Source organism: Girardinichthys multiradiatus, chromosome 22, assembly GCF_021462225.1.
Source record: "Girardinichthys multiradiatus isolate DD_20200921_A chromosome 22, DD_fGirMul_XY1, whole genome shotgun sequence".
Taxonomy (NCBI): Eukaryota; Metazoa; Chordata; class Actinopteri; order Cyprinodontiformes; family Goodeidae; genus Girardinichthys; species Girardinichthys multiradiatus.
Window position 1 is genome coordinate 31,015,903 of NC_061814.1, and position 125,767 is coordinate 31,141,669.

At 39.2% G+C, this 125,767-nt stretch overlaps 3 protein-coding genes across 3 annotated transcripts; 1 reads left to right on the forward strand and 2 right to left on the reverse strand.

The window, feature by feature from the left end:
- The first annotated feature begins 16,067 nt into the window (after positions 1-16,067).
- fbxo11a (F-box protein 11a) lies at positions 16,068-31,791 on the forward strand. The gene is made up of 22 exons (XM_047351143.1): positions 16,068-16,415; positions 19,342-19,466; positions 19,584-19,665; positions 20,978-21,122; positions 21,726-21,855; positions 23,364-23,447; positions 23,542-23,674; positions 23,762-23,868; positions 23,949-24,060; positions 24,892-24,998; positions 25,846-25,983; positions 26,163-26,380; positions 26,471-26,651; positions 26,791-26,913; positions 27,389-27,474; positions 27,589-27,665; positions 27,798-27,941; positions 28,057-28,167; positions 28,265-28,372; positions 28,455-28,563; positions 28,653-28,751; positions 30,210-31,791. The coding sequence occupies exons 1-22, from the start codon at positions 16,322-16,324 to the stop codon at positions 30,337-30,339; spliced, it is 2,643 nt and encodes an 880-aa protein (XP_047207099.1). The 5' UTR covers positions 16,068-16,321; the 3' UTR covers positions 30,340-31,791.
- Positions 31,762-40,428, reverse strand: msh6 (mutS homolog 6 (E. coli)). Its single transcript, XM_047351141.1, has 10 exons — positions 40,015-40,428; positions 38,135-38,337; positions 37,848-38,029; positions 34,418-36,977; positions 33,556-33,836; positions 33,343-33,460; positions 33,164-33,253; positions 32,894-33,048; positions 32,012-32,211; positions 31,762-31,938 (listed from the first exon to the last, which is right to left on the reverse strand). Exons 1-10 carry the CDS (start codon positions 40,284-40,286, stop codon positions 31,857-31,859), a joined length of 4,143 nt encoding a protein of 1,380 aa, XP_047207097.1. The 5' UTR covers positions 40,287-40,428; the 3' UTR covers positions 31,762-31,856.
- A 20,020-nt stretch (positions 40,429-60,448) lies between these two features.
- On the reverse strand, positions 60,449-103,582 carry kcnk12 (potassium channel, subfamily K, member 12). Its single transcript, XM_047351288.1, has 2 exons — positions 103,246-103,582; positions 60,449-63,838 (listed from the first exon to the last, which is right to left on the reverse strand). The coding sequence occupies exons 1-2, from the start codon at positions 103,580-103,582 to the stop codon at positions 62,955-62,957; spliced, it is 1,221 nt and encodes a 406-aa protein (XP_047207244.1). The 3' UTR covers positions 60,449-62,954.
- Between the last annotated feature and the right edge of the window lie 22,185 nt (positions 103,583-125,767).

Consider the following 125,767-nt stretch of genomic DNA (forward strand, 5'->3'; position numbering starts at 1 on the left):
TTTGACAGGACAACTATTATTCAACCACTCTACAAATCTGACTTTTATTTAAGAATTGCAAGAAGAAAGTTATTATTAAAAGAAAGCCATAAAAGGGCAGTTTGCATGTGTGCATTAATGCATGGAAGCTTTGAGGCATGTCATTTTCCTAGGTGCAAAAAGGGCTCTTTCAGCCTAACTGTATATAAGAGGTTTAAATGTCACCAAGCACACATCACTGAACTGTGCTACTTTTATTTCACTGCTTGAATGCTACATTGCTGCACTTTAAAAACATTTAAACTGCACAACTCCAGTATAAAGATCTTCAAATTGACCTGCTATACAACAAACCACAGACAGGGGCAATTGGATTAACCCATTGATCCCTGGTTGCTTTATTGCTGAGCTAGATTTTGTTATTCAGCCCTAATGACTGCTCCTCCAGGCAAATGAACACTTGCAGTCAATTAGCTGTGAAGCAGAAGGAGGATAAAGGAAAGTCAACTGACAAGTCCCACCAACAATTTACAATGTGGTTCTGACGTATGTAGAAACATTCAGCAGAGGGCTTCACTATAAACAACAAAACAACACCGAAGGCTTTGTTCCTTGACATTTGCTTATCTTTTCGCAGCATCTGCTGGGCCCCGCCTCGCCTTGGTCACAAACACACTTTATCTTGTAGGACAATAGTCGTCTTGTGCCCTGTAGTGTCGTCTGGCACAACCAGCTCCACAGTGGGCAGTGACACATTAGAGGGATCGCTCGTTTTCTTCGGGCAGAGTGAATGAGTGGGTGTCTTGTTTTCTCATGTATTTACACTGCAATAAGCTTTCTCCCTAAAGCCTGGCAGTATGATTTTCACATCAACAATCACATCATTTACCATGTTAGGCTTAATCTGAACTAATGACAATGGAACAGATGCACTCAATATATGTTACAGTTGAAGTTGAACATAACTAAAACTGCCGGGTAAAAAAACAACCCAATTTGGACAAAACATGGACCAATCTTGGCCATGGTTGATTTATGACAACAGGGGTGGATTATCAGTTTGACACAGCATACTAGGTTAGGTTTTAAACCCCAAACAGGAGCAACTAATATCCAAACTTAAAGCTAAAGAGTGGGTTGAAAAGATTTGAATTTAGGACATTTTTTGTATGAGGCAGCAGTGCTAACCACTGTGCCACCATGCAGCCCAAAATGAACAATGACAAAAAAAGACAACCTTATAACATGTAATGGGACTTGTATTGACAAATGGTTGAATCTCAATTTCCATTTTATTACTCACCGCATAACTCTGTATTAAATAGTGCATGTATGTGTTTACTTTATGACCAGTTCTTTGTAAAGTTTAAATGTTGAACATACATAGCACTAGATTGTGCTAGCTCCTTAGCAGCTAAAAGGCTAATGCTTTCCTAAGTAAATTAACTACCTCTCTATTGTGCATTAAAGTCATTGATATAGCCCATTGTCATTAATATTTTTATACAGCATTAATTTGCCATCTTGCAATTGCATACTGAGATTCAATAAAGGCTAATCAGGTCATAGTGCAGTCCAAAATGGCAGTCTGTGAAGAGTGATGAGACTCCCTAGACTCTACCCAAAATAATGCCTCACAATCTTTGGCCAAATGTTTACTTAAAGCTACTCAACTTCTGCCCCAACATATCAAACCCAGCGTTCAGGTTGGAGAAATCACCCAACAGTTTATAAAGTGAAACTGATCATTTCTGGGTTGTTAATTATTGCTAGAAAGGCCTTACCATATTCAGTTTGTTTATCTGGGTTCATTATTGGTTTTGTCTTGCCATATAAGTTCATTCCTTTTGGTATAGTTCTTCACTTAATTCTTGTGTTTTGGTTCTCTGGTTTAGACTCAGATGTTAATGTTAGGCTGCCTCTCTTTGATTTGCAGGTCCCCCACAAAGGCTCATCTCACCTTTGCCAAAACAACAACTTGATCATCTGGGGAAAATATTCTACAAACTAACCAGAGTAAAGGGGAACATTTTAGAAGGTGTGTGTCCCACTTCATCTTCTTAGGAAGAAATAGCATTGTACTGGTGATAGTGTGATTGTGATGGTCTGGGGCTGCTTTACTGCTTTAAGACCTGGAAGACTTGTGTTAACATTTTCATCAACAAAGGACATCCATGAATTCTGCTCCTTACCAGATAAAACTTGATTGAAAAGGTTATGCAGCAGGACAATGATCAATAGCACACCAGCAAGATCATCTCTAAATTGGTAAAAAAAAAAAAAAAAAAAGGTTTTGGAATGGCCTACTCAATGTCTGGATTAAATCAGATTGAAATGGTGTGATATGATTAAAAACAAACTCCCCCAGAGATAACAAAAATGTGATCCATACATTAGTCAGTCAGTCAGTCAGTCAGTCATTTTCTACCGCTTATTCCATAGTGGGTCGCGGGGGAGCTGGTGCCTATCTCCAGCAGTCCATACATTATTACTTTTTTATTGAAAAAATCAACATGCAAAACAGGAAATAAATAAAGTTCTGATGACAAAAAATAAAACTGGAATTATAAAGTAACACATTCAGGGTTGAACTGAATCAAATCTAAATGCAGTAAAACACAAAACTAAGCAATGCTGGGTGCAAACAAAAACAACAGATGTAAAATGACCAAAAGGAGAGAGTAAAAGTAACCAAACTAAGTCACAGTGCTACAATCTTTTCTAGACACAAAGAAAAACATTTAGATAAATATATTTTAGAATAAAAGAGAATAAAAACCAAGACTTCAGCTTTGATGGAGAGTGCTATGCATTAATCCTTGCAAAAGCAGCCTGAAGTTCAAGTTTTTAAAAACTTTGAACTATTTAAAATACTATATTCAGCATAAGAAGCAACAAAATGACCAAAAAATGAAACATCTTCATCACAGAATCTGAAAAAAGCAGAAAACAAATTGAATGGCTGCAAAGCAGAATGCATTAATGCGCACAATAGCAAAAACAAAAAATCTACATATTTTACCGCATAACCTTGTAAAATGAACAACCTAAAGACACACAAAGTGATGGGAAATTATCTAAAGTATTTACAAGATACACTTTTGTTTTGAATAACTCTCTCCTTGTTTTGCTGTCTTAATTTTTGAGTGGCCTCTATTTGGCAATTCCCTTCTATCTTCCACACTATTAGAAGGACTTAAAGTGTGATAATGCAGGTAATGTCTGATAAAAAGATTGAAAACCAATGCTTTATATGTCCAACTACACACCTCCCACGGCTGTCTCTCTATGTCGTGCATGAAGAGTGAGAGAGACCTGATGCCTGAGGGACAGTATATACCCTGTCTGGGTCTGAGGGGAGCCTCATCAAGAGGCAATGCTGCGAGCGGGCACACGGCTGTAGCGAGGAGAAAGTGGTGCAGTGCCTCTCCGTGCCTGGATGAACACTGTTTAATGAAGCGTGGCAGATGAGAGAGGAAAGGAGTGTGTCTGCAGGGTAGGCTTGGCCCTCTTGTTCCTATGCAACCGGGGCGGCTGGTGAGGTGATGCAGGAATGCCACTTTTTTACTTATTTTTCATACTGCCGACATGCTGTCTTTCCCTCGTTGTGGACAGTTATCCTTTTTTACCTCGCTTTCAAATCCCTCTTTCCTCCTAGCATGTCATGGGATGGACTCACACATCATCCACATCCTGTGAGAACAGGCTAGGGTGAGAAATGCTTTAAGCTCACATCAGCAATGGTAAATAAATTTTTCGGTCATGAGTGCTGCTATCTAATGTTTTTATCATTTTATAAAAACAAAAATTTTGTGTCCAAAAAGGAGTATACCTTACTTACATACATATGCATACATGAACTCAGTTATACGTGTTCACATTTACCTATACAGACATATCTGTTTAAAACAGAAACAAACCTTATAAATGCCTACACAAAATGCTTGCCTTATACATCATTTATTGCCCTATATTTGCCAGCAATCCTATTTATTGGATCACATTTCTGCAACTACACAGATGTGACAATAACTATTAAATAGATGTGCAAATTTATATCTACAGTATGAGCAATCTTCTGAAAATAAATTTGTTTTCTTAACTAATCAGTCGGTTGCACTTGCACTTTCAAACAGAAGAGCAAATGTGCTGTTTTTCTCAGAGGTAGTTTCTAGACTGTGGTTCACTAAATAAGGGTCTCCTCTGAGACCACACCTGCCCTATTTTGGTGCACTGTTTGTTTACATAATGATGAAACAAAAAAGTCATTGGACACAAAATACAATGAGACACAATGACAAAGAGAATGGCATTTTGCTAATTATCAGCAATGATTTCGAAAACCTAACTTCAGATCCTCTGGTTCCCTCCTGTAGTCACAAAACAAGAAAGTTATGTTGATGAGTATCTCTAAACAAAACTCAATGTACCCTGACCAATCTGGGGGAAAAAAATCATAGACAGCAAAACTGATGTCCACTCCTTGAACTGCCACCTTAACGTGGTGCAGGGGTTTGAGTGCTTGAATGATCCTAGAGGCTATGTTGTACAGGGCTAAAAGTCCTCTGGTAGATTCTCCTATGGCAAACAGGCTCTGATTCTGGGTGATGACAAATGACAAGTTTTATAAAAGCTTGAAAAAGTGTTGACTTGTTCAATTAAGGATTTTGTCCCAAAGTTTAGTTACTTTCAAAAGCCAGGTTATGCTGTCAAGAGTAAGCATCTGCTCTGATCCAGATGTTCTACCATGCAGGTGATGAGCTCACATGGAAAGGACTCCCTATATTTTTTCTGTTTGAATCAGGTTAGGCCCCAGAGACCAAGGGTCAACCACAAGGCACTCTTTGACAAGCTCCCTCTCATGCCTAGCTCAATAAAGATCCCGCTGTTACCCTTCTGCAGTTGAGGTTTGGCTATGATTATGGTCCAGACGTTTCTTGCACAGCTTCATCTTAATCCAATATGCATTGCGAGAAATAAAAATCTGACAAAGCGAGGACCCCAGCTGTATAAGAAGTCAACTTAGAAAGAGACCAGTATTGTTTGACACGTGGCTCTCATCAGGGTCGAAAACATCAATTAATTTATTTCTTTTGCAAGACACTTTCATTACAAACTTTGGCATTCACTTTTATTTTGTATAAGTACTAAAGTCACATTCCACCCCCTTAGGTGTTTGAGCTGCCCTTATATTTGAAAGTGTGTTGTTTTTGTTCATTTTTGTTTTTTCCAGTTTTACACGTCTTCTGTTTAAATCAAAGTGTGTGATGTTTTGTGATTGCCTTGATGAAGGCCACAAGCTGAAGCACGTTGGTTGTTAATGTTGCTGGTTTCTCAATACTACAGTTGTTGATATATTCCTCACCGCAGGACTGTGGTCTGCATATCATTGCTTATTTGCCATGAGAAACCCTGTTAGGCGGTAAAGACATGGATAACTGGGATCACAGAGGCACTTAAACCCCTGCACCACCTTAAGGGGACAGTTCTTCAGAGAGTCAGGGGTCAGTCTCTACCTCAAATAGAGAAGTTTAAATATCTTGGTGTCTTTGTTCATGATTGATGGTAGGATGGAGCGGGAGATGGATTTGGGCCTCACCTCTTCTGTTGTGGTGAAGATAGCTTAGCCAGAATCTAAAGCTCTTTGTGGTTCATCTGTGATCAGACCCTCACCTGCTGCAATGAAGAATGGCTTGTGACCGGAAATCACAGATAAAAGAAGTGGAAATGAGCTGCTGCATAGGTTGGAGAGATTCTTCATCCATGAGACCTCGAAGAAGAACTGCTGCTCCTCCGCATCTAAAAGATTGAGTTAAGGTGGATGAGACCTTTAGAGGCTTTCCAGTCTATTGCCATTGGGAAACCTAGAACCTGCTGGAAAGACTATACAGGTCCTTCTCACAAAATTAGCATATTGTGATAAAGTTCATTATTTTCTATAATGTAATGATGAAAATTTAACATTCATATATTTTAGATTCATTGCACACTAACTGAAATATTTCAGGTCTTTTATTGTCTTAATATGGATGATTTTGGCATACAGCTCATGAAAACCCAAAATTCCTATCTCACAAAATTAGCATATTTCATCCGACCAATAAAAGAAAAGTGTTTTTAATACAAAAAACGTCAACCTTCAAATAATCATGTACAGTTATGCACTCAATACTTGGTCGGGAATCCTTTTGCAGAAATGACTGCTTCAATGCGGCGTGGCATGGAGGCAATCAGCCTGTGGCACTGCTGAGGTCTTATGGAGGCCCAGGATGCTTCGATAGCAGCCTTTAGCTCATCCAGAGTGTTGGGTCTTGAGTCTCTCAACGTTCTCTTCACAATATCCCACAGATTCTCTACGGGGTTCAGGTCAGGGGAGTTGGCAGGCCAATTGAGCACAGTGATACCATGGTCAGTAAACCATTTACCAGTGGTTTTGGCACTGTGAGCAGGTGCCAGGTCGTGCTGAAAAATGAAATCTTCATCTCCATAAAGCTTTTCAGCAGATGGAAGCATGAAGTGCTCCAAAATCTCCTGATAGCTAGCTGCATTGACCCTGCCCTTGATAAAACACAGTGGACCAACACCAGCAGCTGACACGGCACCCCAGACCATCACTGACTGTGGGTACTTGACACTGGACTTCTGGCATTTTGGCATTTCCTTCTCCCCAGTCTTCCTCCAGACTCTGGCACCTTGATTTCCGAATGACATGCAGAATTTGCTTTCATCCGAAAAAAGTACTTTGGAACACTGAGCAGTCCAGTGCTGCTTCTCTGTAGCCCAGGACTGGGGAATGCGGCACCTGTAGCCCATTTCCTGCACACGCCTGTGCACGGTGGCTCTGGATGTTTCTACTCCAGACTCAGTCCACTGGTTCCGCAGGTCCCCCAAGGTCTGGAATCGGCCCTTCTCCACAATCTTCCTCAGGGTCCGGTCAACTCTTCTCATTGTGCAGCGTTTTCTGCCACACGTTTTCCTTCCCACAGACTTCCCACTGAGGTGCCTTGATACAGCACCCTGGGAACAGCCTATTCGTTCAGAAATTTATTTCTGTGTCTTACCCTCTTGCTTGAGGGTGTCAATAGTGGCCTTCTGGACAGCAGTCAGGTCGGCAGTCTTACCCATGATTGGGGTTTTGAGTGATGAACCAGGCTGGGAGTTTTAAAGGCCTCAGGAATCTTTTGCAGGTGTTTAGAGTTAACTCGTTGATTCAGATGATTAGGTTCATAGCTCGTTTAGAGACCCTTTTAATGATATGCTAATTTTGTGAGATAGGAATTTTGGGTTTTCATGAGCTGCATGCCAAAATCATCTGTATTAAGACAATAAAAGACCTGAAATATTTCAGTTAGTGTGCAATGAATCTAAAATATATGAATGTTAAATTTTCATCATGACATTATGGAAAATAATGAACTTTATCACAATATGCTAATTGTTTGAGAAGGACCTGTATTACCCTACTGGCCTCAGAAGGCCTTGGTATTTTCCACAACAAGCAAAGGACTGCCACTCAATACAGAGATGTCTGGTTTTCCCTCCTGGACCTGATCATTGATAAATAGAGGGCAATGGATGCTTACATTACTCCCTTCCAAAATACCTTCATTTATACTGGAATGTGTGACTTGAGGAACTAATAGAAAGCTTTAGTTCACAATAAAATCTTACATGTCGAGTCCCGTCCAGTTGTCCTTACAGCAATCATATTATGAATTTGTTTTGTTTCATCAAAATCACTCTTGGAGTTGACCACTATCTTGTAGAGGGCAACGTTTTTTTCAAAGATTTTGGTAAAAAACTGAGTTGATGCTGAGATTGATCAAGTACTCATCATCTCAGCCTTAGGCAGTCTTGTTATAATCCTACTTTCAGTATGCCTCCCTGTCATTTTGCCAATCCTATGTAAAATTACATATTAACAAAAAAAAAAACTAAGAATAATAAACAGTGCAGAAACAAAGGATAGCAAGGGAACCTCTAATCACACTTCGAGAAAGACTACTTCCATGCAACGTGTTACACCACCACAACCTCTTTAAAAAATTGCCCTCTATTGTGCAGTCACACATTTCCTGTGGGCAACAAGTGCAGATCTATTCTTAGCTAATGGCCACGGCTTCAACACTTTCAACTCCTGCTTCTCATAGGTTGAACGGGATTAGGTGTGATGCAGCCCTGCCAGGACTTGCTGTGTTGGTGCAGCTCGTGTCCAGCTGTAGGACGGTGGGGCCCATTGACCATCTGTCTCCAACCAGCAGATTCAAGTCTCTGTCCCCAGAACAGGGGTATAAGAGGGCGGGAACGAACTGAGGTTGGATGGGGGGAATCAGCTTTGTGTTGCCATAAAGCTGTCTTTCCTCTCTCCTAGCAACGGACCCCCATTTCTTGGTTTTCGGGCATCACGGTCCTGTTGGTTTGGTGAATATGGCCCCCTTACTCACTCTCTCTTTTTCTCTCTCTCTGTCCTATTTATGGTAATGAGCCATCTGCCCTCTCTGTAACAGCTGCCCAAATGGAGGAGAAGCTGGGAGGGGGTAGTGGCTGCTGGTTGTGGGGTGTCTCTGACAGACAGGAGTCTGAGACAAAGACACTTATCCTGTTGTGTCTGCCTCTGCACCAGTAGATGCCTTTAGATAGTACTCAATGGACTCAACAATGACTAGGAATGGAAACAATGTTTTAAACTTAGCTGCACTGTGAAGAGAGAATATAATTTATTAAAGGGGAGTTGTTTAAAAGAAGAAATGAAATATAGACCTTATTTGTTTGTGCACCTGACAGATGGAAGAAACAACAGAGTGAGTGCTACCACCTGCAGGTTAGACCATTAATTTGTTCTACACCTTGAACATTTGTGATAGCATTTGCCTTAAACGCACCTAACAGGTCCACCATTTTTAAGATCTGCTTCATAAATGTGCCTCCATAACTTGATGACACAGGAGAGTGGTGGGCACAGCAGCATATACAGAGCCACCCAGCATTCAATAGACCTCTGTTGCCACTGGATACTAGATTGGTTACCAAGCCAACACATGTTCCTCACTGTCATATCTTCAATATATTAGTATCAAAAATACCAGCGATTCCCATAGCTAAACTCTTCATATCTAATGTCTAGATGGAGTAGCTTGTTTTGGTGTTTTTACCCTAAATAGGCTGGTCAAAGAATGTGAAAAGAATTTAAGTTAAAGATTGTAAAATATCTGCATGCTCCATGATAAAAGCTCTCCTTTAGCTATAACAACACTGAGTCAAAGCATTCCCTCAGTAGCAGACAACAATAAATCATGGACACAAGCTATTTTTTTAGGCCAAGTAATCAGTTTATATACCGTACATTACACCAACCGTTATTGGGAGTTTATGTGGTAAACCAACACAAAACAGTGCATAATTGTGAAGGACATGGAAACTCTTTAACAAAGAAAATCTGAAAAGTGTTGATGAATTTCTATTTAGCCACCAACTCAATATTTTCTAGAAAAACCTTTCACTAAAACTAATGGTGCAAGTCTTCTCTACCACCTTTGTGCATCTAAAGACTAAACTTTTTTTCCCCATTCTTCTTTCCCAAACAGCTTAAACTCTATGAAAACATACATTTTCTGAATTTGATTTAGGTCTGGACTTTAACGGGACCATCCTAGCGGATGAATATGTTTTGAACTCAGGTTTTTCAATGTAACTCAGGCCATATATTTAGTGTTCTTGTCCTGCCAGAATGTGGACCTCCACCCCAGTGTCAATAGGTTTTCTTCCGGGATCATCCAGCTTCATGCATCTCTGCAGCTCTGACCAGTTTCCCTCTCCCTTTTTGAAGAATGGTATTCCCACACCATTAGGCCACCACTACTATGTTTGTCAGTAGAGATGGCATATTACATTTTGGCCAGAAAGTAGAAAGTTGAGATTTATGATGGGTAAACTTTAAATGGGATTTTTTTGTCTTTCTTTTAGCAATTACTTTCTTCTTCCTAGTCTTCTATAAAGCTCAGATTTGTCGAATGAAAAACAAAGAGTTGTCCTGTTCACATATTCTCCCACCTGAGCTATGGATCTCTGTAGCTCCTTCAGAGTTAACACATGCCTCTTTGCTGCTTCTCTAATAAATGTTCTCAATTTCTGGCCAGAAAGTTTAGGTTGACGGATGTCCTGGTAGGTTTGCAGTTGTGCCATATTCCCTTGTCAGATGAGTGATTAAACCAACTCTATGAGAAGTTCAAAGCTTGGGATATTATTTTAAATCTTAAACTTCTTAACTTTTCCTCTCCGCTGTCGCTACATGCATGCTCAGTATGAGGGATTGCTGCAAAGTCAACGCCAGTGACTGTCCACTGTCTCTACATGCTCATCCGGGAAGAGGGAATGCTGCAAGTCACTGACTGGATGCAATCTGCTGGGTTTCCTTAGATAGAAAAACTTTTTATCCAATTTGAATAAAAAGCTAATTCCGACTGCACTGTTCAATGATTAGGATTAATTGGAATGTATGTACCTGACTGTTGTGAAGTGCCTTGAGACAACATGTGTTGTGAATTGGCGCTATATAAATAAAACTGAATTGAATTGAACTGAAAAAATTGAACAGCGTTATTTGACCTGTCTGGTGTGTTCTTTCGCTTTTATAATTCTGTTTGTTGGCGCAACACTTCAGGTTTACTTTGTAAGAGATTTTGCAAGCTATGCACAAATATGTGCTGCTTTGTGTTGGTGTATGCAAATACAATGCAAAAAAGTTTGTGGTTGTAATGTGAAACTGTAAAAAAGTGAAAAACTTTTGCAAGGCACTGACAATTTAATATTGAAATGTAATTCTATGTCAAAGACCCTGAGACTCCCTCTTTTTATCTATGTATGATCAGCACAAGACCTCCAGATGACTCCTTTCATGAGATCAGTCACCTATGACCCCCATCAGGAGACATCACAGACTAATCAATAACCCTTCAGCTCAAACATGGCCCTACATTTGTAAGTGCATCTGGACTTGCTTTCTTGATATTTAAGACTCTCCACTTGTATTCCAAAAATATTTTTCAGTTGTAACTGACCGCCTTGGAGAATAAGGCTTATAAAAAGTTTAAGGCCTAAAAAATGATTAAGGATATCCTTAAAAGAGTTAAAAAATCACATGTGTGGCACTGATCCGCCCATCCATTTTGATGTTAATTTGGGTCTTTGAAACCTGTGAGGTGATTACCTCACTGACCAGCATTGCAGAAGTTTTGTTCTCAGGTTTCAAGATGTGAATGATAATGAAACCACCTGGGAAGATGTTAAAAGGCTGGTTTGTGTTTGTGGGTAAATTATAGCTCAGCCCACAGGCTGTTTAAAACTGTTTTCCTTCTTCTATTCATTGTAAAATTCAAAATGTTGATAATGACTTACTCAGTGTTGCATTTTTCCCTTTTAGTGGCTTATAATTTTAATGTTGTCACATATACCCCACAGAATATATGTGGGGAATATGTGACACATTACATCCACATACTTGAAAGGATTGTAAGGGAGGTGAAATACTAAAAACAAAATACAAAAAAGTAACTCAGAATTGTGAAGTGAATAAGGAAAAGGATACATGGTTTTCAAATTTTTCCACAAAATAAAATTAAAGAATTGGAGATTGCGTTTATATTCAGCTTCCTGAATCAATACTTTGTGAAACCACTTTTCTCTCCAGTTGCAGCTCTGGGTCTTTTTGAGTATGTCTCTTCCAGCTTTGCACATCAAGACAGATATTTGCCTGTTACACTTTGTAGCTCAAACCCAATCAGATCAAATGGAAACCACCAGTGAATATCATTTTAATATGTCATGCAACAATTTCTCACCTGGACCTATGCTTGGATTTTGACTGGGTCGTTCTAATACATGAATCTGATATGATGTAAAATATTCAATATTAACTTCTGCAAAATGTTTAGGGTTGTTATTCTGCTGGAAGGTGAGTCTATACCCCACTCTTAAGTCTTTTACAGGCTTTATTAAACATTTTTTCATCTTTCTTCCCATCTACTCTGACCACCTTCCCTGTTCCTGCTGAAGGACAGCATCACCACAGCATGATTATACCACTACTATGTTTTACTGTGGAGGTGTGTACAAGATGAGGTGCAGTGTTGTTTTTTCAATACATTTTTTTTCCATAGCATTTTAATTTTAGTCAGAAAGTTGCATTTAGATCTTGTGACAGGGCACCCTCTTCCATGTGTTTGAACTGTTTTCAGATAATCTGTTCTTGTAAATTACAATGCAATAATTATATTATTTTTCTTTGTAAAATAAAACTTCTATTACAACCATACAGCTTCTGAGTGATTCTACTTATTGGTCTCAACAAGTCTAAACATGACAGTCTCTTGGGGATGCCAGTAAATAAAGAATTTAGATCTTATGCTAAACTTACGGCCAAGAATGAACCTTTAAGGTGTTTGTAGCATCACTTAACAATAATGGAAACAATTTGAAGCATAATTCTGATTAAATAAAAACAAAAACAAAAGCCACAGAGGAGTCATGTGATCCCACACAGCATTCACTCAGATGATGACTTAACAGGACATCTAGTGGACAACCTGGCAAATAACATGATGCAAGGGAGCACATACAGTATTGGTCAACTACCCAAAAACCAGGAAATACAAGCTAGAAGGCATGACACTGCAGTGACAACAACGCTCCTCCCATATATCAGCTGAGCTTGCATTGGCATGGTGCAGGATGCTTTTACATGGCAGTTATGTTTGCATACAGACTAAAACCCTAAAGCCTTGAGACCTTTGGTGGGCAAGAAAAACTGCAAACAAACATCCGTTTCTGAGTCACCTCATTGACTTAGGGCACATTTTCACAGTGGAAACCTTTTTCAGGAACCAGGCGATATTTTCATTGATACCCATCATCTGCTTGAGCTGCCCGAAGCAGGGTCAAAACAATTTACCTGGGTACAGCCAGCTGACAAAACATATGGAATAACCTCTCATGGAGCATCTTCAGGTTACTCTAATAAAGCTAAATCCCAGATATGACGCACAATTATTTTATTTACCAGCTGAACATTCTGGAATTACATTAAATAAATAGATGACATTATTGTAGTTAATAGCACCTGAGATCTGGTAGAAGAAATATATTGATTTACTGGAATCAAAACAATTTTCTTAAGCCATATTTTCCAGTATTCTTGTTTACTAGCTGATTAGTTCTGGAGGGTGGAGTTTTCTCAAGCACCATTTTGTTTTGTAAATTTCTACAGAAAATTGTCCTTTGGGTTTGCTAACCATGTAATCGAGTTGATATCGTTTTCCCGAAGAAAGGTTTTATTGTTCTGTGCTCATTGGTATGATGCATCATCACCCTGAAAAATGTCTTTATCATCAATAAACATACTTACGACTGATGGACAAACAGATTATACAGATTTCCAGTCAAGTACATACATTCCAATTAATCCTAACTCTAGAACATTGCAGTCAGATGCAGTTATTTATTGAAATTGGTTAAAAAGTTTTTCTGTCTAAGGAAACCCAGCAGATTGCATCCAGTCAGTAACTTGTAGCATTCACTCCTCCCAGATGAGCATGTAGAGACAGTGGACAGTCACTGGCGTTGACTTTGCAGCAATCCCTCATACTGAGTATGCATGTGGCAACAGTGGAGAGGAAAAACTCCCTTTTAACAGGAAGAAACCTCCAGCAGAACCAGGCTCAGTGTGAGCGGCCATCTGCCACGACCGACTGGAGGTTTGAGAGAACAGAGTAGAGACACAAAAAGAACAAAGAAGCACTGATTCAGGAGTACTTTCTATGGGAAGGAAAAGTAAAATGTTAATGGACGTAGCTCCTTTAATGGTTTCATCTAGGAATAGACTCTGAGCCAGTTTTCAATTTTAGAGTATGAAAGAGAGCACATACAGTTAGTCGCAATAAAGCTCAGTCAGTAGCTATGTCTAGGAAAAAAATACAGTTTAACGCTAAAAGACAGGGCCAAGTGTATCATCGGTAGAAGGTGAGCATTAAGTTGTTGAACTCCTGAATTGGATATTTCTAATTTTGGCAATGTTCCGACTTTTATAATAATTTCTAATGTTTCAACTAACAGCTCTTTTATTAAGGAAAATATTTCTGCTGATCTGATAAGCGCTCTCTTTTAACTGAAGAGAATTAGACTAGTGCAGGTATTGATTTTGAAAATGGAAAATAGAATGATTCCATGCTTTTCCCTTTTAGTTAATCTAAAACACTTGTGATTAATTTCAACAATGTAGTTCATTTATTTATTTGAGCAATATTTCATAAATCCAAGGGGGTTCTCCAGGAATTTAGATGTATTTGATATTTGTGTTTTTCTTTTTTTGGCTTCAAAATAAAATATCTGACAGAACATCCAGCAAGATTGTAATCATTTTTAGCAGTTTTTGTTTTTTTGCTGGAAGTGTTAGAAATGTATCCAGAAAAAATGGTCCAGTAGTCAGGAAATTAGAATAAAACCCTCTAAGAATGACACAGCTCAACTTGAGTTTGTGGCATCTATTTTTACTTTCTGTCCTACTGCGGTTAAACAGTTTATCTTCTTTCAGTCGTATTTTTGTGGGATTTTTTTTCCTGCACCTATTTAAAGCTGCAAGCCAGACATTTCTGTAAAATCAATCAAATTCACCATGTATATGGTTTTTCACCATTAGAACAACATGTCATGGTCAGTTTTTGTTTTGCTATTTTGTAATAAATCGTTATGTTCGTAATCAAAGTAAAATGTAGCCTCCAGAAAATAAGCTCCCACGTGCTTATTTGCCTTTAAATATGCCCATTTATGCTTTTCTTGTTTTTTTGTCTAAATGTACATGTTTCCCAATCAGTCAGAAAGTGAGAAATAAGTTAACGTAGTACGAGTTCAAACTGCATGCAATTCCACTTTATGTGCAAATCATGCAACTATTTAAGGCAATAGAGGATTACATTTACTCATTTTATGTGGCCAAATTTGCAAGGAAACCTATCAGAGCTAATAAAGAAATCAAACAGGAATACTAAGAGATTGGTACCAGTTAAAGTTCTGAAGATGATCATCAACACTGTCACTATTGACCTCAGTTTAGCCAACCATGACGGTGTACACCATGGTTCAGGAGTCAGTGGAGTCAAATTTAACGTGTACGTTTGAACCTAACTCAAATCCATAAGGCCACAATTTGTCCAAAAGTCTCTTCTTGGCCATAATGATTATTAATGCCAGCTGATTTTTCTTCTATGAGCGTCGTTACCCAAGTGTATTTTTATTTTTAGTGCACATTTGTTACTAAAAAGAAATGACCAGGATACCTCTGTGCTTGACTGGCAAACAAAGCTGTTTGAACTAAACCCTATAGAGAATTTTTAAGAAGAAGGTAAGACAGCAAACCCAACAGTACATACAAGCTGAAGGCAGCTATTAAAGCCTCCTGAGCTTCCTTCACTCCAAAGCTCTGCCACTGGCAAATGGAGTCCACACCGCATAAGCTGATGTGGTAATTCATGCAAAGGAATACCCTACAAAGGGTTCAGTGCATATACTGTACAGTTTATAGACATATATTTAATTGTCTTACATCTTGGTTTAAAAAAAAAAAAGTTTTTATGATGTACTGTTATTATTTCTACTATTTTCTACTTTTCATACCAAAAACCTTTTTATTGGCTAAACCAAAGTTATACAAATGATCAGAAATAAATGTTAGGAATCTAAATAATATACATGAGTGTTTTTTTTTTTTTTAAATATAAGACTAAAATAAATAGGTTTTCGCTAATATTCTGACTTATTGAGATGCACATGTAGTCTATTTATTTCTTATTAAACCCTCTTGGGTTTAAGACCAGTATGTTATTTTCGTGAACTGTCAATGGACACACTTGACACTTTAAATGGGGATCATTTGTAGGCTAAAGTGAATACAGCCCAGCTGTTGATGAGGAAAAACAACACATTCTCATACGGCGTATACTTATAAAAAAAAGATGTTAAAGTAAAAAAAAAAAAAAAAAAAAAAAAACCCGACTTAAATCGGGCGCCTGAAACGGAAAAGGCAATGAGAAAGCGAGCGGTCTACGCATGTGATGTGACTGAGGCCTGACGGACTGTCGCTGTCTGTTATGGCTCCTCCTGCTACAGTGGAACGGGGCCAGACGTGACACCAGTGCGGGCGAACGGGGAGCAACACAGCGACAAGGTCCTCTCGAGTCGCGGTGAAAGATGGCAGCTCGTCTAATGCTCAACAAAAAGACATAGACGGCGTGCTCGGCGTCGCCTCTTCTGCCGTGAAAGCTTCGACATTTTCTCAAGATTACCAACACCCCAAATGAACTCCGTCAGAGCAAGTAACGTTAGCAGAAGACCTAGGCGAGTATCAAGGCCGCGCCCGGTGCAGCCGGATAGGAACCACCAGGAAAGAGGTAATTCTCCTTCAACTAGCGTTAGCTTTGTTCGTAGGCTTGTTAAACTTACGGTTCTAGTTGTTTAACTGACTATATCTGCACCATACTTGGCAGTTTCGTATATAATTTAAGCGAAAATGTTGTACATAGAGAAAAGAAGCGTTTATCGGTGTGAGCCTAATACAGCATTCTCAGTCGCGGCACTGCAGTCAGGAAACACCGAGGCTTGTGTGTTTGTAGCTAGCATTTAGGCCGCGCTTTGTTTTGCTTGATTTTTATGTCCCGAGCCGACTCCTCCTTTGCTTGCCTCACCTAATACCGCTGCTGTTTTAACTGTTTTTGTGAAGTAAAATCATTACTGTGTTACGAATGAATAACAATGTATAAACTGCAGAGGATTGACGGATGTCAAACGCCTAGAAGGGCGCATTAAAGGGTCCTGCTAGTTACCATAGCATTGTAATTTAATGTAGCCCGAGCTGGTTAGTTGTTATTATTGGAGTATTTGGACAGTTATATGCGTGGTGTCATTTCCCACTTAAAAACCCCAGTCTTTATAACCTCTGCGATGTTAAAATGTCAATGCCGAATGCGCTGGCCGTCATTGTGACTAACTTATTCTCTATGAATATCCCGATGGGTTTTAGCATTTTGGATGCCATTAAACACTGAACTATGAGTGACCTCAATCTCTGAACATGAACGTTTCCCAGTTAAAGAAGCATTTACTCGTTTTTACTGTCTTACCGTCATATGACATATCTTAAGGACAATATACTAGTAGTAAATATGGTGTCTGAATCTAGTTTGACGTTATTTGCAGCACTAGGGGGTGAACAAATATTTGACCTCAAAACATCAACTAAAGTGACGATCTACATTTCTAAATGTTATTCAATTTAACTAAGATAGGCACAGGCCAGTAGGAGATTCTTAAAGTATAATAACCTAGAGTATAAAAAACATGGTATTATAGCCTGATCTGCTTACAGTTATTTAAAACAGATAAAACCTATGTAAAAATAACACAACAAACGGATTATTTCAGTGGTAATAGATTCATAAAATGTCAGTGCTAAATTCTGTAGGGGGTTCAATGAAACATACTTATTGTGCATATTGTACCTATTTACTGCAGTTTCAAAACAGTGTTAGAGTGATGGGCAACACTGAGTTTAAAAACAGAATTATTCCCAAGATGATGAACTAGTCATTCTTGGAAAATCTTTTAGCCCTCTTTAAGCCAGCTGAACAGCAGTGGACAGCAGGAATTAGGGGAAAGGCCTGCACTGTGTCACTTTGTGATCTTATGGTGCCCTTGAAACCATAGGAATTGTATGATGAAAGATTTTAGGTTCTTATGTTTATCTTAAAAAAGCATCCCTAAAGAGACTGAATTCCTGCCCTTAGCTTAAACATTTCTTGGATTTTAGACAACATTTAGGTTTTAAATATTCATTACCAACAAAAAATGTCAAAGGATGTGTTTATCATACTTTTTCCACATATCCTAAATTAGAAAATGAACAACATTTAAAATAATGCCTGTAGTTTCCTACCGAGCAGAGCATGAGGCCACCATTAAACACAAGATGGAGAATAGATTGCAGTAGTGTAAACTTAATTTGCATTATTTTCTATTTGTACTGAAATGTGTTTACACTCCAAAACTGTACTGCAAATGGGGTTTGTAATTTGTTTATCCATAAAGTCCCACAGTGCTTAATGGAATTATGTGTTCAGGTTAAGGAAATAAACAAATCTCATTCATAAATTTGTTCTTTCAGTTACTATATAAACAGATGGTATCTTAGAAAGTAGATTGTTAATTTGTAATTGTCTTGTGATATTTATCAAAACCACTCGATACAGTGGTAGTGTTGTAGTAAAACTGATTATTTGTTTAGTTCATATTGCCCAGGTCTAGTTTACACATCTGAATATTAGCATTAAAACAATGAAAAACTGTATATTTTCCATTGCTTATGTAAGACCCTTAGCATGTTGTTTAAATTTACAAACAAGTCGTTGCATGAATCCATGAATCAGACTTTAACCGGGCCGATACAGATTTAAGTTGTTTTTAAAGTTCTGACCTGCTGATTTTGAATTTGACAATTTTTTTTTTTTCTTAAGCATACAGATATAGGTGGCAGTTTGAATCAAACAGAATGTCACCCATCATTTATGAAACCCTATGCCCTTAACTGATGTGTCAAAAACCAAAAAAAGTGGGAGTTCTTAATTTGGATGCATTTAAGGAAGAGGGAAAAAATCGGATTTTTCAGTAACAGTCAAGTAGTAGTTGTAACTTGTAACATGCGCTATGTTTGTAATAGTTACAGGTCTAGTAGCCTGAGCCACCACAACAAGCAGGACCTTGTTTGTATTTTGCATCAGCTCAGTATGATGAGTAGGTTTATAGATGGGTTAGGTTATGCTGAATGCTTTGACATGTTTGTTTTTTTATTGATTGAATCCCCTCTTGACAGGATTTGTAATTAGCTTATTTCTTACAGAGTAGGTCCTCAAAAGGACAATTTAGCTTTCTTGATTTTGACCGTGGCTCTTTATATATACTAATAAAGTGCTCACAAGTGTATTGCTTATGTATTCCAAATTTATTTCTGAAAGCTTCTGTTGTAACTGGAACAGCTAATTCAGCTGGTTAGTTATTTTATGATTCCTGTTCAATCAGATATTTACCTGTACTTTCTTAATTTCAAATGAGCTTTCATTAGCTGTAAAAGAAGATATATCAAATAGGAAACAAAGTTCAAACGTAGTTTATTTAGTGATACATCAGAAACTTTTTCTTTCTGAGGAGCTTCAAATTTGGATGAACAAAAGTTTTTGGCAATTGTGTCCTTGATAAATAAGTTTTTTTGTTTTTGTTTGTGTTGATTTAATTACTAGCATTTTCCCCTTCATCTACTAATCGTAGATGAGGACATTCCTGCAGAAATGGTTGCAGAAGAATCCGGTCCAGGAGCTCAGAATAGTCCCTACCAACTTAGAAGAAAGTCTCTACCCAAGAGAACGGTGTGTCCCACAAAGACAAACATGGAGGTACAGTCAGCACGAGTCTTTTTAAGGCAGCCGGCCAGAAATGCATGGATGAAAAGATTTGTTTTCAAAGAAAACTAGCTAATAATAAGAGACTTCCTTTGGCCTTTTTGTTTACAGGGTGCTTCCACTTCAACAACAGAAAACTTTGGACACCGACCTAAGCGCCCTAGAGTTTCAGGAAAGTGTCCTGATTTACCAGGTAAATACACACATTTTTTTGAGTGCATTCATCATTATGTTTTACACAGGTTGGGAGGTGCACCTGGGTGAGTAATTACTCAAAATAAACTATAGACACGGCAACTGGTCGTTGAGAGATTAATGATATGTACTGCACTACTTGAGTTTGTAATTCAGACTTTTTGTTATGCTCGCTTATTTTTATGGGCTATTTCACCCCTTCACAAATTTGCGCCCCTATTTTGTTTCCCTTCCTATTTCCATTATGTGCCCGAAAACAGAGTTTTGTACCGGTGTAGTTAAACCATGTGCATCAGTTTATTTTTCAGAAACAAAGAACTTTGTGGAATTATGGGATGAATAGTCTTTCAAAATGCAATAAGATAATGCATAATTTAATTTGTTTGGATAATATTTTATTGAGCTTTTGTTTTACAACCTGTTTCCACTGATTATTGTTCTGATCCCTGTTTGAACCAGTTGATTCCAACTCCTTAACATCATTTAATTGTAAATACTGCTTCACATAAGCAAGTATGAAAACATATCTTAAGTAATTCAGCTTTATTCATCCCATCAGCGCAGTTCTGTGTTTTTGTTAAATGTCTACAAAGATTTGGGACGGCAACTTGGGGAGATCTTTTCGGATTAAACATGTAATCATCCTTCAAGCTTGTAGATGAGGAACTTAAAGTCTGCTCTTTGTGACATTTGGAGTCTTTGTCATACACTGCTGCTCTAGCCAAAGGACTGGAAATGGATGTTTTCCTGTGACACAGCCTTGTTTTACTGAAGCAGACTGTCAGCTTATGTCATGTTATGCACACAGTTGGCAAAAGTTGTTCATCTTAAAACAAAGACAAGTTGCAAATATCAGACTATTTACAAATAATTGAAGCAATTCATTTCTTTTGTCATTGATTTTAACTCGGTGCTACAATCTTTCAAGATTTTCTTCTTCTCCCACACTAGTTCTTTTTAAGTAATGTAGAAGGCATTTATAAAGGAGACTTGTTTTTAAAAGTGGGATGTTTGAGTCTGATTCTGTTTATTCTTTAGATATGTAGATGCAGTCGAATTACGACTGAAGTAAATGTGTATCTAATTTGATATTTGTGCAAATTGTGGTTTTGCAATTAAAGAGAAATTTATGGACGTCATTTATACATTGACACCATGGAATCTTCTAAATTAAATTAAACATTTTATTTCATAGATTGCAGTAGTGTTTAGCTTTTAAAAGCAAATAACTTTGTTTCGGTTGCTCCTGTGACCTTGTCTGTTCCCACGAAAATATGAAGCTCTAATGCTGGTGGTCATTGTCCTCCCAGCTGCTCCAGCAGAACAGTATTTGCAGGAGAAGCTTCCAGATGAGGTGGTGCTGAAGATCTTCTCCTACCTGTTGGAGCAGGATTTGTGCCGTGCAGCTTGTGTGTGCAAGCGGTTCAGTGAGCTGGCCAATGACCCCATCCTCTGGTGAGGCTTGTTGTCTAATGAGTGACTTGTTGATGTACCAAAAATACCGAATTATTAGAAACTGGTGATATTTACAAACATGTATTCAGTAGATTATTGAACTAGTTTAACATCATATTTATATTTTAACCCACATAACCTAAGGCCTATTGTAAAACAGCCTTCTAAAACCTGAGGATTCTCAACATATTGACATTAAAATACTGATTACACTTTACTCGTGATTTCTCACTAATGTGTCTTTTACTTTACAGTGTCCTCACCACTTTACCTGATCTTTTTGATCTTGATCACTAAGATATATTTCATTTGTGGGCATAAAGAATAGTGACCATCAGAGATAGAGAAGGAAACATTTGTTTTTAAGTCAATTTTATCTTCGATTGCAAGTAGAACATTTATCCAGCAGTTTATGTAATTTGTTTGTATGGCTTTAATTTCAATTTTGCAATTTATTCTGTTATGCTACTAAACGGCAAAACGATCAGTGCAAATAAACACTTCTTTAGGTGTCGTAAATGTTAAGAAAAAAAATGCCTTTTACATTTCTTTGTGGCAGAAATGATGAGCGTAAAAACTGTATGGATGTTTTTAAAATTTCAGGAAGAGACTGTACATGGAGGTTTTCGAATACACCCGACCTATGATGCACCCGGAGGCAGGAAAGTTTTACCAGATAAATCCGGAAGAATATGAGCAGCCAAACCCGTGGAAGGAGAGTTTTCAGCAACTGGTGAGGAAGTCTCGTTTCTAACACAAATAGCTACGAGCTGTCCTAGTTGATTATTTTTGCAAAAAATAGCTGTAACATCCAATCATGTATTTAGTTTTAAAACAAATCAAAAAGGGGATGCATTTCATAAAATGTTTTTCAGCTGAAGCACATGTTTGCTCCTTTTTGTTTTATGGGGAATGTTTATTAGAATGGAAAAAACAATATGGAATGAAAAAAAACCTAAAATATGAGGAAGCTAACTTTACAAGGATGTTGTACAGTTTTACTTTTGGCAATTTATAATATTAACATGTTTTTCTTGAGTTCAACATGTTTCCATAGTGCAGCTTAACTACCAGAAGCGTGAGAAAATGATTCATGATATGCATTAATGAGAAGAGATTTCCTTTGCCATAATCAGGGTTCTTACACACTTTTATTTCAAAATTCCAGACTTCTTTTTCCAGAATTTATTTCCTGCAGTTTTTGACATTGAAATTTTTTTTTATATGCAGATTCTTGGGACTTTTGTTTAAAATATTTACCTTGAGTTGCTTTGATAATTATAGGACCCACAAAAGGTGAAGCAGCACAATGCTAAAACTGGCTTCTGAGTTTCAGCGCGTTACAGAGCCATTTCACTGCTTTTTGGGTCAACTTAGACCAGCTCTATATTAAATCTGTAACTCTCGTATTGGTCAAAGGATTGACACATGCTAAAATAAAATACAGATTGCTTAAATCACATTTTGCGTATTTCATTGCCTTTTTTATTTCTTTTGTAAACATTCCAGAAATGAGTGTGTTTAGTCAGTTTGTTTGACATTTTAAGCAGACCCAGTTTATGGACCACAGGTCCAAAAAGTAGTGTAATGGCCCTTTTTTAATATGTGAATGTGTTTACATCCAGGCAGTGAATCAAAAACCACAACAACCTTAGGTTAAAACATTAATATCTAGGTTTGATGTAGCAAATTAAAGATCCCATTTAAATATAAATCGGTATAAAAAACTGCATCGTTTAGTAAGTATTATTTGATTTTTGTCCTTTAGAAAAATGACGATGAGAAAAATCTTTAAAACAAGTGAAAACTTTTTGCATACTCGGTTTTCTTTTTTCCACATTTATCAGTACCTGAAAAAGGGCCAAAAAAATGTGCAGACTTTTCCAGACTGCATAGAAGCCCTGCGTTATGTTTTCCTGAAAAACTCAGCAGTTTGGATGTAGATTAAATCATTAACACCATGTTAAAACACCGACTGTTGTAGGATTTCAAGAAGAAAAAAGATTACACTTACTGTCTAGTTTTGCACAAAAAAAAAATTTTTTATATCTACGTATTACATCAGAACTGTTTTTCTTTTTTAATCTGAACTTTTAGGCATTTATTAGTTCAATATATAATATTTGCTTTTTTTTATATCATTCAGTCTATCATTGAAAAAAAGAAATTGTTCTTAATATTTTGCCTGGTGAAAATAAAGGTTTAATAATAAATAATATCTCCATTGTTTGACTTTTTTAGTATAAAGGCGCCCACGTTAAGCCAGGCTTTGCAGAACACTTCTACAGCAATCCTGCCAGATACAAAGGGAGAGATAACATGTTTGTGAGTAGCTTCTTTATTCTTGGTTCATTTTTAATGTAGAATATATAAGTACAACACTCTTTTATCTGATTGTGGTGTTTGTTCTTTTCTTCAGTACTACGACACCATTGAAGATGCTCTTGGTGGGGGTCAGGAGCCTCACTTTGACGGCTTGATATTTGTCCACTCTGGTATTTACACTGATGAGTGGATCTATATTGAATCTCCTATCACAATGATTGGAGCTGGTAAGTGTGTCTCGGGTCTGTTTTAAAAAAAATACATTTTGAAGTGATCTTGTCTCTAAGTATTTAACCATTATAATCCTGTTGTAGCTCCTGGAAAGGTTGCAGAGAAAGTCGTCATTGAGAACACCAGAGACTCCACTTTTGTTTTCATGGAAGGTTCAGAAGATGCTTACGTTGGCTTTATGACTATTAGGGTAAGAAGACGTGCGTTTTGTTACATGTTTACTGCGTGTTTTTTGTTACTTATTTCTTCTAATTGTTGTCTGTGCTGCAGTTCAACCCTGACGATAAATCCGCCCAGCACCACAATGCGCACCACTGCTTGGAGATTACAGTCAACTGCAGCCCCATCATCGACCACTGCATCATTCGCAGCACATGCACAGGTAAAAATACCCCACTTTCTGGTCTCCTTTAATACACAAGCATGACGGGTTTAAGGGAGACGGACGAGCTAAGAAAACGGTGTGCTTGTTTTTCATTAAAAAGCACAGTTTGTATAGTTTTTATTTTATCTTGTTACACTTGTACATTTCTCAGAATCTGCATCTGCCATTTTTCTGGACTGTGTAGTTTTCTTACTTTGTATATTTGATCTCACTGTATACTCTCTACTTTTTATTATTATTGCTTATTTTTATGTGTATCTATTTGCTTCCACTTTGCTGCTGATACACTTTAAATTTCACCACCAGGGGACTAATGAAGGATGATTACATTCTATTGTACTGTAATCTAAAACAAAACCCATTTGAATAACTGTAAATTAGGGCTGAAAATATTCATTGGCTTAATGGCGCTTAATCGATTATTGAAATTAACTGGAGTATACAGACTAAAACATGGCATTTGTTGAGTGAACATTCCACTCAAAGCGGTAATTAGGAAAAAATTGTACAAAAAAAACATACACATTTTGCATTTAAGATGAAAAATGTTCTTTGTCAGTAAATTATCCAGGACTCCTCTAGTGGTCTAGCTTTAGCTTCACCTGGTTCAAATTCTGTAAAAAGTCTCCTATTAAACACCTTTTGCTATCCGAATATTAATCGGAAAAAATAGCACGGTGAAGGGGCGAAAATAGCAAAAATAATTGTTAGTTGCAGCCCTACTGTAAATGATTGGTTGTTCTGGTCCAGTATTTAGTTTTGTGTTTTTCTTTATAAACCTTGTTTGTGATATATATGTTGACTCAAGGTTCTGTCTTATTGTTTCAGTGGGGTCGGCGGTGTGTGTCAGTGGTCAGGGGGCTTGTCCCACGATAAAGCACTGCAACATCAGCGACTGTGAAAATGTTGGCCTTTACATCACTGATCATGCACAGGTAATGAACACTTTTCACGTGTATAGCAACAGCATTTGATCAACTGGATTTGTGTTTATTCCTCAGATACTTTACCAGTCAGGCTTTTTCAAGCTTATTGAGTTCAGATTATCTTTGAGGTCCGACCTGACGATTAATTTTTTTCACTCATGTTTGTAAAGTAAATGGTAAATGGACTGAACTTATATAGCGATTTTCCAGTCATACAGACCGCTCAAAGCGCTTTACACTAGAGCCACATTCACCCAATCGCACTCACTAACGCTCACACATTCATACACCGATACGCAGATCGGTAGGCAACTTGAGGTTAAGTGCCTTGCCCAGGGGCACATCGACATATGGCAGGAGGAAGTTGGAATTGAACCCACAACCTTCTGATTGCAAGACGACTACTCTTCCTACTGAGCCACAGTCGCCTGTAAAGTAAAAATTGTATATTCTTTTATTAAACTAAGGAGCAATGGGGCATCCCAGTATATGCTTGTAGTTGATCCCTTGAAAGACTGAAAATGATGGGAATTCTTCCCATTGATGCATTTAATGAATAGGAGAAAAATCTGATGTGTCAGCATATGCCCCAACGATCAGTTGGAGAAGAATTGGCTGCTTCCGATCTCTGGCTGATTGGTGCAACTCTATATATACTAATACACAGAAACGTAGTAGTGTCCATTTAATATGAAAACCTCTATAAAGGATCTCGTCTCATTATAGCCTCCAGTATATAGGCTACATTATTTGGTGTAATTATGTTTATTATTTTTTTATTTTATTAATTTAATTACATAATTTTTATTGTGAATAATTACAGATGTACATTTACTGTAAGTATGTCATTATTTAGGGCATATATGAGGACAATGAGATCTCAAACAATGCTCTAGCTGGGATTTGGGTGAAGAACCACGGGAACCCAATCATCAGAAGGAATCACATCCATCATGGCAGAGATGTCGGCGTTTTCACGTTTGATCACGGCATGGTAAGATGCAGCCGCTGCTGCTTAGTTTACCAAAAGCTTTTAACACTCTGCTGTTTTATTTTCTTCTTAAATATTTTGATTGCAAGTGAATGTCTATTTCTATGGTCCTCGATGTAACGTAAGGGAGTTCCATACACCTTGCTAGTACCAGCAATAACTTTCTACATGTTTTTTTCTAGGGTTACTTTGAGAGCTGCAACATCCATAGGAACCGAATAGCCGGCTTCGAGGTGAAGGCGTACGCCAACCCCACAGTGGTTCGTTGTGAGATCCATCATGGTCAGACTGGTGGTATCTATGTGCATGAAAAGGGCCGTGGGCAGTTCATTGAAAACAAGATCTATGCAAATAACTTTGCGGGGGTGTGGATCACCTCAAACAGCGACCCCACAATAAGGTCAGTGTGTCCAAATAACGTCCAGTTAGCTGGGGTTTCCTTTTAAAATGTTTCGTCATGCATGCTTAGATATGTTGTGTCCAAACGCAGGGGTAATGCCATCTTTAATGGCAACCAAGGTGGCGTTTACATTTTTGGCGACGGCCGAGGCCTCATTGAAGGGAACGACATCTACGGCAACGCCCTGGCAGGAATCCAAATCAGGACGAATAGCTGCCCTATTGTACGGCACAACAAGATCCATGATGGTCAACATGGGGGCATATATGTGGTAAAATTTCAGATCCTTTTCAGCCATTGCAGCAAAGCTTTTTGTAAATGTTTTTTTTTAAATTATTATTATTTCTGTAGATTTTCTACTTTATAACTTGGAAACATAATTGTGACTTGTGTTTTTGTGTGTACTGTAGCATGAAAAAGGACAGGGAGTCATAGAGGAGAATGAGGTGTACAGTAACACTCTGGCAGGAGTGTGGGTGACGACAGGCAGCATGCCAGTACTGAGGAGGAACAGGATACACAGCGGGAAGCAGGTAAGGCGACAGCTTGTTACATTTAACAATTATGTGTAAATAAAAAATCGCTGACAAGAATCACTTAAAAACATCTTTTAGGGTTTCTTGAAGGAGGTTCTTAAACAGATTTGCATTTAATAAACCCTGTTATGGGACGTAGAAAATCCTAAATGCAATTTTTCTTATCTTAGGTCTTACATTTTTTTTAGCTTGGTCTTCAATTTTTACACAATTTGTTGCTTCTGCCATTTATTTATCGTGAATTACTAGCTTATTGTATTTTAATGTTGAGATATCCACTAGCTGCTTTGTCATGGAAATTATTTATGTATCATTAAACAACTGCATGTTTATTATGTAATTCTTTTGTCCTGGTAACCATGAAGGTTTTGTTATTAATTTTCTGTCAGTGTAACGGTGTTAAAGCTGTTCAGTATTGTGCGTTTTAATCTACAGGAAAAAAATTAAATCCCAGTATGTGTCATTGAAACAGGTTGGGGTCTACTTCTACGACAATGGCCACGGTGTGCTTGAGGACAATGATATCTACAATCACATGTACTCTGGCGTTCAAATAAGGTTTGTTTGGGGGGAAAGTCAAAAAAATGTGAAAAGTCTTGTTTCTTTATGTGCTGAAATAAAAAGTTTGGATTAATTCAGCAATCACTCACCCTGCCCTTTTCTTTTTGCCAGAACTGGCAGCAACCCTAAAATCAGACGAAACAAGATCTGGGGTGGCCAAAATGGGGGCATTTTGGTTTACAACTCAGGTGGGAAGCAGAGAGGGTTTTTTTTGTTATTTGTACATTGCCAATATAATGCTTTTACTAGTGCAGCTAGTCATGCAATTTTTTTTTTTTTTTTTTTTTTAGAAATTAGCTGAGTTTCTTTTTATTTTTCAGGCTTGGGATTCATTGAGGACAATGAGATCTTTGACAATGCAATGGCAGGAGTGTGGATCAAAACAGACAGCAACCCCACCCTGCGGAGGAATAAGATCCATGATGGGAGAGATGGAGGGATCTGTATATTCAATGGAGGAAGAGGTAGTTTGTTGATGTGTTATCTAAAAGTCACAGATTGATTTGATTTGATTTTGTATATTTTTTTCTTGCATTTCCACAGCAGTAAATCTGAAGTCTGTTTTTTTATTTTGTGAAGGTTTACTCGAAGAGAATGACATCTTCAGAAATGCCCAAGCAGGTGTTCTCATTAGCACCAACAGTCACCCCACACTGAGGAAAAACAGGATATTTGATGGCTTTGCTGCAGGTGGGTAACACATGCACAGCTGTTTCTAATAAACTGATTGCCCATGAATGCTGTGTTTAATTTCTTTTTGGTGGGGGGGGGGGGGGTTCAATTGAAGGTATTGAGATTACCAACCATGCTACAGCGACCCTAGAGGGCAATCAGATCTTCAACAATCGTTTTGGGGGATTGTTCCTTGCATCTGGTGTAAATGTTACCATGAAAGGTACTTGCATGGTCGACAATTTCATATGATCCTTCTGTTTTATTAGATGTTCATGTTTAAATTTGTTCTGTGTCTACTTCAGATAATAAAATACAGAACAATCAAGATGCCATTGAAAAGGCTGTGAGCAGAGGTCAGTGCTTATACAAGATTTCAAGTTACACCAGCTACCCAATGCACGATTTCTACAGGTAAGAACCACAATCATGGGTGCAACAATGATCTCTCATGGCTTTTGTGTTGTTTTCTTTTTTTGGTTATTAATTTTCGGTTCACACAGGTGTCACACCTGTAACACAACAGACCGCAACGCCATTTGCGTGAACTGTATCAAGAAGTGTCACCAAGGACACGATGTGGAGTTTATCAGACATGATAGGTCAGTATTTTTAATGACGTTCCTGTCGGTGAGTTTTCATAGTTACCACGACTCAGCCCAGCTCTTAACTTTAGGTGATTATTCCAGTCTTTACATTTTACTCATGATTTAGTTGGAAATATGATATATTCCTTTCAGCTTTTATAGGATAGACCATTATCAGGAAAAGAGGTCTGAATACAGATGTACACCACACTTTCCACATTTTGATTTGTAATGACGGTTTCAAATGTTAAAAATCATTCCTCATTTTCTTTCTACTTCAAACCTTTGCTCTACTTTATGTTGATCGGTTTTATATAATCCCAGTAAAATACATTGATGTTTGAGGTCGATTCTGTTCTAGGTCACCTTATAAATAATGGGTCTTCTTTTTTTCCCCATTGCTTTTAAACATCTTTACTAATCAGGTCTCTGCCAAATATAAAACAATGAAAATGAGCCAGATGACACGTCTCTGTAAAATGCTGTACGAGGAACTTTCATTTAGGTCAATTTCACAACTGTGAACATCAGTGGCGCACGTTTGTCCCCTGATCTGGCTGATGGAGGATAGTGACTGACTTTAAAAATGGTTTCATTCTTTTATCAATGAGCAGCTGCAGCTTTCAGGCTGAGGCAATAATGGTTGGACTTGATTAGGTTTTCCTGTCACTCTTTCTATTGATGAGAAATAAAGACGGGCTTTGACTGTTTATTTTCAAACATGTATACCAATTCAGTAATCTGGTACGTAAAGTCAAATACTCTGTTGCTAGTAAACATCCATACGCATCAGTTTAATAAAGTCTTAGGGACCACTAACATTTAACCCTTGGGGGTCCTTCATTTGGTGCTCCACTTCTGTTCCTTGAACGCAAAACATCTCTTTTAAAGATCGTCATTAAAGTATTATGTTTCCACATAGTATTTACAGTTTTCTTCATTCCTGATCATAAACAGGTATTCATGAATCTTATGACATTATTACCCCATCAATGCTAGTTTTAGCACATATTTCTTGTTGTTTAAATGGAAAATCCCCATGTTTCCATTTGTGGCAATATGAATTTTCACCAGAGAAAATATTTCCTCTTGGTGGAAAACAAAATGAGATTTCAGAGGGATTTTTATACCTGGGGATTAAAAAAGAAATTGAAATCAAACCTTTTGAATAAGGGTCAGAGGCACAAAAATGCTGAAGGGACTCGGATTGATTTATGTAGTTTTAAAACATGAAATACTTGAAGAAAATGTAAAACTCACCCCAAACTGTACCTTTCCAAATTTTATGCCATTTGCATCAACACAGCCAGTAATGCAAAGGGAAATGGCCATGGATGCAGGAGAGTTAAGGTTGAAAAATAAATATACTATTAACTTTATGTATTTCTTGACTTAAAAACAGCCTAATTTTCATTTTTATGCAATATAATTAAATTCATCACATAATTCCCTTTCTTCCTCGTTTTCATACAGATTCTTCTGCGACTGTGGTGCAGGGACGCTGTCAAATCCATGCACGTTAGCCGGGGAGCCGACTCATGACACGGACACACTGTACGACTCTGCTCCTCCTATAGAGTCCAACACACTGCAGCACAACTGAGCTGCAGACCTGAGGTCCCTTTGTGCCTCAGCTCAAATGAACAGAAGACTTTTAGTTGTGCACCAGAAGAGGAAGCCCAAACTATAATCCTGATTCACGATGACAGAAAATACGGGCTTAGAAAAACACTTGGGACATGAAAATGCTAAAAGATGTTTAGAGAAAAAAAAATATTGATGATGAATGCCTAGCATTTTCTTTAAAAAAAGTAAAGAAAAAAAGACACCAGTGGAACAGAGAGCATCTGACTCAAGGTTTGTGGGTGGGTTGAACTGGTCATTCAAGAAGTGACCAACAGTGAGATGGACAAACGCCACCTTCCCTCATCTTCCTTAACGAAGTGAAAGAACAAAATAGTTTGGTGATGTACAGATCCAGCGAGTTTTCATCAGAGGATAAGGTCCCACTCAACGATGCTTCCGCCACTTGGGCGACCGATATCCTCGTATGTAACGTACGGGATGGAAAAAAATGACCCAGCACTTCAGCTTTTTTTTTTTTTTTTTTTCCTTCTTCCCAAGACAACTGTTGAGATTTGATTTTATGCTTTTGTGTAGTTTTGTATTTTCATGCAAAAATCTTTACTGTACTTGAATGTCTTTTATTAAATGTTTTTTTTTTTTTTTTGGTTATGCCCCAGAATTGCTGTAATTATACTCATGTCGCAGTATCTAACTTCTTTCTATGAAAGAGATCAGAGAAAAAGAGGTAAACACTAAACATTTTCTCCAGCAATGTTGACTTTTTTTGTTTTCGCGACACAGGAAATGTCGAAATGTGCTTTGACAAGACTGGTGGAAAACAAACGTTAGTTGTGGTATCACAGCCTGCTTTACATATTCTATGCATATAGTTTATTTTCCATGTTGGTTGGCATGAAAACATAACCGATTTAGTACAAAACGACTTATTTGCTACCAAGTAAAATGTGAGGGTAGAATTACACATCTGATGGGAAATGATCCATGATTTTTCAATGCTCCAAGGTTGTCTGTGGCAAGTTGACTAAATGAATTGTAAGTCAAGTCAATCTGTTTACATCTGGTCCTGTTTTAGTTTTATTGACTTTAATCTCAGATGCCCGACTGTTTCTACATCCACAAAATTAAAAGCCACAAGTCTTGTAAAAGTATAATTCTTAAGATTTTTCAGTTTCTTATTTTTGCCAATGTTGCTGGAGAACTGAACAGCTTTTGCTCTACAGAAGCTGAGACAAGTATCTATATACAGCGCTTTATGGTTTCATCGCCTTCCCTCCCCTCCTTTCATTCATGTGTACTGGTGATTGTGGATTTCTCATACAGACTGAAAATGTATGCATGTATCATAACATCTAGACTTAATATATTGTGAAGTATTCAATAACCGTTATGTAGGCGCTAGTGTGAATTAAAAGGGTTTAATTTCCTAGATGAAACATTGTCATTTTTTAAAATAAACTTTATTAGATCATTGCAGTAGTGTTTTTTCCAAGTGCTGAAAAGAACAAACAAACATCAGCACAGCTTATAAGTAAACTACAGGGTGTTAAGCAGTTGAATGAGTGAAGTGAAGCGTGTGCTGTCCAGAGTAGCATCTTCAGCAAACTGGCAGAGCTTTCTGCAGGGAAAGGAGAGGAAACCATTAGAGGAGTTTTGGATCGCTACATTACACCACAAATAGAAACACATACCTGAATAGTCTGAGGCTGATGGTGCTTTTCTCAAACTCTCTGGCCTTCCTGTGTCCAGACTGGATGACCTCCTCTGGTAGGTTTGCGAGCCGAGCAGCGTTGAACCCATAACTCTTTGGACAGGCGCCGGTGATAAACTTGTAGAGGAATGTGATTGTTTCTTGACTTGGATCCTCGCATTCATTCTCCACCATGCACGCCTAAAGGTGACAAAACACCGGTTAAATGTAAAAACGTAAGGACGACCAAGTCATGCAGTTCAAAGTGGCACACACAGACGTTCTTTTGCAATATCTAAGATGGGTTTCAGGAAGCTGAGGAAGCAGTTTGTGGCCAGACTGGGGATGCAGCTGTTCTGTGATCTAGATGAAGCCACCAACTGTTCAAATTCTCTCCATGATCTTCGGTTAATGCTTTGCTTTTTCTTTTGTTTTAAAGCCCATTTGCACCACTTGTAAAAATCACGATTTAAATTCAAAATTATGACAATAAAAATATAAATATGACACTGAAAATCAAAATATTACTTTGAATGTTATGACATAACGAGTGGTGAAAATTATCTTCAATTTGGAAGTCCTTTTCCACCACCTGACAGAAATAAAAAGACATCATTTTGTGCCTTTGAAAGTAAAAAACTCATGACGGATAATACTATGACATAACATGCCAAAGCTGGAAATACAACAGGCAACATTTTTTTTTTTTATATTACAAAAAAGCCATGACAGATTTGTCAGCTAGAGGGCAACGTTATCTACAGAAAAACTACAGCGCAGACAGGCATGGTGCTACCACAGAACTCAAAATCAATGACGCTGTTCAAAGCCCATATTAGATGTTGGCCTTAGTGTGCCGAGTAATAAGTCTTGCTTTGTTTACCATGTGGCCCAGGCGCACAGCGGGATTGTTTGCGTAGTCCTCCACCAGCGAGTGGTAGTGTGTGGAGAACAGTGTGCGACAGCAGATCTTCTCAGCAAGCTCCTTCACAACAGCGCTGGCGATTGCTGTGCCATCATATGTAGCGGTGCCTCTTCCTGCAACAAGACACAGCTTAATGATTCGCCATGATAACACAACAACGGGCATAAAACTGCCAAGAGCTCCCCACAATGTGCACTGAAAGCATGATTTAAAACTGAAAAGTCTTACCTAGTTCATCAAGGAGCACCAGCGAGTGCTTAGTGGCATGGTGCAATATGCTGGCTGTCTCGCTTAGCTCCACATAGAAGGTGCTCTCACCTACAGAGGAGGGAAAGCAGGAGAAAACCAGCTTAGATGGCGAGGAATCAGCTGAGATCATTAGGTTTATGGTGTGTGTGGGGCATTACCAGCCATGATTCGATCTGAGGCTCCCAGTCGAGTGAAGACCCGATCGACTGGAGTGAAGCAAAGGCTCTCCGCTGGAACATAGCATCCGAGCTGAGCTAGTATAATCACGAGTCCACACTGTAGAAAGAAACAGAACAGTACATTAATGCAAGCTGGCAGAGGATTCTAAAAACTGTTCAAATATCCATGCCGTTAACAAAAAACAAGCCCACCTGTCGCATGAGGGTAGATTTTCCACCCATGTTTGGCCCCGTTACAAGAACACAGGAAGCGCAACCTTCCACCTCATCGCTTTCGCTGCTCCCAGGGCACCCGATGAAGATGTCGTTAGGAATGAAGTCATCTCCAAAAAACGTCTTTGTCACACAGGGGTGACGGGATCCGGTAAGCTTGATGAAGGGCGCATCATGGTTGTCCTCTGGAAGCACCACCTGGGGTCTGGTCATCGGGCCATCTCCACCCAGACTGTAGCGTGAAAAAGCCAGCAGCACATCTGGGGAGAAAAAAGGAGGAATTGTTTGAATTGCAATTCTGCATACAGATATTGTGACGAAGATTGCAAATTAATGTCAAAATTCCAGATTTTTTAAACTCAAATTTTCCAGAATCGTCAGTCCTATGAATATATCACAGCTTTCTCTACAACGGTCAGGCTTTATATACAGAACCTAGAAAAACTGAAAGTAAGGAAAGGGGAAAAATAGAAGGAAGTGGATGGATGGAGGGATAATCAAGTCTGGAAATACAAATACTTTTTCATGCCCTTAATTTCTTTTTGCATGCTTATCCTGTTAAATACTCAAAATACTTTTCCAGGCTGCATAATAATCCTGGTGATTTCCTCAACCATCTTTTCTCTGTGAAACACCATAACTAATTGGAAAAACAGAGAAAATCTTCTGAAAAACATGCAATCCAAGAGTCATTACAAATAATCAAATCAAACAAATGCAATTTAAAAATGCTTGTAAAAGCCAAGGAATGTTTTGCAAAGCATGACAGTTAAAAAAGAAATCTAAATAATGAGAAATTGGGGAATAACTTTCTGGATTTTGTACAGTGAGCAGTTCTTACCAAGCACTGCCATGCACTCCACACCAGTCTTCCAATCTCTGTAGTTCTTGTCAAAGTTGTAGAAGAGCCTTCTCATGCAGTCTTTTAGTGCTGCATCTCTCTTCTCCTCAAATACTTGCAGCTCTGAAAAGAGCCGCTCACTCTCCTTTGTCACGTAGCGCTTCCAGCCTTTCTTGGTAGATTTCACTTCGTACTCCTCGGGGACGTTCCTCTCTGAAACGCTGTCTGGAACTTCCATCTGAAAGCGGTTTCGCCCGGTTCCCCAGTAGGCCATGTTTTTACAGCCGAGTCTCTTCTTCTGCCTCTCCAGATAGTCCTGCAGATCCCGCTCGCAGTTTTTGATTCCTGCAAGGGCCTGGTCGTAATCCGGGTCAAAGCCAACTTTAGGGGTTATGACACCAGTTGTGCGGGCTTTCTGGTGGTCAAAGGCGGTCTCCCAGCGCTTCAGTTCTGCTGAGAGATCAGGGAAGAGGCCTTTCTCTTCGGTCTTCAGACTGACAATCTGACGAAGCAGCATGGAGCGAAACTCGCCTGAAACTTGAGCAAAGGCAGAGATAATGTCTTGCATGGTTTTGAAACCTTCCAGTGCTGACAGGAAGTCTGCTATCTTGCGCTTGCTGTAAGTGACCTCCTCATACAGCACTGCTCTAGAATCAGGGTGGTCCTGGCCCTTCAATGGAGTGCCGATGCTGTGGATTTTACTAAGGAGTCGCTCCAGATCTGGAAGCTTTTTCAGCAATTCTGAGACCTCAGTCGCCTGAGACTGAGCTCCCATCAGGTCCTCCACCGCATCCAGTCTGTCCCCGATGGACGTGGGGTTACACAGCGGAGCACAGAGCCACTGCTTCAGCAACCTTTTACCAAACGGAGTAGAGCAAGTGTCCAAACGCTCCAACAGTGTTCCTTCTGTTTCTCCTGAACCGTTCTGGAAGATTTCCAAGTTCGCCAGTGTAACTCCATCGAGGACCATTCGCTGACGGGTCTGGGAGAAAAAACTGGCAGGTCCAGCAGCTTGCTCCAACTCAACATCAACAGGGGTGTATTCTTCAAAGTTCGCCATGGAGAGCAACTCTTTGTCTACCAGACATTTTTTCAGGTAGAAGATGCAACCACCTAAAGCTGACAGTGCCAACTCATAACCTTCCTTAGGAGTTAGGCACAGGGAATCGCTCTCTGAGGTCATCCTCTTCAGAAGCGTGGGGAGAAAACTGCTCGAGTCTTCTCCAGCCATCTCCTCAAAATAATTCTCCTCTGAGAGGGTTTTAAGAGTCTTCTGAGCATCCCAAAACTGTGTTCCTGCATTCAGTCCTTCCTGCAGAGCAGAAGACAGAGACACCTTGAGTATTTTGCGGGTCTCAGCAGATGGGTTACCCTTTTCAAAGAGCACCTCAGCAGGTGGAAAGTGTGCAATCAGGGTGCGCAGCCGTGAGCAGTGACGATCGTCTGGGAACTGACCAATATGGAAATAACCCACTGATGTGTCTGCAAAGCAAACGCCATAGGAGCGATGCCGACCAGAGCTCTCATCTTCGGCCTTTTCTTTCAAACTCAAGAGGAACTTGCTCTGGCTCTCTGAAGGAGCACCGTCCAACACGCTGTAGGTTTGGGTTCCACGTGTGATAATCCGGCACACTTCTCTTCTGACGACACGATCAAATTTTGTGGGCTTGGCCATAGTCTTGCAGCGTGCTTCCATCATCTCTGGGGTCTCGGTCTGCTCCACCCGAGCCACCTTATAGCCTTTCTGCACCAACACAACTGAGAAACGGGCAAAACCAATTTCCGGGAAGCCAGAGTGCGCCCAGGTCCCTTTCATGAATGTCAGTCTTAGCTCGTTGACTCCAATCACAGCATCCATGTGGTACAGCTCATAAAACTTTCCCACCTTGTAGAAAATCACAGTGTCAAACATCCCTGACTTTAGCTGCCACCAGTGACGCATACCAGGAGTGTTTTTGTTCAGAAAGTCCTCAGGCACATACAGGGTGGTGGGATCGTAGTCGTCCTCGCTCTGACGACGTCTTTTACTGTCTTTCCTCTTACCATCCTGCAGCCACTCCAGCTTCTCATGATCCCAGATTGTTGCACCTCCTGTGGCCCCTGATCCGTTTGCCTGGCTCTCGAAGTTGTCGGGGGCTGAGAAGGCTGACAGGCGGGACTTTGTGTCAGATGGGATTGTTGTTGGAGCTCGTTTAGGTGCAGCAGAGGGCGTAGCTGGTGTCTTTGCTTTCTCACTGACAGACTTCTCTGCAGGACGTTTGCGCTTCACAGGCTTGACCGGACTGTCAGCTTCAGACTCTTGGCTGCTCTCCTTCTCCTCTTCACTATTCACCGTCGCGTCTTCCTCTTCTTCCTCGCTGCTAGATGCAGCATGCTCTGGTTTAAACTCCTCGTCTGATCCGTCGCTATCCGAGGCCACGATGATGCGGCGGCGCTTGGCTTTGCCTCCTTGCTCTGTGGAAGCACGTGAAGAATGTCGACTGACTTTGGGCGGCTTCACTTCCTCGCTTTTCTTTTCATCTGTGTCACTGACCTCTTCAGTCACCGTTGACTTGTCAAGCTAAAAAAAAAAAAAAAAAAAAAACATGTAAGAATTAAATTATTTATTTATAATTATACAAAGACAACATAACCAAAAAAGATGCATCAAAAAACAATCTTTATTGTTTGCACACATTCATTAGTACTATCTATGCCATATTAACTTAGCTTTTAATGATGCATATTTAAAAGTCTAACCAAAACCTGTGAAGGAATAAAATTGGTCAGGATTGTTTAGGAACAACCCAGGAACAACCAAGGCTTACGTCTACCATAAACTGGAAGCTTCTGGTACACCAGGGTCTTTGTCCACAGCGAGGTGTGTTTTAAATCAGCTTGGACAAACCAAGAAAGAAGCATCTGCACCAAAATCAACACCTTTATGACACTGTAAAGCCAAATGCCTTCTGGAGAACAGTTTTATGGTCAGACATGAGAAAGTTGAAGTTATTTAGATACCAAGCAGTGGGACTCAATGCGGGGCTTTCAAAGCAAAGAACGAGGAACCAATTGCCAAGCATGGCGGTTGCAGCGTCTTGCTGATGGGCCATTTTGCCTACAGTGATACGAGTGCTTCGTACAAAGTGTCTGAAATTATACAAACGAGGAGGAAAATGTGAGAATAGGTATTCAGTTTCTCTAGAACTTCAAAGAGGACATTTAACCAAATATTAGTAGGAGTGTATGTGTATATTTAGAGAAAATGAATAAAATAAAACTTTTCCATTTCGTTTTTGTTTTTAAAGTACACTGAAGTTGTTTGTAGTGTAATCATATCACCCTAAAACAACATTTGGTAATGTACACAATTAAAAGCCCAAAACCAGTACATGAATCATTATTGAATAAAAACTTCTGACTGGCACTGAATTTGAGAGCATATCTTCACCTCCATTTCTTCTTCATCCTCATCATCCTCTTCCTCATCAGAAGGATCCGTGCAGATTGGCATCTTTAATCTTTCTTCAGGACTGTCAAAAATCCATTTATCAGCAAGTTCCATCGCACGGCGAATCACAGGTTTGCTACTGAAGAACATCCCCCCGGGTTTAACATCGCTGCTGTCGGACCCTACAGGCCACACAGTCTATATTACCCACACATTGACTTAAAACAAACTTAAATGTCATCAGAATAAATTTATATTTTTAGTTTTGACTGATAGTATTGGCCCACCTTGGTACTCTCTAATGTATTTGGTGCTGACCCATCCTCTAGTTGGAGGTTCATCAAAGAAATGAACGTGTAAGCGCTGACCTCGACCTCTGCCCCTCATCTGCTGGCCAGTCAGAGGTTGGGGTACTACCATGCATGGCCACCAGGGGTGTCCTTCCAGTTTGGCCCACACAAGGGCTCCAGCACTAAATGAGCATTTGGAGCTGCCAAAGAGGAAGATAAGAAGTCACAGATAAGTCAGACAGACGCTAATTAAAATCACAAGAAGTCATGAGCAGCATTATCCTGCATGAAGGTCTGGTCAAACGTTCACGTACATTCAGAATCTGCATGAATGGTGAATTGCATTGCGGTTTTTAATTAGTTTCAATAATTTTTGAAAACAAGAACTGGCTGCAAACGTTTGAATTATCATGGATAATCTACACAGAATCAAAATTAGACATCCAGGCTTAAATGTATACATATGCATGTTCATTGGCAAGTGGCAGAGAAACCACATTCGTTTTGTAGCCATGAAAAACCTTCTGGCATAGTTCTAGCTGGATATTTGACCACTCTTCTCATCAGAAATTCATCTCAGTCGACGCTTGTTCAATTGGGTTGAGATTGAAGTCCACCCAGATGTCGGTTTCACTGGCACTGACAGCATGATGCTACCACCACCATGCTTTACAGTTGGTACAGTGTTCTTTGGTCTAAAACTCTCATCTTGATTCATTCAAATACACTACTTGTCATTGTGGTCAAATAGCTCAACCTTTGTTGTCTCTAAAGAGAAAATACTTTCGTCAGAAGACATCTAGTTTAACAGTAAGTTTTGGAACGTTGCCCCTTGTCTTGGTCGGCAATATCTCAGTCCACGATGTTGATCTCGTTTCACTGTGGACAGTGTCACTGCTGTTACAGCATTTTCTATTTAATAGTTAAGCTTGATCCTTGGTGGATCTTGATCATTATTACAATATGGGTCATATGGTTGAAACCTCAACACAGTTGTCTGTTTCCAGAGAAAAATGGTCCAAAACACGCATTAGGGTTCCCGGAAAACTCAGCACTACTGAAAGATGTGTGGACTATGCTTAAGAGCCAGGTATTTTAACTAAACTCAGTGCTCTCTGATGAGAAGAGTGGTTACAAATCCAGCCACAATTATGCAAGAAATTTGTTGACGGATACAAATAAATGTAGTTTCTCTGAAACTTGCAAAGGGACAGATGAAGAACTGGTAAAATACATTATTAAAACCCTAGAATATAACATTCATGCCAGTGAATGCAGGAGTATGTAAATGTATGACCAGAACTGTACATTTAAGTCATTCTTAAGCTTAAATATAACCATCCATGACCTTCAGTGCCAAATATCCTATACTCTAATAAACCCAGATTCCTCTCTTAAAACATCCAATAGATTTAGAAAAATATCTGCTTGGAGGTCAACTTTAAAAACAGAGAAAAAGAAAACTCTCATACAACAATCTGGAACTACAACACAATCGGTTCAGCTATTTTAATCATCCATTCAAGTCTGGGTTCAGTTATTGTTGATCATTTCGATATTTGTGTTTTGCTTCTTATATAAAAAAAAAACACAACAGGACTGGGTAATAAATAGAACTTAATAGCATGTGGAGCTATATTACATAATATTAAGACACCTTACCAATCCATCATAATGCCTTCAGTTTAGGTATAAATGTGGTTAATGATGGAGGGGAGTTGAAGAGACATCAGAGAGATACTGCAGAACTAACATTTACAATACGTTTTTTAAATCGTTTTTGTTACGTTTTGAATACTATGTCAACCATCCTGTCAAGTTTTCGTCAGACGGAAATAAACATAAAAAACAGGAATTATACGGTTACAGAAACTGACCTGTCTTGAGTTGCTGCGGCCTTGTCTCCGAACAGTTTCCTGAATCCCCCGCTTGGAGTCTTGGAGCCACTGTTCTGTTTAACTTTACTGTTTTTGCTCGGCTGCTGTTGCTGCTGGCTCTGCCTCTGTCCTGCTTCCTCTTTGGGAGACGAGTTGGACTTCTTCACGGAGTTCGGCAGGTCCGCCTCAGCCGGGGATGGACTCGGCTTCGGTTTGGACACCGGCGGTGGAGATTTGGTGAAAAAGTTGAACAGTGAGCTTTGCTTCGCCATGTCGTCTCGTTTAACTTCTGCTTTGGTTCTGTTTCTGATGAATTTCCAAACTTAGAGTCCCCCCCTAATCCTCCCCTGACCACCACCTAGCATCCAGCTACTAGCCTCTGCAGCGCGAGAACAAGCTGCTCGCGGGAAACAAACGCACGAGGCGTTGTGGGCGTGAAAGCAAGCTTCGGCCAATGACACGCGACGACACTCTAACGTGGAAGTCACGAGATCTAAACACAGCTTCGCTTATTGGTCACGCTGTTGGCGCGAACAGTTCAGTTCTCCTTCCTTTTCCGTATAAACATGTACGCCACGTCTCGTGGCTTGTTGATATTCAGCATTGTGTCACCAAGCATTTTCTGTACATTATGCAAATAAGCAAAACACACTGAATTCAGCCCACGGAAGCATGCTTTATAACCCTGCAGAGTAACTATTATGACCTATAGTCTACCTTACACTTCTAAACGTTTGCACAGTAGGCCAACAAGGTTTGCACAGAGTAGCTTTACACACATAGGGGTATGAACGCTCAACACTGAACTTTTTCACGTTTTGTCATTTTACAACCTCAAACTTAGACAGACTCACACAAATCAGAACCTAAATGTGGAGTGGAAGAAAATCATGTGGATTTATAGGAATACACTAATAGAAACCAGTATTGAGCCCTCCTTAGTCAACGTTTTATAGAGCAACTTTCACCCACAGTTAAGGCTAATGAAAAGTAAATCCCACACTATGATGCGGCCACCACCAAGTTTCATCAGGGATGGTGTATTCAGGGTAATGTGAAGTATTTCCTCCACACATAGCTTTTCGCATGTAAGCCAGAGTCTGATCTGTCCAGGGGATTTTCTCCCACGTTTGTTATGTGTTATGTAACCTAAACATGCTTTAAACATTTCCATAACTTTTTCATGTCTGCTGTGTTTCTTTGCTTTACAGTTCTTTATTTATGTTCTCTTACATACAGTACACACCAAAAGTTTGGACACACCTTCCCATTCAAAGAGTTTTCTTTATTCTCATGACTATGAATATTGTAGCTTCACACTGAAGGTATCAAAACTATGAATTAACACATGTGGAATTTTATACTAAACAAAAAAGTGTGAAAAAACTGAAAATATGTCTTATATTCTAGGTTCTTCAAAGTAGCCACCTTTTGCTTTAATTACTGCTCAGCACACTCTTGGCATTCTGTTGATGAGCTTCAAGAGGTAGTCACCTGAAATGGTTTTCACTTCACAGGTGTGCCCTGTCAGGTTTAATAAGTGGGATTTCAAGCCTTATAAATGGGGTTGGGACCATCAGTTGTGTTGTGCAGGAGGTGGATACAGTACACAGCTGATAGTCCTACTGAATAGACTGTTAGAATTTGTATTATGGCAAGAAAAAAGCAGCTAAGTAAAGAAAAACGAGTGGCCATCATTACTTTAAGAAATGAAGGTCAGTCAGTCCGAACAATTGGGAAAACTTTGAAAGTGTCCCCAAGTGAAGTCGCAAAAACCATCAAGCACTACAAAGAAACTGGCTCACATGAGGACCGCCCCAGGAAAGGAAGACCAAGAGTCACCTCTGCTGCGGACGATAAGTTCATCCGAGTCACCAGCCTCATAAATCGCAGGTTAACAGCAGCTCAGATTAGAGAATAGGTCAATGCCACACAGAGTTCTAGCAGCAGACACATCTCTAGAACAACTGTTAAGAGGAGACTGTGTGAATCAGGCCTTCATGGTAAAATAGCTGCTAGGAAACCACTGCTGAGGACAGGCAACAAGCAGAAGAGACTTGTTTGGGCTAAAGAACACAAGAAATGGACATTAGACCAGTGGAAATCTGTGCTTTGGTCTGATGAGTCCAAGTTTGATATCTTTGGTTCCAACCACCGTGTCTTTGTGTGGCGCAGAAGAGGTGAACAGATGGACTCTACATGCCTGGTTCCCACCGTGAAGCATGGAGGAGGAGGTGTGATGGTGTGGGGGTGCTTTGCTGGTGACACTGTTGGGGACTTATTCAAAATTGAAGGCATACTGAACCAGCATGGCTACTAAAGCATCTTGCAGCGGCATGCTATTCCATCCAGTTTGCGTTTTTGTTGGACCATCATTTATTTTCAACCGGACAATGACCCCAAACACACCTCCAGGCTGTGTAAGGGCTATTTGACCAAGAAGGAGAGTGATGGGGTGCTGCGCCAGATGACCTGGCCTCCACAGTCCCCGGACCTGAACCCAATCGAGATGGTTTGGGGTGAGCTGAACCGCAGAGTGAAGGCAAAAGGGCCAACAAGTGCTGAGCATCTCTGGGAACTCCTTCAAGACTGTTGGAAAACTATTTCAGGTGACTACCTCTTGAAGCTCATCAACAGAAAGCCAAGAGTGTGCGGAGCAGTAATCAAAGCAAAAGGTGGCACAAAAGGTTTCACACTATTTTGTTCAGAATATAATTCCAGATGTGGTAATTCATAGTTTTGATGCCTTCAGTGTGAAGCTACAATATTCATAGTCATGAAAATAAAGAAAACACTTTGAATGAGAAGGTGTGTCCAAACTTTTGGTCTGTACTGTACATCGGAGGCCTTCATGGAACATCTGTATTAATGCTGAAATTAAATACAACCCAGGTGAACTTTATTTGATAATTAGGTCAACTACGTCTGCAGGCAATTGGTTGGATTGAATTTTATTTAGAGATTTTAGATTAAAGTGGGCTGAAAATGGATGCACGCCCCACTTTTCAGATTGTTTGTGAAAAAATGTAAAACGCAAGTTTCCTACTAATTTAACTTCACAATTATGCATTAATTTGTGTTGATTCATCACATCACATTCCAATAAGATGCATTGAAGTTTGTGGCTGTAAACTGACAAAATGTGAAAAGCTGAACATATACTTTTACTTTTTAAAATACAAAGATACACAGAAGTGAAAATGTGATAAAACTCAAGGGCCATGCATACTTTTGCAAGGCAATGTATGATTTAAAAAAACAGATAATCTGCAACAGTCACTGGGTAAATTAATGCAACTAAAAGGGGAAAAAAGTAGATAAAGGTAATTTTCAAATAAAGCTGTTGTTTAATCATGTGGCAAGGATTAAAACATCTTTGAAAAACTTTTTTTATATAATACTTGACTTGGGGACTCGGGCTTCAGTTGGACTTTCTAGGTTGCAATTAACATCTATATGGCTAACAAGGCGTTTTGGATAATGGCAGGAGCAGCTAATTCTCTGGTCAATTATACTGTCAGTGCAGAAAGTGTTCAGAAGATCAATTAATGGGACTGATCTGAACTTAATTTTGACTAAATATGAGTCTATGGAATAAGTTTTACTTGTTTGTCTTGTAAAGTACCTAGAAATGAGATTTGTTTTGAAGTGGCGCTATATAAATGAAATGAATTGGTAGTTTTATATTGCATGTTTTATTTGCACTTTACTTTCAAGATTTGGATTATTCATTCTCTTAAAATAATGCTTTAGAAAAAGTCATCTTTATCTTATGATGGAGCGTTTTATGTTTTGATGGGAGTGGTCTTTGCCAAGATGACAGATCCTTGTCCCACAGAACACAAAACATCACCAAAAGATCTGATTAGTATGAAAATTATGTGAATCATACGGCATGGCATACTCCATCATCAAATGAAAAATATGAGTGAAGCTACTGTAAAAGTGCAACCCACACTTAACCCATCAGCCCGCCTCTGCTGTGGCATCACTGCAGCAAAGTTGAAATAGGGATGAGAGGAAGCTATCAGCTCAGAGAATTAATGACCTCTGTGTCTATGCAGATTAATGTTGCAGCTGCAATTTTCCTCTTATTTAAAGTAGTTACATATCACCAGCAGAGAGCAGCAGAATAACAGAAACTTCACCAGAAACAGTGTCCACATTATGCAAGAACAATAGCTCATAATAATACTATTACCCTTGTATAGCTTTTTTGTTTGTACTTACAGCAGTGCGTAATGTAGTATCTGAAATCAACCACTAAACATGTGTCAGTAAACGTCTACCTGAAATGCATTCGCACAGCATTTCTGGTGCATAAAATACAGAAATACTTAACTGCACAAAATGCAAACCCCCCACCAAAATAATGATCAGAAAATAAGGATGGCCTTACTTATTCAAAATAAGCAAACATCCTCCCACGTATGAGTTTTTTGGCACATGGTGTGTGGGTGATAGAAAAGCATCTAATTAAGGTGGAAGCTCACACAGCAGTTATATTTCAGTTGAGTGAGGCTAGAGACCACCACGGTACAAGAAGCAAACAATAACTAAACAGTAATACAAAGCTTCATAAGGAATGTTTTAGATTGATGCAGTTTGTGTCTCACAATATATAGACCCATCATCAGGGTGACTGTTAGTCAAAAGAGTGTGGTTCATTCGTTTCATTGTTACATAATTAAACAGGATTCTCAAAATAATCTCATCTCGTTCTTTTTTTCTCAGGTATAACTCTCTACAGTCCGGAAAGTTGCAGCCGTTTGCTTTAGAGCCAGTAATTATCAATGAAAATATCTTTTAAAGCCAACAAAGGGAATTTTTATTAAAACAGATACTTTCTGATGTCACATTGTAAGAAAAGACCAGCGGTTCAACTACCCTAAACATAAGGTCAACAGTATATGCAATGGATTAAATTAAAGCATATGTCTTAGTTTGGCCCCATCAAAGTCCAAACCTAAATCCAATTAAACATCTAAGGCAAGATTTGAAAACTGATGGATGCTCTTTATTCAGTCTAATTGAACTTGAGAAGAAGAATGGGCAAAAGTTTTATTCACTAAATGTCCAAAGCTGCTGGAGACATACCTTAAAAGACTGCAGATGCAGCGAAAGTATTTACTCACATGGGCCAAATAAAACTTCAATCACATTTTCTCAAGATGTTTATTTCTAAACAATTTTGAAAACTATGTCTCATTTTTATTTCACCTCACAAATGTGCACTACGTTGTGTTTGTCCATAAAATCCAAATAAAACACGTTGACGTTTTTGGTTGTAATATGACAGAATATGGAAAACCTTAAGGGGTTTAAAGGGTTTAGCAGTACAGGCCTTTAACTTTTGATTTTTTGCACTGGGTTCAATTCTGATATTGAACAGTCTCTGGACTAAACTGAAATATCACGATTTTGCTAGTAACAGAAGAGGTGTCTAATATGTCTCTGTATTACCGCAAGCCCCGTTGATTATAAGATTATGAGTTTCTGGTCAATGTTAAACTTTATTTTATGTCTCTTCACATCTCCTCGCCTCTCATCTCTGTAATATACACTAAAAGCAGCAAGCAACACGCTCATAAACTATTTATAGTCCAAGCACACGGGAGGACAAGCAATGTTGGTTGCTTGCTTGTCTGGGCCGGGTCAAGTGTTTTATGAAATAAAATGGGTAAGTAGGGTAAAGTGCAGCGTTAGATATGCCTATAAAATGTTACAGCTTCGTCTGCTCTCTGTAATGCGACCATCTTATGGTCTTAAATCTGTTCTATGCAACATTTATGTTTAAAATGCAACCCTCTCATCTGCTTAAATTATGCACCAGGCGACAAAGCAAAACATTGTTCCTTCTCACTTTATTCTGAACTGACAGATTAAAAGTAGTGTGCTGGGGAGAGAGTAAATGGAAAGTGTCAAAGTGACCAATGGTAAAAGGCAAAACATTTTCTTTCTTACTGCAGAAAGTAATCTGGTCCGGGCATGCAACACAAACCTCGCTCAGAAAGAATGACCTTTCATCATTTCCTTTCTTGGTTAAGAAGAAAACATGCAAGCCATGTACTGCGTTTGGGTGAAGGCCCACAGCCTTCTGTCACTATCTTCTGCTGTTTCATGAGACACCCTGTCATGATCCTGAGGTGTTGAGTTTAGATTTTCTTTTGTGTATGTGTTTTGAGTATTTCTTTGCTGTTTATTATGTTCTTTAGGTCTTGCTTAAGTTACTTTCTTATGTTAATTATTGTTAGGTGTTTTCCTTTTTAGTTCATGCTTTGTGTTTTAGTGTTCTTTATACATCTTGAGGTATTTTCCTGTTAGATTTTTGTTAGATACCCTCCTGGGGTTCTCTGTGTTTCTGCTCCATTCATTTGCCTCCCTCCGTCAGCTGCTCCGCCTTTCTCTCTTCCTCAGCTGCAACTAATCTTCTCTGATTACTCTTCTGGTTTGCTTGTCATTTCGCCACCCCTGCCTCTGTATAGAAGATCATTGGTTCTAATTGCTCTCCACTGGATCCTTCTGTTACTATGTCCATGTCTTCCTCTCTAATGGAAAAGTTTTGTTGAACACCCTTGACAAGGCGACTAAAAAATAAGATTGTGAAATGTCAGGGAAAGTTGTGCTTTACAAATCTTTGATGTCATATGCTGCTTGGTGGCCTTAAATTAGGAAAACTGCATAAACAGAGAGCCTTTTATAATTTATAATAAGGCTGCTGGGCAGTTTTATGCAATGCACTATACACCTGAGAATAAAACAGATCCTTCACGCGATGCCTTGCAAAAGTGTTCATATGACTTAGGGAAAATTATTTCAGTTTGGCACACTGAGATCCTAATGTGATTTCAAGTATTTTCAATGTATTTTATTGGTATTTCATGTGATACATCAACACAAAGTCATTGTGAAATAGAAGAAAAGCAAGATATATTTCTCATTTCTTTGTCCAAAGAAAATCCGAAAAGTATGTTGCTCATTGAGTCAGTGCTTTTTTGGACCAACATTTGCTGCATTTGGGCTATGTCTACCATCTTTGTACCTTAAGACACTTTTTTGTCCATTGTTCTTTTCAAAGTAGCTAATCTGATAGACTGATGGAAAGTGTCTGAGAACACCAGTTTTTAAGTTTTGCCTAATATTCTGAATTGGACTTAGGTCTGGACTTTGACCAGGCCATTCCAACACATGAATATACTTTGATTAAAACCAATGCATTGTAGCTCTAGCTGTATGTTTAGGGTTGTTATTCTGCTTGAAGGTGAACATCCCAGTCTAACAGGTTTACTTCTTGCCCTGTATTTAGCTCTCCCCCTCTTTCTATTGACTCAGACCCGTTTTCTGTCCCTGCTAACGGAAGGCCTCCCAATGGCATGATGCTGCTACCACAATGTTTCACTGTTGGAATGATGTGTTCATGGTGACTACCAGTTTTCCACCTTGCATGACATTTAACACATTGGTCAAAAAGTTTGAAAAGAGTGCTGTAGTATTTGATTAGAGCTCCACTTCCTCATGTTTGCTCTGGCCCCTTGCATGGTTTGTGACTAAATACACAGGAACTCTAATGGGTTTCTTTCAACAATGTCTTTCTTGTTACCTCTGCTTTGTATGAACCAGGTTTGTGAAGTACATGACTAATAGTTATCATGTTGAGAGACTTTACTACCTGAGCCGTGATTTTCTGTAGTTCCTCCAGGGTTACCATGGGACTCTTGACTGTTCCTCTGATCAATGCTTTCCTTGCCCTGCATTCCAGTTTAAGGCAGCCCCAATGTCACTGAAGGGTTGCACTTGTGTCACACTCTTGAATTATTAGAGATAATGGATCAAACAATTGGGCTGCATAGGTGGCGTAGTGATTAGCACTGTTGCATTACAGCAAGAAGCTCCTGAGGTTTTTCTGCATAAAGTTGGTACATTCTCTCCATGCTTGTGTGGGTTATCACTGGGTACTCTGGCTTCCTCCACAGGCCAAAAACATGACTGTTAGATTAATTGGTTATTCTGAAATTGCCCTTTGGTATGAGTGTGTGCATGGTTGTTTGTCTTGTTTGTCTCTGTGTTGACCTGTACTAGACTGGTGACCTTACCAGGGTGTACCCCACCTCTCACCCTGTGAATGCTGAAGATAGGCACCAGGCCCCCAGTAACTCTGCAAGTTAAGCAGGTACAGGCAATGGATGAATGGATTAAACAGCTACACTGAATTTTATTTAGAGGTGCGAGAGTAAAGGGGGCTGAATGTATGTGCATGCACCCCTTTTAAATTTTTATTCAGTAACATTTTGAAAAGAGAGTTTTCATTTTCCTTTCAACTCATAAATATGTGCCACTATATGTAGGTTGGTTGTGATGAGAAAAAGTTCAGGACACATGAGTACAAGGCACTGCATATATGACAGCATCAGGGTTTTTAGGATGAGCTCTGGTTTTGGCGTAGGACACACTGAAAAATATTGCATCTGAAACAGCTTCGATCCTGTCCATGACTCACACTATATGTCGCCAAGTCTGGGATATATGTCATTTCAAAACAGCCTCATGGGTATTTTATTTCAATCTGAAAATCATGTCCACTGCATCTATCTTGGTAATTAAAAAAGCTGGCTAGAGTCTGTTTCCATCTGTCATGTTTTAAATCCCATTTGGCTTCAATAGGTTGCACCGCCATTGCTTGACCTGTCAAAGTATTTTCCTTTATTGATTAATTTATCCACCTTTGTTGCCGTTCCACTGCCTTATATTCCCTCTCGTTGTTCCCAGATCACTGCTGATAGAGACCAAGCTCAGAGGAATTCCTAAAGTATAATGAGGAACGCACAACGGGTTCATGAGCAGAGTAATTTGCGAAGGACTGCTGAGAGATACATAGTGAGAGAAACAACATGAAATAAAACTCAGCCTTTTCCTTCCTTCCTCTTATCTCCCCCCACCCCTGTCTACAGCTTTATAGGGTGGCCAGATGAAGCCAGGTTCTCTCTTTGTTGTGGCTCTTATGTTACATCAACATAAGACAGACTTTATGATCACAGGGTTTCATTATTTCTTCATGCTAGAGCCAGGAGGCTAATTAGATCCTCTAATGCAAATATCGAATCTGCCCCACCACTCTAGAGTCCCATCACTTGCATTTGGAATAACATAAATGTGTTTGTTTCATTCACATATCAGTTCAGCTGCCTCAGGCGGAGGTGAAGTGAAAGTAGTCGCAGATACCTGAGTGATAGTGCAGTCAGCAGGCTTAAAAGCAGCTGCCGTATATTATTCTCTGCTCACACAGAGCAATGAGGCAAAGGAAAATTAGGAAGAGCGGTGGAGGAAAATCTTTTGCAGTTTCCCTCCTTACAATGAAAAATTTTAATTCTGTACATTTTCGAATTTGTTTAGGCTTTATTTCAGACATCTACCTCAAATATGCAAACCTCGACCATCAACTATCTAAGTCAGGAAATATCTTGTATCATCACAGTTTTTCATCATCTCTAGAATTTATGCTCCACTTCAGACACACCGAGTTGTGCACGCTGCACAATGATTTGCAGTTCAAAAGCTATTTAACCACTCATGTTTAGAATACATTTTAATTGCTCCTGCCAAAATGATGGGAACTGCATTACAAATGAATGAAAACCACACTGCAGATTGCATTGCATTCACTGTCTCAGTCTTAAGCGCCATTATTGTGTTCTGAGCAATATTATCATGTTAAATTCAATGCAGTTTTACATCAGTCTTAATTTATGTGTCTTTACTAAAATAAAAAGATTTTTTTTCAGCTTTACTGAATAAAAGGTAAGTTCTTTAGGGGCAAATGTAATCATAGTCTAGAAACAAGAAAGCCTAAAAAGTATGAAATGGATAAATCAACATGTTGGCCTTTTTTTCAAGGTCAGTCAGTCATTTTCTTCCGCTTCTTAGTGGGTCACATGGGAGCTGATGCCTAACTCCAGCAGTCTACAGGTGGGGTACACCCTGGACAGATCGCCAGTCCATCGCAGGGCAACAGAGACACACACAGGACAAACAACAAAGGACACACTCATTCAAACTTATAGCAATGTAGAGAATTAATATGCTTGATTAAGGTTTTAATAATGTTATTGGCGAACAATTAATACCCTCCCAAAAATACTGAAGGTCAGTCTTTCTTCTGTGAAACATTTAACTTGGAGCCATGTTGGTCTCATAGCTTGACTTTAGTTGTTCCTGTGACATTTGAAATAAAACAAAACCCACTTCAAAAAAATAAAATAAATCACCGGACTTTATCCCTCTCCACCTCCAACTCTGAGTTACAGAGATGTTCAAAGCTGAAAGCTTTTCTCCTGACCTCCAACTTGATTAGGCTTTTATCGGCTGTGAACGCTTGCAGTTTAGTCAAGCAGACAGCCAATGTTTCCTGCATTGCTAAACACCCCTCTCTTCTAATAAAGGATCATATCAAAGTGTCTTAGCTGAATTGGTGAGACTGCTTTTTCTGTTAACCTCTCTCCGTCTGCCTCCTCTCCAGTGGTAATTGAAAGAGAAGATGTAAAAAAGTAATTGGCTCATTGCTCTGACTGATCTGCATCTCTACATGTAAATGTATCCTTTCAACAAAGGCTTTTCGGGTTTTCACGCACTACCTACAGGATATTTCAACACACTTCTCTGTATGCTTTCTGAGTGGATTAATGACACAGTGGGTGAGATCAAAAATCTGCATAAGAAGAGCTTTTCTCAGCTGAAAAAGATCTCTGACATGGTGAAACATTTTACCCCTCCAGGTTGAGGCATGAATATTACATGTAAAGACCTTAGCATACAGTGAAATAAATTATCTTACAAGAGTTATTGTTTCTATTATTAAACTAAATACAGTTTTACTTAATAAGTATAAAGAAGTAATATTGTTTAAGTGGGAAACCTAACATTTTAGGAATTAATTTTTTACTGATAGTTTAAAAATAATATATAAATTGAAAAGCTTCTATTTAACTTACAACAATGTTGAGCAGCACTGCAAAAAGTTAGAAAAGGCTTTTAAAAAAATCTCTTTTCACATCATTCTGTTTTCCTCTGGAAACTCAGATCAGCTGCCGATCAGTTTTAAATGTTTTCTCTTCTGCTGCGAATTAAAAAGGTTAGTTGTTTGCAGTCTCATTTTTATGTGTGCTCAATGGGGACAAATCCAGGCAGCAGGCAGGGCGGTTTAGCGCCCAGACTATTTCACAATGGATCCATGCTGTTGTGTTGCATGCAAAATGAGATAACAGCTGTCTGGAAGTGTTTCCCGAGCATATGCAGGGATTTTAACTAGAGGTTTGTGTTGGTTTGTAATCTGGTGATGAAAAATCACAGGTACAGATCATCAGTTTGTGGCTCAGACATTTTGTGTGCAGGAATTACTTTGATTTCTCTTGTTCATTTTAATTTATTATGCACATTTATTCTTTTTGCAAACAGTAATAAAAAAAAAAAATTGACTTCTGTTGATCCCCTCCTTTTCTGTATTTGTCAGCTTATCTTGGTTGCCCTTTAATTCCCAGTTGTTTCATTTGGCTGTTGCTATAAAACCCAATTAGTTTCAAAGTGTTCTGCTGAGGTTTTGTTTTCATCCCCAAAACCTTTTTTAGCCTCTTAGCATCTTGAATTTCTATATCTTGTTGTACCAATTTCAGCTTGAATCTCTTGATTGATCTAATGACTTAATCCAATGTTCTTCCATTCCTAGGAATTACAAGTTATGCTTTTTTTGTGCTGCATGTTTGAAGAGATGATTTTCTACATAAACTGCACAAGGCTGATTTTATGAAATGATGTATTTTTGGCAGAGATGATTTTCAGCTGTGGATTTAAACACACCCAGCGGACCAGAGATAGATTACCGAATCCAGATGGTAAACTTTGAATCACTCAATGTGAAGTCCGCTCCCCCACATCTTAGTGTGGCATCATGTTGCATTGTGAAAATATGATGCAGCAGTATTTCAGTGTTCTGAGACACAGTAAAGACATTTTGGCCAAAGAAAATAGCGTAGTATAATATACAGTGGGTCTCGAGCGTCTCCACACTCTTGTTAAAATTCCATGTTTTTGTGTTGTGAAAAAAATTAGTCCATGATATTTCATTTTAAAACTCTTTCCATTTTTATTGCAACATCAATCTGGTTAAATCCTTCTGAAAAACAACTAAACTTTGTCAAGGGGGATAAAAAAAAGAAGAAAAAGCAAAAAATTGTTGCTTAATTGTGCTTAAATTAATACTTTGCGGCTACATTTTGAATTACAAAAGCATTAAATCTTCTTTGCACAGGAGTCATTGGGTATGCCATGTCTTAACCGGCCAATATTAGCCCACTCTACTTTGCAAAATATCTCTGAAATTGTGGAATCTTTTGTCCTCTCAGGTGACTTTGACTAGGCCTTACAAAAACTTTAATTTCCTTCCAGTCATTCTGTTGAAAGTATGCTTGTAATGCTAAAAGAAATTAAATCGTTCATCTTTAGGTTTTTTGATTGGTATTTGGAACAGTTCCTAATTTCATCCACTTTGATGAAAGAAAAACAATCCCTGAGCATGATGCTGCCACCTCTGTATTTTGTTGTGGGTATTGTGTTCTTTTGGAGATGAACAGTGTTTGTTCTCTTTGGGCCAAATATGCAGAACCTTTTGTTAAAGCTTTTGGAATTGTGGTCCAAAAGCTTAAGCTTGGTTTTATCAGAGAAGAACACAATGTCCCACAGGGATTTGGGAGATTTTAGCCATGCCAAGATCTTTTCACAAGAAGAGAGGACTTCTGTCTTGCAATCTTCCACAGCCCAAACATATGGAAAAAGTAGGAGATTGTTTGATTTTTGTCACATGTAGAACACAACCAATACATGCCCGAAATTGCTGCAGCTCGGGTGTCATCCTCAGCAGCCTTTCTGACCAGTTTATGTTTTATCTTTTCATTGCTTTTGGGGAAGTGTCCTTTTTTTTGTAATGTCACTTTTCTTCTGATTTATTTTTATCAGTGTCTCTTAACCAGTCAGTCATTCATTTTCTACCGCTTATTCCATAGTGGGTCACGGGGGAGCTGGTGCCTATCTCCAGCAGTCTATGGGCGAGAGGCGGGGTACACCCTGGACAGGAATCGAACCCAGGACCTTCTTGCTGCAAGCCAACAGTGCTACCAACTGCACTACCGTGCAGTTGGTAGCACTTAACCAAATAACATATAATAATAATAATAATAATAATAATAATAATAATAATAATAATAATAATAATAATAATAATAATAATAATAATAATAACAATAAACTCATCTGACATGACAGCAGATAGCTTTAAGCAAAACAATATAAAAAAGAGATGCAAAAATATCTCAAATTATTCCTTTAGGTGAAGGAAACAATTTAGGAAAATGTCAGAAAAATCTCTCTGAAACAGCAGAACTATATTTCAGGTAAATCAGATGTTGTAACTATTAGCAGATGTGAACTCAGGAAGACTGAATGCTGAAACTGAATCAAAAGTCTAAAGGGCTGCACACATCTGCATCCAAGTTTTTGCTTCTGTTTTGTACAACATGTGTCAATTTAAAGGTGTAAAACATTTTAAATGATTAAATTGCACTTCTATGAGCTATATGACTGAAATCACTGATATGTATTAGAAATGCATTTTTCTATTATCATGTTGCAATTAAAGGCTCACAGGGATTCTCCTCAACTTGTTGTCAAATTCAGTTATGTCCGTTGCTGTTCGGGTTTCTAAAGATTGATTGGACGATAAATTTAAATTGACAAACTTTAAATAACACTTGACTATTAAAAGCTTCTCAGTCAAATCCCTCGTGACAATGTGAAATGAAGATGAATTACGTTCAGAGTGAAGGAGGGTAGGTTTTTTTTTTTTATCAGGCACTACTACAGAAAGATGTTATCTGACTGCAGTTGTAAAAGAGCGTTTTGCATTTAACAGGATACTAGAAAAAACAGACATGAGCAGTCCCCCAGCAAACAGCAGGGATTCAGTGCCGCAGTGTAAGAAAAGAGGCACATGTCAGTGACACCAGCTGAAACCTGGAGGAAACACTTCAGCCTGCTGCTGGAGATTTCACTGCAGTCCCGTCTCCCTGTGGAATAATCTCTCTGTTCACTCGGAGAAAGCAGGAGGTTTGATTGCATGCCTGGGACATTGTAAAGCTGAGGAAAGACTCAAATGAGCTTGATTTTTAAAGCTACAATTTTCTGAATCAAAGCAAAATTTCTGGTGCTGGTGTAGAGATTGTTTTAAATTATTTATATTTCTTTAGAGAAATAGATGTTCCCACTATTTGGCACAACTCTGGAAATGTGTCAGTATTCCAGTAAAACAAAAGCCCTGGTGGTCAATTGTTGAGCATAAGGAGCTGGAAAAGCTGCAGTCCTTTTACGTGGGTGTTAGCTGCTTCAGCAACTACACTGGACTGTTTTGTCCATCCTTACAGGAGAAACAAGCCTTCTAGACAGATACATTTCTGCTAAGTCCAGGCTTTGTGGTGAATTTTCTCTGCACAGACTCCTCTTAAGGCCTTTGCGCATGGAAATAATGTAGGCTGTTTTTTCACCATAATTTGCTGGGATCAGAATAATCTCAATAATGAATGCAATTACAGGTTCCCCTTTATGCCTAACATCCTGATCAACCCATTACTGTAAGAGCCAAGCTGTTCCATGGTCCTGTCAGGAGGCTGCATGTGTTCTGCCTGCAACAGGGCCCAAGGAAATTAATTCAGTAGAATTACATACCGAGAACTATTGTTAAATCAGACCGACGAACACAATCAAATAATGAGCTTTTAGTAGCAAAAAAGCTTCTCTTCAATGTATTTGCTCAGAAATTTAGTGAAGCTTTTCTTTGAAGAATATTTACATGTATGGTTTCTTGCAAAAGGGTTCGTTCCCATTGATCTTTGTCTTCAACCACAAGATTCAATAAATTTTATTAAAACATTTTCTGCATATTAGTACAGTGTAAGAAAAAGGATTTTTTTTCTTTACATGTTTTTTTACAAATAAAATCTGCAAGTGTGACGTGGTTAAACATTTAGCCCCCCTGAGTGAGAATCTGCAAGTCTTTTGTTGTTTGATTCCACCAGGTTTGCACATCTAACTGAGGTGTTTGGTCATTCTTATTCAAACCAACTCAAGCTCAGTCAAACTGGACAAATAACATCTGTGAACTGCAGTTTTCAAGTCTTGGCACGGATTATCAATTTGACGTAGTCTGGACTTTGACTGGACCATTATACCACGTGAATATGCTTTGATCTAAACCATCTCATTGTAGCTTTGGTTGTGGGTTTACAGTCATTGTCCTCTGCTCCAGTTTCAAATCTTTTGCAACCTGTAACAGGTTTTCAACCAGAATTGCCCTGTTTTTAGCATTCCTCTTTCCCAGTATACAATACTCTGTGTTTGTATATCATATAAATTCCAATGTAACACCTTATTAGTAGTTGTAATGTGGGAAAGTCTTCAAGGAGTATAACATATTTTGTCAAAACAGCAAGTTGCAGAGCTAATGTTACTCCATAACTGTCATTTGGTGCTCATTTAAAAATTTAGATTGATAAATATTGTTTGATTTATTCTGTTTTATACTCCATTTCTTTGCACCAGTGTCTCATAGGACAACAAAGCTGGTTTGTCTCTACCAGCTGCAGTTCTTAAGTTTAATTTTAAGGATATTCAGATATTTTACTTGGTTAAGATCATGTTCCTGTTGCAAGATTATAGAACAAAATCTCCCACACTCTTGAGATGATAAAGAAAAACTATATTAATGAAAAGTTTCTGTGGTGGATATGCCTCTTATTTTATATTGATTTGCTGTGGATTCATTTAAAAAAAAGGGAAATGATTTTTCTGTCTCAATCTGACATTAATAAAATCCCTCACATAAGCTCTTTTTTTTTTTTTTAGCACATTTTAGCTTTGTTTAATCCACACAAAAACCCAAGTATCCAAACGAGGTCTATGGCTTTATGGAGCTTATGCACAGGCGTATTCTTGACAGTAATTTCCTGAACACTTTGCTGCTGCCTGACAAAATTCCAGAAGGATCAGTAGGAAACCCTAATGCAATAATCATGTAACAGCAGAGTTATTATAATGAAGATTTTTTTGAAAACTTTATTAATGGCTGAAAAATCTTTCCCTTTAGGTTATCTTGAAATCATTTTTTTCTGTGTAACTACTTTATCTCCATAAACCTTTAAAGCAAGCCCTTAGAAGAGAATGACAATGAATAAAACAAGAAAATTTCAGTATCATTAATGTTTAATGTAACTCCTTCTCATCTCATATAGGTTTATTTTCCGTTACATAAATATAAAAGTACAATCATTTGTATAAATGTGCAACTTGCAAACTGAATTATTTGCATACATTAACTGGATGTCACAGCATGAAGCAAGCAACATGAGACACACACTGAGGTATGGAATGGTACTGATATGAATACAGCCATGGGTCAAAATAACTAGGTGGCAGAGTCCTGAAGCAGCTTCTAAATCAAGAGTGTGGCTCCAAATCATCTGCCTTCATAGGAAAAAGGAAAATTAGATTTGGAAATCAAGATCGGCATGAAAACCAACAACTTTCAGTTTTGAGCAGCCAGCCACGGTGAATAATACATCCATGTTTTACGCAGCCCACTGATATGACTTCCAGCCAAATTAATGTCAATAAATTTTGATCCCACCAGAAGCTGCTATAACAGTCATAAACACTAAGAAGTTAACGCACTCTTCCTTCGCAGAAATCCAAGAGAGCAAATTGTTATGCATCACACTGTGATTATGGAGAAATATGCTAAAGAATAGATAATTGTGCCACCACTCCATCGACCGCATCAACAAATTACACACTAACAGCATCTCCAGCCTTTTTTCCCCATGTCAAGCTAATTGTTTTATTACTAGGCTTGCCACGGAAGCATGACATTTTAATGAAGAGCCGCTGCCTACGGAGCTGTGTGAATACAGTGCAATATGTGTTTACAGGAAATAAACTTTGTCAATGATAATTTCTAACAGTTCAAGCTTGAATTAACACTAAGGGTTCTGCTGCAGCTCATGCTGCGCTGCGATCTGAGTCTGCTTTGTTGTACACAACTTGTGAGGCTTCCACTTTTGAATTTTGCATCATTTCACTTTAATTACGGGGTTTGTTGAGGACATGAATAAATAAATTGAAATGCAAAAGAATCGATACCCAAATTCAGAAACATATCTATTGCTATACCAAACACAATCACTTAAGACTCCCTTTTTTCTCTCACAGAAGATACAGAGAACAGCACGGCCATTAAAACCTTTGAAATCAATGGAAATCAGTTTTGCAAACTGCAAAAGGAAGATGAGGTACAACGTGCACTAGCTCTGCTTGTTATAAAAAAGGAAAGTGTTTGTTATATGCAATGACGTCTGTAAGGCAATTGATTTATAGCCACATATGCATATAGGGTGACCAAATGTTACTTTTGATATAATTTTTGATATAACTACAGCATCAGCCAGAGGTTTACACACACTCATCATATGGCTGAATGTCATTTTAATTTCAAGCTTTGATGATTGATCTGAACTGTTTTTTCTTTCCTGGATGGAATTGCTGCACAATAACATAAAAGCTCTGAGTTTGTTTTTAAACAACAATTGGTTGCCCAAGTTTGAATTTACTACATATTCTCTTGAATCCACACAGGGTCTGAATTATAACTACAGGCTAAAATATAAACATATGCTCCCACTAATATTTGGATAAATGTGCATTAACAATGTTTAGGCCAAACATGATGTGGAAGACACTGGGAAACCAGTGTCACTGTTCACAGTGGAGTCAGTTTAACATAACAATAAACTGAGATGTTAACACCAAGAAAGAAACAGATGCTCCAAAATCAGAATGACTAAAATTTACATTTAATTATGTAGACAAGCCAAACATTTCCTGGGGAAAAGGTTGATGAACAGATGGGACACGGATTTAGCTGGTTGTCCACAATGGCAAATCTAATATTTGGAGGATTCAAGCTGAGTTTTTTTAAGCATGGTTGAGGCAGCATCATGCTGATGGTCTGTTTCTGTGTCAGTGGTACTGGGCATTGCACTACCTTCTTCAACTGCAACTTAAATCCACAAGTCCCAGTTAAAACTTGGCCACAATTGGATATTCCAACAGGTCAATGATCATCAAACTGGTTTTGGAATGGATATAACAGGCAAACATTAAGTATCTGGAATGACCCCAACTTCAACCCTATCACAAATGTTTGGACAATGTATAATAGTGAACTATATGTCAGGAAACCAACCAAATATATTTAAGCAGGTATATAAAAATATTTAAACTGTGTGGACTTTAGCAAATACCAAATAAATTCAAATTTGTGAACCCATTACCCGGGTTTAAAAAACATCTAAGATGAATTTAGTGTTATTAGTCCACATTAAAAAAAGGACTAAACCATTAAAAGCCCTAAATGACCCTTGCAGTCATACCATGATGAGTTTATGAACATTTCTGAGTGACAGTGTTTGTATCTTAAAAAGCTTGACATGTTTCAGATTCAAGGAAAATACAGATTAAAACGTTATCATATTTATTCAAATAACATCTTCAGTAGAGTAGTGGACTATATTAAAGAAAGAATTCAAAATACCATTGTGTAGTCTTTTTTCAGTCCTGTGTATTATGGTCTGACTGCACAAGTATATGCAAAAAGAATGTGATCCTTTTAGAGAGAAAGGTTACGGATGTGGAGCAGCTGATTATAGAGGGGAAGAAAAAAGTCATGAAACCTCCACCACTCTAACCTTAGTTCTCAGAGGAGAGGTAAGGGTTCACATATAACATCATTATTCAGTATTGATTATTTTAAAGAGGTGCCATAACTCCGACCACTTCTAATCTTCGGAGACAATTTACAGCAGGGAAATCATGACTGAATTCAATATGTAATTTGGTACAGAATGCCCATATGCCTGCTAAAGTGATTGCTGTAGGAGAGCAAAGGATGAAGTTTACTGTTGCCGCTGCAAGCTTTAACACATCTTCACATCTTCGGTTAAGGGAATATGCTGCTTTTTGAGGAAATATAAAATTTAAAAATATTCCAATCAAAAGCATATTTTATACAGCAACAAATCTAACTTATTCGTTACATTTTGAAAATTTTTGCTCTTGTTCTTTTTTTATATTCATGTTTTTGCAGGATGGATAAATTCTGATTCTTTCATCTCATCTTTCAGCTAATTGACTGTATAACAGACAAGTTGAAGCTGAAACTTATTCACTGATCCACATGTAGATATTTGAGCTATATGTAGAAAAATAGATTTGAAACAGTACTCTGTTTTATGTACAGCTATGGCTTCACCAGAATGGCATGCAGGGAAAAACTAAGACAGACCTGAAAATTGAGCTACCTGAGTCTTTTTCTCTATTCCTCTATGATGAACACAGGAAATTATTCAGATCTATGCACTAAAATTCAGAGCTTCAGATTCAGTTCACACCCTATTGTAAATAGTCTTTTAAAGACATTCCAGTTCTTTACATATATACATCTATGACATGTCTGGTATTCACAGTGTACGAGCGATGAGCAAGAGCAACCAGATCTGCAAGGAAAAGGAAGCAGGATGAGGTTTGCTGCAGTGCATGCAAAGTAAAAGCAGGGGCGATGGAGAATGCAGAAAAAAAAACTGTGCATTGAGGGACATTAGATGTTGAAGATGGATGGTAGCAGTGGGTGAACCTGTGGCCGTAAATTTGCATTGCACATGAATCTGGATCCAATAGGGGTCGATTAATGCCACCACAACATCCCGCTGCTGTTCCCACTGCTGCGCTTCGTCCATCACTGTCACCACGACAGTTTAGCTATGAATATGTCCTCCTCTCTTGAGCTGATATTTCCAAACATCAAACATCGCATGGCTTCCCATCTCCTACATGTAAATAGCTGCTAGAAACAAGAATTTCTAAGCCAGACTGCAGAGGACTCTGTTATCCAACAGCACCTTTGAACTGAAATTGAGAATACAATGATTGTATGTCAAACACAATATAACAAATCAATTTATCATAAGAAACTATTTAGGGGGATTTTTTTCCTGAAGCAAAGCTTTACAAATTTAAATAAAACTCATGAGTATCAAAAAGTAGTTGAAATAAAGCTTCCGATTTAAAGTATGGTTGTATGAGTGCAGAAAGTAAGGGTTTGCTTGGCGAATAAAGATTGCAGGTATTCATAAAACATTTGCCTTTCAGTAGGAGGCATGTATCAATCCTGCTTTGGGGACTGTGCTGCAAGGAAAGTTTTCTTAGAGGTATGCTGAGTCCCCAAACTAAACATCATCAAAAATCTGTGGGTGTCCCTTCTAAAGAGCAGAGGACATAAAACAGCAAGAAAGACAAAAAAATCTTTAATATGTCTTGCAAAACTGTGACATTTATCAGTGTGACTGCATTGTAAAAACTACAACCCCACTTCTGAGTCTGCTGGACCTAATAAAAGAGTTTTTAAGTTAAATACAGATGTCGATTTGCATGTCTAACAATCATGAAAAGTTCTTTGAGAAAGTTTTCTTCATCCTCTCTGTTAGCTATCAGGTTTTTTTTACATCACAAACTAAAAAGAATCTGCTCCAACATCATTGGCTTTGAATACTTTGATATGCCAAACAGCCTTTTCTAAAAGTACATAAGATCTTTCCCCACATTTTTATGTGAGACTTTTATGTCAATTTGCTAATAGCTGATGACAGTTAAACTGATCCTTTACCTCAAATTTATTAAAATGTTTATTTTTCTAATTTGTGCAATGCCATGCAAATATATTCACAGCCCATTATTCAAATTAAACAAACAAACTTTATTGTTCTCAATTTGGGTTTTAAGTTTAGCACCAACACAAAGTAGTGCATGAGTGAACGTGTGAAAAGAATTATGTACATTTTTTGAAATACTTTTTCGAAATAAAAAGACTGAAAGATTCTGGACTTTGACTAGGCCATTCTAACACATGAATATGCTAAAACATTCTCAATGTATGCTTCATGTTGTCCTGCTGCAATGTGAACCCCGGTGTTAAATCTTTTTACAGGTTTACTTCCAGGTTTTCCCTGTATTTAGCTTCTTCTGTCTTTCCATGATCTGTTGAATTTCTTTCCTGTGCCTTGTACAGAAATGAATCTCCACAGCATGATACTGCCAACACTGTATTTAGGGTGATACGGATTGTCATATTTTGCATGGAGGCCAAAATGTAAAATGTTGGTATCACCTGACCAATCACCTTATATTAGATGTTTGTCTTTAACATGCCTTCTGGCAAACTGCAAACTGGATTCCTTGCAGCTTTCTTTCAGAAGGTTTCCTCTTGCCACTCTAACATAAAGGCTAGATTTTTGGAGTTCACAGCTAATAATTGTCCTGTTAACAGATTCTCCTATCTTAGATTTGGATCTCTGCAGCTCCTTCCGGGTTACTATGGACCTCTTGTCTGCTTCTCTGAAAGATGCTCTCCTCGATTAATACTCTTTCCACTTTCAGATAACCGGCTGAACAGTGCTCTGTGAGATGTTCAACATTGGGATATTTTTTATAACCTATCCCTGCTTTTAACTTATCCAAAAGCTTATCCCTGACCTGTCGTCTGAGTCCCTTGGCTACCATGATTTGTTCAATAACGTTCTCTAACAAACCTCTGAAACCTTCACAGCGCAGCTGTATTTATACTGAGATTGAGAGGTGATGGCTTTGTTTGATTTTATTTAGGGCTATGAGATTAAAGGGGGCTGAACACAAATGCTTTTCATTTTTTTGCTTCACAGGTATAAACTACCATGGTCAATCAATAGAATTTGACAAAATCTTAGAGGGGTATGAGTGTATTTGGAAGGCACTGAATCTTTTTGAAATCAGAAATACATTTATGAGCAAACCTTTGCACTCCAGTCACATTAACCTCCACACACATCTTCAGCCCATCTTAAAAAGTTAATTGTTTATTTATTCTGTATATACTAATACTTTTTAATATGATACAACTGAGCACTAACTGAAAAACTAAAACTCTTTATTTTCCTCACAGTAAAGTCTTAAGCCTAAAACGTAAGGCGGGGTAAAGAAAGATTTGGATGGGGCCCTCTTTTACCCTTCAAGTCAGTGTCTCTGGCCACTCAAACATGTGGTTATAGCTGATAAGAAGGCCAGTTCCTCTCTCACAATACATAGATTTTCATTCTTCATCTTTGCCTTTTTCCATCTGCAGAGAGAGGAAATTACTCTTTGTAGCTTGTTGGTGTAGCACTGGAAAGCTGCCCTATGCTACAACCCTGTTTAAATCAGCTATATCACAGCCATGCGGTGAAGGTCTACTTTTCACTGTTGAGAAATGAAATTAATCATCACCAAAGGATAGGATACGGGAAAGAGATGGAAAGTTGAAAAATGGTACAAAAGGCATGAGAAATATAATGCATAGATCAGTATGTGCTATATCATTCATTCAGCGATTATACTTGTTTTCGTCAGCATCCAGTATGTACATTCAAATGAACTGGCAACACCCCAAGACAGCAAAAACTGCAGTTTGCTTCACTTGGCTCTTTAACAGCAGAATGATACAGCCATAAAAAGTCTGATAAGCTGACTGAGTGCTCCAACTCATTCCAGCCAAGCATTGATATTTTAGTGACTTGTTTTATTTTAGGACTTTGGGTTTAGAATATGGTCACCATGCTTTAAGATCAGCTCTGTGATTCTCTCTTCATGCCTTCATCCTCACAGCAGGGTTGTAATTCCAGTCAAAATGTTACATGTCATGCATAATAAGTTACCCTTCCAATAACATATCAGGGTTCTGCTGTACGTCTTGAGAGGATACTTTGTTTTCGGCCTCTCTATGCGTTCTACCTGGAGTTACTCGTCTCTGCCAGTCTGTTGTTCATGATACCAAGTGCCCCAACACCCCCAGAGAAGCCATTATGACGGGAGCTGCCACAGACCGTCCTGGGATATCCGTTGGCAGACTCAGACAGCTGCTTCTGCATGATAGCCAGTGACACCTTGTTCGATGCCGCCAGGTCCTTCATAGAGATCATTTCCCCTGATAGCCTCCGTCCCTCAGTGTCACTATCGCATGGCCCATCTGAGTCTGGTGGATGACTGAACCGACCCTTGGAGCCTGGGCGGATGGCATTGCGTCTGCCCAGGAAGGTGTTGGCCTTATTGCATTGCTGGCAAAACAAACAGCTCATTTTCTCCAGCATCCAGTTGAGCACCTGCTTGATAACAATAGAAATTACATTGAAGAGTGAGTAGATGCAGCAGACGCCCATTAGCATGAAGAAGAAGTTGGCCACCCTGTAGAGGCCTTGGTATTCATAAGCAGCGCCCTGGCTGCTGACAAAGTCTCCAAAGCCAATGGTGCTGAAGGTGACGAAACAGAAGTAGAGCGAGTCTAAGTAGGCCCAGCCCTCCACAGGACTGTACATGGCCGAAGCACAGCAGGAGATGGTTATGGCCGACAATCCCAGAATCAGCATCACGTGGTACACGGAGGGCTTCCATCCTGGAAGAGAGTAGGCTGAGAAGTCATGTCGGATTCCCGGTGGAAGGATACCGCTGTTTCTGATTCTCCTCTCCCTCACAGCCTTCATTACCACAGCCAGAAGTGTAATGATGCGCTCCAGGAAGAGGTTAAAAAAGAGGATAGTGGCAGCACATCCCATAAGCCCATAAAATATCAGGAACACCTTCCCTGCAATTGTCACAGGCGTTGTCATCCCAAACCCTGCAGAGACAAAGAGATATTACACATTTAGACTCAAAGCTGAGACTTGAATATATATATTTTTCTTAGGGGTTTAGAGGTGATGGAACAGTTGAGGTTACAAAGGGTGTCCAGAAAGTGACAAGAGTGCATTTATAAAACGAGACGTGAGTTTTATACTAAAACATAATTGTGTGTATAATCCAAGCCCTTGGTGAACTTCAAGAGCACCTTACAGGGGCAGCAGTGGCAGCAGTGGGCAGTGCACCAAACCCCAGCAGCAAGACCGCCTGGCGCCAGGCAGGGGAGACCCCCCTAGAGTCCCGAACACATCGGGATTTTTGAAGGAGCAGTACAGTTGAATGTCATCTGCATAAAAGTGATAGGAGATATTATGAAACGTTCTTGTGAGCTTTCCAAGGTGATGAATATATGCCAAAAAGAAGGGGCTGAAAATAGATAATAAAATTAAACTGAGCAGCTGTCTCAGTTTAACCCAAGTGTTCAAGCTAAGAAAGGGTCTTTTAAAGGAGGAGCAGATGTCTCTAGCTTTACTGCGTGCATAAGAATGGCTAGCCTCTTGGTTTGTCAGATTCAATGTAATGCTAATGAAAAATGGGGAGTGAGAAGGTTAAATGTCATATTTTCTCTCCACCATTTAACTGCCACAATGATAATATAAAACTAATACATAAATGTTGAATAAAATAAAACAGTTAAGCTTATTTCACATAAATATAAAAAGAAATAACAAAATGGGGATGGTATAAAACGAATAATGGTGGAAAAGGCACAAAATTGTTCAAGGTCTCACCTTTAAAGTATTTGTGGGAATCACAGTTTTATTGCATGAAAGATATTATCAATAAATTACATTAATCCACAGCTCTTTCCACACATATTGGCTCTCCTGATAGAGATGTGAAAAAGCCCTTTAAATAAATTGATCTTTTACTGTTGTAGCATAACCTTAATTTTCTTTTTTTTTTTTTAATCCAACCCTCACTTTGAGTACATTTATTCAGTTTAGAACAAAAACACATGTTGAGAATAATTGTTTATAAAAATATCTTTGGTGCCACATTGATTGGTACCCCTGCTTTTAATGATTTGTACAACCCCAGTAGCCAATAGGACAGGGCTTAGAGTTCTCCTATAATATTTCACAAGGGTGGTGCATACAGAAAAAGGGGTTTTAGACCAAAATCTCCCCAGATCTCTTTTCGGTGCCTTGCATAGGCTTTCTGTAAAGATTTAGGTCTGGGGACTGAGACATTTCTGCACATATTCTCATCATCAATATCTTGTGAAAAGACCCAGCTGTGGCCCACTTTCAATTTTCCAGCTTAACCCACCAAGACTTGGAATTTCAAAGAATTTATGGTACCATGTACTCTGGCAAACTTCACATATATAAGGTTGCAATTGTTGGAAGAAAATGCTTTTTTCTGGGAACACCTCCAAACAACCAGTTGCCTTGTAGACCGTGTCAAATGGTTGTAATGGCTACTTAACGAGCCCGGGATGTAACTCGGTTGTAATTCTATTTACCTGTCCCACTCCTTCTCGCTGTGTGTGGTGGCAGAGTAAAACTTTTAATTTTTTCCTCTGACTGCAGATATCAGAATATTTAGATGAGTAGCAATTTTCCAGACACTCATCTGTATTACTTTAATGGCAGGTTCTCTTGTCTTTCCTATTTTGCAGAGTAATTAGAAGCAGAGGACCTAGAAGTCAAGTGTTGATAATTAAAAGTTCCTAAACACTGTGACTAGCTGTAAAAGTAAAGAATAATTTAAAACAGTGCTTCATTTAATTGTATGCTGTAGGGGTAGTTAGGAGTGGCAGTATGTGTATTATGGGACATTTAGTTTTCTTTCCACTACTTAATATATACAAAAAACTGAATTTTCAAAAACTTTCAGTGTGTGATTATGCTCCTGTAATAAAACAATTTATTTAAATTTCAAGGTTTTTTTTAAATACTAATTTATCTGGAGTGCCAATAACTGTTGATGGGGTTGTGTTTTCTAAGACATTCATTGGGCTGCAAATGCTACATTTTTTGTTTAATTTCTGCTTTATATTTCATGTAAATGCAGTCCTCTTATTTTAACTATTATATTTACCTGATTTTTCCCTGCTATGTATTCACATTACATGGATAAATTTTTGTTTCTGTTCCAGGACATCAATGTCAGGACATCATGCACAAACACACATGTACACAGAGATGCACTCTGTTGTGCCACATATCAACAAAACAGCAGATGTTATATTTGTCAACAAATAAAATCGTGCTCAAATATCACCAAGTTCATTTTGGGCCAAGGTTAATAGATTTTTCCGTCGCCCGTTTCAGTCTCCTTGGAGCATTAGGCCAGATAGTTTTCCTCTTTTTTCTCCAAACATTCTTGCCAGGTAATGAATGGCATCAATAGCATGACAATACTTCCTTTATGATGGCCAAAATGGATTTTTTGACCTTATCTCTGGCCGTGAAAACCACTCTTAAGCGCGTCTTCTGTTGACATGCCAGCTCATTTAGATCAATCCTGATTGATACAGATTGTTTTATTACAAGAAGGAACATTGCTCCCTCATGTTCTGCTTCCACGTGTACAAAAACCAAACAAACAAAGACTTGTGTATGATGTAGACATTTAAATATCTGCCTTTATGATAGTGACAAAGTTCACCAGCAGACATTGAAAAAACACCGGGGCACTGATAGGTGAAGGGCTCCGATTACCCAAATTGAAACCTTCAGTGAAATCCTACTTCAGTGCTTCGTAGTTAATTAATTAGCAGCCCAAGACTCTTTAACCTGCCTGAATCAGTGGGAAAACAGATTACATCTTCTCGGTGCTCGCAGAGAGAGCCTTCCGCACCGTCTCTCATTACCAAGTAAATTACCTAAGAGAGGAAAAGGCACCAGGCATCGATTCAGTGTAGCATTTCAGAGCCATTACTCCAGACCACTGTGTCAAGCCACATTAGGGGATAGCGACCAATAATAGAAAGCAAAGCCCAGGCAAGCAAGTACACGCAGATTTGTTTACAAAGACTTTGTTATTTGCAAATAAAGCTCTTAAATAGAGGCTACAACTGAAGCCAGCAGACGGAAGATGGAGGTGCTGACCTCAACAAACGAGTTGAGATGATTTATTTCATCCAGTGGAACTTGATAAGGCAGAAAATTATATGTGTGCTAATCCGATTCAGTCAGATTCCTGAGAGAGCATTTATTCATTAACATGAAATAAAGTATTCTCAACTCAGTAAAGAAAATGATGCTATGCTTCAGCGGCTGCACGCATAATCACACACTAGAAATTCAAGAAGGAGGAGAGTTATTTAGATGGCGCCATTTGTATCAGTTAATTATAATTTGACAGTTTTTAGCAAAGGTCTGGACTAACGGTTTATCAGACTGGAGGGGGAACATTGACAGAGGGGGATTAACAGACTGTAGAATAAGACATTTTGATTTTATGTCCTTTTTAGAGACAGACACATTTAATCAACAATATAAAAACACAATTAACTGCACTTCTCCAGGTCACTTTAAAACGTCCTTGTAGAATCATTGGTCTTGTCAAAACAACTTCTTATTCCTGCAGGTGGATGCCTAGGACCTTCAAAACATGAGAAGCACAGGATCATGCAAGATTGCAATGGTTGAGTTATTTTCTTATATTTAAGAATTAAAAGCGTGATGAAACTAATAAGAGGAGGCCTTATTTTGGTTCGAAATCAGGAAGTTGTGCTACTTCTCTCTGGGAACCAAATTTGGACCTCAGTAGTTCCCACATGTCTTGTTTTCATGTAGTAGAGGTTGCTCCTTGGAAAGGTCAAGAATTCATTTTTCAGATTGATTTTTGTAGATTTTGAGATTGATGGATTGATGAACATTAAAATACTTAACATCACTACAAAAATGCAATTTTGTCTTTTGAACAACATACAACAAAACCAAAAAAAAAAAAAAAAAAAAGCTTAAGCTCTGTTAAGTAGTTTCTAGTTTCTGCAGAGCCTGAATATTCAAAATCTTTTAGAAAAGCCTTACATTTTTCAAAAATATCTCTCAGGATTCAAAAGACCTCAAAATGTAATGGATTGAGCATTTAGGATGGATTTTATCGTCAGTGCTCAAGTGTAAGCCATCTGTGCTCAACACTGCATGACAAAATTAAAAATAAACAGCTAGAAATGTATTTCATTGGTAAATTAAAGTTGTCAATTATGTCTCATGTTAAACTAGGGACCTGAACAGCTCCCTCACTAATACTGAAAGCTTTGCGTTTCATTTAATGCACTTAATCGACCACTCAACTATAAATAGCAATCAATTGGTAAATTTTATACATATGAACCACTATGAGAGGAAAAGAACAGCTCGAGCTCTGCAGCATACAGTATAAAGGCTGTTACTACAGTTCTGGTCAGATGTTTACAGCTTTGGTATGAATGTCAAATTAATTTAGGGCTTTTAATAGTGCATTTTACCTATTTCTTCCAGCTTAGAATAATGACACAACAGAAAAATTTTATTATTTTTATGAACACAAATTGGGTACACAAGGACAATCTCTACTCTCTGCAGCCCCCAATTATAATTGGATAAATACCCCTTGGCAAGTTGCAAAGAAACCACATACGTTTAGAAGTCATCCAAAAGTTTCTGGCAGAACAATAGTTGGATTTTTGAGCCCTCCTCTTGGCAGAACCTTTGAATTACTTGGTTGGCCACAGACCCTTTTTTAAGCATACACCACCGTTTTTAAGCTTAATATCAACCTGTTTTGTCCATTCTAAAGTTGTGATCTGTGTTTGTGATCATTGTCATGTAAGAGCCAGTTGTGACCACATATCAACCATCTCACCCAAAAAGCTGTTGATTTCGACCTCGACTGAAAGTCAAGACAATGATTGAGCTATGTGGGCACTGTGAAAAGATGTTTGTTTGGAAGAGTAAAGGTAAGGCATTCAAATCTAAGAAGACTGTACACACTTAATGGGGGTGGTAGCATCATGCTGATGATATGTTTCAGTGCCAGTGGTACTGGTGCATTTTAGAAAAAGATCGGAATAGTAAAGCAGGAGGTCAACTTCCCTGTTCTTCAACTTCAACTTCTCAAATCAACACTCAGATGGTTGAAAATCCTAACCCTACCTCTCTTGGACACCATGCTGTCTTCCAACATGACAATGATCCTAAACACATCAAAACAGCCTTTGGAATGGATAATGAAGAATAACATTAACTTTCTGCAACAGCCCAGACCATGTCTTGCTAAATATTTATGGACTTACAAGTGGGGTTTATGCTAGGAGGTTGCTCAATTAAAATAAATGCTACATTACCAAGAAGAGGACTGCCAGAATTATGATACAAACTTGCTCATAGTTACAAACAGTGTGTGGTTTTCTGCAACTTGCTGTGCAGTATTTACACAAATATTAGTAGAGGTGTATTTATATATTTGAGCCTGACTATATATATAATTTAGATTCTTTGGAGATCATAGAAAGTTCACAATGAATTCCAGTTTGTGCCCCAAATTTCCGTTTGTAAAAGTGATTGAAGCTGAATGATGTGTTATCATTCCACCCTGAAAAATGCCGGTTGATTTACATCATTAAAAGCCCTAAATTAATATGACCAGAGCTTCTTACCATAGTTGTAAATGGAGAATTAACATTTGTCAGTGGCTGTTAAATGGCCTGTAAAATCCTCTGTTTAGTCAGTCACTGACCAGCTCAGGGAAGGAAATATGTTTGTTAAAGATTTAATAAAATATTATGTTTAATACAAAATGGCACACAGAAAAACAGAGGATATGATTTTCATTAAACATGTGGCTGTGACCATAGAAGTGTGAATGAATGCAAGCCATTTTGACAAATGAAAACAGTCGCTTACAGAATCTTATAGGTGAAGGTAGAAACACTGTGTTTTCATTGTTGTCAAAATCTGACTCAAAAACTGTCCAAAAAACAGAAATAAAAGCCAATTGTCAGGATGAGTGTTTGAGGTAGGACCAAAGTGCAGAGGAGAGCTCCAGGGCACGGTGAATGAAGGTAAGATTGTTTTAATTCTTGCCCTTACGGAATACAGACAGCAGGTTACACGACCAGGACACCAGACCAGACACGACAGCAAGTCATGGGAGACTGACAAAACACAAGGAACCAGCGGGGAACAATGGAAACTAAAGAGCTTAAATACAGACGAGAGTACAGTGAGAACCAATGAACAGAGAGACTGAATAATCATGGTAAACAAGGAACAGGTGTGGGCCAGGCTGCAGGACAGAGACAGAGGGAATGAGACCAATTAACACGTTGAACACAGAACCGCGGGTAAACTAAGATCCAGACCAGGAGAAATAAACAAAAACACAAAACAGACACACGCTAGGCATGACACCATTATTTTTCCTGCTGAAGATGAGAATCTGTAAAACTACTACAATCATCACTTTTTAAAATAACACTGGTTCAAAAAACTGTTTACACACACATAGACAATCAGCATCTACTGCATAGTGCTGAAGTTCATTTCAGCTCCATCTCTCTCTAAAATGCAGTGTCAAAGCTAAACATGAACCGCTTATAAAATGCAGTCTTTTACACCTTCTCATTCAAAGAAAACTCTTTGAATGAGAAGTGTGTCCAAACCTTTGGTCTGTACTGTATGTGCTCAGAGCATTGAAAACTGGATGCACAACCACTGTATTAACTGGACATGGAAACAATATGGTCTCAGCTACACGGTTTCATTATTTTCACCTCTGTGTTTGAAACATTCATGCAGCAGATTACAACAGATTTTCAATAACCACATACAAATTCAAAAGAAGAATATCCTTAGCATGACTAAAGCAGTTCTAGGCTAAAGGTGCTATCTTGTTCCCAGTTGGACATACAACAGAAATGCATCCAGAAGTCAGAATTCTGACTGAGAAAATCAAAGATCGCCTTCGAGGCCCAAGTTGAGTATCCAATATAGGTGGTGGATACATAAATCATAGGAAAAGTTAAAGTTTTAACTCTTTTTTTAACACTTCTGACTGTTTGTATTTCATTAAAACAGTCGCACACATAGTGCTGTACAAGTTATTTTATAAAATGTTTTGTTTTTTTAAGTTTACTTGCTTTTAACAAGTTAACTAATCATAGTTATTACCAGAACAGCTAGCAGATCTCTTTTGGTTTTCCGATTTGACACTTAAATACATTCCATTACAATCTGACGTCTTTTCCAGAACCAAGACTGGACTGCTGAGACTAAGCAAATGCACACCACAGGTTCTCCCAAAACTGTTGTTTTCTTTTATTTTTTTTACCCTTTTCACTCAGAAATAATGTTTTTCTGCACATTTTGGAAATAGTCGGGACAAAGTAATGTGGAAAAACAAGGAATAGCCTCTGAATTGTTGTTAGGATTTTAAATGTTGCAAGAAAATCTTGGCATGCTATCCTATCCACACAAATGCACAGCAGATGTTGTTTCAATTAATAAATCTGAGAAATCCTAAAAGAGAACATAAACCAACACACAATGAGGTCATGCCAAAGCAACTCCTACAGCTTAATTGTATTTTTGAACCATTTAGAGGTGGAATATCAGGTGTGCTTTGGATCCTTGCACCCAAGCACTCATCTTAAGCTCAGATGCACTTGGGTGCATCTGAGCTTAAGATCACAAACAAATGACAAATGTAATTTGTTCCACCAATTGCAGCAGGTTTTTTAGGTCCTGGAGCAATAAAGCAACCCGGGCCATTATGCTACCACTACCATGTTTCACAGTTGGTATGAGAGTCTGAAATGTTAGTAGGTTTTATACCAGATATAACAGGACGCACACCTTTCAAAAAGTTCCACTTTTGTCTTGTTGGTCTTCAGAATATTTTTCTAAACATCATGGACATCATAGATGCTGATTCCAAGAAATGTGAAGCTAAATGAATTTAATTAACTTTCATTTAAAAACCATGCAAACTATACATTGTGTGCTTTGTATATTGTTTGCAAAAACAAACTATTTACAAGAATACGGACGTGCAAAGAATAGCAGGAATGTCAACCACTTATTGAATTTGATCTGAGCAATGATGGTTACACAGTCTAACTGGGAGAAAAGATTGACGTTAAAGGCTGCTTTATGTATTTAGGATGCAGATGTCCCTAATGGAGCTCTTAAGTTCTGTAATAGTGTCATTCATGGCATCAGAGGCATTTTCCAAAAGGGCAGTTATTATTTTCTTCTGTCTCCCAGCACCTGCACTGGGTGAAGGGGCTTCCTAGGACAAAACTGGCCTTTCTGATGAGGTTCCAATGAGGCTTCCTCCCTGCTAATATGTTGCCCCTGCGAAAGACAACACAGAATGATACTGATGCTAAGACAGAGTCAAAAAAGGTTTTTAGGAGCGCCACCTGCACTCAAAGACTTCAGTCTCCTCAGCAGCTGGAGCCTGCTCTGACCCTTCCTGCAAAAGTGCATCAATGTTGTGGATCCACTGCAGGTTTTTGTTCAGATGAACACCCAGGTACTGATAAGAGTCCATGATGAGGATGTTCCCTGGTTTCAGCCTGCACCTGGGAAAATCCACCACCAGTTTCTTGTTCTCTGATTTTTTGTAACCTCCTGGATGAGTTGTCCATATGCTCTTGTAGTAATTTTGGTAGGTCAGCCAGGAAGGTTCATCATTGTACAGTGGTGAATAATGGTTCTGAATGTGGTTCACTGAAGTCCCAAAGCCAAGAAATTGTTTTGTTACGCTTTCCAGGCATCTCTGATTTTGTTTCTCACCTGCTCTTAAATCTTTCAGATAGTTGCATGTTCTGGTGCTTTCTGAAATCTTTTAGCCTACTTCATGTTTTTGAAGAGGCTCTTTTTAAATGATTTGGATTTTACAGGTCTGGTAGTGATCCAGCCCGGACAAGACCAGTGAAACTAAAGCAAACAATGCAGCTTATTACAGTTAATTCACGATTTAACAAGGGGGCATAAAGTATTAACACATGGGCCAGGCTTGTTTGTGATGATACCTTTTCACAGAGCTGTATATATTTGCATTAGATCACACAGACATGAACTGACATGCATAGAGAATATATATGATTTTGCCAAACCACAGCTTCATGAGAATGAAAGATTATAACCATTATCTGAGTAACTTTTAAAAATCTCAGCACTGTTTGACAACCAACTGTGAGTTTAGAAGTAAATGAAGGCAATACTATAACCAGGCTCCTGGCATGTCTCACAAAAAGATCATGCTGGAGCTTTTGTTGTATTTTATTAAAGCCCGCTTGACACCTTTACAAATTAACGCATCCTCACAGAGGCATATTGATTCAGTTTACTGGAATAATATCTTCCCAAGGTTGTTGCTATAAATCTTTCTGTCTAATGTTAGAGCAGGCTGCCTGTAGCAGAAATAGATTTAGTAAAAATAGCTGAAAGGTTTGTTGGAAAAATCTAAAAGAATGTTACAGAGGAAATATTAAAAATGAACCTATTAAACCCAGATTTACAGGAAACTCACTAGTTTCTTTTCTTGACCGTCACCATTTCTCATCAAAGATAACTTTTTCCCAGCTGTGAAAGAACCCTTTGTCATGAAACAAATGGCTTCTTTGTTTTAAGAAAACAAAACTCATTTCCCCATGTCCCCTAATTAATGTGCCCTAAAATAAGCTCCCAGTAAAACCAACTGTGTCCTATCAGTCTGAAGAGTCTTAAATTGGCCTAAACTAAGCAGCAGCAGAAAACGCCACGCCTGCCCACCCCTCTGATGACAAGTTTATGTGATGAACAGGAACTGATTAATCACGAGCGTGGTGCGGCAGGGGTCCGCAGAGAGGACAGAGGGCTGAGGAAGCAGCACCACGGCCAGACCTGCGACACCATCACCGTGCCATCTGCTGAGGAGCTGCCAAGTTTACTGGCTGCAGCAGAAATACACACAGGATGCTGCCAGGTTTACAAATAGCGCATCAAAAAATAGGTCAGTTTATTTGGAGACCATGTCAGTGCATCTGTGCAATGCATATTTAAATACTATAATATAACATGTCTAAAAGCCAAGACATTCAACAATGCCTCTGTGGGACCCTGTAGCAAATCAGTGAGACTTTAAATGTATCACCCTGCTCAGCCACACATAATACAGGTTAACGACATTTGTTCCGCTTGTCAATGCAATGATAATGAGCATGATAATGAGCATGCAGCGATAAGAAATATTGTACCAGCAGGATTAAAGAACCGTGTAGGAGACATTCATTAAAACATGTCGATACAGATATAAATTACTCATGTACATGTTGTGTACGTAGCATTTGCACACTGAAAGGGGTAGCAGTGACAGACCAGTCTGATCAAGACCTAAAATATATTTTATGTACTGAATCTAATTTAAAAAAAATTCATTTCAGTGGTTAATTCACTCAGAAAGAGAGCCTGAAGGTCTGATAACTCTGCTGTTGTCTATATTGATTTTAGTTTTTGCGGAAAATAAATAAATAAAACATGCTGTATTGTTTTTGAATCTGGGCCAACATTTATTGCTCTTTGTTTTTCACCTTTTAAGCCACAGATAAGACAGATTACAATATGTCAAAAAGTATTCATACCCATTTAACTTTTCCACAGTTTTTCACATTACAAACATAAACTTTAGTCTATTATGTTAGTATGTTATGAAGACAGACCAACACTAACCACTGTATAATTGAACATTGAAGTCAAAGGAAATGTATGTATGATTTTTTTCTTTTTTATCAAATAAAAATCTAAAAAAGTGTGATTTCTGTTTGCTTTTACTCCACTCTGTTACACCTTAATGAAATTCATTGTAAGTAATTGATTTCAGAAGTCACCTAATTAGTAAATAAAGTTCACCTTAGTTTGGTATAGTTTTCTATAAAGTGCTAGTAGGTTTATTTAATGAGAGAAGATTGGTGAACAATCTTATTATTATGAAGTCAGGGGTTAGGTTATAAAACACTGTTTAATCCATCCATTCATTCATTTTCTATACCAGCTTCTTCCATATAGGGTTGCAGGGAGTGGTGCCTATCTCCAAAAGTCCACCCTGGACAGGTCGCCAGTCCATCGCAGGGCAACACACAAACAACCAAGCACTCACTCATTCACGCCTAAGGGCACTTTGGAGAAACCAACTAACCTAACAGTCATGTTTTTGGACTTTGAGGAAGCCAGGGTACCTGGTGAGAACCCACACATGCACAGGGAGAACATGCAAACTCCATGCAGAAAGACTCGTGCCCAGGAGTCAAACCCAGGACCTTCTTGCTGAAAGGCAACAGTGCTACCAGCTGCGACCCCATGCAACCCACTGTTCAATCCATCATCTGGAAATGGAAAGGTTATAGGACAACTGCAAACCTATCAATACATGTCAATCCATGTAAATCCAGGCCGACAAGGAGAACATAATTCAAAGAAGCAGCCGAGAGGCCCATGATAACTCTGGAGGAGCTGCAGATATCCAAAGATCAAGTGGGTGAATCTTTTGACAGAACAACTATTCATCATGCACTTCACTAATTCAAGAGTGACAAGAAGAAAGCTATTGATAAAAGAAAGCAATGCAAAGTTCTGTTTGCAGTTTGGCACAAGCCATGCAGGGAATACAGTAAACGTGGAAGAAGGTGTTTTGGTCATATAAGACCAGTAAAAACCTTTTGGCCTATGTGAAACTGTTATCTGTGGCGGATAACACCGAACACAGCATCCCCGCAATGTCCTTGCTGAAGGACAGGGAATCTGGTCAGAGTTGATGTGGATGAGGTTAAATACAGGGCAATCCTGGAAGGATACCTGTTAGAGCTGCAGAAGGCTTGAGACTGGGGCAGATGTTTGCCTTCCATCAGGAAAACAGCCCTGTAGTTAGTTTTGAATAATTTTGAACAAAGCATTATCATTTGTTAGAACTGCATAGTCAAGGACCAGACCTAAATACAAATAAGAATCTATGGAAGGACAAGTGGCAAGACACTGATGTACATCAACGCTCTCTGTCCAGTCTGACTGAACATGGACAAAATAGATTCTACAAACGTTAACTTAGTGGGTTGAATGCAAATGAAAATTACACTTTAGACTGGACTCCAGGTTCACCATATTATCTATAAAGAGAGACTATACAGATATAACCTACAACTGAAAAATGCAAGGGAATCATTCTTTTCTGAGATCATCAGCAAAAACATTAACAATGCTCGTGCATTATTTGCCACGGTTGACAGGTTAATAAACCCTCCTGTAACTGTAGCATCTGAACTACACTCTACCAGGGCCTGCAATGAATTTGCTAAATTCTTAACTGAAAAAACCCAAAAGATCAGAGGGGCAGTCAGGACATCCACATCAACACCAGTACCAATGTTGTCTCCAACTAGAACTGATTTTGACAAAATTTCCCAATTTCACCAAATAAACTGCAAAATCTTAGAAGAAATCGTACAGCAACTGAGCTCTTCTTCCTGCTGTCTCGATCTTTTACCCACAGCTTTCCTTAAGACAGCTTTGTCTGTAATAACATCTGATTTAACACAAATAATAAACACGTCCTTTTTGTCAGGTGTTTTCCCCCAGGCCCTGAAAACAGCAATTATCAAACCTCTATTGAAAAACAGCAAGTTGGACAAGCTGCTACTACAGAACTACAGGCCTATATCAAACCTCCCCTTCATCAGTAAGATTATTGAAAAAGCTGTGTTTCAGCAGTTAAACAACTTCCTAACAACGACCAACCGCTTCGATGTCTTCCAGTCAGGCTTCTGTGCTCACCACAGTACAGAGACTGCTCTTGTCAAGGTGTTCAATGACATCCGTATAAATGCAGACTGTGGAATAACCACAGTGCTGGTATTATTGGACCTTAGTGCAGCATTTGACACTGTTGATCACTCCATTTTATTAGAGCGCCTGGAAAACTGGGTCGACCTTTCTGATACAGCACTCAACTGGTTTAAATCCTACTTGAAGGACAGGGACTTTTTTGTGTCAGTAGGTAACTTTACATCAGAGAGCACAAAAATCACATGTGGCGTTCCCCAAGGGTCCATCTTAGAGCCCCTCCTATTCAATATCTACATGCTCCCCCTAACTCAGATTTTAATAAACAACAACATAAGTTATCATAACTATGCAGACGACACACAGCTATACGTTACGATGTCACCAGTTGACTATGAACCCATTCAAGCGCTGGGGAAATGCTTAGAAGAAATCAATGCATGGATGGGCCTAAATTTTCATCAGCTGAATCAAAACAAAACTGAAGTAATAATCTTTGGACCAAAGGAAGAGCGTTTAAAAGTTAGCACACAGCTTCAGTTAATACAGCTAGAAACCATCAGTCAGGCTCGAAACCTGGGTGTAGTGATGGACTCAGACACGAACCTTCAGAGGCACATAAAGACAGTAACAAGGTCGGCCTTCTATCACGTAAAGAACATCTCCAGGATTAACGGACTAATGTCTCAGCAGGACCTTGAAAAACGAATTCATGTGTTCATCTTTAGTAGAATTGATTACTGCAACGATGTCTTCACAGGTCTGCCTAAAATGTCGATCAGACAGCTGCAGTTGATCCAGAACGCTGCTGCCCGCGTCCTCACTAGAACTAAGAAAGTGGAGCACATCAACCCGGTTCTAAAGTCCCTACACTGGCGCCCTGTAGCTCAGAGAATAGAGTTTAAAATACTTCTGTTAGTCTATAAATCACTGAATGGCTTAGCACCAAAATACATTACAGACTTGTTGTCAGTGTATCAACCACCCAGACCTCTCAGGTCATCTCGCTCAAAGCTACTCTGCACACTCAGAACCAGAACCAAACATGGAGAAGCAGCTTTTAGTTCTTATGCTCCACTAATCTGGAATAAACAGCCAGATAACTGTAAAAGCGCCGAAACCCTAAGTTGCTTTAAATCAAGATTAAAAACGTATTTGTTTAGAGTGGCCTTTGACTGTGCCATTTAGGCATGATTAGTTGCGTTTTCAGTCCAATTTTCCTTTCATTTTCCTGTCCATCATTATATTCTCTTTATTTTATTTTATTTTACTTTTTTAAATTACCTCTGTTGTTTGATTTTATCATTTGATTTGTTTTTCTGTGTCTGTATCTGTGTTTATTTGCTTTGTGATTGTATTGTAATTGTATGTACAGCACTTTGAGTGTCTTGTTGCTGAAAAGCACTATATAAATAAACTTATCTTACCTTACCTTACCTTTAGAGATATGCACTTTGAAGGAAATGTATTCTTTTAGTTTCACTTCACAAATATGCTCTACCGAGTATCATGTTGGCTCATCATATAACAATAAAAGGTTAGGGTTGTACTGACACAGAAAGAAGGAAAGTATAAATAATTTTGAACGCACTGTAACTGCAAACTGAAGCAATGACTTTGTCTACTTAGTTCCCTGACAAGTTTGTCTCACTAGTCATCAGATTTACAGCTTCTCCCTTGGCAGATCTAAACCCTGCGTTCTTCTGCTCAGTATTAAACTTTTCTTGTACAATCCCGTCTGTATTTATATCAACGCTTAGCTAGGCAAAGCTATGTTTTATTCACAAATTTAAACCCAGTTTCTCGGCCCATCTCATATCAGCACAATAAAGCCTCCATCTTGAGCTAATAAATATTAAAGAAATGATGCTTTTGCAGTACTCACACCTTTCATATCCGTCTGTGATTTTTGCCAATTACATGAAAACATTCAAAGCATTTGCCAAAGGGGAAATGAATGCTCGAGGTTAAGCAGCCATGTGAAAAGCGAAAGCACGAATCCATGAAATGCAGGGCTGTGCAAAAAATGTGATCTCTGTCAGGGTCTGCTGAGTTAGTGACAACTGCAATAATTGTCTTGGATCACACATTGAGAAACCACAGAAAGCTGTCATTGAGAAATGATAAAGGTATGCTCTGTTGCTCATAATTAGAACAAGTGCCTAGCTCTCCCAAAACTAAACAGGGCCATTAATGTGCCAGCCAGAAAATAGCAGAATAATTTGTGGATGCTGGCACGAGGACCACATATCTTAAGCTACATGTGATACTATACGTAGTTTTTCCTCCGAAAGAACACGAAAGACGATCTGATGTAAACAGGTTATATGATCCGAGCAGATGTGGATTTTGTATCTGTCTGTTCTGAGGATGGATGATAGAGTGTTGGTTCTTGCTTTTGTAATACAATCACAGTGATGAACAATCTTCCAAATTTAAGGACATGCTCAAGGAAACCGTTGTCAGGTTTGCTTGGTTGAAGCTCATGAAAAATGATGAGGCTCAAGGAGATCTGAAAGTCCTTTAAACTTGTTTGCACACATTATATTTTGGACTCTTTGGACTGTCAGCATTTATTTATTTTAAACATATTCAAGCTGTCACACTTTGCAATAATGCAAAGGAACATCCACACAGCAGTACAACAAAATATTTCTTAATGCTAATACTGCAGATAAATCTTACTGACAGCTACAAAAAAGTTTCACTAGAAACGTTTTTGTTTTTCTTATTGTTTTAAACTTTCATACCTGTAAGTTGTCAGTGATTAATAATAATTTCCTATTAAAAGACATCACTCTAGATCAAATTTAAATGGTTTTGTCAAAATGGAAACCTAAACAGAATACACCACAGTTTATTCACAATCCGCCTCATCATTACGAAGAGGACTTTAAACAGTTTGGGGAGAAAGATGCACAGAAAAACTGCTGTGTCCTCTAAAATAAAATTGGTCTCACTTGATGAGCTCGGTCCCTAAGATGCTGTATGTAGGCGAACACGTCTTAGCAAGTCAAGGCAGATTTATGACCTGCTGCAAAGGAGCGCAGAGGTGTGCACAGTGTCCTGTAAAGCATGATGGGGATTTATTGAAGTTTCTCTCTCTCTCTCTGTCTCTTACACACACACACACACATGCACACACACGCACACATAAAAAGTGAGCTGCATTTACAGATCACTCATGGAAGCATTCAGAAAGGAGAAAATAATGAAAAAGTGGAGGGAATGGAATTGAAGAAGAAAACCTCTGTCTACAACTGTGAACTTTATTTCCACAACTTTCATTGTAGTTGTTGGCCAGCAGAACCAGCCCAGGGCACTGCAACACCAAACATGACAAAAAGACCAGAAATGGGAAGGGAGATTGTAAATATACTACTGTTGAAGAACAGCAGCAAAAAAGTCTTTATAATAACATTTTATTTGAACTATTTTAATCTTTGTATACATCATTACTAGATATGCCAATTATAGACCGCCATATAATTGCTCTAATGTTTGCTCAGTTAGAGTTTGTATTATTAATACCACCCATTTGTTTGAAGTTATTGGCACTCATTAATTCAGGCTTGTCTCAAAGCAGAGCGAAGGAACAATAACATTGGAAATGCATGTATTTGCATGAGACATGCAGAATCTTTGAAGGAATACTTATGACTTTTACTTTCCCAAACAGAGCTGACCTTACACCTATAACTGTCATATATGTTGTTTGTTGACAACAGGACATCTGCAGATATATAATGGAGTGTGGAAGGATTTAGATTTAATGTCGGAAACTTACAAAGACATGAGGAAAATCAGCACTGGAACCAGGACAAGAGCAAATCCAGCAGTGAGAGAAAGAAACCAAGGAGCTTAAATACTGTTGGGATGTGATGAGTACTGGGATGTGATGAACATGGAAACCAGGTGACAATTAACTGAATGCAGAGCAGTTGGGAGTGAATTAAAGCAGGGAAATGAGGGAGGGTTGATTAATGGGCAAAGGAGACATTGAATGGCAACACAGTGGATCTAACTAACCAAAAGCTCAGGACCAACACCAGAGACTAAACCAAAATGCACTGAACAGGACACAATAAAGAACAAAGAAACTCACTACAAATAAGGAAACTAATATGGAGAGACACTAATAACACTAAAATTATCTGGGCAGAAGAGCAAACAACTGTGGATCATGACAATAACATATTTCGTTATCTTCTTTCTGTCACAGTAATAAACATGATCTTGCAGTGAAGCTTGACCCTTCCTTAGCATCCTATTATTGCATTGTCCGGGGTTCACATATAAATAACACAAATCTGTTATTTCTGTCAGGAGTCATGTCACACCTGTTGTAATTCTAGTTTACAAGTTAAAATGTTACTCAAAGTGACACCTAATGAGGTCAGTTAGGTAAAATTACATAAACATCCATTTCTTATTTGTTATTTCCCCTTTCGCTTTAATTTGTGAGCAGTTGAAATAATTCTCTGCGAGCTCAACTTGTCTCTGGTTAGCTTTTCATTTCTTCATAGAGAATGCTGAGTAGTAGCAGCTTTAAGATAGATATAATGTGTATTGTACAGAAATTTGTTCTTCTATAATTTAGACTCATCCCCACAGACCTATGCTGCATAATTGGTATTCAGCTTGACTTAATCACCAACGAGACAATTTTTATGCTGAGCGTCTGGACTGTGCACTTTATAAAAAAGATCCGTGGTGCCTTTCATGTGACTGAAGGTCCTCTGTTTTTCATTTTTAACAGTGACATTTCCTCTCAGGCTCTCCTCTCCATAGAGACCTAAAGAGAGAGGGGAAAAAACAGACGGCAGCAGAAAGTGGGAATAAAACTGGTCTTATTGACCGACTCACATCAGTCCTTTGAGGTGATTCTCATTCTGTGCAGCAAAATTGTTGTTAGACACAGGCACCAAAGCCCCACAGAAACACACTATGCGGTTTCCAAGCATAAATGAAAAGGATAAATGAAATTAAGTTTGAGCATGGTAATTGTAAGCAGACTGGAAATAGCTGTTAGACAGGAATCAGCCGTGTCTGGGACAGTCTAGCAACAGCGCCAAAGGGAGAGACAGATCACAACAACAATTAACTTTCACAGATTGCAAACTGGTCCCACCCACCTCGTGGTAGCACATGTACCAACAGTAACACCAACACAGATGGTTTTATGCCAGTAAGGCTGTGATTAATCTTAATAAGAGAACACCACCTCTTCATGAAAACACAGTACACCTTTAGGAGTTAGCATTACATCATGTGGTTTCTCACACTGCTTAACTGTCAGATACACGCTCCACCAGGCTGAGGTAACACTGCATTGTAACCTCAGTGCCACTTGGATTACGAAGCGGAGTACGGTACAGGGGAGGTCTTTAATGTGCAGTTCTCCTCTACATACTCAAGGTCCAGTCAGGCATGTAACAGTTTCACAGACCTCACCAGGGAGGGTCAATAAAGTTCAGCTGCAAAATCAGCATTTTTGAAATTGACTCAAAAAAGACTCAGAGAGAAATATTGACTCTGGAAGACCAAGACTAAACATTTAATGACTTCCTGAAACACAAAGAGGGCATGAGGGACAGAGGATTTTTTCGTACATTGATTATTACGAAATAAACTATACAGTTTTCAGGTTTGTCAGTGTATTTGTACTTTTCTTAGACCTGCCACTTATTATAAGGAAAATAAAGTAAATTTAATTAAACTAACTAGATTTTTTTGTAATTCCTCAAAGAGTTTGCTCAATGGTTTAAAGTTTATCATAAACTGCCAAATAGCAATCTACACATGGACCTTCCAAACATTAGATGCCTATTAGAGTAGGCCTTGCTTTACATAACATTCTATTCTGACATCTATCAAACACTTTGAAAACTATTACTTTAAAACACATATTTGAATTTACAAAATGTCCCCATATCATTGCATGTACCAGGTCTTGCTAGCTAATGGGCAGGATGTAAAGATCCCAGGACATTTTGTACAGGATTTGTTGCTTCATAAAACACATATTTTTAATAACATTAATTATTTTTAATTAATCAGTTCAGCTTATTATGTTTATTTCTAGGTCACATTGTCCATTAACTTTTGTTCTGTCAAATGATTTTTGTTCATTCTTTCACTATATTAACAGGTAAGGTGATAACCTGTGAATTTACTGCATGACTTCCTGACTCATTGTCTCTGCTATTTTGTCCTGCTGCTCTCAGTTTATGTCTTACTTTATGTTTTCTTTCTGTCTTTTTCTTTTCAACAGAAATAATTGATCTATAGAATCGCATTGTGTTCTAATATATTTTGGATTGAAGATTTTGTTTGTCGTTTGACTGTCGTTTCGGCCTACGGGCCGAGCGGTTGTGCGGAGTACCCCGTCTTGCCGTCCCTGTCAGGGATGCTGCATAGTGCCCCTCCTGGGGACTCCATTATTCTGCTGGGGGACTTCAACGCCCATGTGGGAAACCACAGTGACACCTGGAGAGGCATGATCAGGAGGAATGGCCTCCCCGAACTGAATCCAAGCGGTGTTTTATTATTGGACTTTTGTTCTAGTCATGGATTGTCCATGATGGACACCATGTTCAAGCATAAGGATGTTCATCAGTACACTTGGCACCAGGACACCCTAGGCAGGAGGTCGATGATCGACTTTGTTGTCGTGTTTTCAAACCTTCGGCTGCATGGTTTGGACAGACTAGGTCTGCAGTGCCTGTCATGGCGGCAATCCCCAGACCCAGTGGTGGACACCTTCAGTAAGGGATGCTGTCAAGCTGATAAAAAAGTCCTATCAGCTGGGGTTGGCTTGTGGGAGAGGCAAAAACTCGGGCCTGGGAGGAGTTTGGTGAGGCCATGGAGAAGGACTGCCGGTCGGCCTTGAAGCGATTCTGGCAAACTGTCCGTCGTCCGTCGCTAACACTGTTTACAGTGGGGGTGGGGAGCTGCTGACCTCGACTGGGGACATTATCGGGAGGTGGAAGGAGTACTTTGAGCATCTCCTCAATCCTGCTGTCATGCATTCATCACCCAGGCTGAAGTCACAGAGGTGGTTAAAAAGCTCCACAGTGGCGGGGCTTCAGGGGGTGGATGAGATCGGCCCTGAGTACCTCAAGTCTCTAGATGTTGTGGTGCTGTCATGGTCCATATGCCTCTTCAATATTGCGTGGCGGTCGGGGACAGTGCCTCTGGACTGGCAGACCGGGGTGGTGGTCCCCCTTCATAAGAAGGGTGACCGGAGGGTGTGTTCCAACTATAAGGGGATCGAACCCGATAGTCGAACCTTGGCTTCAGGAGGAGCAGTGTGATTTTCGTCCTGGCTGTGGAACACTGGACCAGCTCTACACCCTCTGCGGGGTACACGAGGATTCATGGGAGTTTGCCCAACCAGTCCACATGTGTTTTTTGGATCTGGAAAAGACATTTGACTGTGTCCCTCATGGTGCCCTGTGAGGGGTGCTCCAGGATTACGGAGTCGGGGGCCCTTTATTAGGGGCCATCCAGTCTCTGTACAAGTGGATCGGGAATTTGGTCCACATTGCCAGCACTAAGTCGAACCTGTTCCCGGTGCATGTTGGACTCCGGCAGGGCTGCCCTTTGTCACCGGTCCTGTTCATAACTTTTATGGACAGGATTTCTAGACCGGTCGGTCAACATTCCTACCCTCAATTGTGGCCATGAACTTTGGGTCATGACTGAAAGAACAAGATCCCGGATACAAGTGGTTGAAATGAGCTTCCTCCATAGAGCTCGGCCATCCGGGAGGAGCTCGGAGTAGAGCCACTGCTCCTCAACATCGAGAGAGGCCAGTTGAGGTGGCTCGGGCATCTATAGTGGATGCCTCCAGGACGCCTTCCTTTGGAGGTGTTCCAGGCACTTCCCACCGGGAGGAGGCCCAGGGGACGGCCCAGGACAGGCTAGAGGGACTATGTATCTCGGCTGGCCTGGGAATGCCTTGGGCTCCCGCCGGTGGAGCTGGAGATTTTGCTTGTCTTTTTTTTTTACATGATGATCTCCTTCAGTCATAAGTTGTAAAGGGATCCAGAGTCTGTATTACAACATAGAAAAATATGGAAAGTGCAAAGACTCTTGTACTCCTACTACAAAGAGTATGTGTTTGATTCTTTATGTGACTGATGTTCTGTGGAAATTAGTGTGTGGCTTTAATAGCAAGTTACAAACCCCCCCAAAATAGAAGAATCTGTTCGTTTTCTATGTTCACAGAAAACTGTGGTGCTGTCCATGGTTCTGAAAAGACGGTGTGAGATTTTGTGTAATTTTGACCTCTGTTGCCACTGTTGCCATAAAAATGGTAGACAAAATACTGTGGCTGCATGTATAAAAAGCAAGGGCTGCTGTTCTAAATGGTTTGGCTCCATTTCGACCTCTTTCCTTTTTTGTATATATTTTATAAGTTGAATAAAATCCATAGTAATCCATTAAAACACATTAAAGGCATTGAAACTTGTAATAAATCTTGCAGTGTATTAAGGATTAAGCTCAATCCACAGATTTGCCATGAAATGTTGATCAAGTTATCAATTGTATCTTAAATCATCATTTCATCATTTCATACATGCTGAGTTTTATCTCATCTTGTTATTGCCCCCAGAATGTTATTTTTTATTTTGAAAGTTCTCGACTACACTGCGACTGACTCAGACCTTACTTAAAGCAAAACAAAGCTGAGTGTGGGTCTGTTTTGTGGTGTTAAGCATCTTATTTGCCTTGTCTCCCACTGCAGCTTGAACAAGTGGGTGGCTACAAGTGTTATGGAGCAGGAAGCTGCAGTAGCTGCCATGGGGCAAGTACAAACAGGACACAATTTATCCCAAGGAATAAACATCCCAACCCACAATCCACAAAACTGCAAACCAACCTTGTGTTCTAACTGGGCTTATCCACTTTGTCTCAAAACATTTAAAACCCATTGCTCAATTTTTTGGCAACTGTTCCTCTCTATAATGTCTTCGCAGTGACTAATAATAAGATACATGTGCCCTGAAACTTCTACAGAGAGTTGTCCTAATGTCCTAATTGGCAGTTGACAGCTATTAGTCCTCCCTGAGGGTTATAAATAGCAACTGTATTGATGGAAACTGTGTTAGCAGAACAAGCTCTTGTGGCCTCCTTAATGAGAATGAAAACAGGAAAGCTAAGACTGCAAATGTAGGGCAATGTTTCACTACTAAAAGTTGGAAGGTTAAAACTGAACGTAGTTTAGTGCAACACGGACGATTTTAACTAGAGTAGATCCTCTTTGTTCAGTGTACAAAACGATGAGTTTGTTAATTATATGCACATGCAGCATATGCAATACAGGAAGAAAAAGATTACAAAACATAATATATTCCACACTTTTATAACAAATCCTTGTCCAGCTTGAAATGTGTGGGTTTGTTTCTGCATTTTAGTCCTTAATGTCTGCTATTGTGCTTTACTAAGGAGAAATGTTTCTTTGCATGTCGGAAATTAAGATAGCATGTGCTAAAAGGTCTGACCACCAGCTGTTTCTCATCTCCTTATGCCAGAGACCAGATTTTGGGATGCACTTAGTCGTGTTCTACTCATTGCTCTGCAAATTAGTTTTTTTTACTTCAGCAAATCTTGATTTATTTCTGCTTCTGTCCTGACCTTTCCTGGCTCACTTTTGCAAACTTTGCTTCCTAAACATTTACTGTTTGCCAAAATCAATGAGTTCAAGGAATTTAAGTTTAATAATTCAGTCAACCAACCAACCAACCAACACAAAAGCTCTCTATTTAGCCATTTGATATCAGGTCTCCCATCTAGCACAGCACAAACAGATTGTCATAGGAAAGTTCACCCAACATCAGCAGTCAGAAATAAACTGCAGTTCTTAGCAAAAGTACCTTTTAAACATCACACTAGATGAACGGTTTCAGATTTCAGATACACCAACACAAAGTAGCACATACTTGATAAGTTGAATGGTTTTCTGCAATGTTTAAAAAAATTAAAAAGAAAACTCTGACAAAGTTTTGATTGTTGGTTACAGCTCCACAAAACAAACACTTTACCTATATTCTTTGCAAAATATCTTAGGCTCAACCAGAATGGATAAATACTGTCTTTGAATGGCAGTTTTCAAGTCTAGCTACAGATGATTCTCCATTGGATTTAAGTCTGTCTGGAGTTTGACTATACCATTCTGAAAAATGAATAAGCTTTATCTTGATCCAAACCATTTAATTGTAGCTCTGACTGTATGTTGTCTTGTTGAATTGTGAACCTCAAACCTGGTAGCAGGTCTTTTGCTGCCTCTTACAGGTTTTGTGTCAGGAATACCCATTCATATTCCCAACAGCTGTGACCAGCTTACATGACCCTGCCGAAGAAAAGCATTCCTAGAACAAGATACTGCCACCACTGTTTCAAGGTGGTGATAAGATGGAGGTTAAACTTGAAAACTGAGATTAAACTTAATAGTGGACTTTATTTACTAATTTGGTGACTTCTGAAGGCAATTAGTTGCACTAGATATCAGAGTATAAGGGGCTCAATGCAAATGAATGGTATACTGTTTAAAAAAACAACAAAAATGTTAGGTCCACTTTTAAATAATGTACTGGTCCTTCTCAAAATATTAGCATATTGTGATAAAGTTAATTATTTTCCATAATGTAATGATGAAAATTTAACATTCATATATTTTAGATTCATTGCACACTAACTGAAATATTTCAGGTCTTTCATTGTCTTAATACGGATGATTTTGGCATACAGCTCATGAAAACTCAAAATTCCTATCTCACAAAATTAGCATATTTCATCCGACCAATAAAAGAAAAGTGTTTTTAATACAAAAACCGTAAACCTTCAAATAATCATGTACAGTTATGCACTCAATACTTGGTCGGGAATCCTTTGGCAGAAATGACTGCTTCAATGCGGCGTGGCATGGAGGCAATCAGCCTGTGGCACTGCTGAGGTCTTATGGAGGCCCAGGATGCTTCGATAGCGGCCTTTAGCTCATCCAGAGTGTTGGGTCTTGAGTCTCTCAACGTTCTCTTCACATTATCCCACAGATTCTCTTTGGGGTTCAGGTCAGGAGAGTTGGCAGGCCAATTGAGCACAGTGATACCATGGTCAGTAAACCATTTACCAGTGGTTTTGGCACTGTGAGCAGGTGCCAGGTCGTGCTGAAAAATGAAATCTTCATCTCCATAAAGCTTTTCAGCAGATGGAAGCATGAAGTGCTCCAAAATCTCCTGATAGCTAGCTGCATTGACCCTGCCCTTGATAAAACACAGTGGACCAACACCAGCAGCTGACACGGCACCCCAGACCATCACTGACTGTGGGTACTTGACACTGGACTTCTGGCATTTTGGCATTTCCTTCTCCCCAGTCTTCCTCCAGACTCTGGCACCTTGATTTCCGAATGACATGCAGAATTTGCTTTCATCCGAAAAAAGTACTTTGGACCACTGAGCAACAGTCCAGTGCTGCTTCTCTGTAGCCCAGGTCAGGCGCTTCTGCCGCTGTTTCTGGTTCAAAAGTGGCTTGACCTGGGGAATGCGGCACCTGTAGCCCATTTCCTGCACACGCCTGTGCACGGTGGCTCTGGATGTTTCTACTCCAGACTCAGTCCACTGCTTCCGCAGGTCCCCCAAGGTCTGGAATCGGCCCTTCTCCACAATCTTCCTCAGGGTCCGGTCACCTCTTCTCGTTGTGCAGCGTTTTCTGCCACACTTTTTCCTTCCCACAGACTTCCCACTGAGGTTCCTTGATACAGCACTCTGGGAACAGCCTATTCATTCAGAAATTTCTTTCTGTGTCTTACCCTCTTGCTTGAGGGTGTCAATAGTGGCCTTCTGGACAGCAGTCAGGTCGGCAGTCTTACCCATGATTGGGGTTTTGAGTGATGAACCAGGCTGGGAGTTTGAAAGGCCTCAGGAATCTTTTGCAGGTGTTTAGAGTTAACTTGTTGATTCAGATGATTAGGTTCATAGCTCGTTTAGAGACCCTTTTAATGATATGCTAATTTTGTGAGATAGGAATTTTGGGTTTTCATGAGCTGTATGCCAAAATCATCCGTATTAAGACAATAAAAGACCTGAAATATTTCAGTTAGTGTGCAATGAATCTAAAATATATGAATGTTAAATTTTCATCATTACGTTATGGAAAATAATGAACTTTATCACAATATGCTAATATTTTGAGAAGGACCTGCACAAGTTAGTGTTTGTCTTTCACATAGAAGTGTGTAGTTGTAACAAAATATCAAATAAATTCATAGAGTTTTCATATTTTTGCATGGTCCTGTATCAAGCCACACATTTCCCCCAGCCCAGAAACACGGAGGTCTTTTGTTTCTGAACAACAGCTTCACTCATTCCCCACTAATTGTGCAAGCCTTTGCTACCTGATGGGCTCTCCCAGGGGACATGTCCCATCATTTGGACCTGTACTAAATGAGAGAGATAATGAAAGATGTTTCTGCAAAATGTTGACCTCTTCAGCGGTTGAATGTACAACCTCTCCTGACACGTGTACAAGGCACTGTTCACAAGAGACCTCCTTCTACTGAAGTAATAATTGTTTTCCCTTCCTGATAGGAGCTGTTTTCTTACTTGAGGGAAATAAAAGCGCTATGCTGCTGCTGATTAGTCAACATCTACTGATAAGAAGCATTTGGTTATTTGGAGAAATCTTTAAGATTCACTATGAAACTGCAGCTCCTCTGACTGACCTCAGCAATTTCCTGCTTTTCAGTAAACCATTCACGATTTGTTTCACACCATTGTAGCAGCAGTTTTGATCTTGTCTGACCCTTTAAACCAATTTATTGTGATGCCTTTGACTCCTGGAAGCCGGCAAACTTTAACTGCACCTTGGTGTTAAAAATAAACTCCAACCCTGTCTCTTTGTCTTTTAGAAAAGTGGCACAACTACTAAGAGGGAGCAACATTCACACACTCGAAATCTATCTGGAGTTTTTTTTTTTTTTTGTTGTGTAACAAGAGGTTTGGATTGACAATGGACAACTATTAATAAGTGCCAAAGGCAATTATTAACAAAAATTAGGAAATAAAAGCCAAACTGTTCTCTTAAACAGTCTCTGTCAAATATTGCTTTATGAATACCTGAAGAGAACAATAAATAAAAGAGTGAATTCAAGCACTGGCGTTCACAAACAGCAAACAGTGCACACATAACTTCTTTCCAAAATACAAGAATTTATTAAAATACTTCACCTTCCAGTTAAAATACTTCAGCAAACTCTTTAATTAGGCAAGTAACATCCAACTAAACCACTTGGTAAAAATGAAAACAATAAGGAAAACAAATATACTACTAATAAAATACCAAAAAGGAACAAATAAGAATAAACTGAAACCAATACCCAATAAAACGCTGCAGTGATATCACAGTTCAGTGTGAATATCAATGTTCAAAACCGCTTCGTATTTAGAGACCTGTATTAGTCTCTTTTTGGACAAATCGTTTCTTCTTTTCTGCAGAAGGTCAGACAGACAGTTTCAGACAGCTTGTCTATTTTCATCCAGGGTATGGTCCTCGGATACACAAACAACAGATCATACATTAAATTGGATCCAAGGTTCCTATGCAGTCTGTCTGCCAACTGTAGAGGCTGTCCAAAAAACTCCTCGTGTTCTGGAATATTAAACAAATGATCAACTAATTAAAGTTCAGATTTTCTTCATCCCCAATCCATTTACTAGCCATTAGAGGCTCACCTAACTATCTCTCTTTTCTCTATGGCCTCTTGCCATTAACTAGTAAAACCACAACAGTAAGCAACATAAATTAATGACTATAGTTTATGCCTGAACCAAATATCCCTGCATATTTTCATTGTTCAGCAATAAATTATGTCCTAAGAAGCTACCCATTCCCACTGCCAAAAAACACAGCCAGTAAATACATATGTATGCTATTTCTTAAACCCCTGTCATACTACTGTGTAGCTCCTCTGCAAGTCTCTGGAAAGAAACACAAGCTGCTTTCAGTATATACTGTTCCAGCATTGTCTTTCCGTTCATCAACCACTACAGCAAACATAATTTACAGTGCCACAGGGTTATTTTCTAGTACACCTATATGCCAATGCTACATAATTTAAATAAAAGTAAACGCAAATGTTGTAGCAATGACCTAATATTTTGTTTTATTTTCATGCTATGCAACTCAGATACCCAGTTGGCACTGATGAAGATTCACTTAACTTAACAAAAGAGGGGACCTGGCCTTATTTTCTGATTAATTTGATTAAAACTTATTTAACCACATGTAGGCTCTTATACATTGCATATAGAGCATTGAACTTTCAGCCTAAGATGGTCAGGTAATCACTTGTTTGGAATAAACGGAGAAGGTAAACTCTACAAGCTTTTTCCTAAAAACCCAAGCAGTTGTAGGGGGATGACAGTAGGTGGGTGGTGGAGTGTATCATATAAATACACTTCAAATAGGCGACACTACGTGATGTTGCAAAATATGCTTAATTTATTCATCTTTGGACCTTCAGATGTATTGAAAGATTTGATAGTATGAGCTTTGCAACTCAGAGACACCATAAATAGCAGATATTTACCACTGCTGCAAAATGATTAGATCTGGAGATGAGGTTGTCCTGCCTTTCTGCTGTACTCAATTCTGTTCAGATACACATCAGTGTATGTCCAAGGTGACACCAGGTACTACTATCATGCATGATGCCTTACTTTCTACATCTGATGCTGTTCCTCCATTTTTCTGTCTGTATTTATTTTCATAATTGGAGGCAGGTGAGACTCTAGCCAGCTGCAGTTCCTCATCACTTGTCCCAATAAAAACATCACTGTGTTAATGTTATTCCTATTCAGGTTCTTCCCTTAGGTCACCTGATTTTAACTTTAGCCAACCTTGGGCTAATATGAATGCAAATCCTCCACCTCCTATCCTGCCTTCGTCTTAGATTGCTGTCTGGTTTTCAGCCTCATTGACTCCTGCCAAATTCTGCATCATACAAAGGTCATTTATTAGAATAAACTCTGCTGGAACTCAGCCTGTTTTGTCTCAATGTAAACTATTTGGATTAGAAATTAACCCCTGGATTGGACTACCTATGCATTTACAGCATGCAACATTTAGTCTTTTTTGTGAAGATGGATTTTTTTCAGTTTATTCTGCAAGTTTGCAGTGTGGGATCATTTAAGTATCTTAAAACCTGTTAGATCTCAGCCACATATAGCACCAAGGTGTGTTGTTTGAAATCCATCAGTGGTCTAAACAGACAGCTTAGGGTAACATTTAGACATAAAATCAGATGGAATCCAGATAAATCAAGCTGTACAGAGTTAGTTATTAGTCTAAGTAACTAACAACTCCTTAGAACAAAATTGAATTGCAAAGCAATTATAGCAAAGCTTTCTTCTGTTGAAAAAGATGCTTTTTACTGCCTTACGACATTCTGCAAATGGAGCATGGATCATCATGGTGAAAATTTGGAGAAATAAATATTGTTGTTAGAGGTACTGAAGGAAAAATCAGGGGATCAGTGCGGTCATTAGGCACTGATGGTCCTTTGGAGAATGATTAGCCTAACCAACAGCCTGAGAAATATTGGAGCATCCTGTAAACAGCATTTCCTATTTAGTTGTCAGCTGAAAGGCTTCAGAGGCAGCCAGGCTACCACAGAGAATTAATGCGTTATGATTGGAAACTCCACACCAGGATGGATGTTTTTATTCTGTCAAATGATCATTGCATTGGAGAGAGGGAACCTTTTGTGTCAACTGTTCAGCAAGCTAAAGCTCAAATTTGAATTTAAATTATCATGTGTGTGAATATCATTTTAATTAAAACTTTTAATGAAGCATTGCTATTCTTTTTCCACAAATTTTCTTAAATTTTACATGCACCCCACTAATATTTGGTTAAAAGTACCTCAGCAAGTTGCACCTCAACTACACATTTTGATAAACACCAACAAGCTCTTGCTATAATTCTAACTAGACATTTGGCAGAGGAGTGGTCAAGAAGAGTGGCCAAATAGAAGAATTCATTTAAAATGTTTTTAAAATGTTTTTTTGCAATAGTCTACAACAGGGGAGTTTTGGGGTCTCAAAACATTGGGGGCTTTAGCCCAAACCCAAAATATTTAAATTTCCAGAAGACAGTTTATAAGTAATTTAAAGTTAAAATAATAGATTGTACAAGTTCTCTGTCTCGGCTGGTTTTAGACTGAATATAAATTATTGTGAATCAAATGAAAAAGGTTAACAATAACTTTACTTGGTTTTTATTTTTGTTAGAAGCTGACTGATAAGGAGAACGAGTTTGGGACTGATGAAAAAAACATTTTGCTGAAGCAAATAATGACACATTTTGAGGTATTTAGAAAAAAACCTGAATTTTTGCTGACAAAACCTTTTCTTAAACTCAGAGATGTTTACTGTGGACAAGATAAACGTGCTTCTTTTGCCATCTACATAAATTACCTTTTTAAACATGACACTCTCTTCAAAGTGTTCCACTCCTAAGGCTCAAAAAAGGAAACTGGTATAAAGTTGATTTTCTTAAATCTTAGTCAAATGGTAAAATCCGAAAATACATTTATTTATTTTAATTATGCCAAGAGCTTTCAAAACATTTTATTAAAATTGTTCCTTCTTTTATGAATCTGTTCTCGTTTACCGCCATCTTTTCAGCCCTTCATTCCACTTCTGAAAAGATTTGGCCTGCCAAAAATCATAAAAGAAACATTTACAACCCAGTCTTTTGTTCTCCACTGAGCATGTGAGACATTAGTGCAGTTCTTGCTATTAAACACTTTGAGAGGAAAGGGTGTTAAGTTGAGGTGCATCTATTATGCTTGAAAACTGTGTTCTTGGCAGGAAACCAACCAATTTAAATGGACTCCACCAATTCTGACAAGAAGAAGAATAAAATTTCGAGATAGACTTATGCTACTGGCTTGTTGATGGGAACAAGAATTGCCTAGCATATTTAACTAAGGATAAAATTAAAGGAGGAATAGAAAATAGCCATGATTTTATCTCAAATATTACCAGCTGTGTTGTTGGCTGAATTTAAGCCAAAAGTTGATTAGTTAGGCCCAAGCAGGAAGCCTACAAGGGCCTATTGTAATCGTACGATTTCTTTCTTTCTTTATTCCGTTGCGTCTTTGCGGGGCAACTTGGGGACTTTGCCAAGTCCCTAGATGCACACGATTTTACCCAAAATTGTCCCCCGCGTGAAATTTTTGTTCTTTATTGTTGTCGTTGGTGGGCGTGGCTAAGAGGTTTGGCCATGCCCACCAACAAGAACATTAAAGAATCAGAAGATCTGAAATTTGGCACACTGGTAGAGGTCCTCAAACCAAGACAAAAAGTCTCTTGAGGGCATGCCATAAAACGCACACTTTTACTCACCTCGAATTTTAACGAACTCCTCCTAGGGATTTTGAGCTATTGGCTTCATATGCGGTAAATACGCAGATAAGGCATGGGGAATTCAAAGTTATCAAAATCGTGAGTTTTCGGCCATGTTTAGGGTGCGTGGCCGGGACACAAACTTGGCGTTCGCGCCGAAAGTGAAAAATTGCAATAACTTTCACAAAAAAACACCAAATCATACCAACGTTGGCATGAAGGAGGACCTTCTGGTTACCGACGATCCTATGGGGTCATATAATGACATCATCAAAGCCACGCCCCCTTAGAACAGGAAGTCACTTTTTTTACTGGGAAAGGTCGCTATCTTGCTGTCTACACTCAATCCACTCCAAACTCGGTCAGATGACTGATAACTAGTGGGTCTAACTCCGTTTGAAGCACAGTGACTTTTCATAAAAGGGCGTGGACGTGGTGGCGCGCAAAGTTGGACGTCACGCCATGGCCATACGTTTGGCTCTAACTTCCACATAGACCGTCTGATCTGCACCAAATTCAATATGATTGATCCTAGTCCAGTACCCAACAGAGATCTGATGAGATATTTGGTGGGCGTGGCCTAATGTTTTCACAGCGCCCCCTATAAAATAAAACAAAATCAGCCCCAAGCCATGCTTTGACCTAGGATTGTGAAATATGGGACACATATGTAACTTGTCAGGACCTACAAAAAAGTCTCTTGGAGCATTTGTCAAAACTCCGCAGGAAGTCGGTCATTTTGGATTGAAGTTGCAATTTTGACCTCATTTTTGCCATTTCTAGCCCGCATATCTGAGCGAACTCCTCCTCCAGCTTTTGACATAGAAACTTGAAAATTACTCAGTATACTCTTAAGGGATTGGGGATCAAAAGTTATCAAAAGCTTTTTGATACATGAAAGCGTGTGGGCGTGGCCACGCCTCAAAATATGACTTCTCGTCATAAAACACGAAATTGATATAGGTCCGACAAAGAAAGTCACAGAGACATGAAATCTTCTGAGATTGATCTGCCTCTGGCCCCGAACAATATTCACTGATCAGATAGTGACATCATCAAAGCCCCGCCCCCTGAGAACAGGAAGTGTCATATTTTCCTTTGGGTGGTCCATATTTGATGTTCTTCACCTAATCAATGTGAAACTGTCTGTCCCAAGTGACAGATAACATGATGGTCTAAGACAGACTCCAGTACTGACTGGTTTAGCTGGAGGGTGTGGCGGCATGGCAAATTCTGATGTCACGCCACGGCCATGCGTTTGGCTCTAAATTACACATGCATGGTCCCATTCTCTCCAAAATAAATATTGTTGATCTTTGTCAGTCCCCAAACACCTCTATTGGATCACATTGGAATTTGGATCCACAGCGCCCCCTAGGACATTTCAAGTGCTCTATCTCCCTCATACATCATCGGATCCACTTCAAATGTAGTATACATCATCACTGATCAATGCTGAACATGTTGCCACAGTCAACTGATGACATCATTATAGCCCCGCCCACTTATAAACAAGAGAGTGCAGCTTCCATCTGGAAGGTCCGATTTGCTCCAAACTGAATATGATTGATATTTGTCAAACCCAAAACAGCTCTATTGGATTACGTTGGAATTTGGATCAACAGCGTCCCCTAGGACACTTCAAGTGCTCTATCTCCCTCATACATCATCACATCAACTTCAAATGTAGTATACATCAGGGATCATTGCTGAACATGTTGGCACAGTCAATTGATGACATCATTTTAGCCCCGCCCACTAACAAACAAGTGAGTGCAGCTTCCATCAGGACGGTCCGGCTTCGCCCAAATTTTGAATACTTCTCGCCACAGCAGAAATCGGCATGACCGTAGATCATATGACAGTTCGCTCAGTACCAGTTAGTGGAGATGTGTGGAATCGAGTGCCGGCCATGTCGGTGGTGTGCAGGTGGCAATGCCAGGCTCCTGCGGTCACTGCACAGGTCGAGTTGCGATGAGCTACGAGGGCCTTCAATGCTGCTTGCAGCTTTAATTAGATTTGGGCTTGTAAAGGTGCCCACCCCACTCCCAGAACCTTTAGAAAACTAACATGGGGGATTTTTACCCATGCAATTGCTATTACATTATGTTTTTAGATAAACAGGGATGAGATAGATTTGTGTGGTTGCTCTTTCAATGTTGTGGGTCCTTGCTAAGCATCAGGCTAGTTACTGACATCACAGAATATAGATGTGTTTTCCAGACCCCATCCCTGTGTTTTTCCACAGGCATGTGTTTGGTAGATTTTCACCCACTGTAAGACATTGCAAGTGAAACATATTTCAGGTAGATTTTATCCCACGATTGTGTTTGAGAACAATAACGTTCAGCATCAACATATTTATTGCCCCATATCAGACACACCTATCATCCTGCCTCAAGCTTGGTGACTTTGTTATGCCAGCAAGCAAGTAAAACATTCCTAAGGTTTACATTGTCAGTCATTAGCTATACAGATTCTTCTTTGACCTTATCATGGAAGTTGTAGTCATGTCATTATATCTTACAGTTACCTTTAGTGAGTTACCAAGAAACCATTTGTATGTACATCTAACATGCTCTATTATTTTTTTGTACTTCTGTTGAGTACTGTCAGACCGACTATAAAAACTATAAAAGTCAAAGAGAAATAAAAATATATATACAAACATACTGGAACTGAGTGATTATGAAGAGGAGGGGGATATGGATGATGGCAATCACTACTGTGCCTCTACAGACTGTATGTAAGGCATAAGGGAAGTTATAAAGGTCCTGGACAAGAAATCCTTATTTAGTGCAATAGTTGGGGATAATAACAAGTTAGTTACACTTTCCAAGGGAATTCATTTAATTAAGGAAATGTTTTAATATGACCCAGTCAAAAAAGCATTTTTTTATTTTTGTTTACCAGTTATTAACAATGCATGGAAATTGTGCCTTCACTGTAATTTTTTTTCTTTAGGTATCTTTCATCAATGATTCACTACTTTACATTCATTATAGTCTAGGACCCATGCCCCCATGATACCTTTTGTTTTTCATTTTATGAGAACGTGTCAACCTGGAAAGAAAAGAAGAATACTTGAATTTGCAGTATGTATTGCTGTTTGTTGTATTTTGATGAGTGTTTTTTTGGGTGTATCATATCAGGTATAATCTGAAAGCTTTTGTGAATGAGATACAATGTGTTCATTACTCTTCTGGGGTTAAGAGAACATGGTGGCTTGTTAGAGGAAATGACTTAGGATGATGATTGCCTTGGGACACATTTTGGGCTATATTTCAAAAGTGATAAAAGTCTGATCTGGTTGTTCAGTTCTAGATCCAAAATACATCATGCTACTTTCCAAGCAATGTGATGCACTTATGGGTTCAACTGACTAAAAGCATAATATAGCAGTTGCTGGAGGAAAACTCCTGTACTGCACTGAAAGGGCATGGAGCAGCACTTCTTTTCATTTCTGATTATCTAAAGGCAGCAAACAGCTCCCTGTATATTACAATTGTTTAGACCACATTTGAGCGGGAAAGCTGCAGCACATTTTGTAGGCAATCTTTGCTGTACCTTTGAAACAACCCATCATTGGAAGCACTAATAGTCAATGTGCACAAACCTCGGATAAACAACCACATAATGTGGTCATAGCTTTGCTTTTATCTTTCAAAGTGATACCATGGAGGCACATCAAGGGGAGCAAAGAGTCACTGCTGATTTGAAGCCTCTCCCACAGCTGAGTCAGAGACAGGAAGTGTTTGGGAGGAACATCCAGAGCGCACAGGGGGAATGCCGATAAAGAGTGATGTAGGGAGGTCCTCAAAACGCTTTCATATCAGCACCTCACAAACATGCCAAAAGACAGGCATACACAGATCAGTGGACTAGGCTGGTGGAGGAGATCAAAGCTAGATGAAACCCAAAAAAGAAACCCATGCAAGCCAGACAGAAAACTACCGGAGAGACAGAGAATATTAACTTCTCACTTTTACTCCCTCCTTTACCCAAGCAGCTGAGTCAATTTAGATAATCTGTCTGTCAGGGAAGACAGTGATGCTGCATGACAGCTAGAGTACAAAAGAAGACAACCTGCATAGACATGTAAGCAAACACAGCTGCTGTGTCTGAGTGCACGGTTGCCCTGAGATCTCCAGATGAGTGCTTTTGTGTATCTAAGAGCGGAAGGTGGGAGGGCCAATAAAGCTCTCCTAACAGTTCTGCTGTAAATAAAGTTGTGACAGTTCTGCTTATGTGAATCCAATTTTCCCTGAGCAATCATAGCATACATGACCATCACTTTCCCCTCACATCCTGTCTCACTGCAGCTTTCAATTAAAAGTAGTAGCCAGGGGTATGCCATGATGTAGTAGAGATACATGTATATGTTTGTGTTTATGTGTTTAGGGCAAGGTCAGAGATAGAGCTGGAGTCAACTTTAATTATAACCTGGAGTGTTCATCCATCAATATTCACTCTTTGTCTAAAGTGCCTTGCAAAAGTATTCATGCACCTTGAACGTTTTTCACATTTTTGTCACGTCACAACCACAAACGTCAATGTATGTTGTTGGGATTTTACAGGTCCTTCTCAAAAAATTAGCATATTGTGATAAAGTTCATTATTTTCCATAATGTCATGATGAAAATTTAACATTCATATATTTTAGAATCATTGCACACTAACTGAAATATTTCAGGTCTTTGATTGTCTTAATACAGATGATTTTGGCATACAGCTCATGAAAACCCAAAATTCCTATCTCACAAAATTAGCATATCATTAAAAGGGTCTCTAAACGAGCTATGAACCTAATCATCTGAATCAACGAGTTAACTCAAAACACCTGCAAAAGATTCCTGAGGCCTTTAAAACTCCCAGCCTGGTTCATCACTCAAAACCCCAATCATGGGTAAGACTGCCGACCTGACTGCTGTCCAGAAGGCCACTATTGACACCCTCAAGCAAGAGGGTAAGACACAGAAAGAAATTTCTGAACGAATAGGCTGTTCCCAGAGTGCTGTATCAAGGCACCTCAGTTGGAAGTCTGGGGGAAGGAAAAAGTGTGGCAGAAAACGCTGCACAACGAGAAGAGGTGACCAGACCCTGAGGAAGATTGTGGAGAAGGGCCGATTCCAGACCTTGGGGGACCTGCGGAACCAGTGGACTGAGTCTGGAGTAGAAACATCCAGAGCCACCGTGCACAGGCGTGTGCAGGAAATGAGCTACAGGTGCCGCATTCCCCAGACCTGGGCTACAGAGAAGCAGCACTGGACTGTTGCTCAGTGGTCCAAAGTACTTTTTTCGGATGAAAGCAAATTCTGCATGTCATTCGGAAATCAAGGTGCCAGATTCTGGAGGAAGACTGGGGAGAAGGAAATGCCAAAATGCCAGAAGTCCAGTGTCAAGTACCCACAGTCAGTGATGGTCTGGGGTGCCGTGTCAGCTGCTGGTGTTGGTCCACTGTGTTTTATCAAGAGCAGGGTCAATGCAGCTAGCTATCAGGAGATTTTGGAGCACTTCATGCTTCCATCTGCTGAAAAGCTTTATGGAGATGAAGATTTCATTTTTCAGCACGACCTGGCACCTGCTCACAGTGCCAAAACCACTGGTAAATGGTTTACTGACCATGGTATCACTGTGCTCAATTGGCCTGCCAACTCTCCTGACCTGAACCCCATAGAGAATCTGTGCGATATTGTGAAGAGAACGTTGAGAGACTCAAGACCCAACACTCTGGATGAGCTAAAGGCCGCTATCGAAGCATCCTGGGCCTCCATAAGACCTCAGCAGTGCCACAGGCTGATTGCCTCCATGCCACGCCGCATTGAAGCAGTCATTTCTGCAAAAGGATTCCCGACCAAGTATTGAGTGCATAACTGTACATGATTATTTGAAGGTTGATGTTTTTTGTATTAAAAACACTTTTCTTTTGAAATATGCTAATTTTGTGAGATAGGAATTTTGGGTTTTCATGAGCTGTATGCCAAAATCATCCATATTAAGACAATAAAAGACCTGAAATATTTCAGTTAGTGTGCAATGAATCTAAAATATATGACTGTTAAATTTTCATCATGATATTATAGAAAATAATGAACTTTATCACAATATGCTAATGTTTTGAGAAGGACCTGTATGTGATAAACCAAGACTAGTTTACAGGAGGATCAGATTATTTACCTATATTCCAAATTTTAAAATTTTCACATCTCATAATTGAGGAGCTGCTCAATTAAGTATCTCAAAAGTGTGAGACAACTGCAAACCTACCAAAACATGGCCATTCACTTAAACCGATGGGCACGGAAAGAAGAGCATTAAACAGAGAAGCAGCCAAGAGTGTCTGTAGTGACTGGAGGAGCTGCAGAGATCCACAGCTCAGGTAAGCTCAGGAATCTGTCGACAGGACAGCTATTACTCTCTAAACAAGTGTGTGGCAGGATTCCTAAGGAGAAATCCTTGAAAAATCCTTGAAGAAAACCTGTTAGGGGCAACCAGACATCTGAGACTCGTTCAGAGGTTCACCTTCTGGCAGCACAGCACTAAACCTGGGCCATGGGATCATAGTTAAAAGCATATTAATGTCTTAGAAAGATCCAGTCATAATCCAGACCTAATTTCAATTGAAAATTTTGTTTAAAGATTCCAAAACTAATGTTCATAGAGGTAAATAAAATTGGCAAACTATAGTCGCAGTAAAAGGTGGTTCTACAAGACATTGACTCTGGGGAGCTAAATATACACATACATGCTTTATTTAAGCTCTAACTGTCCTGTCCCTAAGGCTGCCACCACCATATTTCACAGTGACAATGCTGTGTTTAAGGTTTTAGATTTTCACTGTGTCAACATCTGAAGGCAGCTGGTTGCACTGGATTTCATTTAGGGGTATCCAAGTAAAGAGTGCTGAATAAAAAGGCATCTCACCGTGTCATATCTTCCTTTCATGTCACAACTAGGAGCTACTTTGTATTGGTCTATCCCATGAGATCTCGATAAATACATTGAAGTTTACAAAACAGGTGTGAAAAAATGGATATAAATTCCTTTTGTAAGGACTGAATCTGCCTGAGGATGAAGTGGGTAAGTAGAAAATGGGTGTCAGAACCATCAGGCATGCAGAACGCAACACCATGGGCCCTCCGGTTGCCCTGGGAGGTGCACTTGCTCTTTTCTGACCTATTGCATGTGTAAATGTTAAACGGGGGGAGGAGAGTGGAAGGGGCTTCTCATTGACATTCCTGTTAGTTTGATGAGAAATGTGGCAAAAAAGGAGAGGCTGCACCCATGGGTGCTGTCCTATAGCCAGCGATGAGTGAGCGGTTCCAAATGGCAAAAAAGTCAGATGTTGCCCCCATTTCCAAAGTCCATCAGAGCCAAAATTTAACACATGACAAAAAAAAAAGCTAACTAAAAAAACTGAGCGGTTTAATTTGGTATTAGGCGTATGAGCCAGTGGAAAGAAAGTGCTCTACAGGGAGGCTGCTCCAGTCCCTCAGATATCCAGACTGAATGAAATGATATGATTATTTAACCATTTAGAAAGACATGAGACCCCAAGACCCATCTGGCCTCAAATTACTTAGATGTAACAGTCTTCACACTAAGGGGTGTTTTTGGACTTTTTTTTTTTTCATTTTCAGCTTTGTAGCCATTTTCCAGAAGAAAACAGTACAGTGGATATAAAAGGTTTACACATCCCTGATAAAACATCAGGTCTTCATGTTAAAAAGGGGATCAATAATTGAAGAACTCTCTCCACTTTTAAGGAACGTTCAATTTAAATGTAACCCTAAATCTTTTCGGTGGAAAATACAGAACAGAAAACAAAAATAATGTGTTTGCATTTGTGTGCACAGCATGATGCTGCCAGCACCATGCTTTACTGTTTATATGGTGTTCTTTCTGGGACATGGAGTGTCACTTATGAACTTAACATATCTTTTGGCTTATGGCCAGAGGGGTTTTATTAGCTGTTGTCTCCAATGCTTTAGGAGGCTTAAAATGTCAGTCAGTCAGTCATTTTCTATACCGCTTCTTCCATAGTGGGTCACGGAGAAGCTGGTGCCTATCTCTAGCAGTCTATGGGCGGGGGGCGGGGTACACCCTGGACAGGTCGTCAGTCCATCCCAGGGCAACACACAAACAACCATGCGCACACTCATTCACACACCTAAGGCATTTAGAGAGACCAATTAACCTAAAAGGCATGTCTTTGAACTGTGGGAATAAGCTGGAGTACCTGGTGATAACCCACGCATGCACAGGGAGAACATGCAAACTCCATGCAGAAAGAGCTCCAGCCGGGAGTTGAACCCAGGACCTTCTTGCTGCAAGGCAACAGCCCGGCGTAAAATGTGTTTTTGCTAATTTATTCCTTATATTTGGAGAAAAGTCTTCCATATTGCCACTTATCCCTATATTCCAGGCATATTAAGAAAACAGGAGATTGTTGTCACATGCTATATACAGTCAGCACTTGCTGGAAATTCCTGCAGCTCCTTTAAAATTACTGTGGGGCTCTTGGAAGCCTCCCCTAACCATTTTCTTTTCTTCTTTTCATCTGTTTATGCGGGGACATCCCATTCTTAGTAATGTTACTGTTGCACCATTTATTCCTCTTGATTATGACTATACTGTGTTCAATGGTTAACTAATGTCCTTGAACATTTTTTTCTTTCTCCTGTTGATGCATTTTTACACAGAAATCCATTTGATGCTGTGAAAGCTTTCTGGGGACTATGGCCTTTGGCTGTGAGATGTGCCTAAAAGGTCCCACTAGAACAGCTCAACTTTATTTGGGTTCAGAAGCACTTTAAAAGATAGATGTTTACTGACTCTTATTTAACATGAGTTTGAATATGGTGATCCCCTGTTATAAGAGGGAGTTCACACTCGTGCAATCACATCATTTTAGTTTATTTTTTATTCCCTTCTACCCAAACTACGCCTCCCACCGGAAACATTTAAATTTGTTTTTCAGTTGATTTGCACAAGCAATAGGGCTTATTAAAGTTGGAAAAAGTTCTAAAAATACATGATCTTTTTCTTATTTTCCTACATCGTAAAACCTGGCATTTTAACACGGGGGGTAGACTTTTTTTCTCCACTACATTGCTGCAACAAAATTGATTCAAAGGTCAAGGCATTCAGTGAACGCTGCAAACATCACCCACCTATAGTCGACACCACTGTTCCAACAAAATAAAAAGCCCCGGTAAAATCCCATCTCGGTCTCAGAGCATCAGCCCGGATCCCTGCGGCGATGGCAGCCTCGTACTCCCGCAGGAAGGAGTTGAGGTCCTGCAGGCTGATGTTGAAGGTCTCACTGAAGTTGAGGAGCGTCCCATTCCAGCGGCCGTGAGCCCGCAGCTCCGAGGGCCTCTCGATGGCCGAGAAGACCGCAGCGCCGCACAGCAGGTACAGCAGGATGAGGATGGCGAGCAGCGCGAAGCGGCCGTTGTCCTCGTTGAGGTGCAGGGAGCGGCAGCCCTGCAGTCGCTGGCCGGGCATCATCCGAATTTCAGCACCACGCGCGCCTCGGACAGCGACGAGCTCCACATCGAGTGCGGTATTCACGGGTCGGCGGGCACGCTCTGGAAGTCACAGTTCTGCCCCTCCGCTGCGCTTGGATGCAACATTTCTTCTACTTACTTTGCGCACCACATTGTAGTTCTTTTAAGGAGTGACAATCTTCACTCCACATGCGGATATAAGCGCGATGATCCACGAACAGTCCACAACAAAAGCTCCGGGCGCATAGTTTCATAATATATACATTCCCTCTCACTGTCGTGGCACTGCAATTGGTGTTAAGTGGACTGCTGATTACATCCAACCAGGATCCGCGCGTCTTTGTGCACCAGTAGGCAGCGGTATCCTGCGAGTCCCCTGCACCAAAATTCCCAGTCTCTTCAGAAGATAAAAAGGAGGCTCCGGTTTGCGTAACTTACAGATGTGTGCGACTAAAGATTATTCTTTCTCGATCTTAAATAAAGTCCTGTATCTTCAGGTTTGGTGATCTGAGAAGAGCGGAGCTGCTGTCTCTGCATGTTGTAGTGACACGCTGAATCTCACTACAGCGCATATGGTGAGATCACTCTTCCCTATAAATCGGGTCTTGTGCAGTTGGCAGATAGAAAAGGAGTATTCCCGCACTTCTCTACTTGTCTTCACATGGCACGATCTGCATTTTCCCTCCCAGGCAGACCTTGTTATCTTATCCTATGCGCAATCTGGATGTGCTTTTGTTGAACTCGTTTTTGCATTGTGGTGCACATGCAGAAATTTAAGGAAAATACTTGAGGTAAAGCATTTTATTTAATTAAAACCAACGTCTTCACACGGAGATAAAGGCGCAGTATTAAATATTAAATGTTTGCTTACACGTCTGTGGCATGTTGTCTTCTTTTGTGCTCTAGTCATGCAGCATCACTTTCTTCCCTGACAAATATGCATTTGTAGTCAATACTTTATATGATCATTTTTTGCTGCTATCACAGCTGCAAGACTTTCAATGGGTGTACTGTGAAACAGACCAACAAATTACTGGGTATTACTGGTAAGAAACATGTTAGAGGCTGTAAAACTAGGTACTATGGCAGGCATTCACCTTCTAGGTCTAAATATATGGCCAGATTGATAATGGAATGGTTAGCATATTCAGGTGTTAGAACAGATCAGTGAAAGCCAGGAACTAAATCCTATTGAGAATCTGTGACAAGACTCAATGTTCACGAAGCTCTACATCCAAACTCACTGAACTCAAGCTCCTTTGTTAGAAAGAATGATAAAAAAAAATTTCAGTTTAGTTCTCCTGATTATGCTTTAGTTTCATGTTTTTCTAGTTGTACTTCTTTTAGTTTGTATCTTTGGATTTCCGTTCTGCTCAAGCCACGTTTTGTCCTGTCAGTCGACTTTATTCGGTTCACCTGCACCCAGTTAATCTATCTTCTTGCTTCACCTGGTTCACACTCCGTATATACACACCTGTTCTGTTTATTCCTCGTGGAAACATTGTCTGTATCATGCTGTCCTGTTTTTTGGATCATGCCATGCCTGTTCGTTTATTGTTTTGTTCCTGCCTCTTCCCATGAGTGAGTTTTTTGTTTATTAAATCCTTTTTCACTTACCGTCATGCTGCCAACTAGTCTGCATTCGGAGTTCCTTCGTTGCACTGAGTCTGACATAATTAGCTCCATCCAACTTCCTTTCACTTCTGACCACTTTATCTGTCCCTGTTAAAGGAAAGCATTCTCGCAATTCAATGCTGCCACTTTGGTTTGCTGTGAGGATTGTGCTTTCAGGGTTATGGGCAGTATTCATTTTCCTCAAAACATAGCACATGTAGGCAAAACATTTCAGTTATGGTCTCACCTGACTTGAGCACCTTGCAAACATGACTTCTTATAGATTTCTTTTAATAATTGATTACTTCTTTTCACCCTTGCAAGAAGGTCAGATTTGTGTAGTGATTTGTGGAGTACTAACAGTTGTCCTGACAAAAGATCCTACCTCTTGAGCTGTGAATCTCTTCAGCTCCTCCAGAGCAACCATTGTCCTCTCTGCTGTTTTTTTTTTTTTTGATAATGTTCTCCTTATCTAATCAATCAGTTTAATGTTTTGGTTTGCAGCTGGTTTGCAGATTTACATTAACATTAACCTGCTTTAAGCTTCTTTATCTCTGACCTGTCTGGTATGTCATTTGATGTTCAAGAAGCTGTTTTTTACAACAATATTCTCTAACAAACCTCTGAGTCCTTCCCAGAACAGTACGTATCCTGTGATTAAGGTAGACACAGATACTCTGTTTGTTATTAGGGTGACTTTTTAAAGGAATTATTTTTTACAGGAAATAATATAGTGGGCCCCAGGTTTGTAACTATGTGACAAGCTATACAAAAAAATCGAGGGTGTGAACACTTTTGCAACAAACTGTACATGTGGTAAGTAAATAAATACAGAACTTGCTCAAATTAAATGCTGCTGGATTTTCTTTCTTTCCACCTTGAAATGATGGGTGTGCTCGCACCCTGATACTGTCATCATTCAATTAATTTAAAATGACAAATGATGCCCTATCTCTGCTCTTAAAGTAACCAGCCTGCTGAGGTGGGTGTCATATGATGCACTCTTTTTGATTCAAATTGTACCTGATCGTGAAAGCAATAAAGGCATGGCTTTATTCACACAACAGATTGGCACTTTACAAAAATAGTTTTTTATTACAGTGGTGAACTGACTATTTGCTGCAATGCATGAAAAAGTGCAGGACGAAATGAGCAAATTATATTTGCATTGACTCACCTAATTAGAAATCAATTACCTCCTAGGCGCATAAAAAACAACCACAAAATATGCAAAATGGGTAGAAACCCTCTGAAATTTTTAGTAATTTAAAAAAAATATCAGAACCACATAGAAGAAAGATTTTGAACAGAAATATACTGGATTCAACACGTTAGAGCAGCAGGGCTACGACAGGCTTGCTTACCTTTTCCAGAGGGGAAGATGGCAGCAGGGTTACACAGGGTGGCTTTATTGATTATGCTTTCTAATCTCGTTAATTGCCTTACAAATATACACGCTGACTGCAGAACAAGGGCACACACAGTACAATTATCTCAGCTTTACAGTCTGTCCTTGTCGAGTCTGATCTTTACCTGAAATTGCTAGGAAACATTTCACAAAAGAAGACTTCAATAAGAAATTGAGTCTGTGGTCCTGAGAGGAAACTATACTTGTATTTCATGAGCAATTTTCCGATCTCTATTTTCTAGGTTTTATTTAGGAAAAATCCATGGCATGTTGCAGGACACGCAACATCAGTAATGCAGGTGAAAAAGCATGGCAACGTGATGAGGAGGGGATGCAAAAACATAAAGCTTGTTCTCAGTTTCCAATTCCTTTATTTTTCTCTCCACCCACGAATTTCTTTTCAGGGTCATTGGTGGGTGTGGGGTGGTGGGGGAGCTGAAGATGATCCCAGCATGCACCAGCAGAAAGGTGGGAAAGTCTTTAGGCTCTCAAACCTGCTGTGCAGATGCTTATTCATACCTGCAGGCCATTTAGAGCCCCCAGACCACCAGACTGTGGGTGAGAACTAGCTTGCCTGAGATGCAAACCAATCTGGGTTCTGTGTGTTTTCAGAGAATGTTGAAATAAACCACTGAGACACTTGCATTTATTTAATAACACTGTTTTTTAATCTATGCTATTTTTGTACAAGCATACAAGGGACCAATGCAGCCAATGCATGTTTCAGATAATTATACCAGAACTCACTGTTCAAAATTCATACTGCTGTAGGCACCAAAGAGGTAAAGAGTAATTAATTTTGCCTACCATACCCATAGGGTTTTCTAAGCCACAGACATGGATGTTCCTTTCTGTATATGTTTGGAAAAAGACATCACACTTACTCTAATATTTAACTTTTTGGAAATTTTAGATCTGCCTCAAGCATGGTTCTTCAAGTGTCTTGGGATCTTGTTCATGACTGATGGTAGGCTGACATAAATAGACTGATTGCAGCCTCATCTGCCGTAACAAAGGTGCTGTAACCTGTCATGATGAAGGAAATATTGAGCAAAACAGCAAAGCTCTTGATTTACTAGAGCCACTGCTGATCAGTACTAAAAAGCCAACTTTCAGCCAACTGCAAAGATTACTAATGGGGCAATAATACAATTCCATAAAATGTGGGAATTTCATCACCTGTCTGTACAATATTTTATAAAACATAAAATAAATTAAATTAGACATGACCAAAAACCTATCTGCGGGGCCTCAGGTGAAACTGCAATTAAAGCTGACACAATTCTACTGTAAAAAAAATAAATCCTCAGGCCTTTGAGCACCTCACAAAACCACAGACACTAGACACATCACTGCTGAGAACAAATGCAAAATAAAAGCCAATGCAAAGAAAATCCTGCTTCGGTCTTTAAATTACATTTCTGTTGGAAGCTATGCAATTCAAACTGGAACAGAGGAAATGCTTGTTTTTTGAAACACTTTCTTACTATCTTCTGCACTTAGTGATATCATTGACTCCACTGACCCCCAAAGACACGAAGACTTCCAAGGATGGTTAAATGTTGTATTCTGTCTTTTTCACCTTAAATAGTTCTGCAATTTACCAACAGATTGGCTCTGTGTTCTTCAACTTACCCGAAGAACATCTCGCTTTCTCACTACTGAGGACTTTTTTCAAGAGTTTTTTATTCCTTTTTTCCTCTGCCCTTCCTCAGGTTTTGACTGGAATGATGGTAAGGGCATGCAGGGTGGGGCTAATGCCTGGTTAACACAGCAAGATTTTAAAATTGTTGGTTCATTTTCAAAACCTGAGAGACCACACACATGACGATAGAAAATTGTAGATAGAACAGGTTTGGTCCTACATTGTGTGGTGTCCAGCCACACGGCAAGTACAACTCACAACACATGAACAGATTTCTTTCTGATGGGTTACACGTCTCTTTCAACAGGCTACTTGTTCGTTTGTCCTCGGGGAACACCCCATACGGTAGGATGTCGGGCCAAGGCAATCCGACATGTTGAATAACCCCGTTTAAGGGTTGGTAGTGGTTCTGACGTCCTTCCAAGCAGACTAAATCACTCCGAACACACCACATGCAGCACGAATATCTCACAAGATTATCATAAGAACATGACGATAATTGGGGCATGGAAGATCGGGTCAACAGCAGCAGCCACTTTGCAGAAATGTGTCAGTCAGCAGAGCAAATACACCCATATTGGCCTGTTAGAGAAATTACAGTGGACAGGTGAGGAACACAGAAAGGAGACAATTCTTCAGAGTGCAGCAATAAGGGCTAAATAAAAATCAAGCAGAGAATCAGAATCAGGAGACAAGAGGACAACCGTCCATTAAATAATTGTGTGAAGTGAAACAGGCGGAGACAAGTGAGGGATTTCCCCTCAGCACTCTGAGCCAAATTTGCCCCTGATGATTGAGAACATATGGTGAAATCAATCATTTTGTCATAGCTGAAAGCCTCCCAAACAATTTGTTTATTTTTTAACCTTTTGTGAAAACCACACATGTGTGTAGCTGATTCCCCACTGAATGCATGCGTCAATTTCACGCTGAATACCTTTGTAACAGACACATCTGTGGGCTTTTTTTTGCCTGTTTCTTTCATGTTATCTTGTTTCTTGCTTATTAAGGAGTATTTCAGACTAACAAATTGTCAATCTATCTGCACGCCTGTCCAGCCATTTCATGATTTTTGCTTGGATTTACAAAAAATGATTTGCAATGATTGAAAAGCAAATCCCAACTTATTCCACCAAGAATTGTTTGCCAACAAGAATTAAATTAAATGTGAACGTCCTCCATGACAACACCAGTTCTTCCAGAAAATCCTGAGAGGTAAATTATTTTGGAGGGGGTGGTTTACGGCGGCTCATTTAGCCAACGACTCGCCTTTTATTTTGCTAAAGAAACATGTCCTGGTGGCCACACTCAGATTCTCAGCAGCAGATCGAACTGAGTCTTGTTTAACAATATGCTAATTTTTTGAGAAGGACCTGTATGCTATTTTCTTACCTTCTCATCTCATTCACATTACTTCCTGTGCATGTTTCTCTCTGAAATTGTAAATCTGTTTTGACTGTGCTTTAGTGAAGAATTGTGTTAAAAATGCAAAATCTGGTGCTCGCTGGTTTTACATTTGGAAACTGATGGAGACTAAGAATGGATCTCTCTTTTGATTTCTCAAACATTACATGGCTTGTCTCTTTTGTAATTTGCCTTTTGCTTTGAAGAATTGAAGTTATCCAGTTCAGGCTTATATACTGTGGCTTGAAAAGGTTTAATACTGTTTGCGCTTTTTCGTATTTTATCACATAACATCTGGAAGCTTCAATGTGTTTTGTAGTTTTTTACGTGACAGACCAACAGAAAACAAATGGTAAATATAGTGGTTTTCTAGTCATACCGACCACTCAATGCTTTTTGCGGAGTAGAAGGAATATGATACATGGTTTTTAACATTTTTTTGCAATAAAAATGGGAAAGGTTTGTCTTACAATTACTCTAATAACCTAAGTAAAATCCATGCCATGCAACTGCAATAAAAGATCACATAATTAGAACCAGTCTATGGCTGTCCAACTGAAGCTTTACCTGGATAACTGCTGGTTATGGACTCCACAAATCTGCTTTTATAGAAAATTGCCAATAATAAAAAGCAATTTTTGCAAGAAACCTTTACGAAGGCCCATTTACAGTGTGCTACAAGCCATGTAGGGGACACAGCAGGCATGTGGAAAATGGTGCTCCGGTCAAATTACATCAAAATTGAAATTTTTGGTCTATGTACAAAACAATAAGAAAATGAACATGGCACATCCTTCTTTGAAACAGTGTCGTGGCAGCATCATGCTGTGGGGATGCTTCTCTTCAGCAGCGAAGCTGGTCAGAGTTAATGGGAATGTGAAGAAGATAAATATAGGGCTATCCTGGAGGACAACCTGCTGCAAAAAAATATGGGGCAGAGGTTCACTTTCCAGCAGGAAACGGCCCTGAAAATACAGCCAGAGCTACATTGGAATGGTTTGTATTAGAATAGTTTAGTCAAAGTCCAGATCTAAGTGCAGCCTCTCTGACTGAGCTAGAGTTATTTTACAAAGATGATTAGGCAAACGTTTCTCTAGATGTGCAAAACTGGTAGAGACATAAAAACAGTTTTAATAGTAGAAAATTGTACTTCCATAATGTATTGACTCAGGGAACTGAATACAAACTCAAGTCATATTGTTTTCAGATTTTTTGAGGGGAAACCTATTAATTCACAGGTACACTCTACCTGTTGGTGTATTATAAAATCCCAATGGAATACACTGAATTTTAGGTTTTTAACATGAGAAATTAAAAGCTAAGAGTTCAGTAGGTAAAAAATATTTCATATTTGTGAATTTTACAAAGTTATCTTTTTTTGTTCAATGGTGCAGCACCTCTGCCCATCCTGATATGTTTAGCTCCTTCTCCCTCCTCCTACTTCAAGGTCCACTCTACACTGATTTGTCAGTTTATTGGTCATAAGTAGCAGACTGATGCACAGCTGCACATTTCTGTTAAATGCATGACTAACTGCTCTCACTAAAAATACTTGGGAAAACAAGAAGCTTGCTATCTTCTGTTGTAGAAAATATATCCCTTTGGTTTGGATTTTGTCTCTCCATAGAATTTCTTATTCTCAAATATTTAACTTACTAAAAACAGTTACAAAGTCCATATCTGACTATTTGCATGCCATTATGCAACATGCTCATTAAGAGGACTCTTCACAGTAGTCCAAGCTCTTCATATATCATCTGAAGAGGATCTTGTAGCATATTTCTCTTGATTAATCACTCTGGACAGTAGCCCAGTCAAAACCTGGAGGCGGGCTTTATGAGTAACAGCTCCAGGCGGTTGTGGTTCGAGGGAGTTATCCAACTTTTTAAACCTGTTTACTTTCCCAGCAGCTCTCAGATCTGAAGGGCAGCCAGAGGCAAAAGGTTGAAAACAAACATAAATTTTTATGTTTGCACACACCTCTTTAGGGTGTATTTTACTTCTTACAACTGAGTCTTTATTGTTATTTCTTTATCAAAAATTAACAACTTTGGCTGATTTGTAGCTCATTTTCAGCTTTCGGGCTAATTTCCTAATCGTCCCCAGATTAACATGTCAGAGTCAGGTGGATTGAAAAACAAAACAACTCTCTTTTGAACCTTGGGAGGGTACAAAGACTAGACTGAAAATAAGTAAAGCAGCCAAAGTCCTGAGAAAAACGTTTCAAAAACCCTGAGCAAGACGTAAAAGATAAGGAAATGAGTAGAAGGATCTTGTGCAGTACTGTATTCTAATCTTCTAACATGTTAAATCCAACACAAAAAGTTTTTCTGCAATATTTTAATAATGCAATTCTTCAAAATATACAATGCCTTCCAAAGGTCTTCAAAACCCACATCTCCTGTCAATACAACAAGCTTAATTATAATTTAATCAAGTTTTTGTGCGGAAAACCAGTGTCCATTGTTGAATAATTGTGAAGGTGATTTTTAAAGTGTTTTACAAAACCAAAAAGCACAAATTAATTTAAAAATAATCCAGGGAAGGATATTATGTTCAATTGCAGTTTAAATGCAGCTGTTCTCAGAAGGTAAACAGCAAGCTCTAATTCATCCCAAAGGCGTTCAAGAAGGTTAAGGTCAGTAATCCTTGGAGGCCAGTCAAGTTTCTGCACACCAAATTTTATACACCTGAAGCCATGGAGGTGATTGGAACACCAAAAATCATTATTTGGTGGTGTGACCCAATACTTTTGGCTATATAGTGTACTAATTGCTAGGTGTGGAGAAAACATAACATTGCACATCACTCTTAGAACACTGTTCCCACTGTGGAATATGGTAAAGGCAGCATCATTCTGTGGGGTGCTTCTCTTCTGCAGGAACAGATAATCTGGTCAGAGTTGATGTGAAGATAGGTGGAGCTACATACAGGGCAATCCTGGACGAAAACCCAAAAGATGCTGTAAGAGCTTGATATTGGTGAAAAGGTATACCTACCACCAAGACAAAAACCCTGAACATACAACCTGAACTACAATGGAGTGGTTTAGATCAAAGCGTATTCATGTTTTACAATGGCCCAGTCAAAGTTCAGACCTACATCTAACAGAGAATATATTGTATTGCAATAAAGAAAGTATGGTTCAAGGAAGCTCTTAATTGAATTTGACTGATAGTGAAGTATTTTACAAAGAAGAATGTCAGTGTCTAGATCTGCGAAGCTGGTGGTTTATACAAAATGCTGACTTGAGGAAGCTGAGTTTTTCATATTTATAAAAGTTAAACATAAAAACCAATAACCTCTTCTCGGTTATGTACCTTTTCAGGACAGTACCCTGTGGTGACTTTTTCTTTTTGAAATATAGACATTTAGGTTGTAACATTTTAAAATGTGGACAAGGTCAAAGGCTGCAAATACTTCTGCAAGGCAGTGTACAGACAGCATGCCCTGGAAGGAAATCTTACTAAAACTTGTTTGGGATTCTTTGTTCCTATAACACACTTGCACTTTCATTATTTTCATATTTTACTGTTGAACATGCTGTGAGCTGCTTTTTAAAAAAAAAAAAAAAGCTCTTGCTAAAAACTAAATGTCAGAGGAGTCATGTTTTAGATTTTACCCTCAAACACAGCATGTCTACATCCAAACAATACTGTAGACTGATCCTCAGTGATCTCACTTTATCTTAGCGTAATATACTGTAGATGCTTAGTACAAAATGCATAGCCAGAGTCAATTAAAACCTGATGGCCTGAAACTCTGTGGGCCAACAGTAGTGAAAGAAATCTGTCTTTGCCTGCAGCTCATTTATCATGATGACAGCTGCATATAGGTTTTCTCACACTCCATAAGGTCTCTCTGTTTCAGCACTTTCCCAAACTTTTTTAATTGAGGTCCTGTGTGGGTGATCCCACAACTGTGCCATACAGTACACACAAACAATGTTGCACACCTGCATTGGTGAACAAATAAACACCCCTTTGCAAAGAAATAAACATTCCTCCTACTGCTTGTTTGTGAAAAATAAAATCATTTCAAACTGAATGCCGCCAAACAGAGAACAAGGGGAAGAACTTAAGTATATTAAAGGAGATTCGGTAAAGTGTGTCACTTGCCTGGAAGCTTCTTAGATTGTAAAATTTCAGTGCAGCCTCACAATATTGATATATAAATGGGGGCAAAAATATCCTCACATCACGTTTTTGATCTAAGTTTAAGGCTCCCACTGGTCCCTCCCTATTACATATCACTGAGAATAACATTTTAACATACAGAAAACCTGGTATTTGCACTGACGATAATATAATAAAAAAATATTATTTGGTTGTGATTTTATGACTTGTTCCAATGTTTTTACAATTGCTTAGGTGCCTTCATTGTGATTATTTTCGTATCTTGGTTATTTTTTTTTACTAATATTTGTTTTTGTTTTTATTTTGTCTTACTTTTGTAACATCTTTTCTCTGGTGCACTTGGAGCCTTTGAAGTTTTTTTTTTTTTTTTTTTGGCTTAACACGATAGAGAAAAAGTTTTTAGTTTTCCTAGATTTGGATTTGTTGATGGTTATTTCATCCTTTGTGATGTTATTTTGCATATCATTAATGTAGATCTATTGTTTTGGCCTTTTACAATTGTTTCTAAATTTCAGTTTTTTTCTTTTTCCTTGTTGCCTAGTTTCAATCTGAGCTGTGCTGCTTAAGATCTTCCCCAAAGTTTTCAGGAGGTTTTCTCCCTTTCAAAGCCCAAATAACATGCTCATTAATTATGGATTCTAAATGTATCTCAGAGTTGAGAAAAAAAGGATGAATTACTTTCTCTGAATCACATATCTTGTCTACATTGACCTATTATTCTTTTTTTAGTAGCTATTGTTAAAAAGTGATAATATAAATTAAAGACAAAAGGCCTTTCTATTGTTTTTTTCAAACCAGATTATGAATTTCTTTCCTGACACAAAAGAGCTTTTTGAGTCACACCCTTAAAACTGTATGACTCCACGATGAGATAGCCTGCGTAACAGCACCACCTTGAACCAGAAACCTTTTTAATCAGATATACACTACCGGTCAAACGTTTTAGACACACTTTCTCATTTAATAGTTTTCTTTATGTTTATGAATGTTTACATTGTACGTAGATTCCTACTGAAAGCTGTGAATGAACACATATGGAATAATGCAGCAAATGAAAAATTGCAAAATAACTTTTAATATGTTTTATATTTTGGATTCCTTAAAGGAGCCGCCCTTTGCTGTGATGACTGAAATATTAGCCTCTGGAAAACAATTTCAGCTGACCACCTCATGAAGCTCATGGAGAGAATGTCAAGAGAGCAAAGCAGTATTCAAAGCAACAGGTGACTATTTTGTAAAAATCTAAAATCTAAAAATGTTTAGAATTATTTCACACTTTATGTTTACTGTATAATTCCATGTGTGTTCATTCATGGTTTTGATGCTTTTGGTGAGAATCTATGTAAATAGTTATGAAAATAAAGAGACCCATTAAGTGAGAAAGTGTATCTAAAACCTTTGTACAGTGTATGTCAAGTGGATGTGTGGCTGCTTACTGACAGCACAAAAAAATTATTCAGTGAGTACTTTTCTTAAAAAGATAATCTATGTTGAAAATGTGGATGAGCTATGTGGAAAAAAAGTTTGTCTCCAGGATTATTTAATGATTGAAATCTTTGATTTGAGGGAAGAAACAACCCAAACCTGAAGAATAAAAACACCACACAGTTCATGCCACAGCTAGGACAGATAGCCCAAACATAGTCAGCAGCCAGACCACCAAATACACTGCTCTAAAAAATAAAGGGAACACTCAAATAACACATCTTAGATCTGAATGAATGAATTATTCTCATTGAATACTTTGTTCTGTACAAAGTTGAATGTGCTGACAACAAAATCAAACAAAAATCATCAATGGAAATCAAATGTATTAACCAATGGAGGCCTGGATTTGGAGTCACACACAAAATTAAAGTGGAAAAACACACTACAGGCTGATCCAACTTTGATGTAATGTCCTTAAAACAAGTCAAAATGAGGCTCAGTATTGTGTGTGGCCTCCATGTGCCTGTATGACATACTCCAGCCACATGAGGTCTAGCATTGTCCTGCATTAGGAGGAACCTAATATGGTCTCACAAGGGGTCTGAGGATCTCATCTCGGTACCTAATGGCAGTCAGGTTACATCTGGCGAGCACATGGAGGGCTGTGTGGCTCCTCCAAAGAAATGCCACCCCACACCATTACTGACCTACTGCCAAACCGGTCATGCTGAAGGATGTTGCAGGCAGCAGATCGCTCTCCACGGTGTCTCCAGACTCTGTCACGTCTGTCACATGTGCTCAGTGTGAACCTGCTTTCATCTGTGAAGATCACAGGGCGCCAGTGGCAAATTTGCCAATCCTGGTGTTCTCTGGCAAATGCCAAGCGTCCTGCACGGTGTTGGGCTGTGAGCACAAACCCCATTTGTGGACGTCGGGCCCTCATACCATCCTCATGGAGTCGGTTTCTAACCGTTTGTGCAGACACGTGCACATTTGTGGCCTGCTGGAGGTCATTTTGCAGGGCTCTGGCAGTGCTCCTCCTGTTCCTCCTTGCACAATGGCGGAGGTAGCGGTCTTGCTGCTGGGTTGTTGCCCTCCTACGGCCTCCTCCACGTCTCCTGGTGTACTGGCCTGTCTCCTGGTAGCGCCTCCAGGCTCTGGACACTACGCTGACAGACACAGCAAACCTTCTTGCCACAGCTCGCATTGATGTGCCATCCTGGATGAGCTGCACTACCTGAGCCACTTGTGTGGGTTGTAGAGTCCGTCTCATGCTACCATGAGTGTGAAAGCACCACCAACATTCAAAAGTGACCAAAACATCAGCCAGAAAGCATAGGTACTGAGAAGTGGTCTGTGGTCCCCACCTGCAGAACCACTCCTTTATGTCTTGCTAAAGATTTCCCCCTGTTGTCTATTCCATTTGCACAACAGCATGTGAAATTGATTGTCAATCAATGTTGCTTCCTAAGTGGACAGTTTGATTTCACAGAAGTTTGATTCACTTGGAGTTATATTGTGTTGTTTAAGTGTTCCCTTTATTTTTTTGAGCAGTGTACATCCACGTGTATTGTGAGCATAATGTTTCCCAGGTGACTAAATGCTTTTTACAGCAAATTTAACTTTTTATATTTTCTCTGCAGATGTACAAAGCATCTGTTGATGCCCACAGATTAGATTCAAATAATAACAGCTCTCTCCAAATGTTCCATGTTGTAAACCAGAGCTCTCAAGTTTGATGAAAAGTTCACAGTGAGATTATGTCTGCTGGCGTTGAAGGAACTACAGATTACAGACATTTTGGCCGTAGCAGCCCCTCTATCTCAACTGTTTTATTAAGGAAAATGTATAATTTTACATCCTCCTTGCTACAAATAACCACACATAGAAATGACGATAACTGGTCAACTTAATAAAGGAGCCAAATACATAAATTTAACTTATGCATTTGACCCAAACACATAAGCTTTCGAAAGTAATGTGGCTTCAGTGCAAAGAAAACGTTTACTTTATAGAAATGTATGAATTTTGCTGACATGCTAAAGATCCATGATATGTAAAGGATTGCTGATTCTGATAGCTGTTACATGAATGGGTGACCTAAGTGGAACTTAACTGATTGTGTAACCAACAGAAATCCAGTGTATTAATGCGAAAAACATTTTTTTCTACAACAGAAAGAGAGGAAAGGCATCTATGAGATTTTTAAGTTTGCTTTCAGGTTCAAACTGTTTCCTTTACAGTGTCAGGATGGTCACATTTTGATAATAGCTATAACCTTATGCATTTTAGGGGACATTCATTCAGTGTTTAAATGATAGTATTTATACTCCGAAGTGTCAGAAAGTTATTTCTGGATGCTAAAATTTAATATCCAGCATGATCACATTTCTGAAAACAAATCATCATCCGAATATGACTGAATATTTCAGTTGGACAGACAGTGCTTTCTGTAATTACATCTAATACGGCATTTGATTTAAGACTCTTTGGCTACTGTAGGCGCTCGCAACGCAGGGGGGGCAGAATATTTTAGGCGGACAGAATTTTGCCCCTCTGCAGTCATAGATTCTGATGGTCAGATTTTGTTGTAACACTGGCATTGACCCCAGTTGCTGCAACAAGTAATAATTTTAGCTTGAAAAGACAAGTGTTCAAGCTTCTACATTCTAGTCTGCCCACACTATTTCCTAATAATATTAAATACAAGGAATAAGGGAGAAAAAATTTAAATATAAGTGCCTAATTCTGCTACACATTGCTATCTGTGGCTCCTGATCTAGGATTTACAGCAGAATGCAAATCGATGTTCTTTCTATTAATAACCGAACAATATAGTAGAATGGAAAACGCAGTTATCAGTCGATAATTTCTTTCAGTTCCAACCTTCCAATGTCCTTCGTCTTCCTGGTCAACTTCTTTGTGCATTGCTGAATGGAAAGCAATAAGGGGGAGGATCCGGATCCTGTAATCCCAGCATACACTTTGTCCACCAAGCTGTGAAAAAAGCCAAAACAGCTCTGCAGTACTTAGACTGAGCTCTGAACTGACTCAGTGCAGTGAACGGATCACTCATATCCTATTCAGTATGGGCTTTGTTTGAAGGTGTGTGGTACTGGGAATTTAAGTATCGATCCAATACAAGGCTAGTATCACCCATACCAATACCGATCCTTTATTTGAAATGTCATGATCTTTGAATAATTTTATGATTTTCCCTTTTGCTTAGTTGATTATTATGATAAAACAAAGGACAACGATTTTAGGCAAATATGTTTTTATAACCTAACTACATCAATATAAAAGAATGTAATAGAGTAAAAATACTAAAAACAATTCCCTAATCCATGGCTCTTTGTGAATTATCTAGGTGAAACAACAAAAATAACTATGATAAGTCTGTAACTGCAATCTGCATGTCGCCTAAACAGAAATACTATTTAACAGTTAACATAAAGGGTTATCATATTCAGCCATATTTATATTTAAGGGTTAAGGTATATATCTTTATATAAGTGGATATCTTGGAGTTCCAAAAAACAATTAAGATTTTTTGCTACTGGCTGAATATAATAGTTGATAACAGTGTGCTAAAAATGTATCTCTGATCACCAATTACATTGTGGAAAACATTTCTTTAAGCTGGAGACTACCTGAATATTTCTGATTTCTGACTGAATCGTCTCTGCCAGAGACCTCTGTCTCTGTGTCCGGGGTCTGGTTTGGGGATCTCTCTCCTCTTTCTTCCTCAACTTTTTTTGCAGCTCGGAGTTCTCTCGAGTGCGAACTGATTTTATATGTTTCTGCAAATTGGTGGTCTTCCCACAGTGGCGAATGACTTATCTGCACACATCATGTGGGAGTGTCCTTATCAGCTGCAGTGAATAGCATCCACAAAGGGCTTCTGTCTCTTCGCAATCATGGATGTCAGTGCATGTGGTGGGTTTGGACCAAAACATAGATTGACACTGGGCAGCAGCATGATTAGAGATATGGTTCTTTTAATTAAAAAGGATTTCCAAAAACGTACATGTTTCCAACAAGGTAGTGCAGAGAGTCGGCAGAGGAACAGCAGGGTAGTTAACGGGAGGAACCAGCAAATGACAATGAGAAACAGTGAGCTTTTAAACTGGGGGAAGTGCAATGTGGAACCAACAAGAAAGGGACGCATGTAATTAGATGAATGCTGAACAGCTGGGAGGATAAGCTGCAGAGAACTGAGAGGGAATGTGTCTGAGAAGACTAATTAACAGGGGAACAAAGATTAAATAACAAAACTTAGGGAACAGATCCAGGGAAACTATAACCAACAAAAGATTAGGAATCAGGAAGGTTAGAACTATCGAAGTAGTCTGAGGACATGAAGGAAAACACAAACAGGGAAAGTAAACAAACAAACAAACACTAAGTGACTGAGACCAAAATTAATGACCTGACAGAAAGGAAAACAAACATGAGAGCCTAAACAAAAGAGAACTCTATTAAAATGACAACGCTGGGGGAAAACTAAATCTAAAGTAGAAATAAACAGAAGGGAACAAAAGACCAGGGGAAAAGGACCTAGCAAAACTAAGTAGCACTGACCTGCTGGAAAACCAAATACAAGAACCTAGTCAGAGAGGAACTAACACAGAACTATACTAGAAATAAGGCTGGGGAACTAAAAATATTAAGGAAAACAAACTACTGAGTAAACAATAACTAAAGGGAATCTAAGGACAAGGGGAGGACACACCACTAGAACTAAGGGGTAGAAGTACAGATGGAACAGTCACAAAACTAAGTAGTACCAGGCGGGAATAAATAAACATAACTACTAAACCAAAAGGAGTAGAAACATCAAACGGAAAAAGTAAACAAACACAAAGAACAAAATGGCAGATCCTGACAATGGGCTGCTCTCATTGCTCTCTGCCGGCAGAGCAGAGAAAGAAGGGGCAGTGAGAGGCAAAGAGAGGCGCTGTTTGCATAGAGAGATAGAAGTTGCTCTGGACTGAACTCTGTGAAGAAATAAAAGAAATATGGTGGACGTTTAGAGGAGATTCTGAAACTAAAGTATCGATCTTAGCATGCTAGTAACAGTTCGATTCTGATCCCAACTTGGTGTTTTGTTTTTCAGCATGAGGAGTGTCATGTGTAGCGTGTGTGTGTGAGAAGTAACGAAAATGCGTGTGTCTCACACACATTGCATGAGACATGAGATCTCAGTGTAAACATTTGACCTAACTTGCACTAGCATTAGCCGTTATGGTTTTAGCTAACAAAGGAAAGCTTATATCTTGTTCACCACTTCTTTAACATCAAGCATGTAAATTGAACCACCATTAGTATACATCTTAATGTGAATATCAGTGCTGGTGGCGTGTTATGGCCGATCTTTATTTAAAACCACCCATTAAATAAAGTTTCCATCAACTTTAAAATTTGGTGGTTTAGTCTTTAGAACCTCAAACAAAACAAAACATCATGAAATAAAATATATTTGGCATGATCTTCAAAAGGTTTGCATGTACAAAACCACACGCAAACCTGTTTTTGTCTACAAAGCTGATCTACAAACGAAGTGCTAATTGGATTGCGTGTGTAAAATCAGCGCAACAGCGGGCGTAAACTTTTTAGCGTGTTTGTCTTCATAAATATACAAGGCATATGATTATGACCCAGCGCGCAAATGTATGGGAGGAGGATATGTAAATGTAATCCCTTACCACCCCCAATGTGATTCATCGAACCTGAAATGGATTGCAGGTTCTGTTTTTGCGTCTAGATTTAGCCCGTTTGAAACGCAGGTACTAACTGGGATGCAAAAATATCTGCTGTCATTGTGGCCAGAAGGAGGCATAGGTTGCAGAGCCATTGCAGCTGGATCAGTTGGATTTTGTTTTTTGAACGTGAACCTATGCCAGAGGAGGGTTTATACAATAAAAAATTATTTTGTGTCACCAAACAACAATTGAAACAATCAAACAGACTGTATATCAAAACAATTTAAAAAACAAACAAAAAGAATTCAGTACAATCGTTGGAAAATAATTCATTTTTATGTACATAAATGTTTGATTTAAATTCTTTGCAGGACAGTTATGTAACCGTATGTTTTGAAATTAGCAAAACTATAATATACAGCTTGCCAACTCTTACAACAAACCATTTTCATATTTTATATATAAAGGCGAAGCAGAATGTAATCTTTGCTTCACTAGGTCCCGTCGAACCCCAAACAGGCGTGCAGAGCTGCGGTTCTGATATCTTTTTCTCCAGGCCGTAGGGAAAACCACTTTGATTAGAGATGATGTCTCTTCTGGGTCTCTCTAGCACAGGTTGCTTTTCTGCACAAGCTCAGAAAGAAAGGTTGAAGACAGATTGTTCTAATTGCCCCTATTTGCATGAAAGCTGGATTATTCAGACAGCAGATCAAACTTAATTTAGGTTGTTCTCAATTGACAAATTCATTAATGTTAATCGTAGTCAACTCTGGATCCAAGTTTGAAGAATTAGTCTAGCTTGCCAGCAAGTCAAATATTCACGCGCATTTTCTCTCCTATCCACATCTCTTGGGAAGAGTCAAATGGTAGAGAATGAGCGAAGAAAGTGTTTTTGTCAGTAAATCCATGACATCACAGGGATTCCAGCTGCGACTCCACCTTCCTATGATGCAGTAAGTGTAGCTTAAAAGCTGTATTTAAAGGTGTATTTTCCTACCAGCAACTTTGTTTTTGCACAGTTCTGCAACCCATTTTCTCAGTGTCTGAGTCAAATGAAGGAGAGTGTTTGACCGCTGTTGATGCTATCTGATTGTATATCAGTATTTTAACTTCAGACAGTTTTCACACAATGAAGACAATATCCTCATAATATTTTACAGGTATATTATTGTAGTACTCCTAAACCCTCAAAAGTAACTTGACTGTTGAGAAAAGTGAGACTTGCACAGTCACTGCACAGCTTGCTAATAGTTAGTTATTTTGGTGACACAATTGTTGACAGAAATTAAAGAAGTAGAAACTGGAGTGGAAATTACATCTATCTGACTGCTGCCAGAATTTTTGTTTTTTGAATTAACATTTTTGGGCATTCACCACTGTGCACGTTTGCTGTTAGACTGTGCTAACCATTCTGTGGTCCCTGGGTAGGGTGCCAGTTTGTTGTCTTCAAGATAGTTCTCTCAGGTAACAGTTCTGACTTTTTCCTTCTCACTGGATAAATGTATAAATCTTCAGTCCATGAACTCAAGCGGAAGCTGAGATCGATGTTCGCTTTGTGATTCAATAAATTAGAAAATTATTGAAAAGTTAATTTATTTCAGTAACTCAATTCACTGAGTGAAACACATTATATAGATTAATTACACACAGAGTGATGTTTCAAGTCTTTTATTCTGTTAATTAACATTTCAATTTACAGCTAATGAAAACATTAATTTTAAGATAACATTACATCAGACCACTATAAGAAAACAATTTTTAATACAGAAATATGGGATTGATGTATAATAACATACAGGTTGTTATTTCCAAAAGTTAATTTTAATCTGACCAAAGAGACTCATTGAAATGCACATCTTAATTTATTGAACTGTATTCCACACATAATTTCATCACTCTTCAGCTTAACTTTTGGAAGCAATCTCAACTGCTTTGAGTTTTGATTTTTATTTTAAGCTTTTTAACAGATTTATTCATTTGGGCATTGATGTAAATATCATAAGCCTTGACGTAACTGAAAAAAGCTTTTAAAATCATAGATATATACATATCAAGATGGCGCCGACGATGGTAGCCTTCGCTCTCTCTTTGTTTTTGTATTTTGTGTGTTTTTATGTTTTTCCGAGCCACAGTTCTGTGGTCTCATTCAGTAGAGAGGAACTTCTCAACATCAGAGAGTCCTCTCTTGGTTTTTTTTTTCACCATCTTTCATCGATCTGAGGTTCACTGAGCTCCTGGCAAGCGTAGCTGCGGCTCTATATGGGATCCTGCGCCGAAAACGTCGGAGGGGAAAGCGTGCTGGCGCACTGGTACAGCTCCGCAAAAGAGGACTTCGCACACCACTGCCTTCAATCCACCTGACAAATGTCCGCTCTCTAAACAACAAGATGGACGAGCTGCTTCTTCTCACCGGTAAAAACATGGACCTCCGCAGATCAGCGGTTCTCTGCTTCACCGAGACATGGCTGAGTGAAAACATCCAGGACCGCGCACTGCTGATGCCGGACTTCCAGCTGCTCAGAGCGGATCGCAGCACGGAGCTATCAGGGAAGAAGCGAGAAGGCGGAATCTGCTTTTATATAAATGAAGGTTGGTGCAGAGACGTAAAAGTGCTGGAAAAAACATGTAGTCTGGATCTGGAGTCATTTTCCATCATCTGTAAACCGTTTTATTCACCGAGAGAGTTTTCCTCGTTTATAATAATTGGCTCATATTTTCCACCGCATGGCTGCACTTCTGCCGCGGCAAAACATCTTGCAGAGCTGATTACAGACCTGGAGAAAAAATACACGGACTCTTTCATCATAATACTGGGAGATTTTAACAGAGCAAACCTCTCAAATGAACTCCCCAAATACAGACAGCATATTAAGTGTCCCACCAGAGACAAAAACACACTGGACCATTGTTACACAACTTTACAGGACTCATATCATGCTGTTACCAGGGCTGCTCTGGGTTTTTCGGATCATTATCTAATCCACCTCATCCCAACCTACAGACAGAGACTAAGAGCTTCCAAACCCAAGGTTCACACTGTGAAGAAGTGGACTGAGGAATCAAAGCAGACGCTACAGGCCTGCTTTGAATGCACAGACTGGACTGTTTTTGAAACCTCAGCCACTGGCTTAAACCAACTAATTGATGTGGTGACATCATACATCAGTTTCTGTGAGGACATGTGTGTGCAGATCAAGACCTTCTGCACCTTTGGGAATAACAAGCCATGTTTACTCCACACCTCAGGAATTTGCGCAGGGAAAAGGAAGAAGCTCACAGCAGTGGAGATTGGGCGCGGTACAGGCAGGCCAGGAACAAACTAACAAAAGAGATCAAAGCAGCTAAGAGAAGCTATAGTGAGAAGCTCAAGAACAGCCTTTCTACTGGTGATGCTTCGGCTGTATGGACTGGTCTGAGAAACCTGACTGCCTATAGAAGCCCCTCCACCCATCCTGAACAGAGTCATCTCCTGGCCAACCGTCTGAATGGCTTCTACTGCAGACATGACAAGAAGCCATTCACATCTCAAATCATCCCCTCCACATCCCGTTCAGGAACAAATTCCTCCCATAAAGCTACCAACCCCCTACCATCAGATCCTCTGCCTGCACTAAAGATCTCAGAGGAAGATGTAAACAGGCTCTTTCAGCGCATGAAAACAAAGAAAGCTGGAGGACCTGATAACGTCTCCCCATCATGCCTGAAAGCCTGCGCACATCAACTCACTCCGATCTTCACAAGGATCTTCAACAAGTCACTGGAGAAATCTGAGGTCCCCTCCTGCCTCAAACGATCCACCATAATCCCGGTTCCCAAGAAACCCACCATCCTAGGATTAAATGACTACAGGCCTGTAGCCCTGACGTCTGTGGTCATGAAATCCTTTGAGCGGCTGGTGTTGAAGCACCTGAAAGACATCACAGGCCCCCTGCTGGACCCCCTGCAGTTTGCTTACTGAGCAAACAGGTCGGCAGATGATGCTGTTAACTTAGGTCTACACTTCATCCTGCAACACCTTGACCACCCAGGGACGTACGCCAGGATCCTGTTTGTAGACTTCAGCTCGGCCTTCAACACCATCATACCAGACATCCTCCACCAGAAGCTCACACAGCTCAACGTCCCAGCCTCCACCTGTCAGTGGATCAACAGCTTCCTGACAGACCGACAGCAGCAGGTGAGACTGGGGAGCATCTTCTCCCGATCCAGATCAATAAGTACTGGTACCTCCCAGGGGTGTGTTCTATGCCCACTCCTCTTCTCCCTGTACACAAATGACTGCACCTCATCGGACTCGTCCGTGAAACTCCTTAAGTTTGCAGATGACACCACTGTCATTGGACTGATCCAGGACGGTGATGAGTCTGCATACAGACAGCAGGTGGATCGGCTGGTAGACTGGTGCAGTCAGAACTACCTTGAACTGAACCCACTCAAGACTGTGGAAATGGTGGTGGACTTTCAGAGAACACCACCCCTATACACCCCCCTCACCATCCTCAACAACACTGTATCGGCCGTGGACCACTTCAGGTTCTTAGGAACCACCATCTCTGAGGACCTGAGATGGTCTTCACACATAGACACTGTTCGAAAGAAGGCCCAGCGGAGACTGTACTTCCTGAGGCAACTCAAGAAGTTCAACCTTCCACAGGAGCTGCTGGTCATCTTCTACACTGCCATCATTCAGTCTGTCCTGTCTTCATCCATGTCAGTGTGGTTTGGCTCATCTACAAAACAGGACAGGTCCAGACTGCAACGAATAATCAGGACTGCAGAGAGAATCATCAGGGCTGACCTTCCCTCCATCCAGGACTTATACAGGTCTAGGGTCAAGAAAAGA

What these genes read in the sequence shown, in the direction of transcription:
- msh6 (XM_047351141.1), bottom strand. Translation starts at nt 40,286, where the DNA reads ATGGCGAAGCAAAGCTCACTGTTCAACTTTTTCACCAAATCTCCACCG. An exon ending in AGGATGAAGAAGAAATGGAG is followed by an intron (nt 36,978 to 37,847) that starts GTGAAGATATGC and finishes TTTTTTTTTTAG; the next exon opens with CTTGACAAGTCAACGGTGAC. An exon ending in GGAGTGCATGGCAGTGCTTG is followed by an intron (nt 33,837 to 34,417) that starts GTAAGAACTGCT and finishes TTTTCTCCCCAG; the next exon opens with ATGTGCTGCTGGCTTTTTCA.
- kcnk12 (XM_047351288.1), bottom strand. Translation starts at nt 103,582, where the DNA reads ATGCCCGGCCAGCGACTGCAGGGCTGCCGCTCCCTGCACCTCAACGAG. An exon ending in AACAGTGGTGTCGACTATAG is followed by an intron (nt 63,839 to 103,245) that starts GTGGGTGATGTT and finishes TTGTCTCTGCAG; the next exon opens with GGTTTGGGATGACAACGCCT.
- fbxo11a (XM_047351143.1), top strand. Translation starts at nt 16,322, where the DNA reads ATGAACTCCGTCAGAGCAAGTAACGTTAGCAGAAGACCTAGGCGAGTA. An exon ending in AAGGGAGAGATAACATGTTT is followed by an intron (nt 23,448 to 23,541) that starts GTGAGTAGCTTC and finishes TCTTTTCTTCAG; the next exon opens with TACTACGACACCATTGAAGA. An exon ending in CATTCGCAGCACATGCACAG is followed by an intron (nt 24,061 to 24,891) that starts GTAAAAATACCC and finishes TTATTGTTTCAG; the next exon opens with TGGGGTCGGCGGTGTGTGTC.